The sequence below is a fragment of the Garra rufa genome, chromosome 17 (assembly GCF_049309525.1).
Source record: "Garra rufa chromosome 17, GarRuf1.0, whole genome shotgun sequence".
NCBI classification, from domain to species: domain Eukaryota; kingdom Metazoa; phylum Chordata; class Actinopteri; order Cypriniformes; family Cyprinidae; genus Garra; species Garra rufa.
Window position 1 is genome coordinate 24346401 of NC_133377.1, and position 144179 is coordinate 24490579.

At 37.1% G+C, this 144179-nt stretch overlaps 3 protein-coding genes across 3 annotated transcripts in view; 2 read left to right on the top strand and 1 right to left on the bottom strand.

The window, feature by feature from the left end:
- Positions 1-14582: 14582 nt before the first annotated feature.
- gnrhr1 (gonadotropin releasing hormone receptor 1) lies at positions 14583-26760 on the bottom strand. The gene is made up of 4 exons (XM_073821568.1): positions 26351-26760; positions 19023-19551; positions 16112-16319; positions 14583-15722 (listed from the first exon to the last, which is right to left on the bottom strand). Exons 2-4 carry the CDS (start codon positions 19548-19550, stop codon positions 15316-15318), a joined length of 1143 nt encoding a protein of 380 aa, XP_073677669.1. The 5' UTR covers position 19551; positions 26351-26760; the 3' UTR covers positions 14583-15315.
- A 14488-nt stretch (positions 26761-41248) lies between these two features.
- gatad2b (GATA zinc finger domain containing 2B) lies at positions 41249-101455 on the top strand. The gene is made up of 11 exons (XM_073821861.1): positions 41249-42067; positions 75740-76099; positions 83487-83616; positions 83725-83856; positions 88374-88502; positions 88850-89020; positions 91424-91793; positions 92485-92687; positions 94434-94544; positions 94731-94929; positions 97236-101455. The coding sequence occupies exons 2-11, from the start codon at positions 75741-75743 to the stop codon at positions 97370-97372; spliced, it is 1941 nt and encodes a 646-aa protein (XP_073677962.1). The 5' UTR covers positions 41249-42067; position 75740; the 3' UTR covers positions 97373-101455.
- Positions 101456-124837: 23382 nt separating this feature from the next.
- The window catches only part of tinagl1 (tubulointerstitial nephritis antigen-like 1), a 32008-nt gene continuing 12666 nt past the window's right edge, over positions 124838-144179 (top strand). The window contains exons 1-5 of the mRNA XM_073822124.1: positions 124838-124989; positions 129867-130183; positions 133782-133848; positions 141473-141565; positions 141686-141800. Coding sequence (XP_073678225.1) covers positions 129874-130183; positions 133782-133848; positions 141473-141565; positions 141686-141800 — 585 coding nt within the window. The 5' untranslated portion in view covers positions 124838-124989; positions 129867-129873. The remainder of the gene's footprint in view (positions 124990-129866; positions 130184-133781; positions 133849-141472; positions 141566-141685; positions 141801-144179) is intronic.

Consider the following 144179-nt stretch of genomic DNA (forward strand, 5'->3'; position numbering starts at 1 on the left):
ACCCAGAATGAATTTTTATTTCCAATAAATTTTTTCAGCTGTTTATGGTCAAATTATTAGTTATTGACCCATGTTTTTATGCAGAAAACACATAGAGTTGTAAATGTGAAAAGTTAATGTGCCTTCTAAATATCTAAACAATTAAGACAGTAACATTTATATTTTAAATAAATATTATAAATGCTATACTTGATTTATCTCTTTTAATGGTATAAAGGCTGAAATACCGTTGTATAAGTTTTTTTTTTGTGAAAACCTTTATCTGAACTGTATGTCTTTTTATGGCTTAATATGTTACCGTACGTTGTCCAACACCACTCATACTGTGTTTATTTTACTTGTGCAGCTCTTAAAAATTATCATAAATTGATATTTAAAAAATTCTGCAGATACCCTGTAAAAAGTGAAATAAAATTCCTTCCTTGATATTTGTGTACTGAAAATATTTTTGGTGATATGTAGACCCCTATCTGATTTTCTATATTTTAAAATATAATGAAGCTGTCAGTTTTGCTTATAAACTTCCACATTAATAACATTTTTTTAATCTACTGCAGGGAAGAAGACTCCAGCCCAGGACAATGATGCCAGCTCATGTCCATCTCAGGAAAGAAAAAAGGATCCATGCTGAACGTCACACGCAGAAACCAGAATTATTGAATGACATTTTTGGTCTTCTGTTCTCACTTGTTACATATAGAGCTGTTTTACTTAAAATGCTTTGAAGAAAAGATACCAAAATACAAGCTCAATTGATGTCTGTAATATATGAAGACCGATATATATATATATTGGTGGCCAAAATTATTAGAACACTAGTGTTTTTACCAGCTAAACATGGGTTTAAGTCAGTAATTTTTTTTATCTTTTGCTGTAGTGTAAGTAGGAAATATCAGTTTACATTTCCAAACATTCATTTTTGCCCTTACTTGTAATAATCCAGTGGAATTTCTGTGAGATTTCAGCTGGTGAAAATACCAGTGTTCTAATAATTTTGGCCACCACTGTATAAATGGTAAATTGTTTGTTTATTGTTTATTTTCACTGATATTAAAAAAATTATATTAAAAATACTTTGCTAAGTTAGCTTCTTAACTCAAAATAAAATCAATTGATATTGCTGTTATTTTATAATGCTGTTAAAACTTTCTCTGACAAGCAGCAGTAATGAAAACTATTTTCTGGTTTATCATGTAATGTTTGATATATACCCTGTACTGGAACTGAAGATTTTATAGTTAGAATCTATAAATTTTTAGGTTTACGCAAAATAAAAAAAATGTTTACACACTGAAAAATACAAAATTGAAATGTATTGTATGCTATGCTATTTTATGTATTTTCACAATTTAAAGTCAATAAATGTTATTTTTGTGACAAAAACAGTGTCTTCTTTTTAGACTACACATAATTAAAGCAGTAATGTTCATTATAGTACAGTATACTAGTTACTATTTGTTAAAAATTAATTTATTCATGAATTAATTCATTAAAAAAGAGCATTCTATTAATCTGAATGCGATTATGGTACTGTGATATTCACTGTATAAAAATTACAGTAGTACAGTAAGTTACTGTGATTAAACTTACAGTCAGCATACTGTGGAATATATTACAGCAACTTACTTGCCAATTGCTGCCAGTAAATTACTGTAAATTTCACAGTAATCTTGTTACAGTGCAGGTATCTGGATCTCTGCAAAGAAATTGCTTTAAATATTCAAAACCCCACGATTAGGTAAATCATCAAACATTTATCCGGTGCAAATTAGTTCAAATTAATAAAAAAAAAGCCTTTCATTTCTTCTCTTTTTTTTATTCTATTTGATTCTATTTGCTTTTATCTTTGTAATAAAAAGTACTTGCTCTCCTGTCTAACAGGAAATAAAAGCCATGCTCTTCTCTTCCTTTGTTGTCCCACATCAAATTAGACTGATGAAAGAAGACACAGTCAAAAAGAGCAACACTCAAAACTCTGACACTTCATTTCACAATTTACTTCTGACTTATATTAAGCACACTGAAAACTAAAAAGTCCCCTACTCCGTTTCTGTTAAAGGGATAGTTTACCCAAAAATAAAAAATCTGAAAAAAAAAAAAAATTACTCACTGTCCTGTTGTTCCAAACCTGTAAGACCTTCATTTATCTTCGAAAAAGGAATTAAGATACTTTTGATGAAATCCGAGAGCTTTCTGACCCTACACAGACAGCAATGCGACTACCAACTGATGTTTAAAGTTCAAAAGAACAGAATTTATTTGAAATATTAGTAACAATGTTAATGTCTTTGGTGTAACTTTTAATCAGTTTAGCATATCATTTCTGAATGAAAGTTGTAATTTCTTTCATTAAAAAAATATTACTGACCACAAACTTAAGAATGAAAGTGTATATGCAAATTGTATTACCCATGGTTTTACACTAGCTCTTTTGCAATTTCAGGGACATTTTCCCTGTCTTTATTCTCGAGAGCTGAAACTTTAGCTGTTTTATTTCCAAAACATTCCCACTCAGTGTACTTTACAAAACTCAAGTTATGTGGCTCTAAAAATAAATGTGCTGAAATGCATTTTGTACAAATAGAGATTTGGTTTCACTGTGCAAGATTTCTTTTTCTTCATATATCTGCCTCATCTGCTCCCAAAACTAGATGATGACTTTTGCGGCTCATTAAAATGGAGAGATGATCTGTCAAAGTAAATTGTTCTTTGCTGCTTTGTTGCTTGTGTGAGAGCTGTTATTGTGAACAGCAGTGTCTTTGCCAGACTTATTGAAACAGATTTACAGAAGAGGGGCGATAAATGACGCATTGCAGGAAGAGAAGTGAGAAGGGCAGGTGCCGCTGGGAATGACATCTCACATCCCCATAAACATGTGCGCACTCACACTAAAGCCATTCAGTGATCATTCATCGCATGATTGGATGATCTTCACATACCATTGACGCACAAGTCGACATCACAGTAAGCAGTGTATTTGTTCGCTGTCAGTAATACTTGCTTGTGTGGGGTCTATGAAGGAATGACTCATGTCTGAGCAAGTATTGTTAGAAAGAAACTTCCAGTTTTCCTCACAAACCTGTCAATAAAAATCATATCGTAGCTTTGTAAAATTAAGGTTGAACCACTGATGTCACATGGACTATTTTAATCATGTCCTTACTACCTTTCTGGGCTTTGAACGTGTCAGTTGCATTGCTGTCTATGCAGGGTCAGAAAGCTCTCAGATTTAATCAAAAATATCTTAATTTGTGTTTTGAAGATGAATGCAGGAATGATAGACTTTCTCATTTTTTAATGATGCTTCGTTTTATTGCAGTGTACTCTTTTTTTTTTTGAACTATATTAGAAAATCGTGTCACAGTGAAAAAAAACTAACAGACTTTCATTTCTGTATACAATTTCTTTTCTTTCTTTTGCTGTTTTCTTTGACTTGTGGGGTAAAACATGACCTAGACGTCTCTTTGTAAAATTCACCACTAGGTAAAAGTTAAATTCAATTTCATCTGAAACATCTTGTACCCTATTTACAGGGCTGATCCTCTGGGGCTTTACCGTCTTGCTCAAAGGCACAATGGTGATAAAGCAGTACTGTGATTGCGAGTGGGACTGAACCTGTGACTTTTCTATTAGTAGTCTAATTCTGAAACCATTAATTGCTATCTGCCACCCATCATGTTTTAATAATTAATAATTTAAATAATTTAATAATTTTACCATTGCCATCAGTATTTAAGCAACCTGCAGTCCTCAGAACCTGTACATTTTAGGCCCTACATAGGGATTTTCAGTGACTTCGATGAATTATTAATAGAGGCTGCAGCTTATTGTGGAGCTGCTGTCAAAGTCTTTCCTCAAGCAAACTGAATTTAGCACATATCTTGAGGGAAGAGTGCTATTTTTGCAACAGAGAAATGTGTTAGTATGTGAATCTCTTGCAGCTCACTGAATTCAAATAATGGCTTAGTCAGGCGTTTCAAATGTTTATTGTCTGGATATTGGAAATCTTTTGGATAGCAATCAGAATTTGGAGTGTTTCATTGAAGACTGTTTAATTGATCTTCACCCCAGATGCACTGTGACTAAAAAAACATGAGAACCAAGACCTTGTCCATCTTTGATAGCCAATACCATTTAGTTTTCGTCATAGCTTTGGCACAGCTTGCACTTGACAGCTTGTGATGGCTGCAGCTGTAATTAAACGGATCTAAGTGGGAGTCGTTATTTTGATTTCACACAAAATGAGAATAGCATTCTTTAAAACCAGAGTGATTAAAAATAAAGCTACCAATAACAAACTATTCATTAAAGTACCCATGAGAACTCTTTCTTTGGTTATTAGAAATTGGTTTTCATCAAGATAAAGCCTTAGATTAAGAATGCAAACAGATCTCATGAGCTCATGAGTTGCTTTTTACCTTTCCTTTTATTATTTGTTTGTTTTTGTTTAGTTTATTTTATTTATTCAAACAATACTCTTAATACACATACAGTACAAACATATAATGCAAAATTAACTTTGATAAATCAGTGTAAAAAATAAAACTGCAAGCAGCGCTTAAAATATTTAAGCGCATATGAAAAAAGACATGACATTTAATTTAGCTAGCCTGCAACCACCTAAATCAATGATTAAAAAGATGATTTTTGACATTTCCAGGTAATTTACCATGGAAAAATGATGATTTACCAGCTAAACATGGGTTTAAGTCAGTAATTTTTTTTATCTTTTGCTGTAGTGTAAGTAGGAAATATCAGTTTACATTTCCAAACATTCATTTTTGCCCTTACTTGTAATAATCCAGTGGAATTTCTGTGAGATTTCAGCTGGTGAAAATACCAGTGTTCTAATAATTTTGGCCACCACTGTATAAATGGTAAATTGTTTGTTTATTGTTTATTTTCACTGATATTAAAAAAATTATATTAAAAATACTTTGCTAAGTTAGCTTCTTAACTCAAAATAAAATCAATTGATATTGCTGTTATTTTATAATGCTGTTAAAACTTTCTCTGACAAGCAGCAGTAATGAAAACTATTTTCTGGTTTATCATGTAATGTTTGATATATACCCTGTACTGGAACTGAAGATTTTATAGTTAGAATCTATAAATTTTTAGGTTTACGCAAAATAAAAAAAATGTTTACACACTGAAAAATACAAAATTGAAATGTATTGTATGCTATGCTATTTTATGTATTTTCACAATTTAAAGTCAATAAATGTTATTTTTGTGACAAAAACAGTGTCTTCTTTTTAGACTACACATAATTAAAGCAGTAATGTTCATTATAGTACAGTATACTAGTTACTATTTGTTAAAAATTAATTTATTCATGAATTAATTCATTAAAAAAGAGCATTCTATTAATCTGAATGCGATTATGGTACTGTGATATTCACTGTATAAAAATTACAGTAGTACAGTAAGTTACTGTGATTAAACTTACAGTCAGCATACTGTGGAATATATTACAGCAACTTACTTGCCAATTGCTGCCAGTAAATTACTGTAAATTTCACAGTAATCTTGTTACAGTGCAGGTATCTGGATCTCTGCAAAGAAATTGCTTTAAATATTCAAAACCCCACGATTAGGTAAATCATCAAACATTTATCCGGTGCAAATTAGTTCAAATTAATAAAAAAAAAAGCCTTTCATTTCTTCTCTTTTTTTTATTCTATTTGATTCTATTTGCTTTTATCTTTGTAATAAAAAGTACTTGCTCTCCTGTCTAACAGGAAATAAAAGCCATGCTCTTCTCTTCCTTTGTTGTCCCACATCAAATTAGACTGATGAAAGAAGACACAGTCAAAAAGAGCAACACTCAAAACTCTGACACTTCATTTCACAATTTACTTCTGACTTATATTAAGCACACTGAAAACTAAAAAGTCCCCTACTCCGTTTCTGTTAAAGGGATAGTTTACCCAAAAATAAAAAATCTGAAAAAAAAAAAAAATTACTCACTGTCCTGTTGTTCCAAACCTGTAAGACCTTCATTTATCTTCGAAAAAGGAATTAAGATACTTTTGATGAAATCCGAGAGCTTTCTGACCCTACACAGACAGCAATGCGACTACCAACTGATGTTTAAAGTTCAAAAGAACAGAATTTATTTGAAATATTAGTAACAATGTTAATGTCTTTGGTGTAACTTTTAATCAGTTTAGCATATCATTTCTGAATGAAAGTTGTAATTTCTTTCATTAAAAAAATATTACTGACCACAAACTTAAGAATGAAAGTGTATATGCAAATTGTATTACCCATGGTTTTACACTAGCTCTTTTGCAATTTCAGGGACATTTTCCCTGTCTTTATTCTCGAGAGCTGAAACTTTAGCTGTTTTATTTCCAAAACATTCCCACTCAGTGTACTTTACAAAACTCAAGTTATGTGGCTCTAAAAATAAATGTGCTGAAATGCATTTTGTACAAATAGAGATTTGGTTTCACTGTGCAAGATTTCTTTTTCTTCATATATCTGCCTCATCTGCTCCCAAAACTAGATGATGACTTTTGCGGCTCATTAAAATGGAGAGATGATCTGTCAAAGTAAATTGTTCTTTGCTGCTTTGTTGCTTGTGTGAGAGCTGTTATTGTGAACAGCAGTGTCTTTGCCAGACTTATTGAAACAGATTTACAGAAGAGGGGCGATAAATGACGCATTGCAGGAAGAGAAGTGAGAAGGGCAGGTGCCGCTGGGAATGACATCTCACATCCCCATAAACATGTGCGCACTCACACTAAAGCCATTCAGTGATCATTCATCGCATGATTGGATGATCTTCACATACCATTGACGCACAAGTCGACATCACAGTAAGCAGTGTATTTGTTCGCTGTCAGTAATACTTGCTTGTGTGGGGTCTATGAAGGAATGACTCATGTCTGAGCAAGTATTGTTAGAAAGAAACTTCCAGTTTTCCTCACAAACCTGTCAATAAAAATCATATCGTAGCTTTGTAAAATTAAGGTTGAACCACTGATGTCACATGGACTATTTTAATCATGTCCTTACTACCTTTCTGGGCTTTGAACGTGTCAGTTGCATTGCTGTCTATGCAGGGTCAGAAAGCTCTCAGATTTAATCAAAAATATCTTAATTTGTGTTTTGAAGATGAATGCAGGAATGATAGACTTTCTCATTTTTTAATGATGCTTCGTTTTATTGCAGTGTACTCTTTTTTTTTTTGAACTATATTAGAAAATCGTGTCACAGTGAAAAAAAACTAACAGACTTTCATTTCTGTATACAATTTCTTTTCTTTCTTTTGCTGTTTTCTTTGACTTGTGGGGTAAAACATGACCTAGACGTCTCTTTGTAAAATTCACCACTAGGTAAAAGTTAAATTCAATTTCATCTGAAACATCTTGTACCCTATTTACAGGGCTGATCCTCTGGGGCTTTACCGTCTTGCTCAAAGGCACAATGGTGATAAAGCAGTACTGTGATTGCGAGTGGGACTGAACCTGTGACTTTTCTATTAGTAGTCTAATTCTGAAACCATTAATTGCTATCTGCCACCCATCATGTTTTAATAATTAATAATTTAAATAATTTAATAATTTTACCATTGCCATCAGTATTTAAGCAACCTGCAGTCCTCAGAACCTGTACATTTTAGGCCCTACATAGGGATTTTCAGTGACTTCGATGAATTATTAATAGAGGCTGCAGCTTATTGTGGAGCTGCTGTCAAAGTCTTTCCTCAAGCAAACTGAATTTAGCACATATCTTGAGGGAAGAGTGCTATTTTTGCAACAGAGAAATGTGTTAGTATGTGAATCTCTTGCAGCTCACTGAATTCAAATAATGGCTTAGTCAGGCGTTTCAAATGTTTATTGTCTGGATATTGGAAATCTTTTGGATAGCAATCAGAATTTGGAGTGTTTCATTGAAGACTGTTTAATTGATCTTCACCCCAGATGCACTGTGACTAAAAAAACATGAGAACCAAGACCTTGTCCATCTTTGATAGCCAATACCATTTAGTTTTCGTCATAGCTTTGGCACAGCTTGCACTTGACAGCTTGTGATGGCTGCAGCTGTAATTAAACGGATCTAAGTGGGAGTCGTTATTTTGATTTCACACAAAATGAGAATAGCATTCTTTAAAACCAGAGTGATTAAAAATAAAGCTACCAATAACAAACTATTCATTAAAGTACCCATGAGAACTCTTTCTTTGGTTATTAGAAATTGGTTTTCATCAAGATAAAGCCTTAGATTAAGAATGCAAACAGATCTCATGAGCTCATGAGTTGCTTTTTACCTTTCCTTTTATTATTTGTTTGTTTTTGTTTAGTTTATTTTATTTATTCAAACAATACTCTTAATACACATACAGTACAAACATATAATGCAAAATTAACTTTGATAAATCAGTGTAAAAAATAAAACTGCAAGCAGCGCTTAAAATATTTAAGCGCATATGAAAAAAGACATGACATTTAATTTAGCTAGCCTGCAACCACCTAAATCAATGATTAAAAAGATGATTTTTGACATTTCCAGGTAATTTACCATGGAAAAATGATGATTTACCAGCTAAACATGGGTTTAAGTCAGTAATTTTTTTTATCTTTTGCTGTAGTGTAAGTAGGAAATATCAGTTTACATTTCCAAACATTCATTTTTGCCCTTACTTGTAATAATCCAGTGGAATTTCTGTGAGATTTCAGCTGGTGAAAATACCAGTGTTCTAATAATTTTGGCCACCACTGTATAAATGGTAAATTGTTTGTTTATTGTTTATTTTCACTGATATTAAAAAAATTATATTAAAAATACTTTGCTAAGTTAGCTTCTTAACTCAAAATAAAATCAATTGATATTGCTGTTATTTTATAATGCTGTTAAAACTTTCTCTGACAAGCAGCAGTAATGAAAACTATTTTCTGGTTTATCATGTAATGTTTGATATATACCCTGTACTGGAACTGAAGATTTTATAGTTAGAATCTATAAATTTTTAGGTTTACGCAAAATAAAAAAAATGTTTACACACTGAAAAATACAAAATTGAAATGTATTGTATGCTATGCTATTTTATGTATTTTCACAATTTAAAGTCAATAAATGTTATTTTTGTGACAAAAACAGTGTCTTCTTTTTAGACTACACATAATTAAAGCAGTAATGTTCATTATAGTACAGTATACTAGTTACTATTTGTTAAAAATTAATTTATTCATGAATTAATTCATTAAAAAAGAGCATTCTATTAATCTGAATGCGATTATGGTACTGTGATATTCACTGTATAAAAATTACAGTAGTACAGTAAGTTACTGTGATTAAACTTACAGTCAGCATACTGTGGAATATATTACAGCAACTTACTTGCCAATTGCTGCCAGATTGTGGACCACAAGTCATAAGGGTAATGTTTTTTCAAGTGAAATTTATACAGCATCTTCCTTTTACACTTCTCACTGACCTTTAGAGCCGTGAGTCAAACAGGCAAACCGAGTTTTGTTCATATCAACCTCTGCTAACCTTGTCTATTAGGTGCTCAAAATTAATTGGCGGATGACGGCCTTTTTTTAGATATGCAAATGTCATTATAGACACTTGTGGCACTTTGGACCACGATTGTGCATACCATTTTTCATGTTGTTAGGACAAATGGTTGCATTGTTATAGCCATTTAAATTTTTCTGAGTTTGGCGGTAATACAGTATCTCAATTCGTTAAAGGGGCCCTGCCTCTTTCGAACATTTTGGTGTCCCTTTGCGACGGCGAGTCGAAAGTTAAACTTTTTTGATAATTTTTGATATTCACTCTCTTTCTGCACTGGTTTGCTTCCAATTGGGTTTGAGTTTAATTGATTTGAATCATAGGACACAACCATTAGGGAGTTATAAGTGATTGCAATAGTGCCCCCATGAGTCCAATTGGGGTGAGCCTTGGTGAAGTTGTAGACTGTGTGAGTACTACCATCCCTCCAAGTTTCAAGTCTCTACGACCTGCGGTTTGGTCTGTCCTATCAGTTTTACATCGATATTGCTGATCCTTGGCCATTCTAACAATTACAATAAGGTTTCAGTGCTGTGATTGAACCACTAAATACAGTGGTGTCCTGATTTTGAATTTTTGTTGCATGTTTGTCCCTCTTTAATGTTTCACATCATTAAACAAATTTAAATATTAATCAAAGATAACACAAGTAAAAACAACAAGCAGTTTTTGAATCAAGTTTTTTTATTATGAAGGGAAGACAAAATCCAAACCCACATGGCCCTGTGTGAAAAAGTGTTTGGCCCCTAAACGTAATAACTGGTTGGTCCACCCTTAGCAGCAACAACTGCAATTGAGCATTTGTGATAACTTGCAGTGAGTCTGTTACAGCGCTGTGCAGGGATTTTGGCCCACTCATCTTGACATAATTGTTGTAATTCAGCCACATTGGAGGGTTTTCGAGAATGAACCACCTTTTTAAGGTCATGCCACAGCATTTCAATAGGATTCTGGTCAGGACTTTGACTAGGCCACTCCAAAGTCTTCATTTAGTTTTTCTTCAGCCATTCAGAGGTGGATTTGCTGGTGTGCTTTGGATCATTGTCCTGCTGCAAAACCCAAGTTTGCTTCAGCTTGAGGTCACAAACAGATGGCCGGACATTGTCCTTCAGGATTTTTTGGTAGACAGCAGAATTCATGAAGCAGCAAAACAGCCCCAGACCATCACATTACCACCACCATATTTTACTGTTGGTATGATGTTCTTTACTTTTACGCCAGATGTAATGGGACACACAGTTTCCAAAAAGTTCAACTTTTGCCTCATCAGTCCTCAGAGTTTTTTCTCAAAGTCTTGGAGATCGTCAAGATGGCAAAACTGAGACGAGCCTTTATGTTCTTTTTGCTCAGCAGCGATTTTCGTCTTGGAACTCAGACATGCAGGCCCTTTTTGCCCAGTCTCTTTCTTATGGTGGAGTCATGAACATTGACCTTAACTGAGGCAAGAAAGGCCTGCAGTTCTTTAGATGTTGTTGTTGTTGTGTCTTTTGTGATCTCTTGGATGAGTCGTTGCTGCGTTCTTGGGGTAATTTTGGTCGGCCAGCCACTCCTGGGAAGGTTTACCCACTGTTCACTGTGACTAGAGAACCTGAACTATGGTGTATGTTATTACATAACTAGTAAACATACTGCATGTTATGTTTACTTGTGTTATCTTTGATTAATATTTACATTTGTTTGATGATCTGAAACATTAAATTGTGACAAACATGCAAAAAAATAAAAAAAATCATTAAGGGGGCCAACAGTTTTTCACACCACTCTATTTCATTTTTAAAGTCTGATAGTAATCAGTGTTGAGCAATTCTTTAAGGTTAAACTTGCCTGCTTCAAATGTTTGAAGATAGATAAAGTCAGAAACAGTCTTTATAACATAAAAGTGTTATCATATTGTTGTTGGATGGGGTTGTGTCCTGTATCAAGTGTACTTCTGTTGTTTTCATTGCTTCCATTAAGTGCAGTTTAAGAAACAGCCTGTGTGGGCAGACGACTGTACGTGTTAGAGTGGCCAATAGCTCAAAGTTAATTAAACACTGTCTAATCACTCTGAGAAGCGCACACACACAATTGTTTTTGTCTGTCAGTGGGTCATAACAGACACAAAAGCTGTGACGTGTGAACGTTGTGCATGTTGATGTGTGCTCTCATTCTCACAGAGATAATAGTGTGAAGGACTCTCGTGCAGAGATAAGGCTGGGATCGCTGTAGTGATGTGATTATGGTGCATTTACTGTGGAGCCACCTGTCAGAGCTGTCAGCAGAGAGAACATATCGCACACGCTGCAACACAAGTCATGCTGATTTATGTGCACACCTAAAAACAGCACCATTGCACTGCATCCATTTTGAGATTTTTTGTGCCAAATAATGTTTAAAATTGATGCATCTCCCCTGGCAGTCACTTCTTACTGTCAAAATGTGCTTAAAAATAGCAGTCCTGTTTATGCTGAAAAATGATCATTCTTGTTTTTTTTCTCACATTTTCCAGCTGAAAGCAATTTAATCATTTTGTGCTCTTTATATTCATTATTTTTCTGTCTGGATGCCAGATTTATTTAGATGCTTAGCAAAGGTTTATTCTACAGTGACACCACTTGCAGAAAACTAGAATCACATTTACTGTCTCAGTAAAAAATGTTTTTTTGGATGAACTTCATTTCTCATTTAATCTGCACCATTGTGTAGAGATCTTGGGTGTTGTAGCTCCTTACAAAATTCTCAATTGATGATAATCTTTCTAAAAGAACCCTTTAAAGAGCTGTCATCAGTCTTCTTTGAATACCATGGATAAAATGTAGCAAATACCACTAAAATAGAGAAGGCGTGATCCCATGTGTGCCTGTAAAAGCCATGGGCTCTGTAAACATCAATAAAAACAGTCTGGAGAGAGTTTGCTGATAGCATTTCATTCATCTCAATGGCAGTTGCTCGGCTGGAAACAGGGCCACTATTAATCAATTGTATTCTAAATGGATGACCATGTGCTACATGGATTTAGAGTTAGCAGCTAATTTTTAAGGCAGATTGAAAGGTAAGTTGAATGGTTCTAAAGTGTTTTATGGTGGAATTATACAGTGTGCTTTAAGTGTTTGAAAATGCCCTTGGCAAAGTTGGAGTTTGAACAATATTAGAATAAATAATTTGTGTGTGTGTGTGTGTGTGATGAAGGACAATGCAAACTATGAAAACATTAAAAAATGCATCGCTTCTTCTGTCATCTTCTGACATCGAAGAGAAATGGAACAGAAAATTGTTGAATAAAGTCATTATTTTTTTCTTTACACACAAAAAGTATTCTCATAGCTGCATAACATTACGGTTGAACCACTGATGATACATGGACTATTTTAACAATGTCCTTACTACCTTTCTAGGCCTAGAACGTGGTAGTTGTGTTGCTGTCTATGGAGGGTCAGAAAGCTTTTGGATTTCATCCAAAATATCTTAATTTGTGTTCTGAAGATCAACAAAGGTCTTACGGGTTTGGAACAACATGAATGTGAGTAATTAATGACAGACGTTTTATTTTTGGGTGAACTATTTCTTTAAGATGACTTGTGAGTGTGACTAGTTTCGTCCCCACAACATCTGAAGGCGAAGCCCTTTTAAACGTCACTCTTTTTTAACAAGAATCCCCAGTATTGCTTTTCAAAACATGAAGGGCACGCAACATAATTGTCTGGTGAATTGCCTAGACACAGTACTGCTCTTCAGAAGACCCTGCTTTGTGAATCAGTCTCTTCAAGCACATCTGAACAGCCATTGATGACTTCCGTTTGATTTTCTTTCTCTGTTTTCTGAGTTGACCTTTCGTTATTATTATGACCTCTGATGATAGGTCACTTATTGGACATACTTGGATTTGAGCAACAGCATGGATTCTACAGTTAATGTACTACTGAATAATTTATGCTGTCTAAACCACAGAAAAAATGTGTAGAAGCTGCTAAATCATATAGAGAAGGACTTAGTAAGCGGAAAGGGCACAATATTTTGACAAACTAAAGTTAATAGGTGGGAAAGATACGTACGAGTAAAATTAATTAAGATGGTGGCCTAATATTTCACCTACCTGACTGGAAATTCTTGTCCTAAAAATCCTGGTTCAGTTTGGCCAACCACAAATGCCTTTTGTTCCGCTCCTCTCCTTGATTTGTTTTGGCAGTCTGTACTCCATATGTTTTTCCTGCTCTGACCGATAAGTACAGCCTACAACATGACAATAATTGACCATTTTCAGTAGCAATAATCTGCTAAATTTGCAAGTTTCCTTTGGTTCAGTGGCATTATTTACATTAAGTACTGTCAACATGGCTGTTTGATGAAGTGTCGTAATTAATGACTTCATTTGATTGTCTTTGTATGGAAAACATACAGGAAAACAGAGCTTTCTGAAGGCCCTCCAGGAATTGAGTTTAAGACCTCTGGCCTACTGCATAATGGTGAGTGAGTGTGATCTGGTCTTGTCAGTGAATAGTGAGATATTTTAATAAATAAAATGAACCTGCCAGAAGCTTTGCATTAAAGCTTATGCCGGTTCTGTTTCCATCTGTATCCCCTCAGTGAGCTTTATGTATGGACAGTAAAGCAAATGTAATGTTTTCCGGCGTTTCAATGTGGATGAGAAATTTGTACAATTGAAAACACTAGTGTAGAAGGAAAGCGTTTTACAATGAAAACACTGTTTTCAAATGCATATGGATTAATGTCAATGTAGCCTGAAGCCTTAAAGTTTTCAAAAGTCTCCATTTTGGTCCATTAACACTGAAATGCAAACCCAGACTATTCAAACTAAAATGAGGTCTGCAGCGTTTTTGAAAGTCTCTGTTTTCGAGGCTTGAAAACGCAGGAGAAGTGTAAAGCGACAGGGGTAACCATAGCAAAAAAAGTATGCGTTTTAACACAAAAACACACTAGTGTAAACCTAGCCTGAAACTGTGAATAAATATAAAGCCTGTTTTTGGAGCTTGACAGCTTGTGATTGAGTTGAATATTTATCAAAATTCTCTTTTTATTTTTCCCAGAAAGAATAACAGCATATGAATGCAACAATATGGGTAAGTAGGCTAAATAACAACATTTTTATTTTTAAGCGAACTATTCCTTTAAGGCTGGATTGTCCATCCACATAAATGTTTAATCACAAGCACACACCACAGAGATGGCATATCATGCATATCATCATGAACACCGTACACTGCAAACACGACCAGATGAATTCGGCGAAGAACATTTATGGTGATTCCACAAATAAAGAAAGTGTGTAAGCCTGAACATTCAAACGACAGCATTTCATTTAAATGAATGATTCATGAGCTAAGGCCATTGTAAAACATTAAGTGACATTCCTAATCAGGATGTAGAGAGGAAATGTTAGATAAGAAATGTGCCAGAGGCTTTTAGCTGGGGTTGTCACTCTGAACTCTGAGAAATAATTAATTAGCGATCCTCATTAACCAATTCTAGACACGTAAGCTGTTACACGCGAGGCACTGTATATTTATAACCCTGTTCCAGACAGGCAAACATCCCATGTTCAAGGTATTGCCTGAGGCATTGTACTGTCATTTGGTCATTTACATTCATATTTACCTTTAGTTAAGTCTTTCTAGAAGACATTCAAGCTTGAAACCACAATGTGATACTGCAAATGTGATTCCAAGACACTATCAGCAGCATATATATGTAGATGTCTGGACACAGAATAAAAATCCTGTATTTCATGTTTACAAGGCAAAATCCACACCCCAAAATAGTATCTCTAGCTAACTGAGGTGTCTTGAACTTCTATGCTTGTTGTCCGCTGGGCTTGTCGCTGCTTCCAAGGTCCGACTCAGCTTCTCCGCTTGCACCCCCTCTCCTTGCGGAGAGTCGGTCCAGTGATTTGGGAGAAGAGTTTTGATTCCTTCTGCAGAAGCAGCTGGCTATGTCCGCTCGGAACGAGGGTGTGAAGAAACCATAGATCACCGGATCGCAGCATGAGTTGAGGTTGCCGAAGACGAAGAGAGCGTGATGGATGTATTCCGGCATCAGCTGCAGCATACGAGGCTGGAACCAGTACCAGATGCCGAGCAGGTAGTACGGCGTCCAGCACACCACAAATGATGCCACAATGATGATGGTCATCTTTAGGGTCTTCATGCGTGCTTTTGGGATTATGTCAGTTCCACTGCGTCTCAGACAAGGTTCACCACCTACAAGAACCAATGCAAGTTAGAAGAAGAATGGTGCTATGTGACCTGCTTTATCATTTTGACCCAGAAACCATAACAGTGTATGAACAAGGAAAATCTCAGCTTTCTTTCTGGTGAAATAACACTCAGCCTGTGTACTGATGGTTGAATTGAGGATTCTACGTCTGTCTGTCATACTACATAAAAGAGCCACAAATGTTTTAAAATTCATCATAAAACTGTGTTATTTGAGTTAAGACTTTGATTTATCAAACAAAACACATTAAGCCCTAGAACATGTATCATCAACTGTTGAGAAGTAGGCCTAAGTTCTTCATCCAAAATCTGGATGCAGCCATGCTGCTTATTAATGACAGGTACCATGTCAGAAGAGAGCAAAAGTCAATTACCCTTCCCTTTACCACGAGGCATCTGGCGGTTGATTTCCACGAGGATTCTCGTATAGCAAAAGCTCATTACCAGCAGAGGGAACACATACAGGGTGACAAAGTGGAACATGTTGTAGGCTGTTTCCTGCCAGCGGTGCTGGAAGCTTCCATGAGTTACACACTGTACAAAGTCAACTCCTTTAGCCTTAATTGCCCTGAAAATGAATAACTGAAACGATAAAAAAAAACAATTTATAACGAAAGTAAGAAACAGGATTGTGTGACATGAATAATGCTTTTAAAATGTTTAATATGATTTTGTTTCCTTTATAGAAACTTGCATTCATTGTAATTGCATGGAAAAGAGCAACCAGCACAAATTTCACCTTTTATGCTACACTGAAGAAAGAAGGTCCTACAGGTTTGGAATGACATTAAGGTTAGTAAATAATTTTTATTCTTTTGGGTGGATTGACCCCTTAAAGGATTAGTTCAGTTCCGGAATAAAAAATTCTTAATGATTTACTCATGTATTTCTTTCTTCAGTTAAAAAGAAATTAGGATTTTTCTCCATATAGTGGACTTCAATGGGCATCAATGGGTTGAAAGTCCAAATTGCAGTTTCAATGCATTTTCAAAGGGTTAGGGTTAGGGAAAAAGGACCTGAAGGATTTTTCTGAAGAACAGCTGGGCAGTTTAACTGTTCAGGACAAACAAGGGACTCATGAACAACTATCACCAAAAAAAAAAAAAAAAAAAAAAACGCTTTGGATTATACAACTATTATTTTCTCTTGTGGACTATATGTAAATGTCTTTATTTGTGAAATATCTTATTCAGGTCAGTACTAAATAAAAAAAATAACATTCATTTTGTATGATCCCTCTTATTTTGGTAAAATAATTAACATTTTGCAGATTCTGCGATGTGTGTGTAAACGTCTGACTTCAACTGTATGTAGTGAAGCAATTGGTCGTTTTCAAAAAAAAAAAAATCTTTTTAATCACAAGCATTTGTGGTTAAAAAGTATATACAGATTAGATATTTTTAGAAAATTACAAATCGTTTCACTAGACAAGACCCTTATTCTTCGGCTGGGATCATGTAGAGCCCTTTGCACTGAAACTGCAATTTGGACCCTCAACCAGTTGGCCACAATTGAAGTCCACTGTATGGAGAAAAATCCTGGAATGTTTTTCTCAAAAAAACATTTATTTTCAATTGAAGAAAGAAAGACATGAACATCTTGGATGACATGAGGGTGACTAAATTATAAGGAAATGTTAATTCTGGAAGTGAACTAACCCTTTAATCTCTTTGTAATCTACTGATTAGCCGTTTGCAACTGTTTTGCATAAAAATATTAACACATTCTCTAGAAATAACTACACCATGTGAAATGTAAAGCCTCAACGATTGCAAATAGAAAAGTTTTAATGTCATGAATACAGTCAAGCCAAAAAGTTACTAGTGGGTTCAGGACACTATAGTTCATTTATGTAAGTGATAGCAAGAATGTAAGATAGCAAAATAAAGTAAACTGTGACATATTATAGTCAAAAAAAAAAAACACACACAGTGGACTACCAGTAAAACTGATTGCAAAACTTTGACCTGACCAAGTTTTCCTTTATATGCTAATGCAACCTTTTTACATCACAGACTGAACAAAATTAAACATTGCTTGGTAATTGGTTTTAATATTGTGTTGATAGTTGTGTAAATATTGTCAAACAGATTGTAATCCATTGCATACCTTTCAGTCAAAGTTATCTGCCATCATCAAGATTAAGTTTGTTCTGACACAGTTGAACTCTTGAGTTCTTGTCGTGTTTTATTACCATTTTCTAAACTTTAGCAAATAAACTGTGATAATGTGAGAAATGTTAAAGGTATCTGAGTAAATGTTGGTGTCTCTTCTGATGTCAAGACATGTACTTTTAAATGGGGAAAAAGCATTTTGCTATCTCTGTTGACCTTGAATCAAATATTGTAAGTTCATTCATTTGAAAAAAAAAAAAAAAATTCAGACACATCTCTATTTTCCACTACACAATTTATCAGGTAGAACACAGTGTGACAGAGGAAACCCCTTTTTCTTCCTCTGGGGGAGGTGCGTATGCAGAATACAGGTGCAGGGAAGAATAGATGTATTGTTAGCTGCTATTCACCACCCATCTCCTTCCCATTATCCATAGCTGCCTAACTGACCTTGTCTCAGACAAGCTTCTTTGTCTCTCTTTGAATGATTTTAAAAGCTGTGGTCACATCCACAGGCTGCTAAAAAAATGACATTACTGGAATTAAGTGTGTGGAGAGAAACAGCTCTATCAGAGGGAAAGATGGGCACACTGACAAGATTCAGTCAGGCATTTTAAAGGTTACAGAAAATGCCCTGGGACTAGTGTAGCTTGACAAATAGGATCTATAATCAATGCAGCAAGTGCTCACTGGTCTGGGGTCAGTTACTGCACCACTTTAAGCTACAGCTAATCACTTAAAAGAAATGCCCAAGCTTAAATGGATATGTGTGTTAAACTGAATGTGGAATTTCCCTGAAAATAAAAATGTAATTGAATTTAATTTGAAACTTAAACCTAAACTCTCTTCAGTTTGGCTGTGTGCCACTTTTCTTCCTTAGAGGTTAACTATGTCAATTTTCCACCACTAAGTTTTCAAACAAGTTTCCAGAACACTTTCTCCATCTGCAGCATTTTTTCTTGTGATGATCTGTTTAAGGTTGTCTCCTCATATTAAGCTAGAACAGGACACTGTTTTTAATGAAAATCGACATGCATCTCTTCAACAAGGGTTTTCAAAAACCAACATTATCATCCATCTAGAAATCCTCTGAGGCGGTTTTGTGCTGTTTCATAACAAGTCAAGTCCACCAGATGACAACTCCAATTAAAATAGCATCTTTTTCACTTACCTGTGGAGAGGCGAGCAGGATACTGAGAAGCCAGGCGGCCAGCAGCATCCTCCTATTCCTGCGGCCAGCATCCAAAGCTTCCAACGGGTGCAGGATTGCATGGTGTCTGTCCAGACTCACCACCACCAGGATAAATGCTGCCGAATGCATGGCAAAAAGCTTGAGGAAGCAGAGGATCTTGCACATTGCATCACCGGCGTACCACTGCACTGTGATATTCCATATAGCGTCGAGTGGCATCACAACAAAAGTCATGACCAGGTCAGCGGAGGCCAGGCTGGCAATGAGAGGCCGCAGGTGGGAGGCCAGATGGCGTCCTCGTCCCCTGGTTACACTGATCAGCACTGAGAGGTTACTGATAGCTGCGAAGACAAAGAGCACCAGGGTGGCTGCCACACGGAAGCGAGCGGCCACAGTGAATGTGGGTGTCTCCCAGTCAGAAGGAAAGCGAGGAGTAGCGTTCAGGAGAGAGGAGTTTTCCCAAATGCTTGTGAGATTCACTGACAGAAGAGACATGTTTCCTGACATTCTGTGAAAGGATAAAAGTTTTGTTACATGATAATGGCTTTTATGTTACACAAATGCACACACTACCAGTCAAAAGTTCTGGAACCGTAAGATTTTGAATGTTTTTTAAAGACGTCTCTTCTGCTCACCAAGCCTGCATTTATTTGATCTAAACGGCATATTTGAAACATTTTACTATGGAAAATAATTGTTTTCTATTTGAATATATTTGACAATGTAATTTATTCCTGTGATTTCAAAGCTGAACTTTTAGCTTGATTACTCCAGTCACGTGATCCTTCAGAAATCATTCTAATATTCTGATATTTCTCAAAAACATCTATTATTATTATTATTATTATGTTATAAACAGCTGAGTAGATTTTTGTCAGGTTTCTTTGATGAATAGAAAGTTTAGAAGAACATTACTTACCTGAAAATAAAATTCTGAAGGATTGTGTGACACTGAAGACTAGAGTAATTGTCACAAGGAGGAGTCAGAGACGTGCGGATCCATTTGCAAGGCTTTATTAGAATAGTTAACAAGCAGGAGTAAACGCCAGGAAACAGGAACAACGTAGGTAATCCGGGAAACAGTTCAATAATCAAGCAGTGGTCGCAAATGGCAGGCAGCAGGAATCAAAAACGGGGTACACAGTCCAGAGTCATACACAGGCAATCCAATCCAGAGAAACACGCTTAGAATAATGACCATTGGAACAATTAGACTTCGCAAGGTGGCTGTGTGTGAGAGTGGCTTAAATGCAGTCAGTAAATGTGAAACAGGTGTTTGCAGCAATCAGATCAGTGGGAAATGAGGAACAGATGTGTGCAGTGATTGGTGCAGTGGCTTATGGGGATTGTAGTCCATGAAGTGTGGTGCAAGAGTTCATGATGACAGGGAAGACCAGATACGTTACATAGCCCCTCCGCAAGGAGCGGCTTCCAGACGCTCTAACCACCTTAACCATCTTGAGGGTGGTGTAGCGGAGGCGGAACAGGGGGAGGGATGGAGGGCCAGGTCCATGTAGTGGTACTGGAACCACGAAATGAGGCGGAGCCGACGGAGGGAGAAGCCATGGAGGAGGAAGGGTTGGCTCCTGCATGGGGCCGACCGACGGAGGTAGAGCCGGTGGAGCCCGAGGCGGAACCGGAGAGTCGATGGTCCTGGGCGACACAGAGGATCCGGAGGGCCAAGGCGGAACCCAAGGCTCTGGCGACCCCGGCGGAGATGGAGGTCCGGAGGTACGCAGCGGAGCCGGAGTGACAGAGGATCGAGGCTGTGCCCACGGGAGGGAGGAGGTCCACAGAGCCGGCAGGACGGAGTGACGAGGCGCAGCCGGAGGAGTAGAGTCCAGAGGCGAAGGTGGGGTGACGACTGACCGGGGCGGAGCCGGAGAGACGATGGAGCCCGGAGGAGCTGTTGGGCCGACGGCCGACAACGGAGACGAGGGAGCACAGAGCCGGGGTGGAGCCGCAGGGTCGGAGGACCGAGGTGGAGTCCAGGACTCTGAGACTGGAGGTGATGGTGAGGGGTCCCTCAGTCTGGACACCGATGGCGACTGGCAGTCCCACGGCAAGTCCTCTGCCACGAAGGTGGGATGGGGGTGAGTAGAGGGACTATCAGGAGACAGAGGTGGCAGGACTGGAGCAGCAGGGAGGGTGGGTGGGAACAGTCCATGCTTGAGCTCCGTGACCAGAACCGGGCAGACAGGAATCTCAGGACGACTGGATGTAACCAGCGGAGTCTCTGGAAAGCTGGGCGGAACCAGCGGAGGCTCTGGAATGCAGGGCTGAACCAGCGGATTGTCTGGAAGGTTGGGCGGAACCAGCGGAGTCTCTGGAAGGCGGGGCTGAACCAGCGGAGTCTCTGGAAGGCTGGGCGGAACCAGCGGAGTCTCTGGAAGGCAGGGCTGAACCAGCGGAGTCTCTGGAAGGCTGGGCTGAACCAGCGGAGTCTCTGGAAGGCTGGGCAGAACCAGCGGAGTCTCTGGAAGGCTGGGCGGAACCAGCGGAGTCTCTGGAAGGCTGGGCGGAACCAGCGGAGTCTCTGGAAGGCTTGGCAGAACCAGCGGAGTCTCTGGAAGACTGGGCGGAACCAGCGGAGTCTCTGGAAGGCAGGGCTGAACCAGCGGAGTGTCTGGAAGGCTGGGCGGAACCAGCGGAGTGTCTGGAAGGCAGGGCTGAACCAGCGGAGTGGAGCGGAGCTCTTGTGAAGCGGGCTCTGGACGACGCTCTTGTGAAGCGGGCTCTGGACGACGCTCTTGAGGAGCGGGCTCTGGAGAACTGGACGACCCCAGCGGAGATTCAGGAGGGCTGGGCGTCTCCAGCGGAGACTCTGGAAGAGCAGGCTCTGAGCGAGCGGTCACTGGAGGGCGCTCTGGCGGCGCAGTCACTGGAGGGCTGGTTGGGAGACCAGCTGCTCGAACCGACAGCAGCGGTGGGTCCTCCACGCTAGAAATTAGCCTTTTCCACCCCGTGGTAAAGTGTGGCTGCTGTGGTTCTGGGCTAGCAGACCTCTTGTGCTGTGGCTCTTCTAGAGCTCTCACAGTAAGCGGAGAGCCGCATAACACCAACGCATAATTCATAAAGTCCTCCACCGAACACTTAAATTCCCCTCCAGGCAACAGCGATTTAATGGGTTCATTGAGTCCAAAGCGGAATAAGTCCCTCAGCCATACTTCATCATACAAAGGTACTTGAAGTGATAACCTACGAAACTGTAGTAAATAATCCTCAATGGGAAGATCTTCCTGTCGGAGGAGCAGAAGTTGGTCGACTGGGTCCATGTTGTGATGCTGGTGGTTGAATAAAGCCGCTGGATCCGGGTGTGGCGAAGTCTTCTGTCACAAGGAGGAGTCAGAGACGTGCGGATCCATTTGCAAGGCTTTATTAGAATAGTTAACAAGCAGGAGTAAACGCCAGGAAACAGGAACAACGTAGGTAATCCGGGAAACAGTTCAATAATCAAGCAGTGGTCGCAAATGGCAGGCAGCAGGAATCAAAAACGGGGTACACAGTCCAGAGTCATACACAGGCAATCCAATCCAGAGAAACACGCTTAGAATAATGACCATTGGAACAATTAGACTTCGCAAGGTGGCTGTGTGTGAGAGTGGCTTAAATGCAGTCAGTAAATGTGAAACAGGTGTTTGCAGCAATCAGATCAGTGGGAAATGAGGAACAGATGTGTGCAGTGATTGGTGCAGTGGCTTATGGGGATTGTAGTCCATGAAGTGTGGTGCAAGAGTTCATGATGACAGGGAAGACCAGATACGTTACAGTAATAATGCTGAAAATGTAGCTTTGATCACAGGAATAAATTACATTTTCAAATTAGAATTCAAATAAAAAACTGTTATTTTAAATACTAAAAATATTTCACAATATTACTGGTTTTGCTGTATTTTGGATTACATAAATCCAAGGCTGTTTGCATCCGGTGTAAACACGGTGTTAGTGAGCAGAAGAGACTTCTTTAAAAAAACTTGACAGATAGTGCAATTGCAATAATATTCTATTAGATTTCAGCGTCACATAGTATCAATGTGGACATTAGAGTTGGATAACATTCAGAATTTAATAAGTTCTTGCTCTTGATTGAATTTATTGATATATAGTTTGAATTGTGTTTTGTATTTTTGTATGTTATATTTTTTGTGCTTGTTTCATTAATAGGTTGTTTTATGGGTTGTGTTGTGTAGTTCTTAAATTCTTTTATTTTAATATTACTTTTTAAAGTTACTTGTAGCATTCTGTCCAGAAAAGGATGTGCAATCTCTCTGTTAATCAAAACAAAAACATTCAGAAATTAAGAATTCACTTTTAAAATTACTTGTTGAGAAATTTAACATTTAATGGCATTTTGGGTAAAGAAGTATTTTTGTTCTTTGTCCATACATTTGGTGAAAATAAAAAGTATATACATTTAAAATATGTTTGGGGTCATTAAGTCTCTTATGCACGTCGAGGTTGTATTTATTTAATAAAAAATACATCAAAATGGTAATATTTTGAAATATTTCAATTTGAATGAATGTAAATGCATTTTAAAATGTAATTTATAAATGTGATGGCAAAGCTGGATTTTTAAGTCATTACTCTAGCTTTCTGTGTCACATGATCCTTCTGATCATTTTGATTTGATGCTCAACGGACATTTCCTATTATTATTATTATTATTATAACAGTTGTGCTGCTTAATATTTTGATTATAATTGAATATAAAGCAAGCCTGTCAAGGTGGAATTTCAGTTTACTTTAATTCTACTTTTTTCAACTTCACATTACAATTCTGCACATTCTTTGCTAGAGGCCAGGCAGATTCGCACTAATAAGTTAATTTAGAGAAAGCCATTTCTTCAATTTTGTTTTTTGCTCAACTGTAGATTCCTGACATCTCCTTACGCACTTTACTGCATAATGCTTTCTAAAATTCCGCAAAATGTTCACCAAAACATGAATATTCAGATCACATCACCTAGAAAGCCGGATTACCATTACATTACAGTCCCCACAGAGACATTTGTCACCCTTATGACTTTTCAAAATGTCCATCTCCTCTGGATTGTAACAGCCTCTGCATTTCTAGCACCCATCTTCCACAGATAGAATACTCTTACCACAGGCATCTTTTTTCACTCTGGGTCTCCTCTAGCAAATAGCGGGACCTTGGCTAAATGGCAGGGAGATAGATGACACCTCAGAAGTTAAAGGTCTATATATAAACCTCAGAGACAGTGCTGAGATTATTCACAGCAGACTGAGATTTACAATTAAGTAATTCTTGCATACAGTAGTACAGATGTTCTAACTACTCTTCATTGTTTATTCTACTTTCCATCATTAATGATAATAAAAACATAGTTCAATCATTTCTAATTGAGTGATTACATGATAGATAGATGTAGAGTTTACATTCTTGATAACATCATGCCCGGAAGACAAATATGTTTTAATGGTTAAGGGTTCCCACACAGGCTCTGGTTCAGATATAAATGCCCTATCATGCTGACAAATGGCTGTTGTCAGTATTTCCCTTTGCTCTCAAAGTGATATGGTCTTTTATATAGCTGTAGTCAGGTAAACAGCATGGAGGTGATAGATAGAGAGAACCCTAGTGAACACGACCGCTGCGCCTGCCTCCCTTGTACCTAAACCCTCCACACCAAATTGCACAGCGCGCCTGTACTACATCTCTGTCGTTTCCCTGCAATTGTTCTTCATGCTTGACATGAAATATATTCTCAGAAGAGTAGCAATGTTTTGACCTGCTTTGTATTTTTCCATCTAGTGAAATCAATATGCATTTAAAAGATCCACTACATTAAGGATATTAGTTTTTGTTGTTGTTTGTTTGATTAATCAAATGAGCCAATGTGTATCTGCTTAATGAATCAGCTGTTATATTAGATGATGTCCTTGGCTTCACTGTCATCCTGTTTATTTGACAGATTTGGTTGAATAATCTCATCTGCACCACTGTCTCTTAATGTAGGTAAACATTATGCAAATATATGCAAAGAAGAGTGTCAGTCGTCATAACTCATTGTGATATCACACAAGTTAAGTCATGAAGATGAAAATGCACAGAATGGGTTGATGGATTCATAATACATTCTTTCATTGCTGTTCAAAAAACGAAAAAATATTCCAAGATTTTAAGGGATCGTTGGCATCATAATCTCCGAAACTTTGCCTGTGAATTTGCGTAATTATATTCATATCCGTGCTCACATGACTAATGACTCGGAGCCAGCTAATTAAGATAAGGAGTGAGGGGAGAATATTAAGATTTTATGGCAAATGATTGTGTGAGTGTGCTGATTTTTGCCAGAGTGGGATGACATTTGCCAAAGTAGGCTAAAATGGGACTTTGTAGTTTATGAATTCTTATTCTGACCCACAAAAAGACAGAAAATAGAAAGAAATGTATTTTAGAATGCCACTCGCTTCTCCCATCGATATGTCTGTTGGATGTCTTTGTTGGCTGTTTAGTTTATCAGATTTTACGTCTTTTATTGCAGAAAAAAAATTACATGTGCTTCATAAATACACAAAACCAGTCTTAAGTAGCATGGATATTTGTAGCAACAGCCAAAAGGACATTGCATGGGTTAAAATATTGATTTTTCTTTTAAGCCAATAATCAATAGGATATTAAGTAAAGATCATGTTCCATGAAGATATTTTGTAAGTTTCCTACCGTAAATAAATCCAAACTTAATTTTTGATTAGTAATATACATTGCTAAGAACTTTATTTGGGAAGATGATTTTCTCAATATTTAGATTTTTGATTGATTGCATCCTCAGATTCCAGATTTTCAAATTGTTGAATCTCAGCCAAATATTGTTCTATCCTAACAAACCATACATCAATGGAAAGCTTATTTATTCTTGTCTGGCTTAATTAGATTCAGAGAATGTATGAATCTTAATTTCAAAATATTGACTGGTTTTGTGGGCCAGGGTCACAATTAATTTATGCCAGATAGTGTTTCTTTGGTTCAACTCAAAAAGCTTTCATGAAAAAAACTGATACTGTTGTTGGTTCATTTACATTAGGTTCTGAAATCAGTTCCAAACTTAGACCTTTTATTTATCTTTCCAGACCTATTACGATGTCTACCTAAAAGCGTTTCTGAGCATATAATCCAATTTGATGATCGTAAAACTGATGACCATGCACTCAGTGCCCAGAAATACTTTTAGGATAGGCTGTTTAGAATAGTTTTTAAGAAAAACGTTTTTTCTAATCTCTTCAATGAGCGCATTACAATAGTTAATACACAACTGGAACAGTAACAGAGATAGACTTACCTGTATGCTGCAGTGTGTGATTTGTAGATTAATCCATGAATATTTCACTCATTTCCAGTAATATGCGAACACTTATTTACATCTAGACATGCTGGACTCGAGAAAATAAATGCAGTTCATTTAGCAGACCGTTATCAGATCAGAATAAGTGCCGTGTTGATACGCTGGCAGATCCACGAGGAGTCTCGTTCTCCTCCCATCCCCGCATGATCTTGACGGCACAGTGGACTCCTGTAGGGAACAGTTTGCCGCAGTCAACGATAATTCACTCAACAAGGTGGTAACGATGATATCCCGATGCAAAAGTTTAGTTTCTTAACGATTTAGCATTGTAGGGCACTTCTTAAGAAGCTACACGTTGTTTTTGTCGCACTTTTTGCCCAAAAAACCCCCCAAAGGTTTAAAGGGACTCGCGGAGCTGTCCAGGTGCTGAAGAGTCTCCAGTGGAGGAAGCTTCACTGTCTGTACAGCAGCAGCCAGCACTGATTCACCCATAGACACACTTATCAACTGCACAACACCCTCCTCAATGCAACAGCACAGTGAGGAAACCTCAGCGTCGTCGTCATTTAAGCGGGAAAACCATTAAAAATCCGCTACAGTGAAAATCTGTTAGTTGGTTAACTGTAGTTTAGCTTAGGCTACCACATACTGTGGACTAAACAATAAAACCTGATGATTTTAAACTGTTGTGTAGCCAACCCATGTGATAATGAATATCCACCTTATTTAAAGTCCCCATGAAATCAAAATGAAAGTTTTTTGGCTTTTAGTATGAAAATGTTAGCCTTAAGGTTATCTATACATTAGTGTGCTTAAAAACAAGACAAAATTAGCTTTTACAAGACATGAGCATTCAAAACTTACAGTCTCGTCACTTCCGCCAATATGAATCAACTATTTTGATTATATCATGCTGCACTTTAGCTTCTCATCAAACGTTCTGTCCAATCAAATGCTCTCCAGAGTCCGTAGCGTCCCGCCCCCCAACACTATAAATTGACGCTGAATCTGCGGCTGAGATCGGTCAATTGTTCACAGTGTTAGTGTTTTCTGTATGGTGAATGGCATGTAGTGCACAATGTAGGCAATAGAGAACAATTCAGACAGTGTAAATTTGCTTTCCATTGAGGCAAATGAGGTCTGGTTTGACGTTGTGTCACGCGAACCGTGGCAGTGTGCACAGTCTACTCCAGACTGGCTCCGGTCCAGAGACGCAATTGCACGGAGCAGATCATATGCGCGAGTCGGCATGTATTAAACTACAAAGCCATAGCATGATTATGATCATTATTTTGTTTTAGTAAGAGTTTCATATTGAATCTAGGGGGTAATTTATTAGACTGTGGCTGTCATAAGCTGTCAAATGGGGCTTTACTGAGCTCAACGGCTCTGGCCCGAGCATATATAAATGGAATGCTATTTAAAAGAAGTGGGCAGGGTTGTGCGATATGTTCCTTTTTCAGTTAAAATTATGTCACCACATAGAATAACGCTGCATGTTTCAGGGCACTTCAGTGGACCATTAAGAGTGGGCATGGCCATTTGTAAATTTTATGGGTCTGGCTTCCGGTCTTATCCACGTCCAGCTTTTAGCTGTACAAAACATCTTGTTTTGCTGCTCAATATTGCAAATTCTTTTTTTGTTTTCGCAAATTATGTCTTAGCACAGTATTTTAATGTATTATTTTTAATTATGAACACGCTGGTTTGTAGTGCAAACTGTTTTACCGTTTACTGCACGTCGAGTGTTTTCACAACGCGTTTGTAAGGATTATGTCTGTGTTTTGTCCTGTTCTGTCTTTTCTAGTGTTTTTCCCCCTCTGTTTCTAGTTATAATGGTTTAGTCCTTGTCTCCCCCTTCTAGTTTTGTCTGTTAGTTCAGTCTTGCCCATATTTGTATTTCCCCCTCGTCATCCTGTTATCTTGTTTGTGACCACGCCCCCGTTTCAGTATATTTAAGAGTCTGTGTTTGCACACCCCGTTTGTCGGTCAATGTAGATGTTACTTCTGTTTGTTTTGTTTCATGTGCTCATTTCCTGCTCCCGGTTTAGTTTATTTGTTCATTTTGCAGTTTTTATTTTAATAAACTTCATTCATTCAGTTACTCCAGTTCTCCTCGTCCATCTCTACTCCTCAACCCAGCCAGATTGTGACAGATTGACTGACCTACAAAGATGAACTGGGCTGAGGAATACCTGTTTAATCTCCAGCAGGGAGGACGGCCATTGGAGGAGTTTGTAGAGGTTTTTTTTGAGCGTTTCACATCTGGTGAGTTGGAGTGATTCTATGATCAATTCTTGCTTTCGGATGGGACTAACCGATGATCACCTGTTTTGTTTGATCACTCCGGACGATTGCCGCCAACCCCTAGCGGATTTTATAAATTTTGTCCTCAATATCTGTAATTCCAAGTTCCAAGTGGAGAATTCCAATTCTCCTCCCATCCGAAAGCATGCAAACACTCCAGCTCACCACAAGCCAGTATCCTCTACCTGCTTCTCCAATGAGCTCGACCCCTCCAAACCTTCCACGCTTCCCCATGTCATCCTCAGCCCAGTTCAGCCGGGCGGCCACCCACAGCCCAGTTCAGCCAGCAGCCACTCCGCACTCTAGTCTGCCGGCCGCCGCCCAGCGCTCAAGCCCGCCGGCTTCCTCTCCGCGCTCAAGCCCGCCGGCCGCCACGCCAGTGCACAAGATGGCTACAATGCCCGAGTCTGCACGCAAAATGGCTGCAACGCCAGATTCTGCAAGCAAGATGGCTACCATGCCAGAGTCTGCAAGTAAGATGGCTACATCGCCAGAGTCCGTTCACAAGATGGCCACCATGTTACTAGCTGCCCTCAAGATGGCTGCCACGCCAGAGTCTGCAAACAAGATGGCTGCCAAGCCTGAGGCCCCGGCCAAGAGGGCCAACGTTCCTGAGTTCCCGGCCAAGATGGCCGCCAAGCCTGAATACCTGGCCAAGATGGCCGCCGTTCCTGAGTTCCCGGCCAAGATGGCCGCCAAGCCTGAATCCCTTGCCAAGATGGCCGTTGTTCCTGAGTCCCTGGCCAAGATGGCCGCCAAGCCTGAATCTGCACCCAAGATGGCTACCGCCAAGTCAGAGTCTCCGCTGGTTCCGCCCAGCCTCCCTGAGTCTCCGCTGGTTCCGCCCAGCCTCCCTGAGTCTCCGCTGGTTCCGCCCAGCCTCTCTGAGTCTCCGCTGGTTCCGCCCAGCCCTCCAGTGACCGCGCCGCCAGAGAGCCCTCCAGTGACCGCGCTGCCAGAGCGCCCTCCAGTGACCGCGCCGCCAGAGCGCCCTCTAGTGACCGCTCGCCCAGAGCTTGCTCCTTCAGTGTCTCCGCTGGAGACGCCCAGCCCTCCTGAATCTCCGCTGGGGTCGTCCAGCCGTCCAGAGCCCGCTCCTCAAGAGCACCGTCCAGAGCCCGCTCCTCAAGAGCGCCGTCCAGAGCCCGCTCCTCAAGAGCGTCGTCCAGAGTCCGCTCCTCAAGAGCGCCCTCCAGAGCCGGAGCTCTCTCCTGCGCGCCCTCCAGAGCCGGAGCTCTCTCCTGCGCGCCCTTCCGTGCTCTCCTGGGTGGACTTTACCCTAGGTTCCCCCAAGAAAATTTTGGGGGGGGCTACTCCCCTGATCAGCCACGGCCACCTGGACTGTTTACCCGGCCATGGCCACCTGGACTGTTTACCCTGCCATGGCCACCTGGACTGTATACTCGGCCATGGCCTCCTGGACTGTATACTCGGCCATGGCTTCCTGAGCCCCCAGATCCGCCATGGCCTCCTGGACTGATTATCCGGCCATGGCCCCCTGAACCCCCAGATCCGCCATGGTCTCCTGGACTGTTTACTCGGCCATGGCCACCTGGACTGTATACTCGGCCATGGCCACCTGGACTGTATACTCGGCCATGGCCTCCTGGACTGTATACTCGGCCATTGCTTCCTGAGCCCCCAGATCCGCCATGGCCTCCTGGACTGTTTATCCGGCCATGGCCACCTGGACTGTTTACCCTGCCATGGCCACCTGGACTGTTTACTCGGCCATGGCCACCTGGACTGTATACTCGGCCATGGCCTCCTGGACTGTATACTCGGCCATGGCCTCCTGGACTGTATACTCGGCCATGGCTTCCTGAGCCCCCCAGATCCGCCATGGCCTCCTGGACTGATTATCCGGCCATGGCCCCCTGAACCCCCAGATCCGCCATGGTCTCCTGGACTGTTTATGACAAAAGTTATGACAAATCAAGTAGAAGAGTTCAAAAAACTGTCAAAAGGCTTTTGTGGTTGGCCAAACTGAACCAGGATTTCCAGGGCAAGAGTCTTGACAACATTTGTGTTTGTTCTAATCACTTCCAGTCAGGTAGGTAAAATATTAGGCTAATATCTTAATACTGCTCATATGTATCTTTCCACCTATTAACTTTAGTTTGTCAAAATATTGCACTATTTCCTACTTACTAAGTCCTCGTCTATATGATTAGGCAGCTTCCACACATTTTTTCAGTGGTTTAGCCAGCATAAATTAGCTGAACAACATATTCAGTAGTACATTAACTGTGCAGTCAGTGCTGTTATTTACATTTGAGTATCTCCAATATGGCCGCACATCAGGGTAACTGACCAAACGGTGGCATAAGTGCAAACCCTCTATAGTGGCTAATGAACTGGACGTCTCACCCATAGGCTATGCTTTTGCGTTGAAGAATAGGTACAAATACGCACAATAGACTATTCCATTATACAAAATATATAGTGGAGACGTATTACCACTGTTTAAGATAAACAAAAGTAGGTGAACTGTTCAAATATGTGACCCTGGACCACAAAACCAGTCTTAAGTCGCTGGGGTATATTTGTAGCAATAGCCAAAAATACATTGTATGGGTCAAAATTATTGATTTTTCTTTTATGTCAAAAATCATTAGGAAATTAAGTAAAGATCATGTTACATCAAGATTTTTTGTAAAATTCCTACTGTAAACCTATCAAAATGTAATTTTTGATTAGTAATATGCATTGTTAAGAACTTAATTTGGACAACTTTAAAGGTGATTTTCTCAGTATTTTGATTTTTTTGCACCCATAGATTCCAGATTTTCAAATAGATGTATCTCGGCCAAATATTGTCCTATCCTAACAAACTATACATCAGTAGAAAGCTTATTTATTGAGCTTTCATATGATGTATATATCTCAGTTTTGTAAAATTTAACCTTATGACTGGTTTTGTGGTCCAGGGTCACATATGTCAAGACTCATTGACTCTCCAGTGCTAACTGTCAGTGTTGGGGTTAACGCATTACAAGTTACTTCATAATTTATAAGAATATGTCTGGGTAACTTTTTCACAAACGTAACGCCAGTTACTTTGTTTTCCCATTCATTGACTGACAGCTCTCCTGTTCCCATGTTCAGAGAAACTGGGAGTAAGCAGAGGCAATGTGTGCGCTGTGTAAACGTTATGCTTATTGTAGTTCTAGATTAAATGGCAGCATGAATTTACTCATCTCACTTGCACAAAAACAGATTCACCATTTCTCAAAACTATTTTTAGCTGTACAAAACAGCTCGTTTTGCTGCTGGTCATTGCATATTTGTGTGTCTTACCATATTATTTTAATGTATTATCCTAATTATGAACACACTGGTTTGTAGGGAAGACTTTTGTCTGTAGGGAAGACTTTTGTTTTACCGTTCACTACAAGTTGTTATTCTTCTCGTTATTTATAGCGGCTAATGAATGGCATGGCACAGCTGAAAGGTTTGTTTGAGCGGCGCCCTCTACTGTACAGGTGTTGATGTCCTTCTGCTAAAGATTATTCTTGTGTGAAAGGGCTTTTACAATAGCCAAAATAGAGCTTATTTTATATTAAAAACAAACGAGCAACCCCAGATGAGAAGTAGTAAAGCCAAAGTAACTTAACGCATTAATTTTCATAAAAAGTAACCACGTAAAGCAATATTGTATCTTTTCTCAACACTGCTTATTGTTGTAGAGACCAAAAAAAAAAAACATTCACTGTGGCATAGCATGGCTTTCTAACAACAGGGAGTCTCTTGCAATTTATTTCTAGCTTTATTATTGGATTCTCTGTCTGAATGCAACAGATGGTTACTGAGATCTGATTTGTCCTGTGTCAAATGTTATGAAGGAGTAAAAACTCATTTGTATTCACTCTCCTCTTGTATTACACATACATGGTAATTGAGGCATTCAAATGCAACCGCCTTTTAAATCTGCTTCTGTGGACGTTTTAATTGCAAAGAATATGTTGATGAACATGTTCCATTTGCAGTTTGATCTCTGCTGTCACATCTCTTCAAGGTTAACTGGTTCAGAGATTAAATGTTGTGCAGGTTGAGGATTTTGCTCCGTTCTTTTTGCTCTGCTGATTAAATCAATTAAGAATAATAATTAAATAATAAAAGCCAGTTTTTATACAGAGCGAATATAAGGAGTGTTTAATTCGCTGGTGAAGGACATGGTACAAAGTTCCCAAAACTTTCATTTTGTTCTTTAGGTCTGTACTTAATAGACTGTACAAGGTTTCACAATTATAACTACATGTACATTTCAGGCATTTAGCAGGCTGCTGTGCTCAACAGGTAGCAATAGATGCAATATATATATATACAGTCAAGTCTGAAATTATTCATACCCCTGGCAGATTCTGACTTAAAGTTACTTTTATTCAACCAGCAATTTTTTTTGACCGGAAATGACACAGGCTTCTCCCAAAAGATAATAAGACTGTTACAGTCAATGGGAAAATCCAAAGTTCTATACCATTCCAAATAGTCCAAACTGTTCTAAAGCATCCTAATTACCCTGATTTATTGGGAACAGCTGTTTTAATCAACTCAACAGGTGAAAAACAGAAGCTCTCTGCTGTTGGTTTGTGGACAGTCATGGCTAAGACTAAAGAGCTCACTGAGAACCTGCAGCTGTGCATTGTGACTGCTCACAAGTCAGGAAAGGGCTATAAGACCATATCTAAATGTTTTGAAGTTCCAGTGGCTAAAGTGCAAAGTATTATTAAAAAATACAAGATGTTCCACACTGTGAAAAATCTCAGAGGACATGGTCAGAAGCCAAAAGTGACGCCTGTGCTGGCCAGGAGGATAGTGAGAGAGGTAAAAAAGAATCCAAGGATCACCACCAAGGCCATCCTGATGAATCTGGGCTCTGCTGGTGGCAACATCTCAAGGCAGACAGTCCACAGAGACTGCACACCGCTGGGTTCCACGGACGCAGTCCAAGGAGGACACCACTTCTCCAGATAAGGCACACAAAAGCCCGATTGGCCTTTGCAAATGCTCATATGGACAAAGAAGAAGACTTCTGGTCTTCTGTTTCATGGTCAGATGAAACAAAAATTGATGTTGTTGAAATGATGTAGCCTTCATTTGGCGTAAAAAGGGAGAACCCTTCAACTCTAAGAACACCATCCCCACTGTCAAACATGGTGGTGGGAACCTAATGTTTTGGGGGTGTTTTTCAGCCGGTGGACCAGGGAACCTAATCACAGTAAACGGCACCATAAAAAAGGAGCAATACATCAAAATTCTCAACAACAACATCAGGCAGTCTGCAGAGAAACTTGGCCTTGGGCACCAGTGGACATTTCAGCATGACAACGACCCAAAACACACAGCAAAAGTGATGAAGAAATGGTTAGCAGACAAAAACATTAACGTTTTGCAGTGGCCCAGCCAGAGTCCTGACTTAAATCCAATTGAGAATCTGTGGAGGGAGCTAAAGATCAGGGTAATGGCAAGGGGACCCTCCAACCTGAAAGATTTGGAGCTCATCGCTAAAGATGAATGGGCAAAAATACCAGTGGAGACATGCAAAAAGCTGGTCAGCAATTATAGGAAGCGTTTGATTGCTGTAATAGCCAATAAAGGCTTTTCTATTGATTATCGAGAAGGGTATGAATAATTTTGGACATGCCACTTTTTGTTCAAATGTAAATAAAAGATGAGTAATATTTTTTCCACACTGATGCCTCTTGTACATTGTCTGAGAGACATCTGTGTCATTTCTAATAAAAAAAAAAAAACAACTTGCTGGTTGAATAAAAATAACTTTAAGTCAAAATTTGGGATATATATATATATATATATATATATTTATATTTATATTTATATTTATTTATTTATATTTATATATACTGCTGCCGCTCAAAAAGTTGGGATCAGTAAGACTTGTGATGTTTTTTAAAGAAGTCATCAGCTGTTACTCCAGTCTTAAGTGTCACATAATCTTTCAGAAACCATTCTAATATGCTGATTTATTATTAGAATTGTCAATGTTGGAAACAGTTGTGCTGCCAAATATTTTTTTGGAACCTGTAATTCTTTTTTTCCAAGATTCTTTGATGAATAATTTAAAAAGAAAAATACAAATCTTTTCTAACTATGTAAATCTATGCTATCCCTTTTTTATTAATTTAACACATCCTCTGTGAATAAAAGTATTAATTTATTTAAAAAAAAAAAGAAAACTTTTGAACAGTAGTATATATTGTTAGAAACCTTCCTATTTTAAATAAATGCTGTTCTTTTTAACCTTTTATTGATCAAATAATTCTGGGGAAAAAAAGTATCAGAGGTTCCAAAAAAATATTAGCAGCACAACTATTTAGTTTCCAACACTGATAATAAATCAGCATATTAAGAGTAATGATTTTGAAAAATGTGCTTTGTATCACAGGAATAAATTACATTTTAAAATATATTCACATAGAAAACAGTTATTTTAAATTGAAATATTTTTTCTGTATTTTGATCAAATAAATGCAGCCCTGATGAACATAAGAAACCTTTAAAAAATATTAAAAATCTTACTGATCCCAAACTTTTGAGCTGCAGTGTTTATCATTTTTTGTTTTATTAATTAATTAATTAATTAGCTTATGTGATTATACAACATATACCTTTAGATAAAATAACTACAACATGAAATCACGTTTTCATAGAATTTCGTTTTGCAGAGCCAGTGTTTTTGACCGACAATCTCTGTTTAGGTTGTACTGCCCTCTGCTGGAAAGATTTCTTCATTCAACCGGCCAACTGTGTTTCAGCATAAATTAATATTTCACTCCGGATTTTTTTGAGACATTTTTAAATAATCCACTCTGTCACACTTTCTATATTTTAAACCAGATTTTAAATCAGAATAAATTATATCAATAAAAACTGTAATCTGTTTCTCAGACTTTGAGCTTTATGGGGACCATGACTCTTTTCTTCATGATGAAACTCGATTATGTTCTCTAGAACACAATGACCTCTTTATATAATCTCTCTCTTCACCTTAGTATGCGTTACTAGCTAACCACCCAAGTGTGTGTGTGCACGCTCTGCAGTCTTAGTTGACAGATTGCATAACATTCATGAGATTATTTAATATGCACTTTGAGTGTTTACATAACATCTCCCCTGTCTGTGAGCTTAAGAACGGATTTGATGCTGTCTCTAATATTGATGTCGCATATCTGATATCGATAATACTTATATTAATATCTTAATCCTCTCGTGTGCTGAATTTGTTGCTGAAAATGGATTTGGAAGTGTTCTCTATCCAAATGTTTTTTTTATAATCAACATTCAGACCTTTGAATGAATTGACAGCTCACACGCCAGAGGAAGCCCTCCTCCAGTTGTGTCTAATACTTAATGTTATTCAAACCTTACTGAGCTGTAACTCATTAACATGAAGCTTAATTACTCCCTGTCTGCTGTCTTCCTACCACTTAATTTTGAACATTAATTAGCAATGAGAAATAATCTCTAACATTTGATCGAAGCAATCATACATCGGTGATAATAAATCAAGCATGGCGTTACAACAAACAAAAATCTTTGTATATGTGTGTTCAAATGTTAAAAGAATATTCATGCTATATTACAATGAGAATGTTCAAATAAAATAACATGAAGCATTTATTGTATACTCTAGACCAAATCAGTGCTTCAAGGATGGAAAATGCTTTTGATATGTGTGTGTGAATTACATAAAGACTGCTGTCTTATCTTTCAGAATTGTGAACTTAACTTAATTGTGAACAGAATTTAACATTATGACCACCAGATGGGAGACTAGCTCCCTAAAAAGGACAAATAAATGCCATGTAGGGGATTGTACAGTACTTATTATAGACACCACTAGCACAACCACAACTACTCTAGAACCAACACAATGCACAAAACGTGCGTCGATCAACATTTAAAATTAAGCTCAACTGATGGCATTTGTGGAACTTTTTATACGAAGTGAATGATTGCTAGTAAACATTTATAATTGGGACAATTTTTGGAAGACTTGAAATGAAAACTTTCACAAAACATCAGAAATAAAATAAAACAAGAGTAACGTCCTGATGATAGTTTAATCAAAAATGAAAATGACCCTGATTTGTTCATCCTGGGTGTACTGTATATGACTTTCTTAATCCAGACGAATACAATCAAAGTTGTATTACAACATTTCCTGGTTCTTCCCAGCTTTTTAATGGCAGTGAATGGCTGTTGAGATTTTGAAGTCCAATAAAGTAGATTTATCCATCATAAAAGGTCCTCCACACTGCTCCAGGGGGTTAAGGGAGTAGTTCACTTTCAGAACAAAAATTTACAAGTAATGTACTCACCCCCTTGTCATCCAAGATGTTCATGTCTTTCTTTCTTTAGTCGTAAAGAAATGTTTTTTTGATGTTTTTTTGAGGAAAACATTTCAAGATTTCTCTCCATATAATAGACTTCTATGGCACCCCTGAGTTTGAACTTCCAAAATGCAGTTTAAATGCAGTTTCAAAGGGCTCCAAATGATATTTATTTAGAAAATAACCAATCGTTTTGCTACATAAGACCCTTCTTTCCTCGGCTGTGATCGTTTAGAGCCATTTGAAGCTGCATTTTGGAAGTTCAAACTTGAGGGCACCATAGAAGTCTAAAAAAAAACATAAGAAAGACATTATCTGTAAATTTTTGTTCTGAAAGTGAACTACTCCTTTAATAAAGGCCTTTTGAAGTGAATCGAGGCATTTGTGTAAGAAAAATATCTATATTTAAAACTTTATAAACTATAATCTCTAGCTTCCGCTAACTGTCATTCACGAGAGAGTGGTGTTTTGTGAAAATATAAAGCTCTGTGAGAATATTCTAGTCTCACAAGAACCAAGTTTTGTTTACACCTAAGGAAAACCAGTCTTTATAAAGTTTTAAAAATTGATATTTTTCTTTAAAGAAAGCGTTGATTCACTTCAGAAGGTCTTTATTAATCCCCTGGAGCCATGTGGAGCACTTTTTATGATGGATGGATATACTTTTATGATAGATTGATGCACTTTTTTGGTCTTCAAAATCTCAACAGCCATTCACTGCCATTATAAAGCTTGAACGAGCCAAGACATTTTTTAATATAACTAAGATTGTATTTGTCTGAAAGAACAAAGTCATATACATCTAGGATGGCTTGAGGATGAGTAAATCATGGGGTCATTTTCATTTTTGGGTGAATATCCATTTAAACTCAAATAACATTACCAAAAAAAAACAAAAACAAAAAAAAAAAACACTGTGTTTTCACAGTTATTCCAGTTGTCTTTTTTCATTATCTGTAACTGCATGAAAAATACATTTTTGTAATGTGGTTTGAGCTTAAGGATGATTTTGATTTATTTTTTAGTTTAAATTCGGGATTAAAGAAGTGGAGAAAAGTTCAACATTCAATCAACATTATGCCACAAAGGCTATCGAGCTCAGTGTTTATTGAATATTCCTTTAACAGCTTAAAGGAGTAGCATTTTGGAAGTTCAAACTCTGGGGCACTATAGAAGTCCATTATATGGAGAGAAATCCTGAAATGTTTTCCTCAAAAAACATAATTTCCTAACGACTGAAGAAAGACAGACATGAACTTCTTGGATGACAAGGGGGTGAGTACATTATCTGTAAATTTTTGTTCTGAAAGTGAGCTACTTCATTAAGGAACTGATGGCATCAAGGAAGTAGTTGCTGTTTTTTTTTTCTCCATGATTTTTAAGTCAGAGCTTTTAATCACGAGTTAACCCGCTTAGTCTGCTTAGTTTTAGTCTTTAATGCAGACCCCCTGCTGACTTGTCCAGTTAGATTGTGGGTAAAATTTGAGACTCTAATGAATTTCATACTGAAGCCGACATAAACCTGTTACCATCTCATAATGTGTTTCTTCACATTGCTGATGTGGGATTGCAGGAAACATCACACATAACAGTGGTGCAAAAACTATACGACTGAAGGCAGTTCACACCATTAAAATATGAATATCATGTATAGAAAGTTTATACAGTGTGTTGATTCACACATTTCAGAGTCTTTGGTGTTTTGAACACTACACATTTAAATAAGCACACATATCTGACAGGATACTCAAAAACAGTGTTTAAGATGACAGGTTTAAATGTGAACCTGTTTGGAAGTTACAGTACCTAACATGTGACTTTGCACTCATACACTTGCCACATGACACCATGTGACTCCAAGACCTTATACAAACAGAAAGACACAGAGAGAAAAAGAGAGAGAGAGACTGGAATATTTAGTCATCGAATCTAAAAAAAACTGGGTTGTTGATATTTTATGAAGTGAGTGTTGGCGTTCATTGGACTACCGGGTGATGATGCAAATGGCCAATCCGTGAAGGGAATGCTGGATTAGCTCAGAGAATCACCGCATGCAATATTTAGCACTAATCTGTACTCTTAAATCTAACAGGCCCTCCTCATTGAAATCAGTTACACATAAAATCTGTTCTGAGAAACACAGTGGACGTAAGTCAATGCAGTTAAGCCGTCACCTGACTCCAAATAACTGCTATGATGAAACATACTTGGTACTGTACTTTGTTTCAGTTCTGTTTGAGTCTAAATAACAAACTAACATCATTATATTGGTCGTTTTTGAATGTACATGAGGTAGACAGATGAAAGATAAGGAACTTCCTTTGATTCTTGGTTATTTTCAACATATGACTCATAGAAATACTTTTTATGGAGAAGGGAAATTCTTGTTCATAATTGTTCATAATGGTGACTCTAAATTTAAAGTGATAGTTCACCAGTTTATTTACTCTCACGTTCCAAACCTGTATGACTTTCTGAAGGTCAAAGGGGTCTAAAACAAAACTGGACCCCATGGATTTTCATTGTATGAACAAAAAGCATGTAAGACTATAAATTATTCAGAATATCTTCTTTCTTGTTTCCACTTAACAAAGAAAGTCCCAAACCGTGAGCGTCTAAATTATAACAGAATTTTAATTTGGGGGTGAACCAACTCTTTTAAGCCTGTAATTTCTTTATGAACTAGGCCTATACAATTACCGTATGGTATTTCGTGTGTTTAATGAAGTAAACCTTTTAGTTGACCGCTAAGATGCGACATGGAGTTACTCAGACCCTTGTAGGTGCAGACAGTAGTGAGTTATTAATGTACTTCATATTGCAGTGACTCATTCAGTGCGTTGTAAATCTGCCGTAAACAGCACAAACCGCCGCTAGATGTCTCAGCCTCAGTGTTGACAAACAATAAAAGAGTTCAATGTGAACATCAATACATACCCACATTCGGTTAAAACGCTATGCGGGTTTATGGTGGACAAATGTTGCGATTTGTCACTAATCTTCCGTGCCTGTAACACAAAGACACATCCAGTTAACCAGAGAGGTGCTTTTAGCTGGTCCTGACGGGACAAAGCCGCTGCGGTCCCATATAGCCGCTACAGTATATGACGAGCGAGATACAGTATCATAACAGTGAGTGTAAACAATACCCGGATGAAAAAACGCTGCATGTAACAATGATTTTACGGGGACTGGTTTTACTGTACATACACGTGAGAACGATAACCGACTTTTATGTTTTCTTCGTTAAACCTTTGGATACAGAGTTTCACACCTTTGTTGCACTCTTAGTATTCTGGCTGCAACAATGCATGCATGTCTAAGTAGGTCAAGAGAATCGTATTGTTCAGTCAGTGTGTGCTACTGCTCCATCAGTGTGGCGACTATAAGAATAAATGAGTGCAAAATAAAGGAAAAATAATTTAATATCTCTTACATGCCCTTCAAATGATGTATATCTTGCTGCAGAAAACTATTGGGCAGATGCTGATGATATCTGCTTGAGACTCAAGTGTCCATTCCTGTGGATGTCACTTTTTTCTCGGATGTTTCTCGGATTGCTAAATCCGTCTGTCATACCACACATTGTTGTTTTCTGACAAACAATGTTTTGAAAGCATGACAGCCTGTGGCACATGGCATAGTTCTAGTTCTAACTAATGTTTATATTAATATAGTACATCAATAGTAGTTTGACTGTTTTAAAATGAAGCTAAGAATGTAAATGTCTTTACATTTTGGCATTTACTTTTTTTTTTTTTTTGATGTTCATGATGTTATCAAATGGATGTTTTGTATGCAAAAATGTTTGGCTATGAAAACAACACAAGTGGGCTATTGCATTGCATTGACATTTAACTCATCTTTCTGGAAGCATGCCAACAAGTTGTGGGTGGTGTGACACTGTAAACAAAAAAAAAAGAAAGAAAAAAGGTTGAAGTACCATTACTATTGTACCCTTGAGCACGGGACATGCTCTGAAGGACCGTCTCTGTAGTAAATATACATGCAGAATTATTGATGCAGAGGTATGTATTATTGTTTCTTTGTTTGCCATGTTGCACTTACAGCGTTTTAATATATATACATTTGCATATGTAAATTACATTTGCATTTAGTATCTAGCGAGTCCTTTTTCCCACCTTTTGGCATTTACAACATTTTAAGTAAAAATGCACTTGAAAGATAATTAATCTTGCCCCTGGTTTACATATCAAAACAACGTATGCTAAAATGATTTTGCATGTACCTTTATTTAGTTCGCTTGCAATATCTTAAAACAAATGTATATGTAGCCTATAATTGTATTATTATGAACAGAACCAATATGCATTTTAATACCTTTAAATCATTTGAAATTGGTTATTATTTATATCTGCATTACAGTAGAAATAAGTCCCTGCAAAATAATCCAGATCTGAACAATAAGCATGGTTTCGTTACTATTCAAAAATCATTTTCTAGCCATCGTTGCTTCAGACAATGGCAAATCAAATTTGGTGCGAATCACTCTCCGGTCCACATATGCGGCCTAAAATCAACCGTCTAAAACTGATCATTGCGAAAAAGTACAGTCTGTTATGTTCGTCTGCAAGTTTTGGAAACGGCTGGAAGAATGTCCAAATGTTGTATGGAATCGCGCGGTTCCACGCCACAATGTTCCTCAAAATGCTCCAGTCGATCGGAAAGAAGAGGGAGTTAATATGGCTGTCCACAATTTATCTGTCAGTGTAGTAAGCTCGCCTTGTGCTGCCGACACGACGCGCATAACAACCCATTTAGTTCCCATCATTTCAGAGCTTCTTGTCCCCTCCCCTCCAGACACAGACAACAACATACACCTTAATAGGGGCGCGTCTCCGACACAGCCGCCGACCAATAACCCGTCTGTCTGGGCAGAGACCAAGGGGATGAGCGCTCGCCGAGGCCCAATCAGCGCTTTTGTGTTGCCTGCCGGTGCCGGGGACTGGTCGTGAAGAGCTACAGCAGCGCTTCAGGATCGGAGAGTGAACCCGGAGCCAGAGGAACCTGAAGGGTAAAGGCGAGTCAGGTGAGTCCGGGGATCCAGGCGCGGCCTAGCCGGTATCGGATCGGATTGGGGAATTCGGGAGCGATATGCTTTCTAATCGTATCCACATGCGATTCAGCCGTCGTTCGGCGTAAATGAATGGGCTAAGCGGTTAAAAGGGCTTTTGAGGGAGTCTGCTGAGCAGCCAGACAATAGCATAGCGGATTTTGCGTGGAAAGCAAAGCGCTTCTAACACGCAGCAGTTCAAAGTGGCTGGCTAATACTATTAAAATGAGCTCGGGATTGCGCCGTGGCGTATCGCACATCGAGCGGCTATTTCAAGAGCGATTGTGCGAAAAGCCCGTCACGTTTAGCAGGCAACTTTGACAAGTTTACTGGGCAAAGCGGCATTTTATATGTGTGAAACGGCGTTCATTGTTTCATCTGGTGTCTCTAGGGGTTAACCTAGATTGGCGGAGAAAGCCTCGCGTCCTCCCGGCTGTGGCTACAGTAGTGCAGTAGCAGCTCAGACACAATGAAAAAGCCCAACATGTACACACATGCAACGCCATCAAAATATAATCTAACGCTCGTATACCGACGATATCGGCGTAAACGGGCTGTTTAGTGAGTGTTTTGGGGCTGTTCGGGGGAGCGGGCTTTCTCTCTACTGTGCCGAGGGCACACGGATAGTGTACGGTGAGCCTGTACAATTAGAAAAAAAAGATGTCGAAAATGCATCAGCCATTTACGTAAGTGAGGACGTTCTCTCAACTTGCTCCATATGCACGCAAATGGCTGCCCAACACTTGACAGACGTAAGAGTGAAATCTAATTCCAGCGTGAATGCAGGTATTGATCGAAGCCAACAGGGAGTCACTGATAATCGGGGGGAGATGACGTTTAGAAAGAAACTCTGATCAATGATATATGCTCTCTGTTATTCGTTCTCTGCAGACACGTCCAAAGTGAACTGCCTTTACTTTATAGGCTTTATATAGTCGGAGGCTTACTCCAGCAGTCTGATTTGCACAGTTTGACCCCTCAAGAATTTTTCATATGCATTTAGTAGCTAGATGACAGTAGTTTGTTTGTGGAGACTTTTACTTTTTCACCATTTTAAGTAAAAATGCACGTGACAGATAATTCCACTATAGGGCAAATTCTTATTTTGCTACCACCCAAAAGTTTTTAAACATGCACTTTCATTTTTTTTTTCTCATTTTTAAATAAGTTTTACATATAAAGAAATTAACTGTACTACATCAAGTGGGTGCTGCCATGTTGAGATCACATGACTTGCCCATGTCAATCTGGTCTCAAAAGTTACATTTATTTTTTTCATTGGGGAATTGATTTTTAACAACAACTTCAAAAATCATACCTAACGTAAACTAACAAGATTGTTAATCCGTGTTCTTATGCAGTCTGTTTGCATGGTTTTAACCTTTTTACTTTGAAGTAATGGTATTTGACAGTAAAAAACAGTACATTACCCATCATTCTGCAAAGAAATCAATCAGAGAATCTAATCAAGCAAATCACATTAGAATAATTTTTTAGCACTCACTCACTGTCTGTGCTCTCAAACTACCTAAATATTTCTGTATATATTCATTTTTTGCAGTAAATGTAGAATATGTTGTTTCTTTATACACAAAACAGCTTTAAATCAATAGTTTATATATCCATAAATGTGATCCTGGACCACAAAACTCAAGTCTTAAGTAGCTTGGGTATATATGTAGCAATAGCCAATAATACATCGTATGGGTCAAAATAATAGATTTTTCTTTTATGCCAAAAATCATTAGCATATTAAGTAAAGATCATGCTCTTTTAAGATATTTTGTACATTTTTGCACCCTCTGATTCCAGATTTTCAAATGTTGTGTCTCGGCCAATTATTGTCCTGCCCTAACAAACCATATACCAATGGAAAACTTATTTATTCCACTATTCCAAAAATGTATGAATGATTTTGTGTCCTTTCCCTCATTCAAAGTTGTTAGGTCCACAGACTCTTTGTCTGATTTTCTAAAACTACTTTGCTTCAAAACAAAGTTTGATCTTTTGATAGTTTGGTTCATGGCTTACAACTTTTTATCAAAGACTTCAAAAATCCCACTAAGAAAAATGGATGGGAAAAGTACTTCTGGAACCAAGGCCTCTGCAAAAGTGACAGAGTTACTACTACCGCTAATAATAGACATAACATAGCAAACCGAATGAGTTTGAACTCAGTACTGTAGTATGAGACAGACAAAGACACAAAAACGAAAACCCGCAGCTTGGGTATGAACATCACCATAAGGTTTAAAACTGCTAAATGTAAACACAAACCTACTAGGTGCACCTTTTAAGTTCAAGGAATTATTCAGGAAACTAACAGACTTATGTACTCCTAGATATTTTTATAGCATATAAAAGTTTCCCACTTTGACAAGTCACAGAGAAAAAAAGCTCTCCACCCACTGTTATTAAAGTCATTTATACTTATTGTGCAGAGAGAAAGGTCTGCATAGAAGTCAGTGAGCGTGTACTTCTCTAGGAATTACCCTGGTGAAATCATACTAATGTCTGATGTAAGTAATTTGTGTAAACAACAGAGCTGTGAAGAAAAAATATTTTTTTAGCAAGTAGCACATCTAATAAGAGCCAATTGGAGTGTTTTCTGCTAATTTTGAAAAAGGCTGCTGCATACTGTGAGGGGCGCCCCACTAGTATTACATCCTCAAGAGGGGTCCAAACAATGTTCTTATTGACTGTTTTGCTCAAAGGCATTTTGTGTGGACTGTTCCCCCTCCTCCCCCTCAGGCGGAAGATACTTGGCAGCGTGGTATTTATTTTTCTACCTTTTTTTGGGCTATTCATCACTTTAGTCGGTGCACCCGAGCTTATGGCCATCGTCTGTGAAAGGATTTTATGCAGTTTGTTCTCTTTAATTTCCATGGTGCACGGGCACCTTATTGCTAGTGACTGTCTGGTTTTGTTAAGCCCACAAAACCTGTGAAGTGCGGTGCCAGGTGATAAGATGGAATACACTGAGATGAGCAAAGACTCTAAGCTCAAGTTATCAATGTAGATTTCATCATAGATCTGTCATGGTTTAAAGGTACCCGTTCAAGTACCTGTTCTACCTAAACCTGCTGCACACCAGATCTCATGTTAGTACTAGTGCTTTAGCACAACATTGGCATTCCCATGCTGAATGCATGGATTTTCAATATGAATAGCCTAATGCATATTTTCAAGTGGTTTGTGATTCAGGGCTTAAGCCTTGTGCTGTGAATAGTTTACCTAAAATGTGCATCTTTTTTCATTTGCTCACCTTTGTCATTTCTAAATCTGTATGACTTTCTTCTTTGAATTGCAATGTTTGTAAAATGAGTCAAAAATTGCTAACATTCTTTAAAATGAGACCCTGGACCACAAAACCAGTCTTAAAGGGATAGTTCACCCAAAAATGAAAATTTGATGTTTATCTGCTTACCCCCAGGGCATCCAAGATGTAGGTGACTTTGTTTCCTCAGCAGAACACAAATGAAGATTTTTAACAAAAACCAGTGCAGTCTGCCAGCCAAATAATAGAGGTGGATGGGCACCAAACCTTTAAAAGTAAACAAAAACATGCACAGACAAATCCAAATTACACCCTGCGGCTCGTGACGATACATTGATGTCTTAAGACATGAAACGATCGTTTTTTGTGAGAAACTGAACAGTATTTATATCATTTTTTACCTTTGATACACAGCCACGTCCATCTGTCCTGAGCACGAGCTTAACATCCGGCTCGTGACGTGTATGCGCTCTGGCGTAGAATACGCAAACACCGTAAGGGGAAATCGGTTAAAAGTCCTGGATGAGTTTGTGCAAGCAAATGTAATCTTTTAGCTTTAAATCGGTTTGAACAATCAGGATAAGCGCAAGTAATTACCATTTTGAATAGCCAATATACCCACAGTCTCTGTGCACTGTGTAAACAATGAGTGTCGTATACATGCGACAGATCGCTTCCGACGTTTGCGTATACTACGTCAGAGCGCGTTCACATGTAACTAGCCGAAAGCTAAACTCGTGCTCAGGAGAGATGGACGTGGCTTTGTATCAAAGGTAAAAATTGATATAAATACTGTTCAGTTTCTCACAAAAAACGATCGTTTCGTGTCTTAGGACATCAATGTATCGTCACGAGCCGCAGGGTGTAATTTGGATTTGTCTGTGTATGTTTTTCTTTCCTCTAAAGATTTGGTAACCATTGACTGCCATTATTTGACTGACAGACTGCACCGGTTTTTGTTAAAATTCTTCGTTTGTGTTCTGCTGAGGAAACAAAGTCACCTACATCTTGGATGCCCTGGAGGTAAGCAAATAAACATCAAATTATCATTTTTGGGTGAACTATCCCTTTAAGTAGCATAGGTGTATTTGTAGCAATAGCCAATAATACATTGTATGGGTCAAAATGATCAATTTTGCTTTTATGGCAAAAATCATTAGGATATTAAGTAAAGATCATGTTCCATGAAGATATTTAGTACATTTCCTACCGTAAATATATCAAAACTTAATTTTTGATTAGTAATATGCATTGCTAAGAACTTCATTTGGACGACTTTTCTCAATATCTAGATTTCTTTTTGCACCCTTAGATATCAGATTTTCAAGTAGACGTATCTCAGCCAAATATTGTCCTAGCAAGCCTAACAAACCATACATCAATTGTAAGCTTATTTATTCAGCTTTCAGATTATGTAAATCTCAATTAAAAAAAAATTGACACTTATGACTGGTTTTGTGATGACTTTTGTTCTCTATAAGAACAAAAGTCACATGAGGGTGGGTAAATAATTGCTTTTATTTTGTATGAACTTTCCCTTTTTATAAGGATTCTTAAGTGCAGAATTACTGTCAACACACCTAAAGACTTTCTATATTCAGGTGATTCTGTGTTAGATCATATTTGGAGTTCACACTTAACTCAACCTCGATTCAATCATGGGTTCTTCCATGCCATTGAAGAAGACATTTGAGAGGGAAATCACATTTAGAACTGGATATTGACTCTTGGATCAGAAAGAGTACTTGACTTGGCTGGGTTTCAGGACTGCTGAATGGTCAGAAAAGGTAGTGTTTAGAATTAGCAGTGCCCCTTTGGCAAACGTATTGAGTAGACACAACAAAACGACTTGCTCTGTAAACATGCGCCATGAGATTTACGGCAGTGCAATATGATGATGTGGACCCAAGTTGTGCTAGTTTTGTAAAACGAACCCTCACTGCGACAGTCCTGAGAGCCGGGGCATTGACACTCAGATGTCCTCTCATTGATCCCATACCCTTCAACGCACCTTCAGTGTCGTTAGTGATATTTTAAAGCTGGTTGGAATGAGAGGAAAATGTTCACGTCCAGTAGTTTTTTGGTTTTGTGTGATAGTGGGTTTAAAAAAGACCCTCTGGACCGAAGTGTCAGGCCCAAAAGGGTTTGATTCATTGGCTCTTGGATAAGCTAGGAGCTGCTGCTTGCCCTTTCCCCAGATAAGGTTTATTGGTCTAGGAAACAATATGAGCACATGTCTTTTGGCTTTATAAAGCAGTGTAATGGACAACATCATTACCTCAGACCTTCCCATTGACATCATAGAGAAATTAGTCTGTCATATACTTCAGGAATGTTTTTGATTACATTTGAATTGCGCTTTGAAGTTTAGTTACAGAGTTACAAACCTTAATCGCATATAGCCTTCTGTAAGTTTTCAATAATTAATGTTCACTGCGGTTTATCATTTATCCACATTTCGGTATTTGAACTAAAGTTTTCCATAGATCAATTTGTAATCAAGTGGTGTTCATACTAGTTATTTGTGGTTTGTCTTTGATGAAAGTCACACCGTATATCTTCCGTCTTCCGTTTTCATTGACTATATGAGAAGGTCTGATTGATGCCTTCTCAAAATCAGGGCTCATTTCATGACCCATAGTTATGTAAAATTGAGACCTGAATGTTTTGAAAAGAAAGAAATCAGGATAATTACCCCCTTAATCAGAAACATTACGTTTATTTCAAAATTTTCCCAAGCGAAAATCCTTTGAGGGTGAGAAGTCTTGTCAGTTGCTTGTACATGCTGCTAATTGATATGATGTTAATGAATGTGAAGTGATAAATCTAGATCAGTGAAAGAAGTGCAAATAAAAAGAAAAGTATGTCAGACTGTTTTTGGGACTGATACCAATCTGTGTCAGTGATTAGTAGTATACAGTAGGAGGTGTTTTCTAAAGGGTTAAGTTTTAGGAGTGTGCGATATATGTTGTAATTGTTGTTTTAACGATGCGCAATTTGACATTATCGAGTATATCGCAAAAAACAAACAAAACACACCTACGCATAACGTTACATTACATAAGTACGCATTTAGAGTGCTCATTGCATGATTCAGTCTATTAAAATGCATTTAGAATGATCACATAATTCAAAATATGGGGGCAGAAAATTCATGTAGTTAATCAATATCACACAAAGAGTGTTTTTGTCAAAAATCAGTACGATAACAAATGTGATATTAATTTTATACAACAGTTAAATAAACAAGTTAATATTAAAAGACTTACGTTTTAGATAGCGTATTTCCTAGTTTTGCTTAAATTGCACAGCACTGTTTTTTGTCTCTGAGCAACATGACGGTGTTTCGTTCCTGAATGAATGAACCGTTTAAATTATTTTTTTCTTTCAATATCGCACACCCCTAGAAGTTAACATTCTGTCATCATTTATTCACCCCAATGTCATTTCAAACATGTATGACTTTTTTTGTTAGACAACAACTAAAAAGATATTCTAGAAGGTTTTTACTCAGACAATATACTAAAAGACATTTTTTAGAAAGTCTCTCCTGGAAAAATTGTAGAATTTTTATCTTTGAATTAAAAGATTCTATGTTTTTTTTTTTTTTTTTTTTAATCAGTACTTTTGTTGTTCCTTTTGTTTTTGTATAGTGATTGCTTCTTGCAGAAGTGTTACATTATTGTAAATGATGTATTGAAATAATACTGTTAATATCGGCATGAATATAGCTATTGTTGCTGATATGGCATAAATAAATACACAAAATCTTTTAGATATTGTTTTAACAGTTTTGTCCACACAATGAAAGTCAGTGTTGTCCAAAACAACATTGGACCCCATTGACTTCCACTGTGAGGAAAAAAAACACTAAAACATTCTTCAAACTATCATCTTTTGTGTTCCACAGAAGAAAGTCATTTAGATTGGATAGTGTTGTTATCATAGTTTAAAACTGTTAAACATTGTTTTCATTTATTGAACTACAGCTGAAATAAGCGATTAATATTTGATGAGTGAAAATTAGAAATGTTGACTGAAATAACTAATAAGGTTAAGTTGATTGACCTTAAAAATTGAAATAGTTCAATAAAAACTGAAATGTAAGTTTTATATACACACTATAATAGTATTATGGTTCAGAATGACAAGAGGGTGAGTAAATGATTTTCAGTTCTTCCTTTTAGGGTGGACTGTCTCTTTAAATCTTTAGAAAATCCATTTCGCATTAGAACAACTTGAAGAAGGAAAAATCTGCTTAGATGTGGCCTCGTTTATAGACAAGATTTTTCCTCATAATGTTGAAGAAGTGCATATGGCTAAGCTAAAATAAATAACTGATTTGTAAAGCAATCTGTTTCATTTGCATCACACTGTTTTCGAGGTATCCGAAACCCTCTGGTGGTCGTCGGTTGCACAGGGACCTTTGACTCCTCAGCTTTTTCCGCTCAGCTCTGTCAGTTGCTGATTAATTATTCTCCACCATTTTAGTTGTGAGATCTTAGGTGGGCACAGTGAGCAGGTACCGAGAGGGAATGTTTCAGTCGGCTGTAATGCGTCGCATGTATGTTGGTGCGCGGGTCTTGTTAACACCTGAATGGGGAGGCTGCGTTCTGCGGGCCTCATGCAAGGCTTATTAAACCCCACGCAGAAACAATCAGCCCAGATGAATGGCTTCCTGTGAAGTTTAATTAGAGGGCCTCCCTGATGCTTTAGCTGGATAAACAGCAGCAAGAAACGACATGACGGGCCTCTTACGTTGATTCTTGAAGAATGCGTGGATGTGAAGAGCAAGAAGCCCAACCGGAGACGGAGATGTTTTTAGGTTTAGGAATGTTGTCGTTTGTGCTTTTTTCTTCCCCTTTTCCCCGGCGGATGGTGTCTGACCATCCCAATCGCGAAATAGATGAGTTTTTCAAGCTTCACGAGTCTCGGCCGTCATGAGAGCTCCGGATTGTTGTTAATTTGCTCGACGTCTCTCAAGTGGGATTTCTCTGAAGATGAGGTGTGGACTGCATTAATTGCGGCGGGTCCAGGTATTGGCTTTGGTTGAAAAATTCAGAAGTATTGATTCAGGCCAAGCTGTTTTCATCATTCCGCAATGTATTACATTGTAGCGAGACGGAAGCTGTGAGTGAATATGAAGCGCATAGACCCGTTTTATGATTACAGTGGGAGGTATAGGCGTATAGTCCCCAGATGGGTGGCTTTCGTAGTGCGAGGTTCTCCGGCTGCTTGTTTCGGCAGCGAGAGGGCTGTGTGATGGCTTGAGCTGATCGAAGGACTGCTGGAACACTTAATTCAGTGCAATATGAAAGAGCAAGCGGAACCCATCCGAAGCATTTCTCTGTGGAACCATCTTAGTTTTCATGGCCCGGGGGCTAGTTTGTCTATTAAAGTTGATGGGCCTGACATTGTGTGTGGCGTTGCATCATTTATTCAAGCTAAAGTAGACTTAGAAATGTTTTTGTTTTGACTGTGTAGTCATAAACTTCTCTTTTTATTATTGTGACATTAGCCAACAAATTGGCATGTTATTTAAAACCTGTGACTTCCTTTCTTCTGCAGAACACAAAATAAGATACAAAAAAAAAATACGAAGTCGGGGTCTGATAATATTTTTGGATCCAATTGACTTTCATTGTATGGACAAAAACAGCTGTCCACAGAAAGAAAGTCTTTCAGTTTTCATTACATTTTTGGCCACCTTTAAGTCAATAAGTCAGTTATATTTGGAAATGTATTATGACAAAACATAACAACACTGGGCCAGATACCTGCAACCATTTGTGACGAAGTTAAAACTAAAACAAAAACTATCACACTAATTTAGAAAATTGAAATAAAGCTGAAATAACAGAATATATGTGACCCTGGACCACAAAACCTTTTAAGTCTTTCAAGTAGTATGGGTATATTTGTGGCAATAGCCAACAAAACACTGTTATTGTTATAAATATAAATTATATATATTTTTTTTAATTTTATGCAAAAAGTCATTAGGATATTGAGTAAAGATCATGTTCCATTAAGATATTTTGTAAACTTCCTTCTGTAAATATATCAAAACTTTAATTTTTAATTAGTAATCTGCATTGATAAGAACTTGATTTGGACAACTTTTAAAGGCGGTTTTCTGAGTATTTAGGTTTTTTTGCTTCCTCAGATTCCAGATTTCAAATAATTGTATTTCGGCCAAATATGTGACCCTGGACCACAAAACCAGTCATAAGGTTAAATTTTACAAAACTGAGATGTATGTATCATATGAAAGTTCAATAAATAAGCTTTCTATTGATATATGGTTTGTTAAGATAGGACAATATTTGGCCGAGATACATCTGTTTGAAAATCTGGAATCTGAGGGTGCAAAAAAATCAAAATACTGAGAAAATCACCTTTAAAGTTGTCCAAATTAAGTTCTTAACAATGCATATTACTAATCAAAAATTACATTTTGATATATTTATAGCAGGAATTTTACAAAAGATCTTTACTCAATTTCCTAATGTTTTTTGGCATAAAAGAAAAATCAATAATTTTGACCCATAACACGTGTTTTTGGCTATTGCTACAAATATACCCCAGCAACTTAAGACTGGTTTTGTGGTCCAGGGTCACATATTGTCCTATCCTGACAAACCATACATCAATGGAAAGTTTTTTTTACTGAAGTATAAGTCTCAATTTTACAAAATTATTACCTTATAACTGGTTTTATGGTCCAAGCAAGGTCACATATATTAGATTAGAAAATTCTAAGAATTAAAAACCTTGCCATGGCATCTAATTGAAAGGAAGTTTACTCACTAAAAGTGAAATTAAAGACAATTAAAATTGAAAAAAACAACTAAAATAATAATTAAAATAATTAAAAAATAAAACTATAATGACTAAAACTTAAACTAAAAATAAAATGAAAACTTTTTTTGTTAAAATAGAAGTTCACTTCCAGAACAATAATTTGCAGATAATTTACTCACCCCCTTGTCATCCAAGATGTTCATGCCTTTCTTCAGTTGTAAAGAATTATATATTTATTTATTTACTTCTTTATTTATTTTAGAAAAACATTTCAGGATTTCTCTCCATATATTGGAGCCAGTTAAAATGCAGCTTCAAAGGGCTCTAAACGATCTAAGCCAAGAAAGAAGGGTCTTATCTAGCAAAACGATCTAAAAAATTATTTAAATTTAATTATGAAAATTATTTTCTAAAAAAAATTCAAATGATATACTTTTTAACCTCAAATGCTCATCTTGTCTAAGCTCTGTGTGTACTGTGTATTCTGGTTCAAGACAGTTAGGGTAGGTTGAAAAACTCTCATCTCATTTTCTCCCCCAACTTCAGTATTGTCCTACAGGAGAAAATGAGATGGAGTTTTTTGACCCTAACTGTCTTGAGTTGAAATACACAGTTCACACAAAGCTAGACAAAACATTTGAGGCAAAAAAAAAAGTATATAACTTTGTAATTTTTTTTATAAAGAAAATAACCAATCGTTTCACTAGATAAGACCCTTCTTCCTTGGATGGGATAATTTAGAGCCCTTTAAAGCTGCATTTAAACTGCATTTTGAAAGTTCAAATTGGTGGGCACTGTTGAAGTCCACTATATGGAGAGAAATCCTGAAATATTTAACATTTAAAAACATAATTTCTTTACAACTGAAGAAAGAAATCCATGAACATCATGGATGACAAGGGGAGGTGTAAATCTGTAAATTTTAGTTCTGGAAGTGAAAAAATAAATATTAAAATAATATGAATAATACTTTAATAATACCTGATCTGACATGGTTTTCCTAGATGTTTGTACTCATATCATCTAGGACGTCTATACTGGGTTAAAGTTTGATTTTGGCATGATATTGCTGGATGCATAGAGTAGCTTCAGCTGAAACAGCGAACAAAAATGTATAAATAAACCGAAAACAAAAATAATTCAACTGGTACTGTTGAGGAAATCTCTGAAAGCTGCCGTACCTGTGGTAGTTAACCTTGATAAGAATTATAGCTGACTCTCTGTACATGCGCAACCGCAAGATTCAATTCCCATAATCCCTGCACAAATGCCTCTTTGTCTTATTACTGTGTTTAGCAGATTAACAAATTGAACCTTAGCACATTTAAGCATCCTTTCCATATCCCTCCATGCAGCCGCAGGCCTTTGTTTCTTGGGTCATTCTGTTGGAATCAGAAGGGGTGCGTGATCTCTGTTCGGCCGGTATGGATGAAGCTGGGTTTTCTTTAAGTTTTGGTCCCACGCAGTCCATCTCTCCAAGCCTATCTGCTTTTCCAGAGCGCTGGTTCCTTGGTGGAAATCATGTTTTCCCCAAGTGTATGTCTGTGTGCCCATTACTTTGAGCGTCAGAAGGGAGCCTCTGCAGATTTTTATCTCAACTTGATAAAGCACTGGTCATGTCGGTGTGTGTGTGTGTGTGTGTGTGTAAAGGTAGTGTGCGCGGTTTGTGTATTTGGAGATATTTGTGTATTTTTTTATTTTTTTTGTGTGTGTTTTGCATACGGTTGATTTGAATACGACAGGGTTTTTTTTTTTATCGCCTGACTGTCCTCCCTGCCTCCTTCCCAATTCAACCCCATTTTAAAATCTTTTTGCTACCTCGCTTTCTCCAGATGGCTCACGTTCCAGCATTTTTCCTTTTTTTTCTTTTTGTTTAAACAACGTATGCCCCACCCTGTGGTCTGAAGTTCCGCAATGAGCCGTCTTGACAAGGTGCCAGGTTTTAGATTCAGCGTCTCGTAAGAAGTACATTTTCCTCTTACTGCCCCCTTTGGCCCCCTCCTTTTTGTCTTTTTTTTCGTTCTGTCTTTCTCTTTCTTTCTTTCTCTCTCTCTCTCTCCCTCTCTCTCTCTCTCTCTCTCTGTGTTCGTGTGACGTCCTGACCACTAACGGCTACATATTAAGAGATAATTCCATACCCTGAGGTTACAAACCGGCTTAGACTGGCTCTCTCGCATTTTGACTCCACTGGGTACCCTGGGTGAAAAAAAAAAGATATTGTAACTCCCTGTTTTTTTTTTTGTTTTTTTTTTTTAAAGGAACAGGAGACTAATTCTCCCTGAGTATGACATCAGTTTAGTCGGCACTGCTTAAAACAAACATGTTATGCATTTATGCATGCTACAAGGATTGCTCATACCCCTAAAAGCACAACCAGGCAAACCATACCACATGATTTCTGTTCTGAAATATGATTTTTGGAAAGATGTTTTTGTATAATTATGCACCTTGGTCACAATAATGCAGGCTTTATTTAAGAACGTTGTGGACTCTTGATACTGATTGTATCAACTGTACAGTGGAGACCAATGCTTAATGTCATATGAGGAAGTTGTCACAAGGCTTATATCTCTGAAACTATAAGATTTTTGTGGGTGATGCAACATATGTTTCAAACGTAGGTGAACATAACAGCACACTGACATACATTTAGCTATATAATGAAGGCAGATTTTCGCTAAAAGATTGGACTGTGTTGTCAGGACAAAAGCTATAGTTAATATCAGATTGGACACATCATATTTTAAATGTTATAAATGTATATAATTTATTACTTAATTGACAATCTAATTATCAATATGTCTTAAGTGTCAAATTTGTGAAATTGAGATTTATACATCATCTGAAAGCTGAATAAATAAGCTTTCTATTGATGTATGGTTTGTTAGGGTGACAATATTTGGTCAAGATACAACCATTTGAAAATCTGGAATCTGAGGGTGCAAAAAAAAATTGAGAAAATCGCCTATAAAGTTGTCCAAATGAAATTCGTGGCAATCAAAATCAAAAATTAAGTTTTGATATTTACGGTAAAAAAATTATATGATAATGATAATTTTGCCCCATACAATGTATTGTTGGCTATTACTACAGATATACCTGTGCTACTTATAACTGGTTTTGTGGTCCAGGGTTACATATATATGCTTTTTACATTTGATTAAATTTAAATTTATGAATATTTTGTTTAATTTTTTTTTTTTAATCTATATTAAATTTTTTCATAACTGTTTAAATGTAGCTAGCAAGAATTTAATAGGCAGTTTAATGGCTGGTTCTATTGAAACACTTATTGGGGCATGTTGTCACAGAAAGTTACTAAGTATTAAATAAAAATAATCTTTTTTTTTTTTTCCTGGACAGTAACAGTGGACATGCTCAATTAGGGCTGTGCAATAATCGAAATTCAGTTTCAGTTTCGAATTCGGTTTCAAACGATCATGAATTTACAGTAATTGAGATGAAATGATTATTGCGCCCCATTCCGCCCCCTTTCCAGTGGTGCGCTTTCATTCTTCCATAAAAGCCTAATGTCACATGCAAATCAGCAAAATCATGTAACGTGACTTTCATAAAACTAGACGTGCTTGATTTATTAAATATGTAAACTCTTGTCAGTTATGTCTTAAATGATCATAAACGGTTAAGAATGAAAATACGTGTGTAACAGTATATTGGATCCGTGTGGCTCTTAAAGCGGCAAATAATATTTCTTCTGCCGTCTCTGTGCTCAATAGTATTAAAACCTAAAAATACAAAGAGAGAAATCACTCGCTGATCTTGAATGATGGACTTTTGTAGTTTTAATAAGAAACAAAGCATATTTAATCCTTACAGTGAGGACGCTGTTTTATTTTACATTTAATTAATTAGATTCAATTACTGTAGTAGGCTGTTAGACTACTTTATACTTGCATAAAAGTATTTAGTATTTTTTTCCAAAAAAAAGCACTTTTTTTGTATCTTCTTTTTCAGTTGTATCGCTATCTTTAAAATAATCACTAAAATAAAGTTTTGCACCCAGTCATAATCGTGTTAAATAATCATGATTACAATATTGACCAAAATAATCATGATTATGATTTTTGCCATAATTGAGCAGCCCTATGCTCAATAGCTTTTTTGTATCCAAGCATCTATACAAAAATTGTCAGTCCCACTTTATATCAGGTGGCCTGAACTACTACGTAGTTACATAAAAAATGTGTACAATGTACTTGCTGTGTTCATAATGTATTGCAAAACACTTTTGCTGTTACTGAGGTGGGATACGGGTTGGGTTAGGGACAGGTTTGGTGGTGTGGGTAAGGTGTAAGAGATGTGTCGACAGTGTAAATAAAAATGTAATTACCAAAATTAATTACATGCAGGTATTTTTTAAATCATAAATAGAATGTAAAAACGTGTGTGTACAATAAGTGCATTGTATCAAATGATTAATTAAAATGCAAGTTTAAAGGCCACCTAATATAAAGTAGAAACAAATTGACTAAAAAAAAACATATATATTCATTTGAAATAAATGATCTTGACTGGCATAAAAACAAGGACAGTGTGTTTCTTTCTCGTAATGGCTTTGACTAAATTATGTTATTATTTTGTGACCATCTTTCAAATTCTCGTTCAGCCTCTTAGGGATATCAGAGCGATTCATCTCCAGTGCTGCTTTTTTTCCGCGTTTCTTTCCTTTGTGTATTTTCTCTCTTCTGGCAAGAGTATTAGATTGTGTTCCTCCTTAACCTTGAAGTCTGTCTGTATCTTGTATAAATAGGTCTGTAGCTTTATTCAGATCCTCTCCGTTCGTCTCTCTACAGTCGCCGCCTCTGTTAGAAAACCTCCTGTTGAGGGTTTTTCTCATCCCTCTACGTATTTGAGCTGAAGTTTGGATGTGAGGATTTCTAAGGGAGCGCAGCAGCAGCGTCAGAAAGGGAACCAACCGGGCCTGTCCGAGAGGCCATCCCTATTGGTGAATGCAGTCTCGAGGTTCAGACCGAAAATTGAAGTTGAGCTTCATTCAGTATTTCCTCCTCGTGTTTGTAGCGCCGTGTGGTTTTGTACCTGCATACTAGCACGGGCCTCTGGTTAGCACTGTTCCTCGCAGGAGGAAACCTGGTTTGCGTTCGAGGCGCATTTCCTCACTGTAGGCTGTTTTAACCGCTGTTGCGTCTACCACCTCTTTCGGTATCTTGAAGATCTTGTTGCTGTCTTTATTTGGTCTCTTTGTCTTCAGCCTCACTCCCCCACACACTTCCTCCCCTTTGCCCCCTGCTACTGCCCCCACCCTCCTCCTGAACCGCCCCTCCCTCCCTCGGGCGACAGCAGAACAGGAATTGATTAGTGGCACGGCTTAAAAATAGAAGGGCCTGTTGTCATGGCAACGGCCACAATGAGCTGTTGTCTTGTTTAATGAAGACCGAGATTTTAAGTGTTGTGGCTGAACAGTACAGTGAGCGGGAGACGCCATTTCTGGCTAGGTGCACGCAGACGCCGGGACTGAGATATCAGTCGTGATCTCGTCCCCTCTGTCCAAAGCGTACGCAGATGGTCGTGAATGTTTTTGCGCGTGTACGTGTGCACGTGCCGGACGGTCTTCGGCGTGTGGGTGTGTGTGGTTTTGCAGGTACGACTACCAGTCTGCTTTGTCGCAGTCTCATCCTGGTTGCTTTACCCTCAGGTACTTGCTGAATCTGCAGAGGTGCATTAAGGTAAGGCATCAAATGCATCATGTGCTGGCAGCTCCAAAACACATTATTGACTCAACCCACATCCTGTTACCCATACGTCCCGTATGCATCAAGCCAACCAATTACAACCCTGTTGCCATGGGCGCCATCCGCCTAATTGGCCTCATTAGTGTCAGAAACTGTCCGTATGCAAATTTTGGTCATATTCCCAGCAGATCTCTCTTCTGAGTAATATACAGTAATAGTTAGCCATTGTGTAGGTCGTTGGTGAGGACAACGGTCCAATTAGCGAATTAACCATTAGGCTTTAGATACTGTACTCGACTCAACCTCCCAGAAGTGGTTTTGAAATTCCTGTCAGCGAGCGCGTAACGCGCCTTTTGGTGACGGTATGCTAATACGCCTGTCCTGAAATTCCCCCCCTCAGCAACCTACTTTTGTGACATCACAGCACAGCTGACTTACAACATCTCAATTACGCTTACATCATGTTGCAGCTGGATTGCGTGTGATGCGAGAAATGATTTATACTGATAAATATGTCAACAAGCGCTTTTTTTAATTTGAATTTTCATTTGCATCTTATGAATACAATTGGTGTAGAGCTCCAGTGGGATTCCTTGAATGTGATTTGTTGGGGTTTGCTTTGAAATGGTTGTTTTAGGAAGGTCTTTAAGCCAGGAGTTTTCAGTGCCAAGGTCTCCCAAATTTTATGATCCCTTTGCAAGGGATTCCCTTCTTAAAATGTAGAAGCAGCTTTGACCTGTTTATAGTAAGCATTGTGTTATGCAGACAAAGTCTTGATTGGTAATTTACTTTTATTAGTCGTTTTAAATGTAATTAATTTTTTATTAGTTGTTAATTGGCTTTTTTTCATGGCTGTGCTGAATCCAAAGCAAATGATTGAAATAGTATTATCTGTAAAATGTATGAATTTACAGCATTTTTTTTTCTACCCAGTGCTAGAATATTACAAAAATATTTTGAGTTCAGACCTCAGTATGAAAACGCCTGCAAGAAGGACTTGTGCTGTGAAATGTCAGCATTTTTTTTTTAAGATATTACAAGTTTAAGCAAGTAGTGCTGGGCTTTTTGACAAAATCTATATCACGTTTTTTTTTTTTTTTTTAGGATTCTAGCGGTTTAACGGTTTATCACGTTTTTTTCCCCGAGTGTGCCTTTTATATGGATCAAAATGCCTGAAACATTTGCAGAACCACTGCTTCTTAATCATGATCCAAACAAACATGCTATTTATCCACCTTTTTCATCCCGTAAGAGTGGGCACAACCATTTGTACAATTTATAGGTCTGGCTTCCGGTCTCATCTGCGTCTAGCTATTTTTTTAGCTGTACAAAACGGCTTGTATTAGCTGCTTAATATTGCAAATTAGTGTGTCTTACTTAGGCTTACGTCCATGTTAAAGAAAAAGGTGGATAGCAGGAGCAGTTTTCGATGTAAATTAGATTTGTGTAATTTAAAAAAAATTAAAAATGTAAAGCAAAAACAGAATAATCTGACCTTAGCTTTGTGAAATGATGGTACATAAAACAGATCTGAATGAAACAAAAACAGCAGATGGTCTGAATGAGATGCAAGTTCACTCTTTGACAGCGGGTGGCGCTTATGGAACAGCAACAATACAGCGCTTCAAGTCGAGCTTTATTGTCATTCCGCTACATGTGTTGACATACAGTGAAACGAAATGTTGTGTCTTGCAGGACCACGGTACTACAGAAATAAGCATAAATATAAACATACGACACTAGATGTGTTTACAGCGGTAACTTCCTTGCTTACCGCTGTAAACAAAGCAGCGCTGCGCTTTTAAATACTACATTAATATGCATTATATAAGTAAGATGAAAATAAAATACCATATAAACTTTTCCGAAGAAAATAAGTACATTCATATAAACTCTTTACTCCCCGTTCAGTATTTTGAATTTTCTTTCTATATTTTGCGCATCATGAATCGTGAGCTTGATCTGCCTGCTAAAGTAACCTGTTTTCTCCTCCTTCCGTCCGTCTTTAGCATCTCTGGCTTCTGTTAATGAATGTTTACAGTTGGTTTATTTGCCCCGTTAAAGAATTAGTTGTGTGTTATTAATAGTTCTAAAAGTTTTACAACCATTAGTCATAAGTGTGTGCAGTTAACAGGGATCTCTTCTCCATTAACAATGCTGTGTACATTGCTTAGGCCCTTGTACCGGCATGCCAGTTTCTTTTTAAAATTCATTCCGTTTGCGTAATTCAAACTGGTTTGCAGTTTTGTCAAATTAATGATTTGTGGAAATGCTTGTTATTCCTTGATAATATAGGACTGCTCAAACTAAAGGTAGTGTTTATCATCAGCATCTTGTACAAATGTGATAATGCTTGGATTAAACTTTGGTGAGCTTCCCTGTAGTTCAAACAGTAGAGCATGGCAGTGGCCAGTGTTGCCAAGTCTGTGATTTTTCTCTGGAATTACACTACTTTACCATTGTTGCTGCAGATTAAAGCGACCCCAATAATGTAATATTTAGCCCATGGAATGCTAATTTTACCAGGGGACCCCCTCGGAATGCGATTGGTTTGTGAACACCTGGCAACCCTGGTAGTGGCCAAGGTTCGATTCCCAGAAAAGCAAGAACTGATAAAATGTAAATGTGTACCTTAAATGAAGTCGTCCCTTTGGGTTCAAACTTCTGTCAAATGCATTAATGTAAATGTGTAAGCTTCTCCCCATTCTGCCCAACTATATATCTCTGGGACTCTCACTGGTTATGATTTTTTTTTTTTAGAGATGCACTGATACTGATCTCAGATGCTCACTGGTACTTGTATCAGTATCTAGTATACTGCCCTCTAAATTCATTACTGTGTTGTACTTTAATTTTCCTCCGCTTCAGTTCTAATAATTAATGTTGATATTACAGTCTATCAGGTTTGCCGAATATGTAACTGCATAGATTAAAAACTGCAACTCCATCTATAAAAAACGGAGTATGCGTCACATAGGCCAAAACCGTCACATTTTTGGTGGGATTGTGGTAAACTGTGTATCACATATTCTGTTGTCATTACAATCGCCACAAGTCAACATTTGAGAAGTTTAAAGTAGCTCTGACTCCTTTTGTTGATCAGATTCGCCTCTAACTTACATTGTGCTCCAGATACACCTGATTTGTGTATCTGCATATATAGTAACAAAAGTTTCTAAATGGGTTTCCCCAACATTTTCCTAATTTACCGTTGGTCAGACTATTCGATAGTCCTGCCCCAAAGTCATGCCTTTGGTTGAGTCTAAGTTGTGCTGGTCAGGATGCTTAAACAAACAGAGCTTTGTTTTTATAGCGACACAAGAGGAACATCTGGGCTGGAAACTACTCCGAATTGCAATCAAATTCTGGATCACTGTATGTTTGAATTTATTTCAGATGCCTTGACCCATTTTGCTAATAAGTTTATGTTCTAAATAGCATTTTAGAAAAGCAGATGATCCGTTTTGTCCAGGCGTACCTGAAAAATCATGCCAAAACCTGGCCTAGCTTTCAGGAAAGTCAAAAAAGCTTCTCTAATCTGAGGCCGTGTTCTGTAAAGTCATTTGATTCATGTTCTTAAGGGGTTTAGGGAGCTGTTGTGTTGACATCTTTCACACGTTTAGGGCCAAGTGTTCTGCCAGTCCATATTGATCAGAGGGCTTACTCACTCGGAAGACTAATTTGAAAACAGAAAGGTGACAAGTAACTGTTGTGAACTAGTTAGCCCCTAAAGCATCTCTATGGTCCAGAGTGCATGTTTCGTGGTCAGGTGTTCTGTGTTTGTTCATTTTCATCTTTTCACATTTCTCACCACCTTGTTGAGCTGTTTTTATCCGGTTAAACCTATTCTTGGATCCTCAGGTGGTGGATACCAGAGCGAGGAGCAGCGAGAGCCAAGGTGACAGCCGAATGAAAGAAATCAGGCAGGTCTTGACCAAACAGGTGTTGTCACCTGCTTTTGCGTCTCTACTGGAGTCAGGGCTGCGGCATGAGATCATGAGGCCCGGGTCTGCTGTTCAAGTCATATTTCTGCTTTACGCGCCCTGGGGGAGGTCACACTCTCGCTGGTGCTTTGTCGCTTGTGAAAGCGAGTTCACATAGTGGCAGCCAGCTGCTGAGGAGCTGAAGATAAACCTCCTAATGGCAAATGGAGGGTCGTCACCTTGTTGACATTTCGTTCTGCAGCATGCCAGAAGGGCTTGGGTGTGTGGCAGTTTAGGAAGCGGGAATTTAGGCTACCCAAATTTAAGGCTGACTTTTACCCAGGTTTTTGCCCGATTTACAGTCTGAACGTGATGATGCGAGTTGGTGAAGCCAATTTGCAGATTTCAGGCAGTCCGAAATGACACTGGTTTCACATAGTCATGTATGAGGGGCACAGACCTGATTTTGAGCTGATTTTTAAAGCCCGTTGTTTTTATTTGTCATGTTTCTCCTAACAACAAACACATTTTTGCATGAGTCTGTTGTGTTTGGAATGACTTGAAAGCCCTTTCTGCACGGTCTGAGTAAAAACTCTCTTCAGATTTGAGTGTATTTTAGCTTTTAGTTGTATAAAACCACTCGTAATTGTTTGAAAAGCTTGCCAGCAAATGTGGTCACTACATGGTCACCTTAAAAGCGACCTCGGCCAAGTCATCCATCTTTTCCCATCGTGTGTGATTAATAGAAGATTAAAGGTGCCTTTTTTTGTGGTATTCTCACATCCCTTGCCTTTATTTTAGAGGGTTATATTTTTCTAGCACATTAGCTTAATATTTAAGTCTGCTCTTGTTATGGTTGTATTTTTTTTTTTCGCTTGACGTCTACACACTCTGTCCGTTGCGGTGAAAGTAAGGAGAATGTTTATTCGGTTTATGAAGTGTTTATTCAGGACCGAGAGTTCTGACATGATAAATGTCAAATCCGAACCCCTCTTCACAAATAATATAAACAGAAAAAAGTCTTTTCATCCTCCTCTACTCCAAAGTCAACAGACGTCTGCTTAAAGAGACAGTACACCCAAAAATTAAGTCTTCACTTACTCACCCTCATGCTGTTCCAAACCTGTATGACTTACTGTTGTCTTCTTTGGAGGACAAAATAAGATTTTGAAAATTGTCTCTGTTTTCATTGGGGTGACGTGTGGTTTTGCACCTCATTGACTAAGAAGAAACTAAGGGTGTGTTCACCCTTGTTGTTCAGTTAATTTGGTTAATTTGGTCTGGACCAAAAAGGAAAATGATGCATTTGGTCCTGGTCCGCTTGGCGTTCACACTGGCATTTTTGACAGTGAACCTAAAGGCATAGTGATACGTTCACAGCCTGCTGTCGACTTGGGTGTATGACATCAAAGTACCCATTCACTGGTCGGTCAGCTCAGCGCCACTTTAAATCAAATACACCTAATGCTGTCTCCTGGACTAGGTGCGTTCATTTTTGTGTTTATATGATTTTAATTTTTACCACCTAACTCACAAAGAGCTCATAAAATTCACTTTACCTCCTTGTTGCTCCACGTTTGCCCTCTGCTTATTTTGTTTTAGATACACCGCCTGTTCCCTTCATGAAATCATGTCACATAGCATTGCATCTTGTCATTACTTCCTGTTTCTGGTTTGTTTAGAAGTATTTGGTCTATGTTGCGTTCATATTTCATTCGAATCGCACCAGAGTTCACTTAGCAGTGGGCCGAGACCCATCTTATTAGTGGTCTCGGTCCACTAGTTTGGTTCACACAAGGGTTTGGATGGCAGTGTTCACAATTACTCAAATGAACTGCACTAACTGAGCAATCGCACCAGAGTTTGTTTTAATTGAAACAAACAGGACACCGTAAGTCGTACAGGTTTGGAGCGCCATAAGTTTTGTCATTTTACAACTTTAATACCTTAATTTTTGAGTTAACTATTCTTTCTTACTACATCCGTACCGTTGCACCTTTCGCACCTGCACTAGCTGAAAAGCCACCCAAATGCTTCCCCAACAAAATCTGCGAACATTACTGTGAAGTTTGCACCCAGATATCGGACATTGCCACCATTTCCCAAGCGTTCCCGGCACTCACCCTGTATGACCCTATGCCAAGCCCGCTCGCTCTAGCTTTAACTAGGTTACTGCGTCAACGCCTGCCCTTCACTATAAATCACTCTCCTTACATTTAAACCCCAAAGAACTGCGCTTGCATCCAAACGGATACTTCCGAGAACAAAACGAGCAGCTCTTGGCCAATGCATCTCGTTGTTGTTGTTTTTTTTTTTTTTTTATTCATCAGGGTGGGCACGCACACCTTTAGCGATGGTGTAGCAGCCATTTTGAGGTCTCCGTGCTCAGCATCAGATGCTGCAAACAGGAAAGGCTTAATCTAGCCAATTGAGCGGGTGGGTGATCAGAGGGGCTGCATGCGAACAGGCAGATTTGGGAGATGGGCCAGGCTCCGAGGGTGGGGGATGGGGGGGGGGGAGCGAAGATGGGTGCAAGCCCCTGTTCTTTCACGATAAGTTCTGTGCCTTAGGACGAAACTTGGGGAAATTAAGAGGATACATCGCTAGTCTTGCATGAAGGAATCTGAGCGGTTAGATAACAGACCGGTCCTGGGGGAGTCCTGGCGTGCCGTTTAAAACACGGCACCTTGTACCTCTGTGGGTGAGGGATGCGATGCCACCAGCGCTTTGGTCTGGGAGGTGGGGCAGCGGGTTACGTCAGCCAAATGAATTGTCATGATGCAGATCATGCGTGAAATGAGCTGCGGATTCCATCGTGCACTTGCAATCGGCCATATTATTATCATCACTTCTTTTAGCTGGCATTTTTTTTTGGATACACTTTCCGAATTGGTTCTCTTTTGTAGGGGGGCAAGGGTCTTTGATTTAGCGTGCGTGTTTGCATGTGTACCGGTTCAGGGGGCTTTAGGGTGTGATGGTGTTTGCAGTGGGGGCAGAAGGAGGAGGACATTTTTGTGCTTGCAGTGATCTGATCGACAGGCAGCAGTGGCGTGTGCATAAAGAAAATGGTGTGCCGGTGGGGGATGGGCAGAGGGGAATTAAGGGTTGGCATTATGACAGGGTAGCGTGTCAGAGTGCTGCTGTCTTTTTTTTTTCTTCCATTTCATTTTTTCGTCTCAATCTCGTCCTCTCCATCATCCGGCTGCCCTAACCCCCAACTCTGCCACCAACCTGAACCGATTCAGATCCCAAACGTGTGTTGTGCATGTTGCAATGCATTTACAAAAAAAAGAAGAAGAACCGAAAAGTAGTTTGTGGTCGTCCGTACCTTTAAGGGGCCCCCAGAAAGTGAGCGTGTGTGTTTATTTTTACAACGCAGGGAGGAAAAAAAGGAATACTTTTTTTGGAAGGGGGGGAGGGGTGGAGAGCGAGAAGGGAGGGGTCAGTTTTTGCTCTGCTTTGTGGTGTGTGGCACAGCTGTATTAGAATGGCGGGTCTGAAGGGCACAAAGTGAGTCTTGTGTCGGTATGGCCCGTCAAACCCCACACACACACGCTCAAATTGTTTCTAGTTTTTAGGCCCCTTCCCTACATTGCCAAGAACTCCTGAGCGAGTAACTATCCAGGGACCATCCGAAAGGGATCAGTGGGACTATATGGCGGGACAAAAGGTTGATTAGATAAAATGGAGATTTGAAAGTTGTGGTTTAGGGTGCTGCGAGGGTCGCTGGGTGAGATCGCCAGATAATCTCATCCGAAGCGAGGCGATACGGCTCGTCCGTGGTGTGCTCGCGCACACCATTTCGCTCTCTGTCTCGGCTTTTCTTTTTCTCGCTCTCTCTTTCTTTTCATCTCGGAGCTGCTGCTGCTGCGTTGGCTGGCGTAGTGCCCAAAGCAGTGAGTCTGTCGTGGAGTGCGCGTGTGCAGGTTTCTGGGGAGGAGGAGGTGGAGGAGGAGGGGGGTGGCTGGGGTGTGTGTGTGTGTGTGCGTCGATATGCAAAAAGGGGGGGGTGGATAAAGGAGGAGTGGGCCGAGTAAAGAGAGTCTGGTTTTTGTAGCAGCTGACTGAAACAGTCATTATATTATGTAAAGGGGGACGGGGGGGTGTGATGGTGTGGGGGGGTCAGACTGACGTGCACCGAACGGACCTTCTGATTGGCTGGCTGGTGCCATTGTTGGTTATGTGTGTGCTTGTGCGTTTATTGCTCACGCACTCCCTCGCTCTTTCTTTCTACTGTCTCAGTCACTCACACTTTTTTTTCCCTTCTCGCTCGCTCTTTACCCTCTTTCTTCCCCCCCTTTTTTCTCCTCACGCACTCATTCGTGCAAGGTGGGTGGTTTGTAGTGAGGATACGACATTATATATCAAGATTTTATGTGCTTGCGTTGCGTTTCACCTCTCCAGTCATCGTTGTTGTTAAATTAAAGGACGTTGTGCGGCCTATTCTTGAAAACACTTTTTCTAGAGCTTTGTAAGCAAGATAACCGGATGTTTTTTGTGCTCGTAAAGTCTTGTAAATTAGACTTTGCGATGCGATGCAACGCAATGGCGGATGTATGATTAAACTATGCCAGAAGAAGAATGAGAGCGAATGATGACATGAGAAATAATGGGATGATAGAGAGATGATGAAGTCATCAGGGGACCAATTACAGCTCAATTTAATTTGTAATTGGGGATGTCCCTACAATAAGGCATTTTAAGACCAGTCGCTTGTGGGTCTCAGGAGCTTAATTGGGTTTAGGAATAACTACAGTACTGTGTGTTTCATAGGAACTACAGCTGAACTTGACTTTAAGGTCAACCAGGTGTAGTTTTAGCATTTGGTGCTGAGTTTTTTGGCCAGTTTTTTTTTTTTTTTTTTTAATGGGTGTCAAACGTAGTTCAGGTTTAATACTTTCTTTCAACAAGGATGCATTAAATTGATCAAACGTGACAGGAAAGACATTTATAATGTTGCAAAATGTTTTTATTTTAAATAAATGTGGTTCTTTTAAACTTGCCATCTGTCAAAGAATCCTTAAAGAAAAAATGTTGTGATTTAATATCTCGCCATCATGTTGTTCCAAACCCGTAAAACCTTCGTTACTCTTTGGAACACAAATTAAGATATTTTTGATGAAATCCAAGAGCTTTCTGACCTTTATCATGTTCAAGGCCCAGAAAGGACGTAAGGACATTGATGAAATAGTCCATGTGACATCAGTGGTTCAACCTTTATTTTATGAAGCTGCAAGAGTACTACATTGTGGTATTCACATAAATGCACGTTGAAGACTGAATAAACTTGAATAGAGTTGCGCACAAAGTATTCTTGTAGCTTCATAAAATTTTGGTTGAACCATTGTGACATGGACTATTTTTAAGGATGTTCTTACTACTTTTTGGCCCTTGAACTCAGTAGTTGCGTTGCTGTCTATTCAGGGTCAGAGAGTTCTCTGATTTCATCAAAATATCTCAATCTGTCTTCTGGAGATGAATGAAGGTATTATGAGATCGATTACTCGCCTAATGCCATGTCGTCACTCAGCCGTGTTGTTCCAATGACAGAATTTTCATTTTTGGCTGAACTATCCCTTTAAAAGTATCACATTATCCACATATTAAACAGTGCTGCTGTTTTCAGAATATTAGAATGATTTCTAAAGGGTCATGTGAGGACTGAAGTAATGGCTGCTAAAAATTCAGCTTTGGCATCAGAGGAAAAAAATATTTTTAAAGAAGAGCGCTTTTTATTTATTTATTTATTATTTCACAACTGTATTTTTAATGAACTTGATGCATTCTTGGTGAGCGTAAAAGACTTCTTTCAAAAACTTTCCCAAACTTCTGAATATTAGGGTTTTTATTATATTCGGTTTGTTTTTGAATATTATTTATTTTACAGTGACCATCTGCCTGTTATCCTTTGCATATCTAAAATAATCTTATAGTGGATACTTGGAAATATTTGGAAAATTCACTTTTTACCATTTGGCATTTTTTACTTTACCTCTCAATGTTGTCATTATTTGCTGCAAGTGACATTTCAGAGTGAATAAATGAACTGGTCTGGTTTGGGACAGTTGTCAGAATCAGCTGGAAAACATGAATTAATGCAGTAAAGAGTTCTTTCTTGCTGTTTTTAAAAAAAAAAAATAGAATATTATGAATATACTTGTGCTTTTAAGATGTTCCTCATTTTATCCTGCAGGACACTTAGGACTCCTTTGATACCCCTGATCTAGATGGTCTTGAAGCCAAATGCCATTTTTCAAACTTCAGCTGAATATTCACGGTAATGTAGGTAGCTGGACTGTCGGAGACCGCAAATATTTTCAAATTTATATCATTACAATCGAGAAGTCAGAAAGTAACAACTGCGACAAGCCTTTTGGCATTGGTCATAGAGGTCTTAGACAGTATTACTGCAGCCAAAAAACGTGGAGGTGTCACTTGTCCAGTTAGTGAATACAGTTTTATCTCGCCCACAAGCTCTCTCACACACCTCTAAAGCCTTCTTTCTTAATATTCTGGCTAGGCAAGGTCACCATAGCTGCCATAGTCAGTTTTTCCTACAATCAGTCATGTCTTATAGGAATGGATACATAGGGCTGAGCTTTCCAGGAGCTGGATGTTAACTAATATTAATTAGAGCTAAACAAAAGCATCTAGGTGTTTGCATCAGGACCTGTGCGATGTTTGCATCACAAAGAGCATCATTTGTCAGCCCATCCATGAGAAACGCTCTTTCGCGGTCTGCCTATGTGGTCTATTAGTGCGGGAGGGTGGTACCATGCTGCTTTTCTCCTGACCGATACGTCTGTCCACGCACCTTTGATCCCAGCTTCGCTCCGGCGCATCACATTATACACAATCCCTCACTTGCCGATACACTAAAATCAAAGTTAAGGAGTCCTAGGGCAAATGTTTGAATTCTGCATGACCTCAAACAGAGAGGGGAGCTCAGAGGTGTCAGAGATGAACTATGAGTATTCACGATGTGCTTTCTTTCAAAACTGAATAGATTCTGTTTTTATTTTGTCTGCTTTACTATAAAAATATGTTCACTTGGCCTATGTGTATGTTGTATCCTTTTATTCATATTAAAATACATACTTGGCCCTGTGACTGTAACATACTTCAGCTAGATATACAGGTTTCTATATTCAATTCGGATTCACAATTTCTCAACTCTTGCTTGATTTTAGTTTTTTGATTCTCAAGCTCTTAACTTCAAAGAAAATGATTCGTTTACAAGCTCTTCTTCTTATTTATTTTTTTTATTTTGATTTGATATTGATTCCAGAATTCTGATTCGCTTGATTCTACTTGATTTGTTTTTCACAAGCTCTCGTTTAGATTCCAATTTTGATTTGGTTCTGATTCTCAATAACTTAATTTGGTAAGATTAAAAATTTGGGATGATTTATTTACAAGTTCTTGATTGAATTGAATTTTGATTTGATTCTGATTCCTAAGCTCTCGTTTTCATTAGATTCCAATTCAATCTGATATTTGATTCTTATTAACAAGCTCTTGAATTGATTAGATTCCAATTTCCAGTATTCCAATAATCTAATTTACTTTAATTCATTTTCAAGCTCTTGATTTAGAAAAGTTTCCAATTTGTGTCGGTTCATTTGGGTAGATTTCAGCTATAATGTATAGTTTGTTCCGTAAGAAATTCTCACTTTGCTCTTGCTGTAAATTACTAGCAATGTAATTCTAACATATATACTTCAGCTAGATATACAGTTTTCTAGATTCAATTCTGATTCAGAAGTTCTCAATTCAATTAGATTCAAATTTTGATTCTGATTCTCAAGCTCTCAATTTAAAAGGAATTGATTTGTTTACAAGCTATTTTTTATTATTTTATTTTTTTTCCAGAATTATGATTATGGATTTAATTTAATTCATATACAATCCCTCATTGTTGTTATTATTATTGTGATTCAATTAGATTCCAAGTTCTGCTTGATTTTTATTTACAAGCTCTCGATTTTAATTAGATTCCAATTAGGATTAGTTTCTGATTCTCAAGATCTTAATTTGGTAACATTTTAAATTTGGTTATGATTAATTTACAAGCTCTTGATTTAATTAAATTCCAATTTGCATTTAATTTTGATTCCTAAGCTCTCATTTACATTTGGTTCCAGTTCAACCTTATAATTGGTTCTAATTGACAAGTTCTTAAATTGATTAGATTCCAATTTCCAGTATTCCGATAATTAAATAAACTAATGTTAATAATTTATTTACAAGCTCTTGATTTAGAAAAGCTTACAATTTGTGCCAGTTCATTTATAATGTCCATTTTGTTTTGTAAGAAATTCTTACATTGATCTTGCTATAAATTACTAGCAAGCTCTTTTTATTAGTATATTTTTATTTTATTAAGATTCTGATTCCTGAATTTTATTTCAATTAGGTTCTACGAAGTTTTACTTGATTCTTATTTACAAATTCTCAGTTTAGTAAGATTCCAATTTTGATTTTTGATTCTGATTCTCATTTTACTAGATTACAAGTTCTTTTTATTATTATTTTCTGTTTTGATTTGATTCTGATTTCCAGAATTCTGATTTAGTTTGATTCATTTACAAGCCCTGGTTGTTATTAATTTCTCTTTTTTTATTTGATTGAATTAGATTCTAAATTCTATTTGATACTTATTCACAAGCTTTCAATTTAATTAGATTCCAATTTGTATTCGGTTCTGGTTCTTAAAATCTTAATTTGATAAAATTAAAAATTTGGTGTGATTCGTTTACAAGCTCTTAATTTAATTCAGTTCCAGTTTGGATTTGATTCTGATTCCTAAAATCTTGTTTACATTTGATTCCAATTCAATCCAATATTTGATTCTCATTGACAACCTCTTAAATCAATTAGATTCCAATTTCCACTATTCCAGTATCTAAATTAGATTAGGAATTTACTGTAATTTATTTACAAGCTCTTGATTCCAATTTGTGGCAGTTAATATGGATAGATTTCAGTTACAATGTTCATTTTCTTTCCGTAAGGAATTCTCATTTTGCTCTGCTGTGTCAAATTTACAGCAAGTGTTTAAGACCCTTCCTCCTGATTTAAACTCAAAACAAATCATTTTTTAAATTTCATTAAGAGAACTGGTTCATAAGAGTCATTTGTTTCAGAAATCGTGCTCCACTGGTTGCAATGTATGTTTTTATTTACAAAAAAGTCATTCATTTGTGAATTGAAAAGCACTGTACAAATACATTTCTACACAGCTGCTGAAAATTGCAGTGTAAAAAATTTATATTTTACATAATGACTATAACGGATTGTTCAAATGGAAACCATTTTTATCCAGCCCTCATCCTTCTGAAAATGTACATACGTTTACCTTCTTAAAGTTTTTACTGTATAAATATTTATATGCAAGGTTTGCTCTCTTACTATATACAGGGGCCAAAGAATTAATACTGGGCAAGCGGCAGCACCTGATAATGTTCTACCTTTAGACTGAAGCTATGCGCAGAATACAAATGCATCAGACAGATAAAGAGGTTCCAGCACAAACAATAGCCTGCATAGAGTCCTGCACATTCACTGTCCAGACACTCCCCGTGTGTGTGCATGTGGGAGGGGGAGAGCCTCTCTCTGCCCTCTGGCCATGAAGGGTCCGCCCAAGCGTGCCTAACTAATAAAGACGAGCAAACACACACATGATCATTTAGATCTGTAGTACGTGACATGTCCAGAGTGCGGCAGAGTCTTATGTGTACACACAATCAAATCTGCACTTGAGCACGCATGACCCCGCAGTGCATGTGTGCGCTTCGCGTGGGAACACACACATACGCACAATCTCACACACACACACACACACACACACACACACACACACACACACACACACACACACACACACACACACACACACACACACAGTGATTCAGTCATGTTATAGACTGGCTGTTGGGCTCCCGTGTGGTGTGTTGTGCTTTTGTCCGGAGGGGAGAACAGGAAGTTAATGGCTGACTGTAAGAATGCAGCAGGAGAGATTGGCTCATCTGGTGCTTCAATAAACCAATGTCACCGCTGGTTTAAACCGTTTATTGGGTTAACCGTGTGTTAAAATCAAACACGCATATTATGCTGTTTTATATATGGCATCGTTTTGGAGTTTTACCTGTAAGCTTAAGAATTTGTAGTCCTGATGTGTCTCATATAGTACCATAAATTATATTTTAGGGTACAGCAAGCTCTGTCTCGTGGACGGAGAGGATGTCTTCCAGGCATTTCTGTCTCTTTAGCAAGACTGTGCTTTTTATCAATCTACTGCAATATAGTTTTCTCAGTCTGTCTCCTAAAACAGATTCTCTGTGCTTCAAAACAGAGCCGTTGCGTAGCAGTTAGCATGCCATGAGCTGAGTCAATTACCGAGGCACCAACATACATTTTTGAAACTGGAATTAAACCAAAAAAAGTTTCAGAAAATAATTTTTGGCAAATTGGGAACTTGAAATCTGTACTGTGTTCAGAGTGGCGAGTTCTCAGGTGCTACAGTAAACTAGTATGTTTCAACCGAACGAGTTTATCTGACGTTTTCTTATGTACTGAGAATTTGATTACCTGTTTTGCTCTACCTTTTGCTTCCCGTAAATTTTATGGGTCAGGCTTCTGGTCTTATCGGCGTCCAGCTATTTTTAGCTGTACAAAACAGCTTGTTTTGCTCCTTGAAATTGCAAATTGTTGTGTCTCTTAATATATTATTTTAGTGTATTATCTTAATTATGAGCACACTGGTTTGTAGTGCAAACAGTTTTACCATTTATTGCACGTTGTTGTTTTCATTATTTCCCTACAGCGGCTAATGAACCTGAATTTCACCCATATGCTTAATTCCGCATTAAAGAAACAGGTAGATACCTTATTCACTTTGTGTCAAAAAAATAAGATGCTAAAAGAGTAAAAATGCATCACCAGAGAAATCTAATTAAACTTCACTAATTGGTTAGTGGGCCTCATTCACTAATCATGCGTACCTATGAATTTGTGCATGAAATCTGCATACAAGACAGCATTTTCACAAACAAATCAAGATTCATCAAGAACTTATCTACTAATTTTTATTGTACATTTGCAGAAATGAAGTAGAAACAACTATAACTGTACGCAATGTACGCAAAAAATCATATATGCTAGGTGACTTCATTAAAGTACATTTTGTACAGATATTTCATTTATTTCATATATGCTCATATCTTGCTGTGTGCTCTCAAACAAGAGCATGTCTGGAGAGCTTTGTATGTTTGCTTAGAGTGACGAAAGTCTGTGCAAAACATTGCCTTATATGGAGATGTCTTGGGTGTGTTTCATGCAAATTACTCACCTTGGGCACTTGTTCGCTCATTTAGAATACTCCAGATTCATTAACATTAAAACAAGGTTAAGAACAAATTCATGTTCTGACATACAAGTTATAAATTAGGTGGACATTTTTCATGAAGTTCTCCATGTAAATGAGACCCAGTGATTTCGGCCTTCCGAAAAATGTTTTCGGTTGGAATTCTGGTGCATCACTAGTTCAAAAGCAGGTGGTAGGTGTTTGAATGCAGCTCACACTTTTTCTACATCAACATTTCTTGTTATCTATATTCAAATCAGGGCTATTTACTTCGAGAAGGCAAGGGAGGCAGTGTCTCCTCAAAATATTGGATGAGAAAAAAAAATTGTAGTACAAAAATGAAACGACACCAATATTACAAAATATAAGATTAAAAAGTGTATAAATTGTTTGTTTTTCTATATAAACATTGTCAGCGACACCAGCAGGTAAAGTTACAGCGGTAGTCGGCATCTCTTTTGCCTCCTCTGAGCCCATTGAGTTTTAACAGACTCCCTAAAGCGTGCAGTGAGTTTGGTGGGGGGTAATTGAGAATGAATGTGGGAAGTGAGAGGAGGTAATTCCTCCAATGCGATATAATTGGATATGAGTAGGTATGTAGTGCTATTATCAATATTGTGGTATCAGGATATCTCGATATCATCATGGTCACATGACGATAAGAAACAATAGGTCTCCCGGTGCAAAAAGTGTAGTTTTTAAAATATATTTTCACTTTTTATTCTAATATAAAAGGTCTTCAAAGTTGTGTTTTGGGCCATTTATGCTTTGGCACAGTATCTGTCAAACAAACTAAAAACCAAAAAAGCACAATAGCTTAATCCCTTCAAGTCTTTTTTTGCTGTGCATTTCAAAATAAAGCGTGCATTCAGGCGATCAGCTCGTGATCTGGTGTTTTCTGCGCCTCGGCTCCATTCACAGTAAATGCATCTGCAGTGAGTTTAGTGTGCATTTGGGAAAGCAATGACCACCAGTTATGCTTTGTTTTCATGGTAGATGGTTACAGCATTTCACTATTTGTTGTGAGACGCGTTTTTGTAAGCCTCTTTCCACTGAAGCTGGAGTTTTCCGTCAAAATAAAAGCTCTACTGGCATTTCTGTCAAAATAAAAGTTTGAAAGTGCAGTATGAATTGCTGACAGCTAGCGGTTTGAACTGGCAACATTACTGCAGTCCAAATTCAATTTCAAGTGTAGAAATTAGGTAGAAATAAGTATTGAAATTTATTTTGAAATTGAAGTTTTGTTAGTTAAGAATATGGGTTTTGATGAAGACTTTTTTTTCCAAGTCTTCATTTGTCTTTTTCTTTTTTTTTAATATTCCAAATCGAGATAATATCATATTGTAAGTATTCGTATTCTAAAAAGTAAAAAACTCACACACTTAGATATAACCGCTTTAAAATGACGTGAAAACATGATCTGTGCAAGTTTTCAGTGAGTAAACGGCTTTTAAGTAAATGTCTAATATTCACCGAGCTCTACTGACTGATGACTGATGTTATGAAAAATTGTAAAAAAGTTAGCTATTAAAAGGAATAGTTGAATATAAGTTCACAAATAAAATTATTTATTTTAGAATAAATGTAAAATGAGATTCAAATTTGGCTTTAATAAATAGAATATTGATGACATTAATGTAAAAATATAAAATATATATAATTTCTATACTGCTACTGTCACAAAATAAGGAAGTATTTTCATATACATGTAGATGTGTCTGCATAGCTGAAATTGCACTTTAAAATAATGAAAAAACTATAAGACAGGAGCAGGGAAAATGTTTATTTGTCAGCTGGAAGCATTGCTGTTGATCCACGAGTAAAACACCCCTTCATCAGAGGAAAAAATCCTCTAATTATAGTTCTTGAGTAAGACTTGTATCTTCAGTCCCAGTAATATGGTGCCAGAAATATGATCCCACAAGTGGGGAAGGTTGGTCCCCTCTCAGTGACCACTTTGTGACGTTGTCAGTGGGAGTTTTGGGAAGCTCCGTTCAGCTGCGTGTCTGCACTCAGAAATGACTCTTGTCGTAACAGGCGCTCAATGTGAGGCAGGGAGACCCTCTCTACTAGCAGCCCAAGCAAATTTCCTCAGTCAAACCATGAAAGTTACACTGATTTGTATGTAATGATCATGTAATTTATCAATTAAGCCTAGAGAGGCCTTGGTTCTCGAGCACTGTAGTCCACAGCCTCAGCACGAGGCAGACTAATGGCTCTGTTAAGTCTGTGGGCGTGTGAGGAGTCATAGTAGATCTCTCTCACTCTCTCTCACTCGCTCTCAGCTCTTTCGCTGTAAAAGAATAATTAAGTGATTTGCATTAGTCTCAAGCAGGGGAATTTATACTGATTCCTACAGATTAGGGCTGTCGCGATACCAAAGTTTCAGTATTTGATACCAGTCCCAGTAAAATCTCTTGATACAGCTGCGAAAATGAGTATACTGTATACACGCATTAAAATTCAATTATTTATTTATTTATATTTTATCAACTTTGCACCCACATTGATGCAATGCATGATTAAAAGCTTTTGCTCACAAATGTTCTCTCTCTTTGTCGCTGACAGGATGGAGCGGATGTCTGAGGAGGCGTTGAGGCTGAACCTGCTGAAGCGGGGTCTGGAGGCACAAGATGAGCGGGAAGAGGCTCTGGCCAAGCGCCTGAAGATGGAGGGTCACGAGGCCATGGAGAGGCTTAAGATGCTTGCCCTCCTCAAACGCAAGGATCTGGCCGCTTTGGAGGGGGCGGCGGTTGCGGCAGCCATGGCAGAGGGCAAAGGCCCCGGGGGCAGCCAGGGGCTGATGGGAGCTGTGGCCTACGAGGAGAAGATGAATGGAAGTTTGAGAGTCGGGGGCCATGGAGGTCCCAGTAAGAATGGGAAGGAAAACATAGTGGATGAGCCGGTGGACATGAGTGCCAGAAGGAGGTGAGGTTTAGGGAGAAAACATCTGTTTGTTTAAATGAGTACCGTATTTTCCGGGAAATAAATCACATATAACTATAAGCCAGATGAAAATTGTGTTGTTGAAAGGAAAATGTTGCATCTGTGTCTAAGTCAGGTTTTATTACATTCAGAAGTACTGGGAAATAGAACTAAATGTTTACAAATATAATTAAAAAAAAGTATTTTTCTTCCACTTACTCCACAACAAATTCTTTTTATATAATGTTATTTGGAACCAGTGTTATTTTATTTTTATCCAGGTATTATTGTAGTTTTTGTTAATGTTTTGAATCGGTTTTTATTTCCATTTTCATTTTATTTTTAAGTTTTTAGTTTTTGGGGTATATATGAAGAGTTTTTTTTTTTTTTTTTTTTTTTCTCAAAATAACTCAATTTTCAAAAATCGTATTTTTTCATTGTGGATTTTGATTAGGTAATCAAATTAGGTAATAACTAAAAAATACAGCTTACTAACAATAAAACACAATAAAAACATGATAACATAAAAAACATAATTTTTGAACATTTAAAAAAAATATGTTTATGCAGATAAACTACTCATATGATTTTATAGAAATTATAGAATGGAAAATAGTATAAATTAAAACAAACAAAAATTATTGTGTTATTCATTATTATGAATGCCAAGAGTAAATTAATTTATAATTTACAAAAATATGGTATGTAATAATACAATTTTATATATTTATTATTTCTAGTTTATTGCAATCTTTTCCTTAAAGCAGTTGTTTCAGGGTTATTATAGTCTAAAATGATGAAACAAAAAAAAAAAACACCTTTTCGATACTGGAAATAAAATAAATGTTAACTTATATTTATATATGTATGTGACCCTGGACCACAAAACCAGTCATAAGGTTAAATTTTACAAAACGGAGATCTATACATCATATGAAAGCTCAATAAATAAGCTTTCTATTGATGTATAGTTTGTTAGGATAGGACAATATTTGGCCGAGATACATCTATTTGAAAATCTGGAATCTAAGAGTGCAAAAAAATCAAAATACTGAGAAAATCACCTTTAAAGTTGTCCAAATTAAGTTCTTAACAATGCATATTACTAATCAAAAATTACATTTTGATAGGTTTACAGTAGGAATTTTACAAAAAATCTTAATGTAACATGATCTTTACTTAATTTCCTAATGATTTTTGACAAAAGAAAAATCAATAATTTTGACCCATACAATGTATTTTTGGCTATTGCTACAAATATACCCCAGCGACTTAAAGGTGCCATAGAATGGAAAACTGAATTTACCTTGGCATAGTTAAATAATAACAGTTCAGTACATGGACATGACATACCATAAGTCTCAAACACCAACATTTCCTCCTCCTTATATAAATCTAGTATTTGAAAAAAGACCACCGAAAAATAGGTCAATTCCAACATAACATAGACTGTTACGAAACAGTCGGTGGAGATTGTTAATAGTTACGCCTCCAACATTTGCATCGCCCAATCATCAGTAACGTCAGCACCTCAGTTAAACAACATGAGTCACTCAAGGGACACGGTTAGCTTAATGCTAGCGCTAGCCTGTTACATTGCTATACATAGGATTAGGGTTGGGTATCGTTTGAATCTTATCGATTCTGATTCCGGTTCCGATTCTGCTTATCGATTCCGATTTTTAGCGATTCCTAATTCCGATTCCAATATGATAAAAAAAAAATCCATTAAAAAGTTTTTAGTCAAACATATTTATTCTGTCTTTTGCCTATGGTTTTACCAAAAAATACCACAGAAAACAAACAACTCGTCTAATATAAATTTCAAACATTAAATTGTTAAAGACAAGTAATAAAATAGGAGCAAATCAATTAGCAATAGCATAAATAAATGAAACTGAACAAATGTCAGGTACAGAAATTGAAATCAAAAGTTTAAAAACGCTGCATAGTTTGCTTTTCATAAATCAAATATTGATTAGTCCTCATTAAATTTATAATAGATATTCAGTCAGTTAATGATTTTCTTTTGTTCTTTGATTAACATTTATGACAGGCGGCGCGTTTATTAGACTGCTGTCTCTTTAACACCGAACACAGACCTAAGAATACTGTTACACATGCGTTTTCTTTCTTATCTGTTTACGTTCACTCAAGACAAAAAAACGCTGTGTTTATGAGGATATGCTGACGTATTTCGTTCATACGGGTCAATAAATGTGAAAGAGAAGTAAGTCCCGGGCCGGAACAACCTTTTCTGCTGTGGAAATGCACGGAACTGTTTCGAGAACGGACACAGGTCGGGAGCCCGCATCAGGACAAGTACTGCTCACTGCAGAGCCAAATGGCCTCCAGCTCCACCTCTCTTGATGTCCAGCTCCACCTCTGAGTGAACAAATGGGTGGAGTTAAGGTTAGGGATAGGGTAAGGGGTAGGGTTAGGGTGTGGTTAGGTGTCTATCTCCACCCATTACCTCCAGCAAGGGGGAGCTGGAGCTCCAGCTCCTCCCATATGGCTCTGCAGCGAGCACCCTCTCCATCAGGACCGCTGTTCTCCGTGCTTGCGTTTCAGATGTGTGCGCTGCACGCAAACAATGCGCAAGTTCTTTTCTTTCCTCCACTTAAATCGTTTGAAAATCACATTGAAATGCGAACGCGGGAATCGTTAAGCGGAATCGAAATGCGCGTCTCTTATCGAATACCCGGTTAATGGACATTTGGAACCGGTTCTAAAATGGATATATATATATATATATATATATATATATATACATACACACACACACATATATACATTTATATATATATTAGGGCTATCAAAAATAATGCGTTAACGGCGTTAATTATTTTGTTGTTGTTAATTACGTCGATTTTTTTTAACGCATTTCACGCATGCACAGTGTGACGAATTATTTGTCAGGAAAGTGGTTGGGAGCTAGAGGCCAGATGGAACAAGGTGAGCCTATGGACGGATTCAAATATAAAAAGAATGATGATGGTACAGTTAACAAGTACAAGCATGTCTGCAACTGGAGTGGTTAGCAAAGCTTAGGTCCGGTTCTACTGGGGTAGACCGAAAGTAAAGCAATTGAAGATCTGGCAAACAATCCAGCGTGTTTTTGCAGCGTTGAGAAGTGTTGATTTCGAACAATTAGAAACAGTTTGTCAGAATTCACTCACCGCTGAAAGCGCCAGATTGGTTTTTATTGCTGTTTTGCGCGCTCGTGAATCATCTCATGACTAAGTGCAGACGCGATGTAAATAAAAGATTCATTGTGTAGTTTATAACGGAACTTTGTGAGATCTCTATGAACTAAGATTTGTGACGCTTTTAGTGATAATAAAGGGAGCGCGCTTTGCACTTTCCATGCCATAATCCATTCAGAATTTGTATGAAACTTTAGTTTTTCTTATGTTTTGGGAATTACATCTGCATAGTTATGCTGGGTTCATTCTCGAAAGAGCGGTGACTGACACAGTGATATCAAAGCAATTGACGGAAAAAAAAAATCCCCCTTAGTTCAATTTTGTATGCAATGGCAAAGTGTATATATTTAGTTTCGTTTTTTATTTAGTTAATTTAGAAAAAAGTTTGGAGCATTTTTTTGTTCGTTAAATAAGTTTTTGTTTTTTTTAACGAACAGCGTCCAGCTGAAGACTGATCATAGTCTGTTTGATCAGTTTGCCTTCTCAAATCATCACGACTTGCCTAAAATAAAATCTATAGATATAAAACAGTTCAAGTATAGTTTAAACGTTAAAGATAAATGTGCGCGATTAGGCGCATAGTTTGTGCCGAGAGTGGAAGATAAAGCCGCTTTGCAGGTCATCGAGGCACCAGCGCAATCGCTTGCATTTTTTCAGTGGAAGCAATTTAAATTTATCCGTAATTTTTGCTCACAAAAGAAAGAGTAATACATCAAAAAATTTTAGTGTTTTTATAAAATAAAGAAAACAAAAATGATGCGCTTTCTGTCGTCTCGTTCTTGAACAGGAGTGCTTAACAAAAATAAAGGAAATGCATGCCTCACAGACATGATAAACATATCTATAGAAAGCTTTAAATTATTACTTAACGAAATAAAACAAATCGAAAACAAAAACTTGTTCATTGTGTAATCCGTAAAGATAAATTTCTCTCTCAAGGCGCGCCCAAAAAGGAGATTGCAAGTCAGGATCTTTGCGACATTGACTCAGAATACACTTTATTAATAAATAATTCAGAAATGTCCTTACTCTTTCCCCGACACATTCATTATTTATTTTTGCCGGTGCTTTGTGGCAAGTTTCAGCCTACTGCGTGCGATTGAACCTGGATCTCTTCCAGCTGCGCCATCCGAGCCGGTCTCGAAAGTAAAAGCGAAAGTCTTGTGTTTCCACCAGCGTGGCATTTTTTTTTTTTCTTCACCATAATTGATGGATGTCTAAAATATAAAAAATAAGGAGTAGCCTAAAACAGGCCCGATGCCGGCCCTGACATAATATGAAAATTACGTATCTGTGTCCTGTTATTTATTTTTTGGTATGCATATCAGAAAAAAAAAAAAGGTTAGGATTCAGGTGTAGTTGCAAATAGTGATTAATCCTGATTAATCCACTGAAAATTCTGATTAAAATTTAATCATTTGACAGCCCTTATATTTATATATATATATATATATATATGTATGTGTATATATATATATATATATATATATATATATATATATATATATATATATATATATATATATATATATTTGTATGTTCATGTTAATTCACAGTACATGAACTAATGTTAAAAGATACAAAGTTACATTTTAATGTATGAATACTTATTTAGCTTAATATTAATTAACATTGATAAATGCTATTTAATTGTTGTTCATGTTAACTAATATAGTTAATGTTAACAAATGAAATTGGATGGCAGAATTTTATATATAGTGTGTATGTGTCTGTGTGTTGATTTTAAACTGTAACCCTTTCAATTCTGTAAACTTTAAATCCAAACTGGCAGAGGGTTACTGTGTATGCATGTGCCAACTGGGCACCGTTTTCCTAATTGATTCTTAGTTATGTAGCACTTAAGAGTGATGTATTATAACAGGAGTCACCAGCAAAGCAATATCCACATACAAATTGTACAGATAGGTAACGATGACATTTAAGCAGAAATGGTGGACGTAAAGCAAGCAATAATAACATTTTGTTATCATCATGAATCACATGTTCTTATCATCATCATCATCAGAATATAGGGAAAATGTAGCCGTTTTATATTATGGTTCACAGTTGGCATTATCTGAAGACCTTGCAGGGGTTAGGTTTTTATCTTCAAATGTGTTTAAGTCATCAAAGATCTTTCTAAAAGGCTAGATTTAAACTGGTGCTCGAGTAATATCAAGTTAGCTCAGAATTGGTATCCTGAGGTACAAATAGAAAATCAAAAGGAGAATAATTACCATAGCTGCTGTTCATAACATTTCAGGCAGTCTTGTGCATTTGATCAGATGTAACTAAAGTACAAGGTTATGAGATACATTGTATGAATGTTTGGCTTAGATAAAGCAGTCCTGCATAAAATACAACTTCTTTTTTTTATCTTATGTGGTAATGAAAGGTGTAAAGGTAAATATTCTTCATCATCGTAAAATGCCCTTAAAACAAAAATAAAAAATACATGCTCAAAGTGCAGAAGCTATGCATAAAAGTTTTATATCATGGTGTTTTAGGAGCATTTAGTAGTGTGCAAAATTAGTAGAGTGCCCTTCATTAGAATTTTTGTGTGTGTGTGTGTGTATATATATATATATATATATATATATATGTATATGTATGTATATATATATATGTATATGTATGTATGTATGTGTGTGTGTGTGTGTATATATGTATGTATGTGTATGTGTACAGTCGTGGCCAAAAGTTTTGAGAATTACATAAATATTGGAAATTGGAAAAGTTGCTGCTTAAGTTTTTATAATAGCAATTTGCATATACTCCAGAATGTTATGAAGAGTGATCAGATGAATTGCATAGTCCTTCTTTGCCATGAAAATTAACTTAATCCCGAAAAAAACTTTCCACTGCATTGTTAAGAAGGCTTCAGGCCGTCCAAGAAAGTCCAGTAAGCGGCAGGATCGTCTCCTAAAGAGGATTCAGCTGCGGGATCGGAGTGCCACCAGTGCAGAGCTTGCTCAGGAATGGCAGCAGGCAGGTGTGAGCGCATCTGCACGGACAGTGAGGCCAAGACTTTTGGAAGATGGCCTGGTGTCAAAGAAGGGCAGCAAAGAAGCCACTTCTCTCCAAAAAAACATCAGGGACAGATTGATCTTCTGCAAAAAGTATGGCGAATGGACTGCTGAGGACTGGGGCAAAGTCATATTCTCCGATGAAGCCTCTTTCCGATTGTTTGGGGCATCTGGAAAAAGGCTTGTCCGGAGAAGAAAAGGTGAGCGCTACCATCAGTCCTGTGTCATGCCAACAGTAAAGCATCCTGAGACCATTCATGTGTGGGGTTGCTTCTCATCCAAGGGAGTGGGCTCACTCACAATTTTGCCCAAAAACACAGCCATGAATAAAGAATGGTACCAAAACACCCTCCAACAGCAACTTCTTCCAACAATCCAACAACAGTTTGGTGAAGAACAATGCATTTTCCAGCACGATGGAGCACCGTGCCATAAGGCAAAAGTGATTACTAAGTGGCTCGGGGACCAAAACATTGAAATTTTGGGTCCATGGCCTGGAAACTCCCCAGATCTTAAAACTTGTGGTCAATCCTCAAGAGGCGGGTGGACAAACAAAAACCCACTAATTCTGACAAACTCCAAGAAGTGATTATGAAAGAATGGGTTGCTATCAGTCAGGATTTGGCCCAGAAGTTGATTGAGAGCATGCCCAGTCGAATTGCTGAGGTGCTGAAAAAGAAGGGCCAACACTGCAAATACTGACTCTGCATAAATGTCATGTAATTGACGATAAAAGCCTTTGAAACGTATGAAGTGCTTGTAATTATATTTCAGTACATCACAGAAACAACTGAAACAAAGATCTAAAAGCAGTTGAGCAGCAAACTTTGTGAAAACTAATATTTGTGTCATTCTCAAAACTTTTGGCCACGACTGTATATATGTATAATAAATTATAATATAGCATAAACTCTCAGTTGTTTTGCTTGATTGACGTTAAATGCATTATGTTAGTCTCTTTGGAATGTAAATTGTAGCACATTTCAGATTATAAAAAAGCAACTTATATTATGGGAAGTAGGGCATGTTTTTGCTGTATGGTGTTAAATTAAATTATACTTTAATGATTTTATCCTGCAGGTGTTGCAATGATTTGTTTTTAATCTTGACTTCCTTAAAAGCTGCCCCTAAAAATTTCTCTATTTTGGCTTCTCATAGTGATATAGTTCAAGAGCGACGTACTCCATCACCAGACGTTATCATTTTATCAGACAACGAGGCGTCCAGCCCCCGAAGCACACCTCACCCTGAGGAGAAACAGCATCAGGCCAACCTGGAGATGTTTAAGGTGCAGTATCCCATGGAGGATCAGATCTATCATTGGTTACCCTCCATTAAACCCTTTGAATGAGTCTCGTGAACCTGTTTGCTGATCTCTTGTGTGTTTGTTCTCCAGGGGAAGACTGGCGACGAGCGGCAGCAGATGATCAGAGCTCTCCGAGAGGAGCTCAGGCTGGAGGAGGCCAAGCTGGTGCTCCTGAAGAAACTGAGACAGAGTCAGATGCAGAAGGAGAACGTAGTGCAAAAGGTCAGAACCGTACACAATACCCTGTGCCTCCATTTACTCTCCGCTTGAAGCCAACTGGGCCAGTAACTCTACACTCTGTCAGTTGTGAATTTTAATTATATTTATTGGATGGACAGGCATGTTGGAGACCTTTTTGGAATCGAGAAAACATCTCAGCCTCATACCTACCATACCGCTGTGCCTGTTAAGTGTAGTGTGCAGTTAGATCAATGCAGATCAGGCAGGTAGCGGTTTCTTTAGAGACCGGAGACATCAAAAGCTGGCTTTGATATCACTGTCAAAAAGTTATTTGAATATAAAAGAACTAAAGTACATGGTAATCAAGACATTCACAGGATTTTTTAAAATAAAATCGTATTTCAGATGGTCGGGCAAAATAAAGTGGATGGAGTAGCTGCAGCGTGTCAGAAATAGAACAAGATGTCCATCAGCTGAAGCGACTCCTGGTGTAAACAGCTTAGTTTAGTTTCATCTTATTATTTTTATTTAAATGGAAGAGATCTTATTTTGCACTTTTCTGGTGTAGAAATACACAGGCTTGTTTATTGTCAGCATCTAGACTACGTTCACATTGATTTAGGCTATGTTTACACTAGTGTGTTTTCGTTTTAAAATGCGTAACTTTTGCTACGGTTATGCCAGTTGTTTACTCTACTCCGGCGTTTTCGACCCTTGAAATTGAGACTTTCGAAAATGCTGCAGACCCCATTGTAGTGTAAAAACACGGGGGTTGTGTTTCACTGTACATGAACCTTGTGTATCCTTGATGACCGTGTAATTTGTTGCGTCTGATTTCGGAGGCTCATTTAAGAAAAGTAACCATTAAAGTGCAAAGTAAAAAAATAAATTACAATATTTTTACACCCCAAGGAGTAACGGTAAGTATTTAATGGTTACTTCTCTTAAATAAGACATCCTTGATTTCATATGCAGCTTGAATGGTCATGTGACATACGTTTTCGGTTGTGTAGTGTGGATGGAGATCATTTCTAAAACACAGTGAAAACGCCAGTGTAGACGAGGATAGTTTTCATTTTAAAATGTGTTTTTAAAAGAAAAACTAATTAGTGTAAACGCCTTAGGCCTGTATGAAGCCATGTGAGAAACCAGAAGTATGAGAAAGTAAAAACTGAGTTGTTGGCTGGATTTAAGCATTTTAGTTTTTTTTAGAAAACTTAAATTGAGCAAGAATGCATTAAATTGCTCAAAACTGACAGTAAAAGTGTGATTATTCGCAAATAATTGCATCCAAAATAAAATGTGTACTGTGTACATGTACATGTTTAAGAAATATTTATGTGTGTGTGTATATATGTATGTGTTATATTACGTAAACTCAAACTTTTATTTTGGATGCGATTAATCGATTTGATAGCACAATTTAGAGTGGGAACAAGTTTACAATTTCAAATAAATGCTGTTCTTTTGAACTTTCTGTTAAATGTTTCCACAAATATATTAGATAATAAAATTATTTTTAACAATTAATAATTTTTTTTTTTTTTTTTTTTTTTTTTGAGCAGCAGATCAGCATATTAGAATGATTTCTGAAGGATCTTGTGACACTGAAGACTGAAGTAATGGCTGCTAAAGAGTTATCTTTGCCATCCCAGGAATAAATAACATTTAAAATTATATTACAATTAAAAATAGTTTACAACTATTACTAGTTTTACTTTTTTTTTTTTTTTGGTCAGATAAATTAAAATTAATCTTACCAACCCCAAACTTTGGAACAATAGTGTGCAAGTCAATGCAAAACACAACGACAAAATGTACAAAAATCTACTGTAGTGCAGGCCTGGCTCATGAATATTAGTTAGGTCACATGACTTGATGATCCAAACAAATTATGAACCAGTACAAAATTGAGTCTCCACTGTGGTAGAAGTGCTTGTATTATAACAAATTTTTTTTATTTAATTATTATTATTTATTTATTTTTTTTTCAGTTTTGATTAGGGATGTAAAGATATCAAAATCTCACGTTACGATAATATTGTGATGTGAAGCCTACAATACGATGTTTATTGCGATTTTTTATTTTTTTTTTTTTATTTTTTTTTTTTATAAAGGCGAATGGAGTATTGAAAAAACATTTTCCATTTTCCAAATCATTCTATCTAATGCACTTTGAGAGTTTAAAATTAAGAGTTCCAACCAATGTTCTTAACTAAGAAAACTTGAGTAAAAAAAAAAAGTCAGTTATTTGACTTGTACCTGAACTTTAAAGGGGACTCATCCTTCTTTTGTGATTAATTACATTCACATTGGTGTTTTAGGAAGCTAAACAAATTAGAATATAATAATAATAACAATGACAATAATAGCTATATATTGTAAAACGGTTACACTGCAAAATAAATGAAAATGAATATGATATTTTTGCTTTGCACTACTGTAGGGAAATTACAATACTACTTTCCTAATTTCTACACTTGAAAGAGATATTTTGAATTTGGACTGCAGTAACGTTACCTATTTAAACAGCTAGCTATCAGCAATTCATTCTGCACTTTTAAGCTTTTATTTTGACAGGAAACTCCACCTTCAGTGAAAACAGCCTTACAAAAATGTCTCACTGCAAATCTAGTGAAATACTTTGACCATCTGCTGCGAAAATTAAGCTTAAGTGGTGGTCATTGCGTTCCAAAACACACACTAAACTCACAGCAGATGCACAAACAAGTTCACTGCATTCACTGTAAACAGAGCCGTTCTGAGGTGCATAAAACACCAGATCATGAGCTGATTTGTGTAAACAAAGTATGCGTTTTCAGGATACTGTGCCAAAGCATAATGCCCCGAAACACAACTTTTAAGTTTAAATATATTTTAAAAACTACACACCGTTTCATATCGTCTTGTGACCATGATAATTTCGAGACAGTTTTGCTATCGCAATATCACGATAAAATTGACTTGAAGTGAAGTATTACTTTTAACACCCTCTGTTCTGAATCTTACTGAACACTTCCACTTCCAATTTCTGTGAAATCAGCCTTCAATCTGCTTTCTCATAGTTGTCTCTGCATATTAAACTGTAATTGGAGACAGCACTTTAGCACCAAAAAAAAAAAAAAAAAAAATCAGCATTGACTGATTGTCGCAGTGTTGTATGCTGTAAATCTGCCTGAATTTGTACTCCACATCTCCACTGCAGCTCCTCTGTACAGCATGTTCACCTTCACTGTTTTAGCACCAAGCAAAATAACCTTCCCTCGTGTCCAGCTGAGTGTAATATTAATGCCAGGAAAAACTGTCGAGGTAAATCGTTTTATTGTTGAAAGGACGTTAGTTGCTAGCGGGGGTGAGATAGGGTAACGGGGAGCGAGACGGGCAGCCATAACCTCACAGATACCATATCACAGCTCGGTGTAATGTTTGTCCACGTAGTGTGGCATTGAGATGTTTTGTCTTTGCTTCTCAACTCAGTGTCTGTCTAGATGCAGGAACGGCCTATAAACACTCACTCACGTCTGACGTGTGAGTGTCACAACATTCTGCATGAGAGGCGTTTGCTTAAACTGGAAGATGATTTGCTTAATTGAGGATGAAATATGGTCAATAAGTACAAAACATATATGTGACCCTGGACCACAAAACCAGTCTTAAGGTTAAATTTTACAAAACTGAGATGTATACATCATATGCAAGTTCAATAAATAAGCTTTCTATTGATATATGGTTTGTTAGGATGGGACAATATTTGGCCGAGATACATCTATTTGAAAATCTGGAATCTGAGGGTGCAAAAAAATCAAAATACTGAGAAAATCACGTTTAAAGTTCTCCAAATTAGGTTCTTAACAATGCATATTACTAATCAAAAATTACATTTTGATACATTTACAGTAGGAATTTTACAAAAAATCTTCATGGAACATGATCTTTACTTAATTTCCTAATGATTTTTGGCATAAAAGAAAAATCAATAATTTTGACCCATACAATGTAATTTTGGCTATTGCTACAAATATACCCCAGCGACTTAAGACTGGTTTTGTGGTCCAGGGTCACATATAATATTGTAATAATGCACTGTTTTTGGGCATGCACAGTATTAACTCTTATTATTTGATTTATGTATCATGATGTTCCTTGAAATTCCTTAGCATGTAAATTACCATAATAGATGAATAAGCTAATTGTTTTTTTCGTTGTTTTATGCATAAATGCATAAAATGTCTCTTCTACCTGTCGTATATCTTTGAAATAGGTGTGAGATGTCACATATGGCTGTTTAAAAAAACAAACAAACAAAAAAACAATAAAGCCAATGTTAAACAATGTATAAGGGAAGTGCTTGGATCAAAAAGGAACAAAAAATTCCCAAACAATCAGTAAAATCCCAAACAATACCTATTTTTCAGCTTCCAATTGGTGGAAATCGCACAACAGCTTTAACTGGAAAAAATGGTGCTTGAGTTCCTCTAATACGTTGTGGTTCTATTGAACTCTGTACAGTATGAGCTTTTGATTAGAAGGACTCTGACCTCTCATTTTTCGTTTTCCAGGTGCCGGTGGTCCAGAATGCCCCGTCATCAGTGCAACCGTCACCCATGCACAGCTCTCAGGGGCTCGGGAAACTACCTGTGCGACCCGGCATGCACTCATCTGAGCCTCAGAGCCTGCGCACTGCACAGGTACATGGGAATATACTGGTGCGCATTAAACCCTTTCTAAATATGAGCAGTCTACATGCATTACTGATGCACAATGCACATGGATACTCCTCATTATGTTGTACACATTAGACTGAACATGTTAGAGCCTGCTGTTGGTTGCCATGGGAGCGACACCTTAAGATCAGCATAACTGTATAGATTGGTACCAGTTACCATTTTTAATTACGGTCCATCTGTTGAGTACAAACAAAGCATTTGATGTCAACAATATGCAATCTGATATACGGTGTCTGCTGACATCTAGTGGTCATACAGTGCATTGCATGGATATTAATAATTCTGTATGTGTTTTTTCCCCCCCTCAGGGCCACACAGTAATCAGGTCTGCTGCCAATGCATCTTTGCCCCCAATGATGATGTCACAGCGGGTTATTGCACCCAATCCTGCCCAGCTTCAGGGTCAGAGAGTGCCCTCCAAGCCTGGCATGGGCCGCTCCTCCACAGGTGGTTTGGGGAACGCAGTGAGCTATCAGCAGGTAAGGTCAAACAGTCAAGCTCACAGCCATTAGTCCTAATTTGTTATGTGGGTTTCCTCCACTGCAATTTATTAACATTGAGCTTTTAGAACAATTATACAATGTGAACAGCTCGCATGTTGTTTTGTTGTTGTTTTTTCTAAAGGTCATAATCTGTTCTGGGAGTTGCTGTGACACATTTGTACTATGTTCAGTACATTTATTACTGGCTTTTTTTTTTTCTTTTTTTTTTTCAAAATACTAAATTCGTGAACTAGGACGGAGTGATATAGGAAAAGTCTTTTCAGTCTTTTGATAAAATATGTGACCCTGAACCACAAAACCATAAGGGGCAAATTTTTTGAAATTTTGAGATTTACATTAGATTTAAATAAGCTTTCCATTGATGTATGGTTTGTTAGGATAGGACAAGGTTTAGATATGTTGAGATACAACTATTTGAAAATCTGGAATCTGAGGGTGCAAAAAAAAAATCTAAATATTGAGACAATTAATGATGCCCAAATTAAGTTTTTAGCAATGCATATTACTAATCAAAAATTAATTATGATTTTTGGCATAAAAGAAAAATCAATACTTTTGACTCATACAGTGCTACAAATATACCCATGCTACTTACGGCTGGTTTTGTGGTCCATGGTCCTACGGCTGGTTCTGTGGTCTCAGCATTGGTGAGCATTTCTTCAGAAATCTAAAAATGTCTTACCGACCCCAAACTTTTGAACAGTAGTGTATGTATGAACAGTGGAGATCAATATCAGAGAACAATCTATAAATGCTTGATTTTTTTTTTTTTTTTTTTTTTATTCTGATATAATGTCTTTATCGCTCAAAATTTGAAGTAATGTTAGCTGTAGGTATACCGCTGTTCTACTAACATGTTTGGCAAAATATCCAAAGAATTTCAGCAAAAAACATTATTTGGTCCCACTTTACATTAGGTGGCCTTAACTACTATGTACTTGCATTTAAATTTATAATTTGGTACAATGTACTTATTGTGTACATACATGTTTTTACATTGTACTTATCTTCCTTACACCCTAAACCACCCTTAAACCTACCCATACAACCAAACCTGTCCCTAACCTTACCCATATCCCACCTTAATAGAAGCAAAAGTGTTTTGCAATGCAATATGACCACATTAAGTACATTGTACTTATTTTGATGTAAGTACATAATAGTTAAGGCCACCTAATATAAAGTATGACTTTATTATTTTGTGGAAAACACACTGATCAAAATGAGAGAACAGTAACCACTGTAGCACAAAAGATGATTACAGCTCAAATTTAGGAGGGTTACAGCTGTCAGAAATTAGTAGGAAGTGTAGAGGCCCTTGCTTTGAATGATTTCAGAACATCTGCAGCCGCAGGAAATCGCTTGTTTCTCACACTACCCTGGTGTGATCTTGGTCCACTTTTCTTCCACTCATTCTCATAGTTTGGTAACTATAGTGGGTTTCTAAGCCATAACTTTGTCGCCAAGGATTTTCCACAGATTTTCAATCAGGTTTGGACCAGGACTCTGGCTCGGCCATTTCATTATTAGCTTCAAGGAACTGCATGTTGCTGATGCAGGTTCTGATAAACGTTTGCATTTACTCTGCCATTTATCTGTATAAGAGGCCCAACTCCTGCTGCAAAAAACATCCCCCAAAACATGATGAAATATGCTTAAAAAACTGTCCATCTACTCCTGTTCGGATAACTTCAAAAAGGACTAAGCAGTGACCATGAAATGTAAAAAAAAAAAAATTTTGATCTCCACTGTACATATGTCTCATTTACATGTACTTTTAGTCATTTAACAGATGCTTTTATCCAAAGTTGCTCACAAATTGGGACAAGTTAGTTAATAAATAACAAAACATGTATTTTCCGCTTTCCTCTTTTTCAATAATGAAGACAGACAAAACAATTTTCAATGTTTTAATGTACACTAATGTAGCAATTTCATGTAATAACCAAATATTTTCCCCTAAATTTAGAAGTATTTGACATGAAGTGCAAATACATCTGTGAACACTTCTGAGTAATTTTTAGTTTTAAGTAATTGTTTAAGACTGTTAATTCAAGTGCACCGTTCGAAAGAAACTGAACTAAAGGTCGCTCTTTTATTTCTCTTTCTCTTGAGGTTTGAATCACATTTTTAAAATATCTCTTCCTTATGATAGTGCATAAAACAAGCCAAATGGAACGGGCTTTAACTTAATAGCCAAATAAAAACTCTGCATTAAATCACAGCAATATTCATAGTGTTGTTTAGTTTTATATCGCCAACAAAATCATATTGAATATGTTGTATATTCAATATATCGCCCAGCCGCAACATGAATCATTCATAAAAATGGATTATGTCGGTTACTGATGATTTGCCCTTTCGCTTTGTGTGGTGCAGGCTGCCAGCCAGCAGGTGGGGGTCTCGCAGCGTTCAGGCTCGTCTTCAGCTATCTACATGAACCTGGCACACATGCAGGCAGCAGGAGCAGCTGGCGTGGCTGGTGTCGGGGTGGGCGTGAGCGGGGTTGGTGCTGTCAGCCCCTCCACCCTTTCCAGCGCCTCCAGCGTGGCTTCTCTGAACGACCAGGCCAGCAGCCAAGCAGCCGCTAAACTGGCCCTCCGCAAGCAGCTGGAGAAGACCCTGCTGGAGATACCTCCACCTAAACCTCCAGCACCCCTGCTGCACTTCCTGCCCTCTGCTGCCAACTCTGAGTTCATCTACATGGTGGGGTTGGAGGAGGTCGTGCAGAGCGTCATTGATAGTCAGGGTAAGCACAAGAGGAACAAACCAAAGCACAAAACACAGTACACAGTAGGTTTGCACAATATGGCCCAAAAAAGTAGTTGTAAAGCAGTATGATAAGCATTGATGTCTAATGCTAAGATCAAAACTAAAAACTTTGACCCTGGACCACAAAACCAGTCTTAAGTTGCACAGATATATTCGTAACAATAGCCAACAATGCATTGTATGGGTCAAAATTATTGATTTTGCCAGAAATCATTAGGATGTTAAGTAAAGATCATGTTCCATGAAGATATTTTGTAAATTTCCTACCGAAAATATATCAAAATGTTATTTTTGATTAGTAATATGCATTGCTAAGAACTTCATTTGGACAACTTTAAAGGCAATTTTCTCAATATTTAGTTATTTTTTTTTCTTCCATATTTCAGATTCTAGATTTTCAAATTGTTGTGTATCAGTCAAATATTGTGCTAACAAACCATATTTCAATGGAAAACTTGATTATTTAAATAAAAGGAACCCTTATGACTGGTTTTGTGGTCCAGGGTCACAACAGGGTCACAATTGTGGAAGTTTAAGACCATTCACACTTGACCCAAAAGTGAAGTGAATGCAGTTTAATAATCATCCAAGGCCATATTGCAGTTTTTTTTTTGAAGTAATTCTGCTCAATCACTAAACTTCTGTTTTCTGTTTTTGCTGTTTCTCAGGTAAAATGCGGGGGTCAATGCCACACGTGGAACCGTTCTTCTGTGCCCAGTGCAGGACTGACTTCACCCCACACTGGAAGCAGGAGAAAAGTGGTCGCATCCTCTGTGAGCAGTGCATGACGTCCAATCAGAAGAAGGCCTTAAAGGCCGAGCACACTAACAGGCTCAAGAATGCTTTCGTTAAGGCTCTGCAGCAAGAACAGGTCAGTCAATATCTTCAGTTTTAAAAATCTAAATGATAAAATGAAGCTTGATGATTCTCTATATACAAAATGTTTCAGTAACACACCACAAACTAGTATGCTACAGTTGTGTTATTGTTAAATAAAATCAATTCTGTCATTAATTACTCGCCTTCATCTCGTTCCAAACCCGTAAGACCTTCATTCATCTTCAGAACACAAATTAAGATATTTTGGATGAAATCCAAGAGTTTTTTGACCCTGCATAGACAGCAGTGAATGCAGCACAACTGACTCGTTCAAGGCCCAAAAAGGTAGTAAGGACATTGTTCAAATAGTGACATCAGTGGTTCAACCGTAATGTTATGAAGCTATGACAATACTTTGTGCACAAAGAAAACAAAAATACTGACTTTATTCAAAAATTTCTTCTCTTCCGTGTCACATGGACTATTTTAATGTCCTTACTATCTTTCTGGTCCTTGAATGTGTCAGTTGTGTTGCTGTCTATGCAGGGGTTAAAAAGTTCTTGGATTTCATCAAAAAAATCTTAATTTGTGTATCTTAAGATGAACGAAAGTCTTACGGGTTTTGGAACAACATGAGGCTCAGTAATTGATGACAGAATTTAAATTTTTGGGTAACTATCCCTTTAAGGTGAAGTATGGTAGTTTCTGTGCTACTAGTGTCACCTAGTGGAATTACAAAAATAAAGCATATTTTTAAAGCAACCTTTGAGAAAGAGAATGTATTTTGACATAAAATTACAAACAAACCTTTGTTGAAGTACTAAAACAAAATAAACATTCAAAAAAAAAAAACTAAAGCATACTAAAAACTATTGTACTGTAGCATATAAATACAATTGAGGCCAAAAGTTTACATACACCTTTCAGAATTAGCAAAATGTTAATAATTTTACCAAAATAAGAGGGATCATACAAAATACATGTGTTTTTTTTTTATTTAGTACTGACCTGAATAAGATATTTCACATAACCCTATATTTGAACCCTTTCCAACAATGACTGTATGGTTTTGAGATCCATCTTTTCACGCAGAGGACAACTGAGGGACTCAGATATGCAACTATTACAGAAGGTTCAAACGCTCACTGATGCTCCAGAAGGAAAAATAATGCATTAAGAGCCAGGGGGTGAAAACTTTTGAACAGAATAAAGATTTTTCTTATTGTCCTAAATAACATTTTTTTTTTCATTAGTGCTGCCCTTCAGAAGCTACAGAAGATACGTGAATGTTTTCAGAAGACAAAATAAGTTAAATTTACCCTGATTTTCACCCCCAGCTCTTAATGCATTGTGTTTTCTTCTGAGGCATCAGTGAGTGTTTAAACCTTTTGTAATAGTTGCATATCCATCAGTTGTCCTCAGTGTGAAAAGATGGATTTTAAAATCAGACAGTCATTGTTGGAAAGGGATCAAATACACAAAAATGATGAAAAACCAAAGAATTTGTGGGATTTTTCTGAAGAACAGCGGGCAGTTTAACTGTTCAGGACAAACAAGAGATTCGTTATCACTAAAAAAAAACAGCTGTGGATCATACAGGTAACACAGTATTAAGAATCAAGTGTATGTAAACTTTTGAGCGGGGTCATTTTTATAAATTAAACTATTATGTTCTCTTGTGGACTGTATATAAATGTAAAATATCTTCTTCAGGTGACTTGGTACTGACATTCCTAGCTTGTAGTTTTTGTAACTGCATGTTGACTTCCTGTTTCTGTATCTGTCTCTGTCCATTCAGGAAATAGAGCAGAGGTTGCAGCAGCAGGCTGCTCTGTCTCCCAGCTCTGCCCAGACTGTGCCCAGCGTGAGCAAAGGGGAGACCATGATCCGACACCATGCCCTCCGACAGGTGGGCACTCTCATTGTGTACAAATAATGGCATCTCTTGAGACCATTTTTATGGATTTTGAAATGGCTGTTTTATTCTGGCCTTTCAGCTAATCACAGATTTTAATGACTAATGATTCTATCAGTTTAATGGTACAAAGAGGTGTCATGAAATTTAACGCTGATTCTCTCTAATTTTCCCTTTCAGACTCCCCAGCCACAGGCCGCTCTACAGCGTGGTCTGTCCAGCTCAGCACGAGGTGTCCTCTCTAACTTCGCCCAGGCCTCCCAGCTCTCAGTGGCCAGCGGGCTGCTGGATATGACAAGCAAGCGCTGTGGCAGCAGCAGTTCCAGCAGCAGCAGTCGGGCTCAGCATGACAGCCGCAGGCAGATCTACAACATCCCTGGTAAGATGATGCAGTTTAATTAGGAATACACAGCATACCTTAATTACTTTTAAAGCAGAACGGTGAAGAAGTGTTGTATGAGTTAAGGAATCATGTTTTGTTAAACTGACGTTCATTCACTCCTGAGGTCCAGTTTTGACTTATTGATTATGCACTTCTTCATATGCTAATGGACCCCAAATAAACTCACTAGAATAAAATGACCAGAGAAAGTAATATGCAATAATGTTTAAGATAAGGGAAGAGTTCAGGATGTAAAATTATTATAAAGCAGTGAAAGTCAACACTCTGTTCATTTGAACAGTGGCTGGAGCAAATGCTTAACAGAGTTTTCTGATGTCATAAAAAAGGATGAGCTAACTTAACTGAAGTTAGTTAATATCTAACATTCTTTGTTTGAAGATTCCCCTTGTTTTAAAATATATTTATGTGTGATTTATCATTTATTTGAATATAATTGTATTTTTTCTACTTGTTTTGACCTTTTTTGGCTTTTGGCTTTTGGCTTTTGACGTAAAAGTGTCCAAGTATGTTTGGGGGCCACTGAATATACAAAATATATTTAAAATAAATATACTTCAATATTTTTTTTTTTTTTTTTTTTATTTAATTTTGATTACGTTGAATTTAATTTATTTTACTTTTTTATTTTAATGTATTGTTATTTTGATTTGATGTAATTTACCTTAATTTTAAATGTATTTACTCATTTATTTTGAATAAATTTTATTTTTATTCATTTCTCCTTTATTTTGTTGTATTTTTTTTTTTTTTAAATATTCTAGCATGATTGTATTTATTTTATTATTAATAGTGTCCAAAAGTGTCAAAGTATGTTTGGGGGCCACAGAATATATAAAATATATTTTTAAAAAATTGTTGACTCAATTGAATGCGATTTACTTTAATTATTTTTATTAATTTTCTCCCTAGTTTTTTTTTTTTTTTTTTTTTTATTACAATTAAATTACTTTTTTATTTAATTTAATGTCATTTACTTTAATTTTAATTATATTTATCAATTTATTTTTTAATAAATTTAATTTATTAATTTTTTCCCTTTTTTGTTGTATTTTTATTTTTATGTTCTAGCGTGATGATGGTATTTATTTTAATGTTAATTTATTTTTCTACCTGTTTGATTATTTTAATTTGGTCTTTAGTGTCCGAGTATGTTTGTGGGCCCTTGAATATACACAATATATTTTTTTTATTCAATTTAATGTAATATACTTTAATTTAATTTTAATTGTATTTATTAAATTATTTCAAATACAATTTTATTTTTATTCATTTCCTCCCTTGTTTTGTAATATTTCATTTTAATGTTTTGGCATGACTGTATTTATTTTAATAATAATTTATTTTTCTACTTAATTTCGAAATTTACGACATTTACAGTAATATCGACTTTCGACTAATTATACACAATCCATTTCAAAATGTAATTAAAAAAAATATTTTCTTTATTTTGATTCAATTTAATGTAATTTACTTTAATTAAAATTTAATTGTATGTATCAATTTATTTTAAATTAATTTTATTTGTATTCATTTTCTGCCTTGTATTTTATTTTTAATTTCTGGCTAGCTTGGTTGTATTTATTTTTCTACTTTTTTATTTTAATTTTGACTTTAGTGTCCAAAATTAAGTTTAGGAGCCACTAAACATACAAAATATATTTAAAATTAAATTAAAATAAGTGTAATTAAAAACAATATTTTTATTTAATGTTTAATTTAATTGATCATTTGTATTTATCAGTTTATTTCAAATTTATTTCATTTTTATTAATTTTCTCCCTTATTTAATTCTATTTCATTTATATGTTCTGGCATTTCGCACAATTTAATGTAATTTACTGTAATTTAATTTTAATTGTATGTATCAATTTATTTTAAATTTAAATTAATTTTTATTCATTTTCTGCCTTGTTGTATTTTATTTTTAAGTTCTGGCATGGTTGTATTTATTTTTCTACTTTTTTATTTTAATTTTGACTTCAGTGTCCAAAATTATGTTTAGGAGCCACTGAATATACAAAATATATTTTAAATAAAATAAAATAAAAATATATTAAATTAATTTAATTGGTAATTTGTATTTATCAGTTAATTTCAAATGAATTATATTTTTGTTCATTTTCCCCCTTAATTCATTCTATTTTATTTTTATGTTCTGGCATTTTGTTTGGTTTATGTCAAACTTTTTTATTGTTAAAACACCTTGTTTTTCAACATATATAAACTTCTTGTCTTTCTTTTCTTATTTCCCGCCCCCTCTCTGTCTTTGCCCGCCATCGCAGGTCTGAATATTGCCTATCTAAATCCGGGAGCCATCGGGGGCCACAAGGCATCCAGCCTAGCAGACCGTCAGCGGGAGTATCTGCTCGACATGATTCCCCCACGCTCCATATCCCAGTCCATCACCGGGCAGAAATGAGCCCTGACGGGACTGCAGACCCCAACCCCCCCTCTCCAAACCCCTTTCGGACGCCCCACCACCCCTCTGTTCTACATCAGAACATCCCTCACCCACCTCCCCCCCAACACATACACACGCACACCATCACCCCATCGCATGCAGTGCCTGTCCGTGTGCCTACCCAACTAACCCATAAGAACAGCTCAATCAGTCAGACTATAAACACCAGACTGTCAGTGCATCTCAAACTTCGGTTTCCTACTATAGCAAAGCTCTTTATTGTTATCTCAACTTATTATTGCTGTTGTTATTGCTACTTCGATTATTATCACAGTTATTATTATTATTAGTATTATTGTTGCTTCTGTTACAGTTACTTATATTACACTTATTAGTAGGTTTAGTGGTTTTTTGCATCTTTTTATGTTCTTACCCTTATGTTTTGCGTTTCAGAGGGAGGATGCCAGATTGCAGGGTCACTTCAAAATATAAAAGCTCGTTCTTTTCGGTTCATTCGAAAGCTTCCTCCCTCGGTCGCCCCTGTAAAATGATTAGACTCATCTCTCTCATGTCGTATATGTTCAGTTTCGGAGTTGGAATGGTTAAAGCGTTCTAACCTGAGAGAGAAAGAGAGAGCAGAATCTTTGTAGCGTTACATGTTTGGAAACTACAAAATCCTCCAAGAACCTTCTGGTTCACAAAGAGCGAGACAGACTCATGTACATTGATCAGATTGATCCTTATGCAGAGCGCTGCTGATCTAGTCAACGTCATCTGCCTTGAAGGCCACACGGATACGTTAATAACTGAGAATGGGACCTGCACTAGCACAGATGAGTCTCCTGCTGTCGAATGTACAGAGAGAACTGTAAAATCGGAGGCCCACGAACAGGATCTCTCCCGTGTCTCTCAATGCCTTCACTTTCACAGGATGCAGTGATGTCTATAACTTCTTTAGTGGTGATGGTTTCACTGCACAGCAAAGAATGAAGCCAGAGAGTTCCATCATCATGAACATTGTCTCTTTTTTGATTTTTGTTTCTGCTTGGTGTTTTTTGATCTTCTTTTTGCTTGTTTGTTCAAACCCCCAACCCCACTCCTTGTCTTTACAATTTAGTTTTTTATTTTAATCGGGCGGCGTCTTCATCTAAACTGGCCAACGTATCTTAAAGGTACTTGCCACTGGAGACGATAATCATTGAAATGGCAAATAGGTGGAGTTATTGGGGGGAAAAAATAAAACGGTTTATGCGTAGATTGTTGACGTGAGTTTTAACAGAAGGCATTGACAAGGATCAATCATCGTGTTAAAGCAATGCACATGAGATGCCTCGTTACGGAGGAGCACTTTTCTTCTTAATAATTGAAAAAAAAACAAATGGTTAAAGAAAAGAGGACTAGAATGTTTCAGCTCACAGGACCTTAAGGTATGGATGCCATCGGAAGTCTCGGAGAGAGTTGGGAGAAAGACTTTTTGTGCGTCGTGCGGTGCATTTCATCTTTTCAAAAGAGTCCGGCTTTGTTGAATTAATGCTTTTCGAGTTATGGTACACGTGTTTATGTTTCAGTAGACATAACCTGGAGGCGTTTGAATGATGGTAACATTATAAGCAGTGTTTAGTCAATATGCAGTATTAGGGATTCTCTGCGGGATGATTTCGCATTCTGGTTGGACTCGCAATAGTCTTTCAGTCAGATTTAGTTCCTTGTATGTTTCATGGATCACAAAAGGGTTTAACATCTGAAGTTGAGCACTTAACATTTTTCCCCCAGCCTAAGCATTTACCACATTTGGTTCTTTTGGAAATCAGACTTTGAGGTCTGTCATGCAGGTCATGTTTAATAGCTGAGAAATCTCTAAGCTATTATGTGTTTGATGGTGAATTAATGGAAATAATTCCATACACATGCGTTTTTCTGTCATGTGTATAGTCACTGATCTTTGCAGTTTTTTTTTTTTTTTTAACTGTCCTATATAAAGCCACTGATTTGTGGTGGAATGATGCAACTTTTGAACAAAAAGAAAAATTTTGAAGCTACCTTGGATTAAATTTTCAGGTGCAATATTAGATAATAGGATGTTTACATTTATTTTATTTTTTTCTCTCTCCTGGTGGTGATGATGATAAATCAGTCCCTTTTGTTCATTCTGTTCAGGGGATGGTTTTATCTTTGCTCCAATTTATGTTCTGTATTTTTTTTGTTGTTGATGTTGTTGTTCTTTTGAAATGAACGTAGGGTGTTTATAGTAACTCATTTCTCTCTCCTGCTCTCTCTCGTAGACTATATTAGATGCATCCATATACCTGTGTTCATATATTTACGAGAAAGTTGGATTTTGAAGTTTAACTTCCTTTTGACTCCTCAATTAAGTTCCATTTTTGTTGGGTTGTTTAATTTCAGCTGTTTCTTAAAAAAAAGTTTAAAAAAAGAAAAAAGGAGAAAAAAAATCAAATTTAATCAAACAAAAAAAAAAATGTATGAACAGATGATGACACGATATTTGCTAGGTCAGAAGTAATAATGACTTATTGTACATATGCTTTTTTTCTCCCTTGAATTAAAAATAATGAAATGAAATTAAAATGGTTGTATATTGTGTAGAAAAGCAAACAAAAAGCCATGAATATTGTGAAGCTTGTCATTTCGTTTTGTGATCACTGTGTATTATTGTGTAACAAATGTGCAAAATGTATGGGATTATACTTCTCTTGTTTTTGAATGAGCTCTTTAGATGCATTTTCTCCCCGGCTGTACGTTTTTGTAGTATGTAGTATTTGCAGAAGAAAAAAAGTTCATTGTTCTGGTGGAGCGTTTGATCCATTCTGTAGTCTTTGGACTGAGACATGATGGGACAGTCTCGTATGTTGCTTTTCGGTTACCTCTCTTTTGTTTGACCTTTTGTTTGAAGTTACGTAGATGTTCGGTGAATAAGTTTCTTTTTCTCTAATGTCCCACACAAAGTGTTGGTCTTACAGAACATGGACTGGATGAAACATTTGACAGTATTACCCCTCACTCGACCAAATCCAAAGCGTTCATCATAAATGTAAAATCAAAGCACGCTATTGCTCAATAACATTACTTTAGCTAAATTACTGGGTGCAGAAAACCCTACAGGGGAGATCGTGTACATTTGTTTTTCTGTTGCTTAAAAGACAAACCCTTCCTCAGTATATCCCTTTTTTTTTTCTTTGGGAAAAAAAGAAATCACAATGCTCTTATTGCTTTTTTTTTCATGGAAGATTGTATACATTGTATACGATGAAGAAAAAAACTTGTTTTGTTTGTTTTTGACTGTTCCAATGCTTATTGCCTTCAGCCTTTAAATCATAAGACAAAAAAATGGACAATTTGCACACATGCAAGTTTTGATTCTAAGGGTTGTGACATTATTAGATATACTTTTTCAAGTTTCATGTCATGGAATCACTGTCCATAATTCTCTGACTGGACAATCAGCTTTTCTGGAGTTCTAGCGCTGGGGTTTACTTCTCTCTTCAATTTTGTTTCTTTTATTTGATTTCTCTGATATTTTTTTTCCCTCTCCCTGATTTTAATTTGTTGCAAGTACAAGTCTTCTTTTTGTTGTTGTTGTTGTTGTTGTTACTGAAGTGGGAGAGAGGGTTTTGGGTCATCATTTCTTTTTTTGATTTTCTAAATTTCATCTGAACTTTCAAATATTTTTAAATAGACTTAGCTGCAATTTACCCCGTTTGAATTTTAAAGCAAATGGCAATATGTTGAAATCCGTTTGTAAAGGAAAACTATGAATAATTCAAATGTGTACAGTAAAAAAAAAAAAGAAAAAGAAAAAATGAAGTACTGGAGATTGGCTTAAACAATTATTGATTTTAGTCAAGGAAAAGAAGTGCTTTTTGTCAAGTTTTTATTTTCATTTAGAACATTAATCCAGACCTTTTGCACATCCTTGATATTTAACTGTCTAAAATGGAGATGGAAAAAATGCTGTTTGATTACTGCCGGTTGATTAACAACAATTATGCATTGACTGAAAAAAAAAAATAAGCTAATTTTGGAGGAAATAACTTTGTAATATTTATCACTTGCAAGCTATGTTTAATAAAGGATGGAACAGTTTATCTCGGAGTGTGTTAACATTTCTTCAAAACGCATTTATAATGTGTTATATGTTTGGTAAAGAATATGCTTAGTATTACTGTCTATTTTAGAATACATTTATATTAACATATTGTTATTTTTACACACTACTTGTCAAAAGTTTTTGACCAGTAAGATTTTTTTGTTTTCTGCTCAACAAAATACAGCAAAAACAGTACAATTTTGACAATTTTTACTATTTAAAATAACTTTTTTTAATATAATTTAAAATGTAATTTATTCCTGTGTTTTCAAAGGCTGAATTTTTAGCATCATTATTCCAGTCACATTATCCTTCAGAAATTATTCTGGAGTGATGATGCTGAAAATTTAGGGGTGATACATTTTAAAATATATTCAAATACTAATATTGCTGTAATATTGTGAATATTTTAACTATTTAAAATAACTGCTGTCTATTTGAATATATTTTAACTGTAATTTATTCCTGTGATCAAAGCTAAATTTTTAGCATCATCACTCCAGAATAATTTACGAAGGATCATGTGACTAGAGTAATGATGCTAAAAATTCAGCCTTTAAAATCACAGGAATAAATTACATTTTAAAATATATTCAAGTAGAAAACATTATTTTAAATAGTAAAAAAAAGAAGTAAATTTTACTATTTCTACTATTTTCTAACTTACTGTTCAAAAACTTTTGACTGGTAGTGTATATCAAGTTTTTCTTTTATTTTTTCTTAGCATTGTCGTTTTTCAGCCATTCCTGTGTTGTTTTTATTATGTGGCTGATTAACAATGTTTCCAGGTGACTTGAAAGTTAAAGAGCAACAAATGTAATGCTGCCACAATCAGAGTTCTCACACTCTTCCAGCCAGCACACATATGGTCTCCTCTCCTGAGCCCTGGTCATTCATTTACAGACTAATTGGCTTCATTATAAGCTTTGACTTTATCCGGTCAGAACAATTATAGCTATTTTCCACAGCATCACTGTTCCCTTGTATCCTGCCAGCAGATTCAAGGTTGTACTCTTTTATGGGGAGATGTCTGTTATTCTGTTCCAACTAAACCAGTGTTCGTTGACTCAGGTGCATGTGGGATCATCTTAAATTAGACAATGAGTTACATTTTCATTTTTATTCTTGTCACACATTACAGCAATTGGCAAGCGTCTTTGAGTTTAGTGGCATCTTGCTTTTTAAAAGCAATATGCAGTCTCTGAACCTGATTAAATCACAGTTCTTTTATGTAGCCAAATATGCTCATTAATGTGGATTCTTTTGTTTAGAAAACATTTTTGTGTTGCTATAAGCAGTTGTAAAGTGTTGTTATCTGAGTGATAGCACTGCTACCTGACCTGTTATGTGTATTGAATGTTCCATGGCATTCTCGATGAATCCCATCCGGTGAATAGACATCAACTGGGCCGCCTTCCAGCATTCCAGCAATTCTTGTTTGGAAATGCCTAAAATGAAATATAGCAGTCATGCGATTGTAAATCATTACATCCTAACAGAGTGATCAGAAAAAATGCTTTTTATTCAGCTATTCATTATTAATATCTTTAGCAATATTGAACCATGCCAACATAGCCATTGCCAGGAAAAATCAGCTGAAAACATTTACATTAACAAGGGAAAAAATACATTTGATTTAATTTAATTTTGTTTAAACTAACAGGCATAGTGCGATTGTAGTTCTATGTAGAAAATTTTAGGTTTTAAGATGAGATTATCGTATTTCCGATCTGATAATCATTCAGCAATCGTGTCGTGTTATGAGGTTCATGTCAACTATTTAGAGTCAAAAATCGATGCAGGTTTAATGGTTTACTTTTAGATTAACAAGGTCTAAATTAGTTGGCGAATCAGTTTGATTCAGTCAGACATTTCATTCTCGCAGTGAATCGTTTGCTGCTGTTCCTTACACACAAATAGTAACGGGATAGTTTATAAGACAGAAAACAAAACGAGCATCAAATGAGGTGGATATTTACCTATCCATTTTTGGGAAACAACTTTTAAACGTCTTCTATCGTTTGTCAGCTTTCTAACGTAAAATTTACGTCTCTTAGTTCATCGTTGGTATATTCTGGTTCAAATAAGTAAGTCTGTGTCGAAATCTTCAGACATGTTGAAGACTTTTATGTACAGCGTGCACTGTTGCCATCATCTTTCAATGGAAAGTAGCTACCCTGATAGCACAAGTGCATCTCGGAGACGTCTATTTGACATCTGCATTTACATCTGTAAGACATCTGCAAGACGTAGTTTGCTCATCTGCAATACGTCTATTGGACGTTTCCTATCAGATGTCAAATAGATGTCTATTAGATGTCTTTAAGATGTTTATGAATTAGAATGAATGTAAAACTGACATCTTACAGACGTCTGCCAGACATTTGTACACAGCAGATGCTTTCCAGATCAAGAGATCTTTAACAGACATCTTGCAGATGTACGTGTGCTATCTCCGCTTGAAATGTCAATGTCGTTAGATGATGTCACACGCTAATTCATACACTAATTATATTCATGACACCATTGCGTCGTATTGTCGAATTGCGTCGATTGTAGTTTTTAGCTAGTTTTGGCTAATTTTGAGTAGCAAATTACCCTTTGCAAAAACCCGTCCTTAGTTACTGTTGCTATGTCCGACAAACAATGCTGCTCTCACAAGACACATAATGTTGTCACGCAGTGAAAAATACATTACTGAGCAAAGAGGAAACTGACAAAACACCGACAAGACAAAGCAGGTAACTTCTGGTATGAAACAAGGTCTCAGCTTTAAAATGTCATTTAAAAAAAAAAAATCAAACCATTTCAAAAACCATTTAAGTTTTAATGTGTTGTGTGACAGACCACTGCATTGCCTGATTAGATCAATCGACACATTAACCATTTATCTTTTCATATTTACTTAAAGCACAAAAAAATGAATGAACATCATGCATTTTATTTCAACCGCAGAAAAACGTCAATACACAACTTTTCAACTTTCGAGTTCACCAAAGTTGAGATATTCTTGTGTCTGATTGGTTTGTCAGACAAAATTGTGGATGTATCATCCTGATTGGTCAGATCGCCTCTCAATCAAGCTGTTTGCGTGGGGTCAATTGGGTGAGTTTTGTTTGTTTTGTTGTAAAAACCTGGCAAGTCGGCGAGTCTCAGAACCCTGCTGAAAAAACAGCCAAAACCAGCCTAGGCTGGTTTAAGCTGGAAGTAGCTGGTTTTAGCTGGTCAGACTGGTTTTAGCTGGTGGTTTCCCAGCCTGACCAGAAAGCGGCCAAAACCCCTCTAAAACCAGCCTGCTGACCAGCTAAAACCAGCCAACCAGCCTATGCTTTTTTAGTAATTAATGACACTAATTTTCATTTTTGCTTGAACTAACCCTTTAATGCTCCATTTTTTAAAAAATTTAATAGGTCAGCTAATATCTATTTTATACCATTGCTGACAGACCGTACTGCTCATAATCTCCTGCTTTGTGTTCATACATGACTTGCTTCCACATCTAAATTATGCACAGCCCACATGGTTTTATTTTTCTGGGAATCAGCCCACAAACATATTTCCTTTGTTCCACTGTGCTTTTTTGTCTTGGGTGTGTTTCAATGCTCAACATGCGCCCACCTGCTCTGATGTCTATGTATTACCCAACCTCTGTTCCTGGGCCATGGTGCAAATGCATCGATGAAAGGGTGTGCTCTGGTCCGAAGGGATGTTAGGATCAGAGTTAATTTTGTTTTCTGACCCTGTGTGTAACGGGTCAGAACTACACATGTGGGCAGGCCAGGGTCACAACATGTGTGTCACGCCTTTGTCACACTAACATGTTGGACTGTAGTTACATTCTCAGATTATGTAATCGAAGGTTGTGTAAGAGCTCTTGTTGAAAAGATTTAACATGTACCAGAAAAGCATCCCCCTGGTCTTTTCCCTCAGGCCACTACATAAACATCCAGCAACTGCAAACTGAAAACTATTAGTCATTACTATTAGTGTAATTTCCATGTCATTTCCACCTGCGCATACATTGTTTAGTGACAGCTTGTCCCGATTACATCTCATTAGTCATCAGGAAGGGTGTCTGGAGAGGCTGGAGGTTAGTGGATGTCATGGCTTTGGAATGAAGTTCAGTTGGGAATGATCCCTGTCATCAGACCAGCTGCAGGGCTCGGACAAGGTAAAACCTGTTCCTTTCTAAGTCTGTATGCTCACCTCGTCCTGATCCACCCTATTTCTTGCTTTTTTTTTTTATAGTAATGGATTACTGGTGGTTTCTCCATGCCATTTTACTGTGGCTGAATCATTTTGTCTGATTCTCGGTATTTTTCAGTCTCGTGACAGCAAGAGGGCGGTGTTGAGCAGTACTGTGTGAAGTCTTATACATCAGTGCTTATACTCTTTACTAACATATCCAATGCAAATGCCTTGAATTTATATTCAGAAATTAGACATCATTTTTGCAGATTTTTAGTTAGTATGTATGGAGTTCATCACATTATAGATACACTACCAGTGAAAAGTTTTTGAACAACATTTTTTAATGTTTCTTTAAAGAAGTCTCATCTGCTCACCGTAACAGTAAAATTCTGAAGTATTTTTTTTACTATTTTAAATAACTGATTTGTTTACTTCTAGAATGCCATATGCATACTGTAGAATTTTACTCTTCAAACTTTCAATTAACTACAGAATGTTTAAAATGATGATCTAAACAAATGATAAAATAAACAGTTCCTGGATTTATTATTTGAATGTGATTTACATACATTTTTCAAAAATGTCCTTAAGATGCAGTGTTACTACACCACAGATATTATAATGTTTTTTTCCTCAAATTACCCTGATAGCACACGAACATCTCAGAGACGTCTATTTTTAGGTCTGCATTTACAATCTGGAAGATTTATTTTTTTTAGAGTGTTTGCTCATCTGCAATACGTCTACAGGACATTTCCTATCAGATGTCAAATAGACGTCTATTAGATGTCTTTAAGATGTTTATGATTTAGAATGCATGTAAAACTGACATCTTACAGACATCTGTCAGATGTTTATACACAGCAGATGCTTTCCAGATCAAGTGATCTTTAACAGACATCTTGCAGACGTATGTGTGCTATCTGGGTATTGGAGTGGCTGGCACGCTATAAATAATAGCAATCAAAATTAAGCAAATCATCTTTTGAAAGTAACTGGCACTTCAAATAATGTTTGTTGATTACAATGTTTTGCCACTAGGTGGTGAAAAGTGACTTAAAAATGTTTTTGTCATTGAATCATTCATTCAAGAGATTTGTTCAAAAATGTAAACAAGTGAAGTATTTATAAGTGAGTCATTGAATCATTCATTCAAACAAAGTTTTTTTTTTAAATAATTTGTTCAAATTAAACATTTTTAATAGACTGTAGTAATTAATATTTTGTCACAGCCTATAGAGTGTTTTCACAACGCATCATCATTCGGCCATATTGGCGGTACTGAACATAAACAATGCTGAGCCGAGCGAAACTTGCATATTTTGCTGATAATTGCTGCTGAAAATGGTCAATTATTGTCGTATTTTAGGCTTTACTAATTGGTCGGACCAGGAAAAACATTTGAAGTACTACAGACTGCCAAAAGTTATAACAAATCAAGGTAAAGAGTGCAAAAAACTGTCTGAGGAACAAAAGGTGTTTGTGGTTGGCCAAACTGAATCATGATTTCCAGAGCAAGAATCTTGACAACATTCATGTTTGTTCTTATTTCCAGTCAGGTAGGTGAAATATTATTAGGCTAATATCGTAATTAATACTGCTCGTACGTATCTTTACCACCTATTAACTTTAGTATGTCAAAATATTGCACCCTTTCCTGCTTACTAAGTCCTTCTCTATATGATGAGCAGCTTCCACACAACTATGTGGTTTAGACAGCATAAATTAGAAGAACATTATTACGTATTCAGTAGTACATTAGCCGTGCAAGCCATGCTGTTGTTTACATCCGAGTATCGGCAATATGGCTGCGCATCTAGGTAACTGACCTGAACTGAATCGTGACATAAGTGCAAACCCTCAATAGTAAATCACATGTTATTTTTCTTTGTGATCTCTATTTGAAACAAAAAAATTGTGATCTCAATTTATCCAGAATCGTGCAGCTCTAATTGCAAGAGTGATCATTGCGTTTTCTAGGTTTTTACATACTTGCCCAAGCTAATGAGCCCATTCACAAGTTTCTCTGATTTCTCTTCAGTGTAACTATAAAATTGTTTTTGTGAAAGACTGTTTTATCATTCTCAAAGTGAAAATTCTATCAAAATGCTTAAAAAAAGCAGAAGTACAGTGCCTTGCGAAATTATTCATACCTGAAAAACTGAAAAGATCCCGTTGCATAAGTATTCATACCCTTTTCTGGGACACTCGAAATTTAGCTCAGGAGCATTCATATTGCTTCTAGATGTTACTACACTTCGAGTGGAGTTAAACTCTGGCAAATTCATTTGAATGAGTATGATTTAGAAAGGCACACACCTCTCAGAAAAGGTCTAACAGCTGAAAATGCATATCAGAGCAAAAACCAAGTCCTGAGGTCAAGATAACTGCCTGTAGAGCTCAGTGACAGAAAAAAAAAGAAAAAAATCTGCTGCATTGAAGGTTCACAGAAGCATGTAGCCTCCATTATCCATAATGGAAGACGATTGGAACAACTAGGACTCTAGAAAATATCTGCCAGCCCCCATCCAAGCTGACAGAGCTTGAGAGGTGAAAAGGTGAGGCAAAGAATGGCAGATAATTGCCAAATGCAGATGTGCAAAGTTTGTCACATCATACCCAAAAAGACTTGAGGCTTTAAAGGTGCTTCAACTATATACTGAGTTAAGGGTATGAATACTTATGCAATGTACTTATTTCAGTGTTTTATTTTTGATAAATTTGTAAATTTTGCAAATCTGGTTTTTGCTTTGTCATTATTATGGTGTATGGAGTGTAAATTGATGTGGGGAAAACTCATTTAAAGCAGTTTAACATAATGCTGCAACAAAACAAAATGTGAATAAAATGAAGGGTTATGAATACTTTTGCAAGGCACTGTATACCTCTTCTCAACAAGCCACACATTTTGAGGTATTATTCATTTGTGTAGCACAAATTATGCCAAAGTTTAATAATTATAGTCAGGGGTTCAAATCATCTAATGAGATGGTATGCACATAATAATTACATGTTGTTTGTCAGTATTATTTTAAAATTACACTGTGACATCAACGCTAACATAAAGTGGTCATGTTATCTAGCAAATTAGCCATTATCCAAAGCGTAAAGGACTCCATAAAAGACTCTCACCAGACTCATCCACTCATTAAATGTATATCATATACAGTAATTTAATAAAATGTACCCAGCAAGCAATAGTCGTCATTTCACCGTCTGGGTTAACTATAAACCCGATATATTCCGGCAATGTGTAACCCACTTCCAGCCCAAATAACCTTGAATTTGGTGGCATGCCATTTTTCTGGCAAAATAACTAGTTAGATGTATGATATTCCATCCTGTAAGCAAACTCAGCAACGTTTACAAGGTTTTATGGTTTAATTTTTTTTTTTTTTTAATTGATGGCTAGTCTAATATTGGGATATGTTTAGACGTCTATTAAATTTTCACTGACAGCCCAAATACAAACTTGTTTTAGCCTAGACGTCTGGGCTGTGTTTTCACGGCTAATAGACATCTTTTAGACCAAAAATTGCTTGCTGGGTAGTAATGTGTGTAAATCAGTAATGAGAATGCTTGAGACATTATGATAATAATTCACTGTTTCTCAGTAGACAGAACAGAACAGCTCAGCTTCAGCTGAGATAATAGTGACAAGAGTCTTAGTCCAGGGGGTGGATGAGGCCTTCGTTCAGCTCCTCTGGCCTTGAGAAGTTTATGAGATATTAGTGAGCTTGTAGGTGGCAGCTGTAGCACAGAGAGGCCCATCACTGTCAGCATTCTCATTTCCACCTCTTTTCCTGGTGTCAACATACACCTGGTGTGAAAATCTCACTCTTAAACCTCAACTCGCAACTCCTAAAATTCACATTCCTTTAAGCAAGAGGCTGGGAATGAAGGGAACAATGTGTTATTAAACAAACAGCCAATCATCCTCTGTCTTACAGCTTCAAGGCAGCATGTTGTGTCTGTCAAGGCCAGGGAAATGCATGAAGGTTTTCTCATTTCTAAGGTGGAATTCAAGGTGAACCTTCACATGCTATTGTCATTAGGCTAGAAACATTACAGAGGAATGAGAAAATATTCCGATTTACATTTTCTAATAAGACCAAGTCAAAAACAGCCCTTTATTTTATTGATATATTGATGGTGGTATTGATTGTTGGTATAGACCACCTACCTTATAATCCTAGGCCAGCATGTCTGTGTTGCAGATCTTATTCTGTCCTGATTCAGATGAAATCATTAAAGAATCACATTTAAGGCAGAGTGCTTGAATGGGGTTCAGGTGGAGCTCAATGTGTAATGACAGTTTTGATTGTTGTCTGGGGGTTTGGAGGCCTGAGCATCTGCTCAGGAGACTTTAAAGAGGCTCTCTATTGATTTCCTTTCACTCCAATTAACAGGACAGTTTGTATAGTGCAATAGATTTTGTACACAGTGTCCATTTGTGCTCCCTCAGTAAGGTCCTCCTTGAAGATGACAAAATCTCATTTGTACATTCATCACAGTTTGAGCATTATATTTTCATAAGGCAGACAGTTGATTAAATCAGGAGATCTTCGTCATGGTGTATATTTCCCTTAAATGAAATTTAGTTCTTTGTTTAGAATCTGCCTCTATTCAAATCCAATACTTGAAAGGAATTTCAAACTCATGAAGGTAAAATACGCATATATCTACTGTAATATACCACAGATCACTATAACTTTCTCTTGAATTGATTCTCTGTCAGTCAACTGCTCTAAAACTCAACTAGGTTTCTGATGAAGATTTATTTAGTGAAGGAAGCATAGTGTCCCCTGCTGAAAAAAAACAGCATATGCTGGTTAGGTAGGTTTTGATGCTGGTTTTAGCTGGTTTATGCTGGTCCTTTGCTGGTTAATGCTGGTCCTTTGCTGGTTTATGCTGGTCTTGTTGCTGGTCAAGGACCAGCATAAACCAGCAAATGGCCAGCATAAACCAGCTAAAACCAGCATCCCAGCACCAAAACCTACCTAACCAGCATATGCTGGTTTTATCAGCAGGGTCGACTCTCAGTCTTGTATCTTCAATCCACACAGGTATGTAACTATACTCTGATTATTTTACACATGCATGGCCAAAAATTAGTGAACACTTTTTCTTCCTTGGTAATCAAAAAGGTCATGCCTAAATGTCACTTGTCATGTTCTCAGTTTCTTTTCTGCTTTTTAATAATATCATTTGTCAGTTCATCAAATGACTCATATGCACAGTGTTTCAATAGTTCAAAAGTTGGCCAAGCTGTCTAGACAGTCAAATTTAGCCATGTAATTAAACTCATTTGCTTGAATTTCAAATGCATAGAGTAACTGTCTTAATGAGAAGGTTTTGGTTTTGGTTTACCAGTAAAAACTTCTAAGCAGCGTACTTGATAAGCAAAATTGTGTAAGAAATTAAAGTTTGTTTTAGAAATGACATCTCACAAGAACCAAGTTTTGTTTACAGCAAAGGAAAACCAGTCTTCTCTTGGCTTATATCGAAATCTTGAGATGTTTTTCTTTACAAATCCTCGTTTTGTACTTTTAATTCATGACCGGTGTTTTGTTTTGCTCTCTTCTCTGCACTTATGGTTTTTCTAACAAAAACATATCAATTTGTTTCAGAAGGCCTCCCCTGGAGTACTTTTTTATGATGGATGGATGCATTTTTTGGGCTTCAAAAAATCAACAGCCATTCACTGCCATTATAAAGCTTAGAAGAGCCAGGACATTTTTTTTAATATAACTCAGATTTTATTCATCTGAAAGAAAAAAGTCATACATACCTAGGATGGCTTGAGGGTGAGAAAATCATGGGGTATTTTCATTTTTTCAACTATCCCTTTAAGATACTTAAACTAATGTTCAATTGATTGTTTATTATTTATATGTCATTTAAAACTGACAAAATTATTATTTTTTTAATTTCTTCACATTGCTATTATCCTTAGGACATGTCCTGCTAAGTCAAGCTGTCTCAGGTCCAGGTATGCTGTGATGATTGATCCTCCTAGAAATACCATGACCCTGACACTGCTTATAAGGTATGTGCCTACAGGACATCGCTTGTCCATTCCCTATAATAGACCATCAGCTTGTGTTTGAGTCATACTTATTAATACTGCATCTAAAAGACAGATACAGCATATAATTCTGCATTACATTTAAATGTGTTATAATGTTGCTATAGCAAAGTCTTCTATTTAGGACTTGACATTATAATTTAACATCTGCTTTCGTTTTTCCAAGATTATTCGAAGGTCCTCTTGTGTGGTGAAGTTCTCAGGAGGAATCTAGGATTTTATCAAAGTAAGTTGTTGCCTCCCACCTCGCAACTCTGACATTGTTGTGTCTTTGTCTTGGCTCTCTCCTCTCTATTGTTTTCCCCTGTTGCGATATTTTTCATTGAGTATGGTGATAACACATCTGAGGAATTCTGAAGGTTTGTGCTGGGAAGGTCATGTGAAAACTTGTCCTGGTGGGTCTGCTGCTGTGAAGGTGAGCACTTGTAGTTAATATTTTGAACATTGGTCATGCTGGCTTCATACAAGTTCATTTCAATGTATTATTTCACTGTTAGTGTATGATTTGTGGAGGTTTTATTGCCAAATACAGCGAGGAAAAATTATTTGATCCCCTGCTTTTTGATCCCACTGACAAAGAAATGATCAGTCTATAATTTTGATGACAGGTTTATTTAACAAAAACATCCAGAAAAAAACACATTTTAAAAAAGTTAGAAATTGATTTGAATTTTAATGAGTAAAATAAGTATTTGACCCCTTCACAAAACATGACTTAGCAAAATCCTTGTTGGCGATTACAGAGGTCAGACATTTCTTGTAGTTGGCCACCAGGTTTGCATACATCTCAGGATGCATTTTGTCCCACTCCTCTTTGCAGATCCTCTCTAAGTCATTAAGGTTTCGAGGCTGACGTTTGGCAACTCGAACCTTCAACTCCCTCCACAGATTTTCAATGGGATTAGGGTCTGGAGACTGACTAGGCCACTCCAGGACCTTAATGTGCTTCTTCTTGAGCCACTTCTTTGTTGCCTTGGCCATGTGTTCTGACCACAACACTTTCACCCAGTTCTCATGTGAATCATTCAGATGTTCATTGGCAAACTTCAGATGGGCCTGTACATGTGCTTTCTTGAGCAGGAGGACCCTGCGGGTGCTGCAGGATTTCGGTCCTTCACAGCTTATTGTGTTACCAATTGTTTTCTTGCTGACTATGGTCCCCGTTGCCTTGAGAACATTGACAAGATCCTCCCGTGTATTTCTGGGCTGATTCCTCACCGTTCTCATGATCACTGAAACTCCACGAGGTGAGATCTTGCATGGAACTCCAGCCCGAGGGAGATTGACAGTTATTTTGTGTTTCTTCCATTTGCGAATAATCGCACCAACTGTTGTCACCTTCTCACCAAGCTGCTTGGCGATGGTCTTGTAGCACATTCCAGCCTTGTGTAGGTCTGCAATCTTGTCTTTGACATCCTTGGACAGCTCTTTAGTCTTGGCCATGGTGGAGAGTTTGGAATCTGATTGATTGATTGCTTCTGTGGACAGGTGTCTTTTATACAGGTAACAAGCTGGGAGCCAGAAATCTTGCTGATTGATAGGAGATTGAATACTTATTTCACTCATTAAAAATGCAAATCAATTTATAACTGTTTTGAAATGCGTTTTTCTGGATATTTTTGTTGTTATTCTGTCTCTCACTGTTAAAATAAACCTACTATTAAAATTATAGACCAATCATTTCTTTGTCAGTTTGCGTACAAAATCAGCAGGGGATCAAATGATTTTTTTCCTCACTGTAGTAGATGTAGCAATAAAGCAGCAAGGACATGGAAAGTACATGGAAAAGGGTCAAAAGGTCAGTAGTGAAGGGTTATGGGAGTTGTAGAGTCGGCTGTCACTGGCAGAGAAGAAACGGTTTCTGAGTGTACTGCTTATGTACCCTTACCATTTTCAGCATATAAGGGAAAAAATGGTATTTGAGATGCCTGATGATTTAAAGAGCTTCATGTCAGCGGAAATGTGGACTTCCTCCTGGAGTGCAGCTGTCATGCAGTAGGTCAAGATTAGACTGACCAGACGCCCCATGTTTCCTGGGATGGTCTAGTGTTTGAGGCTCTTTTCTATGTTCCTACTTACTTGTATTTTACAACAGTACTCATTCTTTTTTATTGTAGGGTATTTAAATCATTGCTATTATTTCAAGCACGTTTATTCCTGTCTGTGTTGAGAGGTATAAAACACAGAGTCAACGTCACTCGTTTCTTCTGACATTACCCCGCTCAGAGTAATTACATAACCACACAAGTTAGAAAATGTTTCTGTGCAAACTGTGTAGAGTTCTTCTAAGTATTTTATGCAGTATAGTACTGACCTAAATAAGCTATTTCACATAAAAGACATTTACATACTGTAGTCCACAAGAGAAAATAGTTGAATTTATAAAAATTACCCTGTTCAAAAGTTTACATACTCTTGATTTATAAAAATTACCCTGTTCAAAAGTTTACATACTCTTGATTTTTCATATTTTGTGGTTACCAGAATTACCCACAGCTGTTTTTCTTTGTTGTTGTTGTTTAGTGATAGTTGTTCATGAATTCTTTGTTTGTCCTTAAACTGCCCGCTGTTCTTCAGAAAACAGGTCCCACAAATTTTTTAATTTTTCAGCATTTTTGTGTATTTGAACCCTTTCAAACAATGACTGTATGATTTTAAGCTCCATCTTTTCACACTCTGGACAACTGAGAGACTCATATGCAACTATTAGGGAAGGTTCAAACACACACTGATGCTCCAGAAGGAAACATGATGCATTAAGAGCTGAGGGGTGAAAACTTTTGAACAAAATGAAGATGTGTATACGTTTTTCTTATTTTTGCCTAAATATCTTTAATTTTGCACTGCTATTTAGAAGCTACAGAAGATACTTATATGTTTCCCAGAAGACAAAATAAGTGAAATTTACCCTGCTCTGCAGAATATTTTCACCCCACTGCTCTTAATGCATCGTGTTTCCTTCTGGAGCATCAGTGAGCATTTGAACCTTCTGTAATAGTTGTATATGGGTCTCTCAGTGGTCCTCAGTGTGAAAAGATGGATCCTAAAATAATACAGTCATTGTTGGTAAGGGTTCAAATACACAACAATGCTGATAAACCACAGAATATGTGGAACCTGAAGATTTTTCTGAAGAACAGCGGGCAGTTTAACTGTTCAGGACAAACAAGGGACTCATGAACAACTATCGTATGTGGATCATTCAGGTAACAACACAGTATTAACAGGGTGATTTTATCAATTCAACTATTATTTCTCTTGTGGACTATATGTATATGTCTTTTATGTTAAATATCTTACTCAGGTCAGTACTAAATAACATGCATTTTGTATGATCCCTCTTATTTTGGTTAAAATAAGAAGGTAAAAATAATTAACATTTTTCAGATTCTGCAAGGTGTATGCAAATTTCTGACTTAAACTGTACATGCCTTTTTTTACATTTAAATAGTGTCATTGAGTTTAGTTGGTGTGATTCTGTAACTTGTTCCTACTAAACAGGAAGTTTCCTTCTGGAACTTTTCATACCATCTCCACAGTGACTGTAAACAAGGAACATTGATGCTGTTTATTCCACAGGAGAATGTAATCCCAGATATAACTAGGCCCAACTGACAATCCCCTCTCTGTGACGCCTCTGGCTCTGAGACAAAAACTGAATGAGCCACCCACCAGAGTCCAGAACACAGGGGCCTTTGCATCACTTCCTGCCATCCACCAATATCAAAGGATTCCCTGCTGTGTACAGACACAAGCAAAACAGAACGGCCAAAAGAACACATGCATAAATGTGTATTGATATGAGGCCAGAGAGATCATAGCTTCACAGAACTATGCTTGTGATGTCACATGTATCTCCTCTTTCTTTTCAGAATCTATAAACTGCTGTTATTTCAGCAGTGTTGATATATATAGCATGATTCCTTATATACATTAATCTCGATATGGACAGGGGATAATGTTTGAGAACTAAGGACTGTTCAATCCACCCCACAGGTTTTCTTCTTGGCCTTGTAAAAGTGCTCTGTTTTTGTTGCTTTGAGGACATGCTTATGTTTTATTGAAACTTCAAGTTGACATGACGTTTCAATAAAACATAAGCATGGAATATAAGATGAAAGAAAATGTTAAAATCAGTTAAAGGGATACCAAAAATGTCATCATTAACTCACCTTCGATTTGTTACAAACCTGTATGAGTTTCTTTCTTCTGTTGAGAAAAAAAAGGTATTCTGAAGAATATTGGTATCCAAACAGGTGACGGTAGCCATTGACTTTTTTTCATAAAATGGAAGTCAATGGCTACCATCAACTGTTTGAAGCAAAGGATAGTTCACCCAAAAAATGGAAATTCTGTCATTAAATACTCACCCTCATTTCGTTCCAAACCCATAAGACCTTTATTCATCTTCAGACCACAATTTAAAGGGATAGTTCACCCAAAAATGAAAATTTGATGTTTATCTGCTTACCCCCAATGCATCCAAGATGTAGGTGACTTTGTTTCCTCAGAAAAACACAAACGAAGAATTTTAATGAAAACCGGTGCAGTCTGCCAGCCTTATCATGTACGTGGATGGGCACCAAACCTTTAAAAGTAAACAAAAACATGCACAGACAAATCCAAATCACACCCTGTGGCTCGTGATGATACATTGATGTCTTAAGACACGAAACGATCGGTTTTTGTGAGAAACTGAACAGTATTTATATCATTTTTTACCTTTGATACACAGCCACGTCCATCTGTCATGAGCACGAGTTTGGCATCAGTCACGTCACATGTGCACGCGCTTCTGGCGTAGTATACGCAAACGCCGTAAGGGGAAATCAGTGAAAAGTCCCGGATGAGTTTGTGCAAGCAAACGTAATCTTTTAGCTTTAAATCGGTTTAAACAATCAGGATACGCGCAAGTAATTACCATTTTGAATAGCCGCTATACCCACAATCTCTGTGCTCTGTGTAAACAATGAGTGTCGTATTCATGCGACAGATCGCTTCCGGCGTTTGCGTATACTACGACAGAGCGCGTGCTCATGTGACGTGACTGATGCCAAACTCGTGCTCAGGAGAGATGGACGTGGCTGTGGATCAACAGTAAAAAATGATATAAATACTGTTCAGTTTCTCACAAAAACCGATCGTTTCGTGTCTTAGGACATCAATGTATCGTCACGAGCCGCAGGGTGTAATTTGGATTTGTCTGTGCATGTTTTTGTTTACTTTTATAGGTTTGGTGCCCATCCAGGTCCATGATAAGGCTGGCAGACAACACTGGTTTTCATTAAAAATCTTCGTTTGTGTTTTTCTGAGGAAACAAAGTCACCTACATCTTGGATGCATTGGGGGTAAGCAGATAAACATCAAATTTTCATTTTTGGGTGAACTATCCCTTTAAGGTATTTTTTGGTACTTTGGTGAACACGCATTGAAGACTGACACAGAAGACAAGAAATTGTTTAATAAAGTTGTTATTTTTGTTTTCTTTGTACGTAAAAAGTATTCTCGTAGCTTCATAACATTAAGGTTGAACCACTGATGTCACATGAACTATTTTAATGATGTCTTTACTGCCTTTCTGGGGCTTGAACATCAGTTGTGTTGCTGTCTATGCAGGATCAGAAAGTTCTCGAGTTTTATCTAAAATATATTAGTTTGTGTTCCGAAGATGAACAAAGGCCTTACAGGTTTGGGTTTGCTCTTTTGAGTGCATGAATAAGTCATCAGGTACAGTAAGACTGTCTGAACAGTTTATATGGCTAAAGGCAGGGTGGTGTGCTGTGTTGGGGGATGTTTGGGCTGGGGTGACAGACATTGATCACACGTTGATGGACAACAAGAAGTGGGACAGTCCCTGTGGGTCCCTTTGACCATCTGAGACCCCAACTATCCAAGCCTATTAATACAACTGGTTTGTAAAAGCAGCAGCATTAAGGGAGATGTGGGATTTGTTCGGAGGCCCTGTGCTTTGCTTGCTTTGGCTAAAAAAGTGGTGGGTTTGTTTTTGTGGTCAATAAGATTCTGCTTTTGTCTCCTCAGGAGACATTTGGCCCTATGAGAAAGATCTGCGTTTTAAATTTCATCCGGATTTCAGTTGACTTTCAAGGAATTATGTCCACCTACAGAACACTTAAATTTTAGGGTTTTTGTTTGGACCAGCTGCAGTGAGAGAATGTTCACAATTAGATTTCCTGTTATGTGGACATTTGTTGGTTTTCACTAGTTCTTTTAAAAGAAACCTAAGCTACTCCTAGCTGGTTTAAGATGGCCTCCCAACCTAAAGCAAGCTGGTATTTAGTTGGTTTAGATAAGCAGCCAGCTAGTGGTCTTACCTGATCAGTTGAAAACGGCCAAAATCCCCTTTAAAACTAACCAGTATACCACCCTGACCAGTCCAAGAGACTAAGACCAGCAAACCACCTATGTTTCCACAAATGTCAAATGGGTGAGTGAACAGGGACAGAATTCTTACCTATCACTTTTAATGAGAATGAGAAATAGATTTCTCATTCTTGTCGAACCTCGGATCCAAGAGGAACAATGCGGTTTTCGTCCTGGTCGTGGAACAATGGACCAGCTCTATACCCTGTTCAGGGTGCTGGAGGGTTCATGGGAGTTTGCTCAACCAGTCCACATGTGTTTTGTGGATCTGGAGAAGGCATTCGACCGTGTCCCTCGCGGTGTCCTGTGGGGGGTGCTCTGGGAGTATGGGGTCCGGGGTCCTTTGCTAAGGGCTGTCCGGTCCCTGTATGACCGGAGCAGGAGTCTGGTTCGTATTGCTGGCAGTAAGTCGGACCTGTTCCCGGTGCGTGTTGGACTCCGGCAGGGCTGCCCTTTGTCACCGGTCCTGTTCATCATTTTTATGGACAGGATTTCTAGGCGCAGCCAGGGGCTGGAGGGGGTCTGGTTTGGGGACCACAGGATCTCATCTTTGCTTTTTGCGGATGATGTTGTCCTGTTGGCTTCCTCAAGCCAGGACCTACAGCAGGCACTGGGGCGGTTCGCAGTCCAGTGTGAAGCGGCTGGGATGAGAATCAGCACCTCTAAGTCCGAGGCCATGGTTCTCAGTCGGAAAAGGGTGGCTTGTCCTCTTCAGGTTGGTGGGGAGTCTCTGCCCCAGGTGGAGGAGTTTAAGTATCTGGGGGTCTTATTCACGAGTGAGGGAAGGATGGAGCGGGAGATTGACAGACGGATCGGTGCAGCTTCTGCAGTAATGCGGTCGATGTACCGGTCTGTCGTGGTGAAGAAAGAGCTGAGCTGTAAGGCGAAGCTCTCGATTTACCGGTCGATCTACGTTCCTACTCTCACCTATGGTCATGAGCTTTGGGTCATGACCGAAAGGATAAGATCCCGGATACAGGCGGTTGAAATGAGTTTCCTCCGTAGGGTGGCTGGGCGCTCCCTTAGAGATAGGGTGAGGAGCTCAGTCACTCGGGGGGAGCTCGGAGTAGACCCGCTGCTCCTTCACATCGAGAGAGGCCAGTTGAGGTGGCTCGGGCATCTTTTCCGGATGCCTCCTGGACGCCTCCCTGGGGAGGTGTTCCGGGCATGTCCCACCGGGAGGAGGCCCCGGGGAAGACCCAGGACACGCTGGAGGGACTATGTCTCTCGGCTGGCCTGGGAACGCCTCGGTGTTCCGCCGGAAGAGCTGGAGGAAGTGTCTGGGGAGAGGGAAGTCTGGGTGTCTCTGCTTAGACTGCTGCCCCCGCGACCCGGTTCCGGATAAGCGGAGGAAAATGAGATGAGATGAGATGAGAAATAGAGAATGTTAAACTTGGTAGAAATAACGATAAAAAGCAAGAGTTCCCACACATTACAGTTGATATTAGAAATGGCAGCATGTCTTGGCTTGTGTTAATTACAATCACCATAATACTTTGATCATCAGCCTTGTTGAAGCAATGCAGAAAAATGAAAACAACTTGTTTTCTTGTTGTGCAACAAAAGATACCAGAAGGTGTACTTGAATGTTGAGCAAAGATCATCAGCAAAGATGAAAAATGAGTTCAGGTATAACTCAAGAGTGCAGAGCCGCTATGAACTAAAGAAAGTAAAGAAAACAAGGGGGATGAGAGCAGGTCTAGGCCTGCTGAAAGTGTGTAGAAATAATCATACAGCTAAAATCAAAGTGAAAACCGTAGACGTGCAGTTGAGAGAAAGAGCTTAAGTTGAACTTAGTCAGATAATTATGAAAAGAGTCTGCAGATCGACATGCTGAGAGATGGGCTAAAATAAAATGACTCAGAATCAGTCACGTGACTTTTTTTTCCCGCTGAAATAATACAGTTGTTCCTGTAAATCATCTGCACCTTGTCAGCTCTTCAGTAGAAAGATTTCTCAATCACATTTGAATAATGGAATGCTTAATTGTAGAGTTCAAGCCTGAATTCACATATATAAACATTCCAAAAGGAATGTTAAAGGAGTATCTTTCAAAAATTGGAACCATTCCTAATGGGATCAAACAAGAATCCTCTACAAACTCAAATATTTTACATCTTTTAGGATGTTGACGAGGCGGTTGTAAATGTCAAAAATGTAGAATAGCTGTTACAGTAGGTAAATAGAAACTGAGAGTCAAACGTAATCTCTTATCTCAGTCTTGACTCTTAAGTAATAAAAGCCTCACATCATGACTTGGCCACAAATCTTGTTTCGAGATTGGTGTGCACTTTGTGCAGGATAGCTGTTTTATTGTGGGAATGAAGCAGTCAAAGTTGTAAGTATAGCTGTGACAGCAGCACCTCAGCTAATGGATATTCTGAACATTTTCAAATTCTGAACAAATTTCAAATTTTCAAGTTTCAAATTGCAGTTTCAACGCAGCTTCAAAAGGCTTTACACGATCCCAGCTGAGGAATAAGGGTCTTATCTAGCGAAGCCATCTGTCATTTTCAAAAAAAAAAAAATGTTAAAATTTATTTACTTTTTAACCACAAATGCTTGTCTTGCACTAGCTCGACTTCACGCATTACGTAGTCACATTGGAAAGGTCACGACGAAAGTGCTGATCCAGTGTTTACAAAGCGAACATGCAAAGAAAGTCAAACGCCATTTACAAAAAATGGTAAAACAACGTTGTCAGATGATTTTGAAGTTGGAGAAAATGAGATGGAGTTTTCGCCCTACCCTACCTTTTTGAACTGGAGTACACAGATGAAGTCCCTTCCAACATGACTACCTTATGTGTAAAGTCGAGCTAGTGCAAGACAGGCATTTGTGGTTAAAAATATATAATTTTTCTCTCTCTTTTTTTTTATAGAAAATGACAGATTTTTCCACTAGATAAGACCCTTATACCTCGGCTGGGATCATGTGGAGCCTTTTGAAGCTGTATTGAAACTGCAGTTTGGACCTTCAACCTGTTGGCTCCCGCTGAAGTTCACTATATGGAGAAAATCCTGGAATGTTTTCCTCAAAAATCTTAATTTCTTTGCGACTAAAGAAATAAAAACATGAACATCTTGGATGACACTGGGGTGAGTAAATCTTTGTCTGTTTTCATACAGGTTTCCCTAAACACTCTCATATTGGTCAGGCAAATAGATAATCTGCCTCTAGACTTATGTCATTGGTTGTGAATGCCACAATTTTGTGTTGGTCAGAATGGCCCAGAGCCTTAGTGTTTACACTTTTCGAAGAAAAACAACCTATAAATGGTGTGCTTTTATTTTTATAGAAAATGTATTTTAACTTAAAATGAGAACAGCAGAGCACATTTTGTTTTTCTATTCTCTTTTTTAAATCTAGAACATGAAGATCTACAAAATTATGGGGGTGGTGTGTTCGGGACACATGAAATGAAGCCAAATTCTTTTGGATATTTCCACGAGAAAGGTTCAGGACACTTTGTCCTTTGACTAACATATCAGAGTTTGCAGTTGAAACCGATCCATGAGCTTCTGTCATTTCTGACTCATTTGCGACTCTCATAGGCTACTGAATACTTAAACATGCCAACAAACACGCACGCGAGCAGTTGTTAAAGGGGAGTATTGAGAGCCTGTTGTCATGCTGACACATTGCATCTGTTCTGAGGGTCTTTTGTAAGTTTCATCTGCTTAAGGAGACAGAGCCAGATTGTTCCAGAATGACTTTGCAATGGACCACATGTCAGACCCCTTATCAACTTTCTTTGACACATGCACTATCAGCAGTGTTTTTGGGAACTGATTTTTCATTCTTAACGGAAATATGAACATTAGCGAATCTGTTCATTTCTGACTCACAGGTCTTGTATATCCACACTCCCTTGTGAAATCTTTATCATGTGCAGTGATGTGAATCATCACGCGTAGTCTCTGAATCACACATGCGCGTACAGTAACTCATAGCAAAGGCTAATGAATAGGGTCGAGTAGGGTAGGGACCCTCAGGGTTGCATATTTCTTTGCTCACATCTGTGGCCAAATGTAAATATGTGGTGGGCTCGCAGTCTGACTCATTCACTCAAGCAGCTTTAATGTAATGTTACTGATATATGTAGGAGGTTACTGTACATGACTCACATGAACAATTCAAACAATACCACCAATTTAGGTTAATGCAAGCATTCACAAAAGGGTGCATGCTTGCAAATCTGTGGTAAGGAGGCTTTTTTTTTCCCAACACCGTTTGGTGTTTTTCTGTTCTTTTTTCTAAACATGGCATAATGGCACATTTACAAAAATAAAACAATGCAAATATTACAAAATATTACATAAAAACTTATAAATCACTTGTTTTTCTAAAGTAACAGTGACACTAGCAGGTGAAGTTAGAGTGGGAGTCTGCATCTCTCTCGCTTCTTCTGAGCCCATTGATTTTTAACAGACCCCCTAAAGTGTGCTGTGGGTAATTGGTAATTGAGAATGAATGGGGGAAAGTGATGTGAGAGGAGGCAATGCCTCTATTGCGATATAATTGGCTATGGCTGGTTATGATCGGCTGTAATTGGTTCATTCAATTTGCACATCAGTCTGAAGTAATAATATAATGGCGTTGATTTGAAGACTAATAAAAAAGTAGGTAAACAACTTACACACTTAGATATAACCACTGTGTTCAGTCAAAATCAAACTCAAATGGCCTGAAAACATGATCTATGGGCGTTTTTAGTGAGTACCAGCTTGTTGAAATTAAAGGTACATCTCCATATCTATGACCAGTGTTTACTGAGCTCTGATGATCTAAAAATAAGTCTTAAAATAAATTATGAACAAGGACAGCTGAACATCAGTTCATAAATAAAATATATAATTGTTTAAATAAAATATATTATTGAAATTTTTACTGCCTTGAATTATTGTTTTACAAGTAATGGTTATAAATAGAATAGCCTATTAATTACATTGTTAATATAAAAAAAATTAGATTTTTATTCTGGCAGTGTTAGTAATGTTTATTTAACCAAGAAAATGTGACTGGGTCATGAATTTACATTTAATTAAAAAAATCACATACAGTTGAGGTCAAAAGTTTACATACACCTTGCATAATCTGCGGAATGTTAAATATTTTACTAAAATAAGAGGGATCATACAAATGCATGTTATTTTTTATTTAGCACTGACCTTGATATTTCACATAAAAGATGTTTACACATAGTCCACAAGAGAAAATAGTTGAATTTATAAAAATGACCCTGTTCAAAAGTTTACATACACTTGATTCTTAATACTGTGGTGATACCTGAATAATACACAGCTGTGTTTTTTCTTTTTTTCTTTTTTTTCTTGGTTTAGTGATAGTTGTTCATGAGTCCCTTAAACAGTTAAACTGTCTACTGTTCTTCAGAAAAATCCTTCAGGTCCCACAATTTTTTTTATTTTTCAGCATTTTTGTGTATTTGAACTCTTTCCAACAATGACTGTATGATTTTGAGACCCATCTTTTCAAACTGAGGACAACTGAGGGACTCATATGCAACTATTAGAGAAGGTTCAAATGCTCACTGATGCTCCAGAAGGAAACACAATGCATTAAGAGTGGAGGGTGAAAACTTTTGAACAGAATGAAGATTTGTACTTTTTTTTTTTTTGCCTAAATATCATATTTTTATTTTATTTAGTACTGCCCTTCAAAAGCTACAGAAGATACTTGATGTTTCCCAGATCACAAAATAAGTTTAATTTACCCTGATCTTCAAATTGAAAAAAAGTTTTCACCCCCCATGCATTGTGTTTTTTCCCGAAGCATCAGTGAGTTTTTGAACATTCTGGCCTCTGAGTTTTTATGGGTTGTTGTGGATTGGAGTGCTGATATTTGATGCGTTTAAAACAAACCATGTCCATACAGTGTAATTCTCATTTTATAGTTTATCTAACGTATGCATTATAATACTGGTTTTGTGGAATGTGCCATGTATTCGCATCATTTCCAATTTAGGAAGACTTTTCTGATAAACACATTGTGAGAACACCACTAGAAAAAAGTCATCTGAAGGCAGAACAGCTGATTATATAGCAGAACAGGCACTATAAAGTTTCCTCTTGTCAAAGCTTGTAAAGGGCATGTCAGCTCGTGTTGTAAAGTGAATTGCAACATGCGCAGAAATGAGTGTAAAATTGTGTAATCAAGATCAGTCGCTGGATAAATCTGCACGTATGCACCTCCAATGCTCCAAAAGTATTACAAAAACTGACATTTCCATAGTTTAAAGCAATATTATTTTAAATGTATGTATATTTTTACTTTATTTTTCTGTTTTTCTTTTGGAAACCTAATCCAACTGTTGATGTGATGTTATTGATGTCATAATGTGAATTGTTAATGTAGTTTTCCGATTGACCACCAGGTGGTGAGGGAAGAACCAACCTCTGAAATGACCTTTGTGTACACAGAAAAAAAGGAAAAGCAGTACAGTAGTGTGAGACAGATAACAATGATCCATAAGCAAATGAAACAACAGGATAAGTGTGGCATAGAAAGATAAAGTCCCTCAAAACTAATACAAGCAGCCAGAACTCTCAAGGAAAGGGGTTTAACCTGAAGTAGCTCCTGTCTGTGTGTGTAAAAGTGTTGTGTCTGGTTGTGTGGGAGGGAAAGAGAGGGACAAAAAAGGAGGAGGGCAAAGCAAGAGGGGTGGGTCGGAGGGCTTGTCCTGGCTCTATATAGAGAGGGAAAATCCGAGTGTGACTAGGGGCCAGACAGGAGGCTGAAGACAGTGAGTGTGCAACTGTATTCAGTACTTTGACCTGTAGCTGAAACAAACCAGCTGATATTTTGTTCACTGGATATAACCAGAGGAAGGATTTGATTTCACTATACCAGGTGGGGGACTTTTTTTGTTCTTTGCTTTCTGTATAACCTCCTCCCTCCCTTTCTAGTGCAAGTGTGTCAAACAGGTGCGTAGTTAAGAGCAGCAGACAGGCAGCACAGCTTTATAAAACAAGCATTATCCTCTTTTTGTACCAAGGATGTCATTTCATAAAGTAAAAGTAGTTTAGGTTATGACATTGAAATTAAAAGCATTACACATTGTACTTTAACTGTTACTGAATCTAGAATGTTCTACATCAGTCTGCAAACTTTTTCAAGCCAAGTTTTGTATTTAAAGCTCACATTTACAAATCCTTAAAAAACTTTATTGATATACAAAGACATACTTGTACATTTCTGTTTGCTAATATGATGAAAATTATTGTTTTGTCGGAAAAAGTCTACTTTCTTTAAATCCATTGCATAACTCTGAGTAATACCAAATATATCAGGGTTAGTCGATGCATTGAAACTGCAAATGTGACTTAAACAACTATGTAAACTGCATTAGAGTCATATAAATAGCTGTCGGAAAATTAATTATGATATCAAATATTCCTTGAGTCATCAAAGTGGGTGAAAGGCAGGTGTCAGCACCTGTTTTACAGTACTTGTAAATCAGAAGAAGGTGGTCTCTGATTTAAGCCACAGTGGAAGCAATATACTTGTTTGACAGTTCAAGAACCTGTGTCATAACTGATATGCATGAAATTTGCTAGAAAGTCTCCTCAGCCCGCTATCTGTCTGTTATTTGATACTGTATATGGAAGCTTCTAGACCTTCATGAAGTGTCATTGTACAGTCACAAAGGTATATGTTAAATATATACCCTAAATGTAGGATTTTTTCAGAGACTGGTTAAAATGAATCTTAATACAGTTGAAGTCAAAAGTTTACATACACCTTGCAGAATCTGCAAAATGTTAATTATTTTACCAGAATAAGAGGGATCATACAAAAGGGTTCCACAAATTCTTTGGTTTGTCAGCATTTTTCGGTATTTGAACCCTTTCCAGCAATGACTGTAGGGGTTTGTACTCCATCTTTTCACACTAAGGACATCTGAGGGACTCATGTGCAACTATTACAGAAGGTCCAAACACTCACTGATGCTTCAGAAGGAAAAACCATGCATTAAGAGCCGGGGGTGTAAACTTTTGAACAGAATGACGATGTGTACAGTTTTTAATTTTTCATTTAGTACTGCCCTTCAGAAGCTACAGAAGATACTTACATGTTTCCCAGAAGACAAAATAAGTTAAATTTACCCTGATCTTCAAACTCCTAATGCATAATTTTTCCTTCTGAAGCATTGTGAGCATTTAAACCTTCTGTGATAGTTTCATATGAGTCCCTCAGTGTGAAAATACCTCATATAGTCATTCAAATACACTAAAATGCTGAAAAACAAAGAATTTGTAGGACCTGAAGGATTTTTCTGAAGAACAACAGGCAGTTTAACTAAAAAAACAAACAAAAATAACTGGACTTTATGTATATGTCTTTTATGTGAAATATCTTATTCAGCAAGGTGTATGTAAACGTTAGACTTCAACTATGTTAGCTGGTGAAGTATAAATTTGATGTAAATATCCGGCAGACAAGACTGTAATTGGCATTTGTATTTTTAGTCTGTTTTGATTGCAGTGTTTGCGTCAGTATGTTGTGTTGAACCACCTGTACATGCATCTCAGATGGGAGATATGACTGTATTTTCTTTATCAGCTCATTAGCCAAGTTTTGTGCGATCAAAAGCGTTGATGTAAGTCTTGATGAAAGCAAATGCTGTATCATTTGTCAGACAGCAGACTCTAATTCAGTGATGTGTGCGGTAGCAGCAGTTTTCCTGTCTGCTGCACATCAAGCGTCATACGGGCTGTTTGTGATGTAAAAGTCAACACGTCTCTACACGCTAACAGCAAACAGGCAGCCTTCGAAAGCCAAAATATCTACATTACTGTAGCGACATCATTGCTGATGTTTACCAGAGTGATCGGCATGACAACGGGGTCAAACGAGCATTTCTTTCCATCAGTAAGAGAAAGAGTCTTTGAAATGCCACCATGACACTGCTGCCATATGTTTCAGTGTTTGTGTGTGTGAGGCTGAGCTCTGGTCAACTAAAGGCACAGTCATGCAGAAAACTGCACAGCAATGGACTTTGTTTCCGGGGCTGTTCCTTTGTCTGTATGGGGGACATTGTGCCTGGTGGGCTGATTGGGTAATTAATGATGCTATTTCTGTAATTTGCTCGCCGGGCCTCTCGTCTTTGTCAAGTGTCTTTTCTTTTTAACCCAGGACCACAACAGGCAGCTTGAGTGCAATTATGTGTGATCTCAAGACATTGTTCTCAGGGAGGAGGATCAGTGAAAGTGAGGAGCAGTAATTTGATCAATTAAATAAGGAGAAAGAGGAGGAAGGCTGGCCCAAACAAAGGCTTGTAAACTTTAAAGCCATAATGTTATTTCGAAAGACAACAAATATACACTCCGTTCAAAAGTTTAGAATCAGTAAGATGTTTTTTTTTTTAAGTTTCTTATGCTCAAGTTTGATTCAAATTACAGAAAAAAAAATTATATTGTGAAATATTATTACAATGTAGAATAACGTTTTTCTATTTTCAGCATCATTGCTCCAGTCTTCAGTGTCACATGATCCTTCAGAAATCATGTTATTATGCTGATTATCAACAGTTAATTTTTTTTGGAACCTGTGATATTTTCTTTAATAAAATAAATAAATTAAATAGAAATCCTTTCTAACAAAATATACATTACTGTTCAAAAGTTTGGGGTCGGTACATTTTATTTTTATTTTTTGACAGAAATTAATACTTTTACTCAGCAAGGATGTGTTAAATTGATAAAAAGTCATAGTAAAGACTTCTAAAAGATTTCTGTTTTAAATAAATGCTGTTGAATTCTGAAAAAGTATCATAGGTTCCAAAACTTTTGCCAACATAGATAATTCTAATAATAAATCAGCATATCAGAATAATTTCTGAATGATCATTTGACACTTGACACTAGTAAAAAAAAAAAATGGCTGATAAAAATTCAGCTTTGCATTACAAGAATAAATTATATTTTAAAGTGTATTAAAATAGAAACCATTATTTTATATTGTAATAACATTTCGCAATATTAGTTTTTTTTTCTGTATTTTTGATCAAATAAATGCAGCCTTGATGAGCATAAGAGACTTCTTTAAAAACACAAGTCTTACTGATCGAAAACTTTTGAACAGCAGTGTATATAAATTTTAAAAATATATATGAAGTATAAATAATCCTGAAAAAAGATATTAAACAGAAAAATTTTAATAATAAGAACCATGATTAATGATTGAGCAGCAAATCAGTATTTGAATAATTTCTGAAGGAACGTGATACTGAAGACTGTTGAAAATTCAGGAGAGAAATAGATTTCAAAATATATGTGAATAGAAAAAAAAAACTATAATAATATTTCACAATGTTATTGTTTTTACTGTATTTTTAATAAAATGCAGCCTTGATGGGCATATTTTTCAAAAATATCTTAATTAATCTTAACTTTTACATGAAAATGTGGTATTTTGTTATCAAAGATGAACAGCCTTAATAAGACAGCCTTACCCTGTGTGTGCCCGCCTTGGTTTTGACTGCAGGAAGTAGCTGTTTCCGTAACAATGATAAGTTTTGGCTCCATTAGTTTGATACTGACATTATTTCCACCATGTCAGCTCCTGCGTCCTTTCTTGGCCTATGAAGATAAACAAGTCCATTTTCCTATTTAAACAACACATTTTAAAGGGACATTCATCTTATCTCAACATTTTAATGCAAACAATGTGTAAGAAAACAATGATAAAAAATATAGCATTTATCATTGGGTTTTACAGTTTAGGTTTTATCGTTGTTCTCAGGTAACTAAATGGATTAGCAGAATGAATGCAAAACATTAATTATCTTTGCACAATAATTTAGAGCATGTTGAATCAAATGTTATGCACATTTCTTGAATTCTGTTTAAATGCAAACACACCAAGTGGATTATGAAACGTTTTGGTTAATTTAGGGGTTTTCTTAAATTTCCACAGACATTTTTTCTGTATTAGCTCAGTATGTGATCCGTAATGGTGCCAAGTATGTTGACATGCAAATATCTGTTTACGCAGCTCAAATATTATAAAAGTGACAAAATGTCTTGAGAGAGATCAAACACAGACAATGCAGTCAACGGGCAATGACTGTTCATTTTGAACTTTCTGCTTTTTCTAAAAAAGATGAGCATTGATTAAAACAATATTTACATAGCAGTAGTCATGCTGTGAGTCTTTCCTAGACAGTTTAGCAAGTAAATAAAAACTGGTGGATGTCTACAGTAACTTGAGGCCTGTCACATGACCCCACCTTTTCTATAAAACACACCTCATTGTATGGAACATCCCACAGAAACCCAAGCACACAGATGATAGCAGTTTCAATCATGGACAAAAGTGAAAAGTGTGCTTATAGTTTCTCCTCAGAAATTGCTTGTGAAATTCTAACCTCTTCTGCTGCTGTACTCTTCGAGTGCATTATTGAAATAAGAACAAGTGGAACGTCTGTTTATCCGTGATGTTTATATTGCAGATTGTTGGCTCATAGCCTTGAGTTCAGCTTGCTTCAGGAAAGTGCAAAACAAACCATCGATGTTAGGAATCGCATTGCTCTGCCTAACACTTCAAGTTCTGTTTCCCGTATCTGTCATTTCTGTTTTCACTCAAATGTTAAAAAAAAGTTCTGCTGTAATTGTGTTTATCCAGCATGAAGGAGCGTAATTTTGTATTGGTGCATTAGATTCGATTCTAATTTGAAAGGTGACCCTAATGGCTTATGTTTTGCTGTATTGATTTCTTTTTGACAGATAAGAAATGATGAAGTTCTTGATGCTGGCCGCCATCACAGTGTTCCTCCTGCTGGTGGAAGGGGGAATGTCGGCGAGGTCTCAGTCTCGCACTAAGAGAGATCTGGCCAGCCCGCTGCACCTCAGGGGGATCCGGGACCCCTTTGGCTCCTACTGCGAGAAGAGAGGAGGATGCTGCCCCGGACGAAATGACCAGTGCACCGTGCCCTACCTGGACACCATCTGTTACTGTGACCTGTTCTGCAACCGCACCGTGTCCGACTGTTGTCCTGACTTCTGGAGCCACTGCCTGGGAACAACTCCTCCATACCCTCCCAGTAAGTTGAACAACAAAGTCAATTCTGGAGGAATTCTGAAGGCTGAAGAGTCTCAGAGTACAATGAATGGGGCCTTAGACTTTCAAACTTCAGAAAACATCCATAAAAGCACATTAAACATAAAAATCATTCATATGACTAGCACTATGTTATAAGTTTTCCAAAGTCAAACAATAACTTCATATGATTAACAGACCAAAGTTTAGGTTGTTATTCACTGGGCGATAGATTTTGCATCGTCTCTATCGCAGTTACACACTCACGTGAGTTGAGGTGCTACGTGGTTATGAAAAATGTGTCTTTTTCACATGTTTTTAACTATTGCGGTTTATCAACAAATGTTTTTAAGATGTTCTTCGTAAACACAGTAATTTAGGTCTGAAGTGACAGCAAACAGCTGAGAAAGCAAACATGTTTAAGAGTATATTGGATCCGGGCAGCTCTTAAAGTGACAGCAGTCTGATATTCCTGCTGTCTGTCATTCATGTTAATTAAATGACAAAAGACAATTTTTTTATATATATATATATTGACACTGGTGACAAGAATTATGAAATTTCTATGGTATGTACATTTTTGATATCATAAAACCCTTTTTTAAAGCAGAAATTATTGTGTGATATATAAATCATTACTGTGAAACAAAATTACTCTTATAGATTTTGGTCATATCACCCACCCCTACCTGGATCGACCTGAAACATACACTATTTTAACACTATTTGAGCGTAAGAAACACAATTTATTAGACAGTTCATCAACAGATGTTAATGCTGATTTGAAATATGTAAATATTTTGAATTTGGCCAGCAGATTTTGAGATTTCAATATTTCTTCATTTAAATAGATAGGGGTTGGTCTTGTATGCCCAAAATAGCTGCCTGGAAGCATTGCAAATATGGATGAAAATAGGGATTTTGGCATTTGTGAGCAAAACTTTCAGACCTCTGTGAACTTAATGAATTCATTATTTGAAATTTTTTTATCAAAAATTATTATTTGTTCACGGTTTCAATGATTTAGTTCATAGCATATCATTAGCAAATCTAGGGCTAATATCAATATTTCAAGATTTTCAGGCAATAACAACTTACATTTCTGTATGTTCCTTAAACACAAGACTTCAGATATAGTGCATTAGTCAAATGGACTACTTGTATGATCATTTATGTGTGCTTTTTTGTTATTTTGCCATGGATTCCCAAATGGCCCTAGTCACAAGAAATAATAACAGAATTTTTGGTTGAACTCACTAAGGTTCAATTAAGTTTTTAGCTTCCTCCATGACAAAAAACATACAGTCCTATAAAATAAAATCTGTAGTTTCAGATTAGTCATTTTTGATCAAGATAGAAAGCCAAATCAAATCCAGCCAATGTTTGAAGTCTACAGCGTTAAAGAAAAGGTTAGTTATTTTATAGAAACATAATGGAAAACCAAGTCCACATTCTTTCCTGGTAATGTTTTCCTGCCATTCCTGCTTCGTGGACCTTGCTGTGGTTGTGTAGTGCCATTGAGGTGTAAAATGTTCAGTCGTGGACCTAATAATAGGAAGAGAACAGTGGCATTCTCATGAAAAGAGCAGAACAGGGGAGCAGAAGGCAGGGAGCAATGAATAGAGGTCAGCAGAAAGAATGCCTGTAATGTACGAGGAGGAAAGGGGTGGAAAGGGTGACTGCGGGCAGAGAGGGAACACAACAGGTATGTGCACAATGCGTGTTTGCTAAAGGAGGAACAATCATGTCTATAGGGCAGGTATGACTTCACGGATCACAGCTCAGCATTACTCAGACCGAGAGTGTTGCTAAATCTCAGTAAATGTTTTCTCCGGAAAGCCACTTTCATTTACAGTAAAAATAGTATCTGATAGTTCATGCTTCATGTTCGTTCAGAACTTTGGGTAATTGCAGCTAAAGCATAACTTTTTGATGTTTAAACTTGAAACGTGCCTATAAAAACCCTGGGATTTAGTTTATTTAAAAAAGATAATCAAACAAATGCAACTAAAGTTTGAGTACTTAACCGTGAAGTGTGCAAATGGCAACACCAGACAAAAAAACAATTAAAAATGTATTTAAAATGTATTTCATACTAATTATGCTTCAAGCCATTAACATATTTATTAACATATCACTTAAGACTTACAGAAATAAAATTATAATTAAACTTTATTGGAAGTTTTTGAACAGTAAGATTTTTAATGGTTTTTTAAAGTCAATTCTGTTCACCAAGCAAAATAGTAAAATTTTGAAATATTTTTACTATTTAAAATAACTGCTTTCTAATTGAATATATCTGAAGATGTTATATTTTCCTGTGATCAAAGCTGAATTTTCAGCATCATTACTCCAGTCTTTAGTGTCGCACGATCCTTCAGAAATCATTCTAATATGCTGAGTTGCTGTTCAAGAAACATTTTTATTATGATTTTTTATATTTATTATTTAAAACAGTCGGGTACATTCTTTTTTAATTCTTTATTTTTTTTTGTGTGGGGGGGGGGGGGGGTTATAGAAAGTAATACTTTTATTTAGCAAGGATGCTTTAAATTGATCAAAAGTGATGAAAAAGACATTTAGAATGTTATAAAATATATCTATTTTAAATAAATGCTGTTCTTCTGAAAGTTCTATTTATCAAAGAAACCTGGAAAAATTCTACTTGCCTGTTTTCAACTTTACTAATAACAATAAATAAATAAAATAAATGTTTTTTGAGCAGCAAATCAGAATATTACAATGATTTCTGAAGGATCATGTGACTGGAGTAATGCTTAAAATTCAGCTTTGAAATTACAAGAATAAATTACGTTTTAAAATATAAAAAAAAACTATTATTTTAAATAGAAAAATATTTCAAAATTGTACTGTTTTGCTGTACTTTGGTTTAAATAAATACAGACTTGGTGAGCAGAAGAGACTTCTTTAAAAAACATTATCTAGCTGTTCAAAAACTTTTGACTGGTAGTGAATGTCACTTGCAAATAAATAAATAAAATAAAAATAAAAAAGCCCCACACATAACATGTGAAAAATATGGAGAACGACGCATTTTGGGCCCAGACGGTGTAGTTACAACATCTACCAGCAGTGGCCAACTGAATCATATTAACCAGCCAAACAGTGACCCTGTTTCCAAATAAGTTTCAAACATTCCCCTCCTCCCATTTTCCAACATTTGATTGAGCCAGCGTTGTTATGTAATTCTATTCGATGCCACTAATAGTACAAAAATTACGCACTTTGACATTAAAATTATTTTTATTTACATAATTAATATAATGATGATTTTTGTGTGTGTGTCTGTACTTATGCAGTAGTTTATAGAAGTTGCATGTAGTTTACACTTAGTATATTAGAAGGAGAGGAAAGATGGTCTGCCCATTTCCAGCCAGGCAATGTGGCAATCTCTGATTAAGCTCGTCAAGGCATGACGACAGCACAGTCTCTGGGAAAGCAATGGAAAGCCAAGAAAACATTCCACTGAGGGCACCTACAGACTACATCAGACACACTTTTAATCCAAAGGCTTAGCATGTGTGTGGTTCTTCTTTAAATCGACTGCAGATTAATTCATAATTGTTGTTTGTTGATTTCAGGTTCTTGTGAAAGAAACGGCCATAGGTTTCACTCAGGAGCAACATACAAAGAAAACTGTAATTTATGGTGAGTTTGAAGCAACAAACAAATCCTTTCTTTCTCCAAACAGTATTTTCATAGCACTGACAACACGGCCTTTTCAAGGGCACAGTGGATCTCTCAATCCAAGGCCATTGTTTGGCCAAATCAACACACATGTTGGCAGGATTTATCCACAGACGGAGAGAGTCTTGACTGGGCAGGAGAGTGCGACCCCTCGGGTCCTGAAAAGATTACACACATTCCTGAGTTTCCATACATATGCTTCATGCCCTTGTGATCCTGACAGTACAAACACATAGCAGGATAATGTACAGCACATATGCATCCATAATATTTACCCTGTGTCTCTCCCCCTTTAAATAAAACCCCTCAGTAATAGGATTAGCTCTACTCATAGATTCTAATCCGTTGCACCAGCCATAGTCAAAGCACATTCCTCTTCACTGTTTGAGGAGTCAGTGGACACATAAACCTCTGTAGCTTGCGTGGGAATATATCATTTTGCTGAAATGCAATATACAGTGGAATATACAAATTAGTAAACTAACTGCTTGGCAGTAAATGACCTTTCTGTTTTTTTGGTGTTGGATTGTTGCATTTTTCGCACTGACTAATTTATCTGACTGAGCTGTGCGCTACATAATCTCCAGATGAGATTTGCTGTGAGAATTGTGGATGATTGATAAACAATTCCACATATGGGAGGGGCAATTCTGCATGTGATGCAGACGCAGCCAGATCATTTTCATAATGACCAGCGCATTCTACTAAGAGCAGTGCAAATTACCACCTGCTTTAAGATATGCTTTTTTGGCGTCAAATAATGGTGCAAATACCAGTAATTGGACAAGCACAAACATAATTCATTTTAATACTTTCCTCCCATAAATTTTCCGTCTGAATGGGAAACTCTTACAAATGCATATTTAATAAGGTCAGGTGCAAACATAACTGTGTCCACACCTTTTCAGCGCTAATTCTTCACTGCGTGTCTTTAGTAAATCCTGATAATACTATTTTAATGCCAAAAGATGGTTTGCAAATTTTTGACATATTAGAGTCAAATGTTTTTACAGAGGGGATTTTTGGGTAACTCATTTTGTCGCTCCATAATTCAGAAAATATTTAGAACAGGCAGAAAACTACAAATACAGTTGCAATTGAAATTATTCAACCCCCTTGACATGCAAGACATTTTGTTCCAGATAATTTGTTTTTCTAAAAACAAATCTACAAAGGCATTAGGACACTATTAGATAAAGTATTTTAATACACATTTGAGTAATTCTGAGAACATAAATTGATAAATAATGGAAAAAAATCTAATTGGCTCTAAACGTTCATGTTCAAAATGATTCAACCCCCAAAAGTAAAATTTGGTGCAGAATCTTTTATTATTTAAAACCACCAATAAACGCTGTTTGAAAGTTTTTAGAAGCGTTGATCACCTCTCTACTGCAATCTTGGACCATTCCTCGGCTGAAAAAGCTTTTAAATCATGGATAATCTTTGGTTTTCACTTTGCCACAGCTTTTCTTAAAATTCAACCAAATATTTTCAATGAGAATTAAATCTGGAAACTGAACAGGCCACTCAAGAACATTCTGTGACTGATCCCTGAACAAGCATTAGTAGATTTGGATGCTTACTTTGGGATGATTGTCCTGCAGGAAAGTCCATTGATCATCATCTTCGGTCTTTGTACCAAAGGCATCACAATTCTTGGCAAAATGGCCTGATACTTCAAGGAATCCATGGTTTCCTTCATACGCTCATGTTTTCCACTTCATGCTACAGTAAAACAACCCCATAATAGGACTGGCTCACCTCCATGTTTTACCATGGAGATAGTGTTCTTCTGCTCATTAGTTTTCCCTTTTTTGCACCAGACATACCGCTGATCCATAGGTCCAAAAAGTTCTAGTTTGGTCACATCACTCCATCAAACATTCTTCCAGAACTCCACAGGTCTATCCAAATAAATTTTAGCATATTCAAGCTGACCTTTTTGTTCTTCTTGATCAAGAATGGTATTCGCCCCAACATGAAAGCCATGCTTGTCTTATGTTCATCTTCTACTCTGGAATGAAGTATTTTTCCTCCTTTCATCGGGTCATCTCGCAAGTCTTTGGCTGTACATTGCAGGTTTTTCTCAGTTGCTCTGATCAAACATTTTATGAAATTGTGCATTTCTGGTTCAACACCCTTTAAACTAAGGAATAAGGCTTTTAATGTCTTAGAAATCTTCACGTAGCCTTAGACTTCCTAATACAATAAAACTATTTCTTCTCCATAGCTTTTGTGAAAGCTCTGTTGACTTTACCATATTTGCTACTCAACTTCAGCACATGCATGGGATAAATGTATAGATGTGTAACATATCATGCTGATTCAGTTTTTTTAATAGTCTCTAAAGGCTTAATTGTGTTTACAGCTGTGTTACTATTTTTTTTTTTACAGTTTTTTGGGGAATCAAATGTTGTTTAAAATCAAGCAAATTATAAATGAACAAATCCCTCTGTATAAACCTTCAGAATATAGATAGGAATAAAAATGTAAAGTTTGGTGTGTGTAAGTGCTACTGAAGTGGAGATTTATGGCTCAGTGTAGGAGAAAAAACTCATTTTGGGAAAACGGCCTTTAAAAATATGCATTGTAATTAAAATCTATTGACACAAATAGATAAAGTGCTATAAAAGAAACACTTAACAGTGTCTTTTGGATGTTTTCTTTCCACTAGTCTGAAAAAACACTTTATGAAAAACCAAAAAGCCCAAAATCTCAAACTTGACAAAAACTGTGTTTTTGCCTGCAGTGTCTCCCCTTAAATTAAATAAAATTAAAGGCATATTGTGACTTAAATTCGCAATAATGAAAAATAAAGTTACAATAGCAAGAAATAGAATCATGATTCTGAGAGTTTATTTTCCATTTTTTGTTGTCTTCCGTGCTGTCTTCTTATTTACTTTCGATGGTATAATGTTTATTGGTCTAAAAAGCATCTGATAGTGCTTTTTCACTATATTTTGCCTTGCTCGTGAGAAACTAGTGATGTTAGACAAAACAGAAAAGCAGGAATTCCTTACCCCAATGCCAAAGCTTTTTCACACAGCAGTGATATGGGTATTGTCTCTGGGAATACGGTGTGGTGTCTTCTCTAGTATTGTTTGTTTTTGGTGTAGTTTGCACACATGGTTGTCACATATTGCATATGTTGTGACAGAGTAAATTTGACTTTTTTCTGAACACATTATAATCTAAATATGAGAGCTGTCAATCCTTGCAATGGCCTAATGCTGGTCCTAAGAGTCTTGTAAAGAGAAAATCTATTATACAATAAAACATAATCTGTAAAATTTGAAATATTTGACTTTAAAACTTAATGTTGAGTTGATAATTGTACCATTGCTATAAAGGAATTTCAAAGGGCTAGTTCACTGAAAAATGAGAATTCTGTCATTAATTACTCAACCTCATGTCGTTCCAAAACCATAAGAGCTTTGTTCATCTTTAGAACACAAATTAAGATATTTCTGATGAAATCCGAGTGCTTTCTGACCCTGCGTAGACTGCAACACAACTGACATGTTCAAGGCCAAGAAAGGTAGTAAAGACATTGTTAAAATAGTCCATGTGACATCAGTGGTTCAACCTTAATAAACGACTTTATTCAAGAATTTCTTCTCTTACTGTCAGTCTTTGACATGCGTTTACAACAGTAGTAGTTTTCTGGGCCTTGAACATGTTAGTTGTGTTGCTGTCTATGCAGGGTCAAAAAGCTCTTGGATTTCATCTAAAATATCAAAAATAATTTGTGTCCTGAATATGAACAAATTTTGAGTAATTAATGACAGAATTTTCATTTTTGGGTGGACTATGCCTTTAATGTGAAGATTTTTTTTTATATTAGCTTCCTTAGCATGTACAGTAAAAAAGTACCCAAAGATGCTCATGTTGTGTGATCTCCCTGCAGATGTGTTTTTGTTTGTATGTCTGACTCAGTCTGTTGTTGGTGTGATATGATTTTATCTGTTAGTTAGGCGTGACAGTGCTTTCTGTGATCACACCAGCCACTAGATTGGCAGCTCCTGGCATTGGAACGTTATCTCCCCTCTCTTTAGTTCTTGTTTTATCAGGATATTTTTTTACATTCTCCTGCATATAGTGATCTGCTTCCTGTGGTGGCAAAGATTGATGAAATACTGGCTTCTGTCCCAGTGGAGTTCACATTCACCTCTATAATCCTGAGATTTCCTGAGTTCAAGCCTCACTGGACGGGGCCGTACGTTTGGCATGTAGCAGCCACAGACCCACTGGCTCCTGCAGGATCTGTCCCTCAGTCAGTAATGTGTTGAGTGCTACTGGTGTCTCAATATAAGTATATCTTTCTCTTAAACCTTGCCGGTAATATCCTGTTGGTCTTTGTCTGCATTATAAGTGTACATTTTACAGCCATAGGTCAGAAATTATTGCTATCTTTGTGCTAGAGTTATGAAAAGAATGTGTTATCCAAATCTTTTTATCCTAAGCAAACTGCAACTGTGTGTGTGTGTGTGTGTGTGTGTGTGTGTATATACAGTATATATATATATATATATATATATATATATATATATATATATATATATATATATATATATATATAATTTCGAACAAAAAGTTTTAAGTATGTTTACATACTTTTACTGGAAAACAAAACAATCCTGATAAAGAAAATGATATTTTGCAGACAGTTTTATCAATCTGAATCTCTTTTTGCCATTGCATTTCTATAGGCCCTATCAGAGATGCTATATGAATTCCTGCTGGAGCCCATGCATTCAAGCGGCTGTCGTCTTTTAGAGATTACAATGAAATGTAAACACAAAGAAGGCACATAAATATGTCTGAGAGGGCATGTCAAAGGCCTGTATCAGGATGCTGATTTAAGCATTACAGTGAAGCGTGACAGAATGAGAAACTCAGTTTCCTGCTGACAACGGGTCACTTGACACCTTTGCACTCCAAAGGCCTGATGTGTGCTGATGTGTGAACTTATGTCTCAATCTGAACTGCTGTGTGAAGGTTGAGCACTAGGACTTTGAATTTATATCACCTGACAGAAAGAAGTCATAAGCAGTGTTGTCAGAATTGGGCTACTTTAACACTGTTGCCACGGGTTGTTTTTCATGTCAGCGGGTGACCGCATTACTTATCCCCTGTAATATTTATCCCCTGGAATGTGAATTTCACCAGGGGAACCATGCCAAAAAACACATATTTTACCCCCCAGAAAACACGTTTTGTAAAACCCTGGCAACCCTGGTCACAAATGCTACTGTATGTGTAACTGATTGTAACAGAGAAGAGTGCAGAGTGCAAAACCTGTATGGTTGCCAGGTTGTTGCATACTAGTCCAAATAAAATACAGCAACAGACAAAAATTTAGCTGCAAGCAGTGATTACTGGGGTTCATGCGCTTAAAGCATTTAAGCACATAAGAAAAAAGTTATTGTGTTAATGTGGCTGTAACCAACTAAATCAATGATTACAAAGAGCATTTGGCAAATCCAGGTAATTGCTATAAAAATGTGATTTTTAACATTTGTGACTTATAGCGGCACATGCTTGTTTAGAATCACCTATCGCATGTGCTCACTAGATGTTGTGAAGTTTTGAGTTTTCGTTTAGGCTTTTTTAAACTACCCTGTTATAGCTTTGCAAAGGGTAAATTTCAACATTTTATTAATAATTATTTACCTAGAGAGGCAGAGAATTAAACTTCAGTGTTTTGTTTTCCAGATTGAGTGAAAAACCGGTTTGATTGACAGCAGTGGTTCTAGAGGCAAAGTAGTTTGGAAAAAGGAGGTCTATCGTATGATACAAAAATTTTGTGCACATGTGTGAAAAATTGCGCAATACACAATCATTTAAGCCCTTGAAAAATGCAATATTGCCCCCCAGTGGCCGATTTCTTTTAAATTTCTCAAAGACCTTTAGGACCGCAAGTCAAACAAGGCCACCGAGTTTCGTTCCGATCGGCCTCTGCTCAAATTCATCGGCCTATGGCGGCCATGTTTTTTGAGATACACAAATGTCCTTATAGTTACGTGTGGCACTTTGGACCAAGACTGTGTGTCCCAATTTTGACGTCGATAGGAACAACAATTGCATAGTAATTGCCATTTTTATGTTTTTTTTCCCCGGCAACTTTAGATTCAGCTCTTACATATGTGTTGTGAGATATCTCATTCCGTTCAAAAGTTTTAGTCATTTTAGTAAAAGCGGCCACTTTCAAACATATTGGTGTCCCTTTGCGACAGAGAGTCGAAAGTTTCTAAGTTTTTTTTTTTTTTTGAGAATTATTGATATCCACTCTCCTGAGAATCTTCCTGCACTGATTTGGTTCCAATCAGGTGAAAAACCTAGGACTAGTTCGCAAAAGTAGATTTTCCAAAAAATACCCAAAATTTCATCAGGGAGACAGACAAATTTGAGACATGTGTTTTGTCCAGCATGAGCCAAGGATTCTGACAACATAAGACATTTGGGCCTTCGGTGAACGGTTTAGGTTTGAACGATATTGTACTTTTGATCACTGTAGCGCCCCCATCAGGCCGATTTGTGACATTGTAGACAGTGTGAGTACTACCATCCCTCCAAGTTTGAAGTCTCTACGACTTATGGTTTGTTCTGCTCAATCAGTTTTACATGGAGATTGCTGATCTTTAGCCATTCTAACAATAACAATAGGGTTTCAGCACTAGGCTTGAACCTCTAATAACAGGAAACCTCTCCTTGCCACACATGATTTGAGGCATCATTCATGTGCGTAGTGCATTCGGTGCTGGACAGGTAACATGCTGAAGTTCTGCTCTCCTCTTTGTGATTCATCTCGCTGCTCTCTAGTAATGACTCAGCAGAAGTGCACCTTCCTCTTTTAATCCATGTTCCTCTCAAACGTCAGGCTTTCTGAACCTCCTCCCCTAGCAGAGACTGACTAAAAATGGATATTTCTTCAAGAGCTGCAGCCTTAAAAGGCTCACAGGCCTCTCTCTCTCTCTCTCTCTCTCTCTCTCTCTCTCTCTCTCTCTCTCTCTCTCTCTTTTCTCTCTCTTGCTTGTTTTGTGTCTTAAATGTAGAATATGTCTGAACTGATTCATTGTTTCTGTCTATGGTTTGGTCATGACGTCGCTCTACATTTTCTTTCACTTTTTTAAAACAGTTATATAAACACGCCATGTTGTTTATTGTTCTAAAAGTTAATCAGTCCTCAGAAACTGCACTGTTAATGAAAAAACAATAAGGGGTTTTAAAGTCACTTCACTTTCCACAAATACTTATCATAAAATTAACCATGATCAAATGTTTGAAATATTTTAAACACATGAAGTGTTTGTATCCCAAGTTTAAAATAGAAACCTACTCACAGGTCTTGACCTTCTCGACTGTATTTAACAAATTAACTCATACAATGAACTTTGCCATAACTCATAACAAATGACTAGAAAATTATATAATACTTATCCTGAGGTTGACTTTCCTTTTACTGACTATTTGGTAAAAAAAAAGAAATAGTTCGTCTTTTTAGGCCTTATTTTATAATATTCATATGGGCTGTTAAAGTTCATGGATGTGTTTACCAGCAGTTTTTATTTGTCTCCCACAGTACATGTGGTCGTAATGGGCGTTGGGAATGTGAGCATCATGCCTGTCTGATGGAGAATGACATGATCCAGGAAATCAACAGGAGAGACTCTGGGTAAACATCAGGAATCCAATCTAGTCTGCCATTACTGCTATTAAATATATATGAACTAGTGCACTAATGAAAGTGTATTCCTCTTTTCTGTTCACTCTCTTTATCTTTTTACCTGTTTAGTTGGAGGGCCGCTAACTACAGTCAGTTCTGGGGTATGACGCTGGACGAGGGTCTGCAGTATCGTCTGGGCACACAACGCCCCTCACGGACCATTATGAACATGAATGAGATGCAGGTGAGAGTCATCTGCTTTCATCTGAGTCATTACATCTGGAATATGAAACAGAGACTAAGAAACTAAGACTTTAATGAAACATTATTTGGAGTATTTTTATTGCACAATGCACATTTTCTTAATATTATGCCTAAATTGTGTTTTAATACTTGTAATATTTCCACTTTAGCACAATCAACTATACTAGTATATCTTTACTTGGACCTCAGCACTACTTCCACACAATTAAAGTGCATTAAGCACAAAATTTGTTGTTCCAATTTAGCAGAATTGAAGTATACCACTTTAGTATACCTTACCAAAAGTACAATTGCAGAGTAGGCACATAAATAAATAAAAAGGTATAAAATATATGTATTTCAAATGCATTTTAGTACATTTTCTACTAGGGTGTATACAAAACCTTTGTGAGATTTACACTACCGTTTAAATACCATGTATTTGATTAAAAATACAGTAAAAACAGTAATATTGTGAAACAAGATTTGGCACTTTGGCACAAGAAGAAACATTTCTTCTTATAATTATTGTTAAAAAATAGCTGGAAAACAAATTACATTTTTTGTAATATGTGATACAGGATTCTCTCTGTAACATAATACATGTCTTTAGTGTCCTTTTTGATTATTTTTTAATGTGCCCTTGCTGAATAAAAGTATTAGTTTCTTTTTAAAAAAATTACATACCCCAAACTTTTGAACAGTACTTGTTAAAAAATACTAAATCTGATATAAAAACGAAATGTATTTAAAACTTACTTAAGCTTATCTTATTTTTATTGCTGTTCAAACGATTAATCACGATTCATATAATATATGTATGTATATATATAAAGACACACACATACAGTATATATTTTGAAATGTTTACATGTATATTTATATTCATATAATTTATATTATATATAAACATATTTCATATATAAACATAACATATTTTTCTTATATTATATTCATGCATGTGTGTATATGTACACAAAAACTTTTATTTTAGATGCGATTAATTGTTGCCCAGCACTCCTTATTTTATACAAAAAGGAAATTAGTCTTGTTTTAGGGATATTAGATATTATTACTGGAAAACAAGATAAAAAAAATACTGATTAAGAAAACAATTTGCTTTTATGTTACGGCCACTTACTAAATAAATAAATAAACATAAAACATAGATTTGAGTTGAATTGAGAATAAAGAGATCATGTGATAGAGACAAGAAGCTTTCCCAGAATGCCACGACTGACCAGTCAGAATCAAGTATGTGGATAATCTCTTTATTCATCTCACATTTATGCCCATTGACGGCTCTCTGATTATCCGCTCTCACGCTCTGCGCAATGCAGAATTCCGTTAGGAACCATCAAAGCAAGAATAAGAAGCTGGATTCGGAAATCTGTTGTTTGATCTTTGCAATGCATCAGCTCGTTGCAGTGCAATGCAGTGAATGCATCTTAGACGTCTGCTATTTGATGTGGCTCGCTGAGGCTTTCAGTGTCTCTCTGCAAAGAGCTTCCCATGATCCACATCAGCACATTACATAAGAGCCGATTTCACGATTTGAGAAAGCTGGAAATGATGCTGTTGACGAGTGCAGTTCCTTGATAGTCTCAAAAAGGACCCTCACTAGATAGAGACCCATACCCGTATCTTCCTCCCCTTCCTCTTTTCTCTTCAGCCCACATTCTCCAACACGTCTCTACCTGTCTCTAGAGTCTACCCTGGGTCGTTTCTGAAGCCTCTATCTGTCTAAAACCCACTCGGCACGCACACTAATGAGTGGGCTGAGTGCAGCACGCACTCTCACACGCTCTTTACTTTCTTATTGGAGTATTCCCTTTGCTCAGCGTGAGTGCTCACTTTCTCTGTTGGGTCAAGTGTTGCTGCGAGCCGTGGCCCTTCGGGGGCCCTTTAACCATCACAATTCACCGCTGCAGTGCCGGACACTTGACAAGCACCTGCATTCCACAGGATCATATCTGGTAGTTGTCAGGGAGAATCATGACGATATCACTGGCTGGAATGTAGGAGGACAGCAACCAGCAGCTATGCATTACCAAAGAGGGAGAGGCACACAGGAGCCTTTATGAGAGAAACTGCTAATACATTCCTTATTCAGGGCTTATGAAACTTTGGGATGTAAAATATGACTGGAAGTGGTCTGAGGAGAGTTATAGAATTGTGAGGCATAAAGCAAGCATGAATGTAACCCTGTTAAGATTTGGTTTAGGGTTTAGTGTTCACACCTGGTATTAACATCAATTTTGGTCATTCTGATCACAAGTGGTGAGGGTGAAAACAGGAAATATGGTTGGGTTTTTATTAAATTCATATTTTTATTCACTAAGGTTGTGTTTAACTGATCAAAAGTGACAGTAAAGACATT

Excerpts from the sequence above, each read along its gene's own strand:
- gnrhr1 (XM_073821568.1), bottom strand. The coding sequence starts at position 19,550 with ATGTCAGGAAACATGTCTCTTCTGTCAGTGAATCTCACAAGCATTTGG. Across the intron at positions 16,320-19,022 it reads TCCTGCTCGCCTCTCCACAG|TTATTCATTTTCAGGGCAAT; the intron begins GTAAGTGAAAAA and ends TTATCGTTTCAG. Across the intron at positions 15,723-16,111 it reads GCCTCGTGGTAAAGGGAAGG|GTGGTGAACCTTGTCTGAGA; the intron begins GTAATTGACTTT and ends TGGTTCTTGTAG.
- gatad2b (XM_073821861.1), top strand. The coding sequence starts at position 75,741 with ATGGAGCGGATGTCTGAGGAGGCGTTGAGGCTGAACCTGCTGAAGCGG. Across the intron at positions 88,503-88,849 it reads AGAGCCTGCGCACTGCACAG|GGCCACACAGTAATCAGGTC; the intron begins GTACATGGGAAT and ends TCCCCCCCTCAG. Across the intron at positions 89,021-91,423 it reads ACGCAGTGAGCTATCAGCAG|GCTGCCAGCCAGCAGGTGGG; the intron begins GTAAGGTCAAAC and ends TGTGTGGTGCAG.